Source organism: Emydura macquarii, unplaced genomic scaffold (assembly GCF_026122565.2).
Source record: "Emydura macquarii macquarii isolate MOO-44397 ecotype Brisbane River unplaced genomic scaffold, CSIRO-AGI_Emac_v2 contig_1253, whole genome shotgun sequence".
Taxonomy (NCBI): Eukaryota; Metazoa; Chordata; order Testudines; family Chelidae; genus Emydura; species Emydura macquarii.
Window position 1 is genome coordinate 18,485,306 of NW_027131390.1, and position 135,589 is coordinate 18,620,894.

The 135,589-nt window shown below is 42.4% G+C and overlaps 1 protein-coding gene and 1 long non-coding RNA gene across 2 annotated transcripts; both read left to right on the forward strand.

Moving 5' to 3' along the window:
- Positions 1-1,771: 1,771 nt before the first annotated feature.
- On the forward strand, positions 1,772-12,670 carry LOC137153922 (uncharacterized). The gene is made up of 3 exons (XR_010919950.1): positions 1,772-1,789; positions 12,043-12,061; positions 12,497-12,670. It is a non-coding gene; the product is annotated as an uncharacterized lncRNA (long non-coding RNA).
- Positions 12,671-46,473: 33,803 nt separating this feature from the next.
- Positions 46,474-97,879, forward strand: NEXMIF (neurite extension and migration factor). The gene is given in 5 exon segments (XM_067549719.1): positions 46,474-46,544; positions 85,707-85,829; positions 91,917-96,207; positions 96,819-96,918; positions 96,920-97,879. Coding segments are annotated over 4 exon segments (4,521 nt in total). The 5' UTR covers positions 46,474-46,544; positions 85,707-85,753; the 3' UTR covers positions 96,974-97,879.
- Positions 97,880-135,589: the final 37,710 nt, after the last annotated feature.

Sequence of the window (135,589 nt, forward strand, 5' to 3'; positions counted from 1 at the left end):
CAGAGATACTAGGCTGGGCAACAATAACAAATACGTTTTTCACTAGTATGATCACCTCTTGTATTATCTTCCTGCCTGACAGATATTGTCAGCTAGGGTAGGTCTGCTCTCATGCTCTGTGTTTAATTATCGCCAGGCCAGGGATTTCTCATTCAAGGGCTCTTGACTGTGGAACACACACACTCAAAGGAGGTGTGCTAAATTCTCTGACTTTAGGACACACTGCGAGGCCCATCTGTTTTGGCTGGCTATCCTTGACTATGAAGGACCCTTCTCCTCCCATGTGTTTCTGAACCTTCCATCCCCTTCACCTCTTTCTCCATGTCTGTTTGAGTGAATAGTAGAGGAGGGTGGTTCACTGGGTTTTCCTCTCTGCCACATTCCTGGACTCTTGCTGGCCACATCTTTGATCTGGTCATTTTTTAGTTGAATTTCTGTGTTCTCTACATCGGTTTTTCGTCTTAGCTGCTTGGAGATAGGTGCCCTACAAATGGGCTAAATAACTTAAGATTCCTCCAATGTTCCTATTCTTCTTTCCATAATGCTTATTTTTTGCATTTTTCTTTCTACAGTTATCAACTTGCCAATGATGTTTTTCATTGGCTGCGTGAGGGGTGCCTCTGGAGACAAGGCATCCTCCAGAGAGGAGGGAAATGGTGTCTGAGAGAAGTGCTCAATGTAAAGTACTAAATGTTACCTTTTGGGAAGCTTCCATGGCGTCAGATCAGCAGTGATTGACATCTCTGTGTCTACTTTATTGAAATTTCTGGGAGCACATTTTCCAAAAGCAGCTTCTGAAACTGCACCCCTCAAACCTGCAGGTGCAGAACTAGATGCTGGGTCGAGGCGCACTGAAAATGTGTCTTCTGGATGTAATTCATTGATCACTTCATGCTATAGAATTCTTCCCTCCTTCCCAGTGGCATTTTGAGGAGAGAGCACCACTAAAAGTTGCTGTCCTTAGCAAGATCTGCAAAGGGACAGCTGCATTCTATCTACTGGAGATGGACAGAGTGCAGTGCTTGGGAGTTTGTAAGAGGATCACAGACCTGGGGGGAGGAGAGGGAATTAATTGAGCCAGGTCAATGAGGGGTGCACTTTAAGCACTGTCTTAGCAAAGATGCTACTCACCTGTCCCCTGTCCTCCTCTTCTCCCCACTTTTTTTCCAGATTACTTTAAACATTGAGGTAGGGTTGTGCGGTTGGTGGGAGGCAGGGAGGATTCCTATAAGTAAAAGAGGCAGTTCCACAAAAATTGGTGAAAGAGCTCCAAGTCTATTTCATGCTATTCCACTGATACTGAGGTTATCAGGAACCTGAGATGTTTATTGCCAAATTTTCAAACAGATGCTAGAAGGGAGCCATCATGTTTGCTGAAGGATGTTCAAACCTTCCTTTGTCATGATAATGAGTCAGTGCCCGGGCAGCACATAAACTGCCAGCTAACTGCAGTGTTTTTCTCTTGGTCTAATTCAGACTGTTTTGAGAGAGATGGAGACCACTGAATGTACAGCTGACCCAGTCTAAAGCACATCAATAAGGTATATTATGATATGTAAGCATGATAGTATTGCTTTGTGCGTGTAGCCGTGTGGCTTGTACTCTCTTTAGTATTAACTGACCTTTCTTGCAATTTCTTTTATTGTAGTTTTCAGATAACAATGCAGTGGGAAATGGCATATAGGGAAGCTGTTTAGTTGTGGACCTCGCAAAGGGCTAGGAGTCCGGAAACATGGACTCTCTCCCTGGCAATGACCTGGATTAGAACTCAGGAATTACCAACTCCAAGGTTTGTAGTAAAACCCCTACACCATGGATCTCTCTTCACACCTTGCTGTCCCTTGACATTGCTTTTATCTGAAAGGTTTTTCTTTAAAAACAACAAATGTATCATATTTTATCCACTGATCTTTATTGGAGCGGGAATTGGAAGAGCACACAGTCAGGGCAGAGTTGCTGTGCCACTCACTGAAGACAAGCAGGTGCCGAAATGAGATCTGTCATAGCACAGGGGTGAAGGGTACAGTGGTTTGTTGCAGTGAGTCTCATGGCAAGTCTATTTGCCACTGTAAAGATGCATTGAAGAAGGAATTGCATTTTTCAATCCCTAAGTTAAAACCTACAACATGGGACAGCTGGCAAAAGATAGGTCAGATTTTTATGACAGCAGCTGCTGAAAGGTGCTCTAGATTTGTGGTGGACTTAATATGATTTGTAATTATCTTCTTTCAATATAGTGTTGCTTTAAGGTAGTAGTAGTCACTGTGTTAGTTACAAGGGTAGTGATATATTTTGGCAATGTACTTATTTTCTTCCAAACGGAGAGCCTGAATCTGACCCTTTAGACCTTGCTCAGACAAACCTCCCCATTGACTTCAGAGAAAATATTCTCTTGGTAAGGATTGCAGGATTGTGCCCAAATGCTTTGCTAAATTCTGAGAAGCATGTCTGCAGTTTAGTTGATTAGAAGGAGCATCCCCCAGGCTTAGTGATAGATATTCTGGGAGTAGCAGCCTACTTTAAATGGTCACACTCATGTTCTCAGTGGTTGGCCCTGCACTGTAGACTGTCTTTGCAACACTTTTAAAGCCCTTGGTTTTGAGTTTTTATTTTGTTTAAAATTTCCGAGGAATTTATGAGTTTTTATTACAAAAATTAAAAAATGTGTAGAAATCTGTGCAAAAAAATAACTCCACAGTTTTCTGGGTAAATATTATTCTCTTCTCCTGGTTTTGTTTTTAAAAAAACTTTCAAAAACCCCTTATGTTCTGAAACGTAATCAGATACAATTTTTCATTTTCAGCCCATTTTACCAAGAAAAGTGGTTCACTAACTTTTGTTTGCTTTGAATGCATGATAGTTGCAAAGCTGGTAGTGTGTGTGTGGAAGGCGTGTGATCGATGACAATGCAAACACCAGCGTTTGAGCGTTGTTCAAGTAGAGTATTCCTCTACTTCTGACCTAGTTTTGTTCTCTGGAAGGAGAAATGGTGAGTCAGTAACCTGGGCTGCCATGTCTCCTTCTGGAGCATGCTCGGAAGTAGAAGAAGTGGAGGAGATGAAGGCACCATCTCCTCACATTGCTTTCTCCTCCTGTTCCACTCCTGGGATCACTCTCAAAGGAGAGATGGCGATTCAGTAAACTGGGCGGGTCCAGCTTCTGAGCCTCCCTTTCTCTTTCTAGAGGGCGGACCTGGCACTTCTAAAATTTGGGTGAAAATCAGTAAAAACTGAAGAATGGTTTTTGTAAAGCCTGGGAATTTTTTTTGTAAAAACTGAAGATGAAGTGCCTTAAATATTACTTAACTTTAGAGACTGGCTGGAGTTTTGTGATGGAAATGAGGGCAGAATTTGGTCCTTTGGCTTTAAAGTAGTTTAGCAGTAGTTTGGGTGCCTTTCATACATAGCATTGTTTTAAAATCATTGGGCCTGATTCTCCTCTGGTACAAATCTGGAATACTTCCATTGAAGTCAGTGGTGTTACACCGGTATACAACCAAAGTGAGAAGAGAATCAGGCTCACAGAATCAGAAGCTGGAGCAGGAAAAGAACTGCTATATTATCTGCTCCATTTCCTAGTCCATGCAGGATTGTTCTGTAGTATTCATTTACTAGTGTTTTGTCAAGTCTACTTTTAACTCTCTCAAGCAATGGACTATCGCACCACTTCCCTTGAGTCTATCATGCTTCCTAATAAATCAAGATGATGTCATGGATATTTGGCTTAATTTTTCTCTTATTTAATTTCATCTTGCTTCTGCTCATTATATATATACCCTTATACTATTCTAAATAATCTGTTTTTCTGCTTGATGTTTACACCTTTCAAATATATGTAGTCCGCTTTCATGTTCCACCACCCTATGCTGTTGCATATACAACCCCGATCATTTTTGTTGTCTGAACTCCTTTCAATTTGTCAATCAATATCTTTCTGGTAACAAGGTGACCAGAAATAAACACATTATTCCATGTATGGTCTAATTACATCTAGAGAGAGAGAGAGGAGCTATAGATTCCTGCTTTGTGATATGCGGTCTGTGTTTATTCAGCCTAAAATTACACTTTTTTTACTATCATATCATACTGCAGATTCATGTCTAATTTCCTGCCTACTATCTCTCCAAAGTCCCTTTCAGGATTACTGCTTTCCAGGTATCTGCCTCTTGTAGAATATCTGTGTTTTGGATGACACTAAAGGGAATATATTAGTTTGCATTTTTCCAAGTGGAATCTCAGTTTATTTTCTGGCTATATTTCTAATCTGAGAGAGTTAGAAGGTTTCTTTAAGCAGACAGGGGTATCACTCCTTTGAATTATATTGACCAGTTGGAATTTAGAGGAGATGATGATGATGATGTTGTTACTATTTAAGATTTATAAAGTGTACCATCCTCTCAATATCCCTTTATTTGTCCTCTCTAATATTCACAGCTCTGTCTACTTTACTATAATCAGTGAATTTTAATTAATCAGACTGTTTGTTCTTCTGTATTAGTAAATATATTCACACTGAAGAAAACAGAGATCCTTATGATACCTATACAGCTTTCTCCAAGTACTGACTTGGGTTTTTTTAACCCTTTGTTTGCAGTTATCTGAAAGTAATGAGATTCAAGCTGATTATTTCTGGTCTGATCCAGAGCACACTAAAGTCAATGGAAAGGGTCCCACTGACTTCAGCAGGCTTTGCTTCAGGCCCTTTAAGAGCAATATTTTGTTGATTAATCCTGATCCTTTGAGGTATTAAGCAACTTAACTCCTTCTAAAGGCAGTGGGAGTTAAGGGGGCTCAGAATCTTGCAGAAGGTGCTCTGCGCCTTGCATGATTGGGTCTCAGAAGCTGCACCATAATCCAAGTGTATAATAGACACTGCTTTGCCTTCATTCACTAATTTTGTAGCTGTAACAAAACAAACAGCAGTTATGTTTGCAAGACAAGAGCTATTCTCTATAAACCGATATTGTTTACAGCTCATGGTTCTGTAACCCTTCAGAAATATTTTTTCTTAATAGCTCAATTATTTTATTAGAGATAGAAGTTAGATACATGGACAAGTAATTCCCAGGAGTCACTCTGATTTACTGTTTTGAGGATGGGGGCTAAGTTTGCTTTTCTCCAATTTTCTGGTATTTGTTCAAAAATAGTTACATGGTAAGTTTCTTTTGCTAATTGCACAGGCTGGCTGATTTTATGTAGGTTTACATTTTTAAAATATTTTCCCTACCTCCTCTTTAACAATAGCCATTTTAATAGTCTTCCACTTCCTAATTTTGCAAACAACTTCTATTTATTTTTCTAGTTGAAGACGCATTTAATAAAGGAATTCAGCATCTCAGGGTGAGAAGCCCGAGTGGCTTTGGGCTGGGAGTTGTGGAGAGAAGCCCAGGCGGCTTTGGGAGTGAGACGTCCAGGCGCTCCCCCAACCGTTGACAAGGCTGCCTGGCTCCCAGCAGAGAGTGGGTGGTGGAGGGAGGGAGTGAGAAGCCGGGGCAGCCTGGACTCTGCTCCCCAGGGGCGAGAAGCCCCAGGTGGCTGCCCCTGGTTCCTGGCAGGGAACAGGGAGGGGAAAAGTCCCACGTGGCTTCTCCCAGTGAGGAACGGGGAGGGGGAAAAGTCCTGGGCGGCATCCCACTGGCTTCCAGTGGGAGCCAAGGAGCCTGTGGGGCAGCCAGGCTCTCAGCTCCCCACACTACTCTTCTTAACTCCTGGTGAGGACACACCTCATCAACCCAAGAAGGGCAGTGTGGACATTAAGAACGGCAGTAATTACTGTGGTGTCTGTAAGTTGACCTAATATAGGTCGACTTCCATTTCTAGTGTAGACATTCCCTTAGTCCTGTAATTCTTTTGGCTAGTGTTAACTCATACTGTATTTTGTTGTTCACATATTTTCTCTGCAAGATGTAAATGACTGTATGTTATCTTGATTGGTTTCTTTCCCCTTTATCCATGGGGGTAAAGGCTTTTTTTTTTTTTTTTTTCCCCCCTTAAAAAAAAAACTGGATTTTTGAGCCACATTAGCTACTGGCTTGGGAAACCACATTGGCTACTTCTTATTTCTTCCACGCTTCCTTTTCACAGTGTGTTACATTAATTATGGTTTCTTTTATGATTCCTCAGACACCTTCCACACAAATGGCATTTAATATTTTTTTTCAGTGGCCTTGCTCTAGAGGTGCCCGTTGGTGGTAGATACTGAAGTTACCTCACAGAACTGGATCCTAAATTACTTTAAAATTATTTGCTTCCTTTGAAATATAATAACCTGTACAGCTGCACTCTGGGGACTCATTCTTTACTGTTCTCTACTGTCACAGCATGTGGTCTGTGGTTCTAAATTTCTGTTATCTCTGAGTTCTTGGTAAGAAATAGTACCAAAATTTTCTATTCTAATTGGTCTTTACTCTTGGGAGCTCAACATTATCTTCTGTATAAATAAGGAGTGTGTTCAATGCATGTTTGGCTGTACCCGGTATATATCTGGCTAGTTAAAAAATCTCACCTGAGTATAAACAACAAGCATCTGACGAAGTGGGTTGCAGCCCACGAAAGCTTATGCCTGCAGAAATTTGTTAGTTTTTAAGGTGCTACAGGACTCACGTGGTTTTTGCTGTATACAGACTAACACGGCTACCCCTCTGGAACTTTTCACCTGAGTATGGTATCCCATGAATTTTAGTGTCCTGCAAACTGGTCCAGGAATTTTTCATTCTTGCTCTCCTCCAGTCCAGCTCCAGATCTGAGGCAGACGGCCACTGTCTCTTTCAGTTTAGTTTAATCTTTTATAACCTAACTCAAATAATTTCATCATCTTTCTCTTCATTGTTAAACTGTAACTCATTGGCATTATAATTAATTTTGACATATAATGCTACCGCTCCACCTTTCATTCTCTTATATTAATAGATAATGATGAAAATATAGACAAGGTGTGTATAATGCAGCACAGAGATATAGATCTGTATCTTAATCCCTCATGTTAGAAGAGTAGAAATGTGTTAAGTCCTAATGGTTGTAGCTCATTGAGGGTTTTAAAAATGAGTTTCAGTTTCTTGGTCTGTGACTGCAACATATCTTGGTTTAAAACAACAGACAGGATCTGTTTATCGTATATAAACTTTTGAGAGTAAGCGCTTCAGTTTTCACTGCACTTTCCCAGGTGCTAATTATAAAAGTCTGGACAGCATTACACTACGTCCAGTTTCTAGGCTTCAAAGTATTTATAGAACAGCAGCCTATTTCTCCTGGTTTTCATTAATTTAAAAACTTTGATTAAAGCAGTAAGTGGGAGAAAAGAAAAACAAAAACAAACAACCACCCCACCTGTATGTATTTGTTATATATGCCAATAGCAATTACAGCACAGGTGTGTAGTTAGATATCATTTTCCTTCTGTACTTCAGTAAAACTCCAAAAAGAACACCCCTGAGGAATTAAGTCATGGAGATTGCTGGAGAAAGTATGTTAAAAAAACAATTAGCAGAAATTTAACAAAGTAGATGAAAATCAATTCTACATTGCCTTAGACTTTCAAGCTATATACTGTGCCTTCCATGTTCTATATTCCCAGCAGGAAGTGTTTAGCGGGAAGTGGAATAGTGCCACAAGCCGAGGAATCCATTCCTAAGGAATGCATGTTTGGTCCAGGTGCTGCTGTGTCTAAAGCCAGCCAGGCCCCGCCGCCAATCTGCAAACCCAAGAAACAGTTGGAAATTCCCAGGGATTAGCCACTATCTCAGCCAAGAGTCTTTTAAAAAAAAAATGTATTTTAATAACATGAGAGTGCGTTTGATGGGGATGCCAAGTTCTGGCTGTCTTTGGTTTTTCTCTCCCTCTCCCCCCTCTTTCCTTTTTTCTTATTAAAAGCAAAGCAAAATGGGCAGATTGTCCTGCCTAGGGAGCAAAACTGAACAGCTGGCTTGGTTTTAGGAGATCAGGAGGGGAGAAAGTGAGAGTGAATGAGTGTTGGAGAGAGTGAATGAACATTTAAAAGAAAAAGAATAGCCCTTTCACTTTATTCTGCAACCAAAGTGGAGTGTTAGCTAATGTAGAATCTGTGTGACCCACTGAGATTTGGGGTGATGGGTTTAATACTTCTCAGAATAACTTTTTAAAAAGTGCCCTTTTCTTGATCGGTGACTGCAGAATATTCCCAACCTCTGCACTGGGTGAAAGCTTAGTAGTTGGGGGAGAGTCGTCGTCTTATTGCTGCTGTTTGTATGGCACCAGTATAATGACCCCTGCAATGGGTCATCATCAGGGATTGAACAAGAACACTAGGGGGAACGTCTACACTGCAGCTGGGAGATACCATTGCCAGTGTGGATAGACAGACTTGCACTAGTGCGCTAAGAATAGCAGTGTGGACCTTGTGACATAGGCAGCAACTCAGGATAACTGCTTGGGTCCAAGCCACCTGGATCCAAGCTTGAGTGGCTAGCCTGAGCTGTCACTGGTGCTGCTGCAGCAACACTGGTATTTGCAAAATACCAGCTTGAGTAGAGCCAGCCTGAGACTGTCGACCTGTGGTGGGCGTCGCACCTCCAAGCTGCATTGCAGAGGTGCCTGGTGTTTTTTTTTTTTTTTTACAGAGAGCTAAGAAGACCAAGTCCCTGCCCTGAAGAGTTCTTATTCTAGACAGACAAAGTAAATAGGCAGAGGAGTAGGGAATGAAATCCAACAAAAATGAGTAACTTGAGTCCTGAAAAGGCAAACGTGCTCTAGAAGGAAGAGGAACTGGCATATCTGACTGGGTCAGGGAGGGGCTTCCAGATTGAGATGAACAAATAGTGCAAGAAATTATCCTCAAATATCGAATTCCGAAAGAAATTAGTATTCGACTGGCTTAACTCTTTTGTGTTGGCCTGAAAATATTCAAGTGGTCAAGCTTTAAAAGCATGGTTTTCTCCACAGTAACATGAGATTTCCTCACAGCCAGTGACTCATGTCAGCTATGGCATGAAAACATCAGAATCCAAGTAAGCAGGCCGTTTGCTACTTGAAACAATCTGCTGACTGTGAATTCATTGGTGCTGTTGTAGAGACAAAAGAAACTCTGCTTTGCCTCCTGCACAGCCACAGTATAAGCTTTAAAAATAAATGTGAATACAGCCAGTTGAATGAGAATGAGATTTCCACCATCAGCTTGTGAGCTGTCTTACCGTCCTCCTTCAGGGGTCATAGGGCATTCCTAAATCAGGGTCAATGGTGAGGACTAAGCCAGGAAAGAGGTTGCCTAGGGACAACTACCTCGAGAGTTGAGGATAAAAGACTGTTATAAAATCTGACCAAACAGTGGTATATCTGTGGAATGGTGCTTCCCCTTAGAGTCCTGCCCCGCCCCCCCGAAATGGCTACGGTCAACTAACCTCCAAGGATGGATCACTTTAAACAGGGCCTTCACCTCACAGCCCATTATTATATTTGATTTAATTTTTTATGCGTTTCTTTCCACTGAAGAATCTCAGAGCTTTCCAAAATTAAATAATGAACACTCCCAACATTCTTTTGAGATAAATGAAGGTTTTATCCCCATTTATCCCAAAGTGAAAAGGGGGGAAGGGTTTGGATCAAACAAAATGTTTTGTTGATTCAAATTGAAATTTTTTTTTTTTTTTTTTTTTTTTTTGCAGTGTTTTGGTTTGATACATGTTCAGGTGTTTTACCCTTAATTTAAAAAACAAACAAATGTAGCTATCCTTCAAAACAAAAGGTCATTTCAAAACAAAAAGTTGAAACGTTTCATTTTAAAAATGAAGAAACAAACTGTCCCAGCTTTTTCAAAATATTGTTTTCATTATTTTATTTGGCCGAAGCTATTCGCTGAATTTGACCCAAGTTCACAAATAGTTTAATTCAACCAAAACATGCATTTTTTGACAAATTATTATTTACCAAAAAAATCCACCCAGCCCTAATCATGAGGCTCTAACCACTTGCCAATACTATCTGCTCTTAAAGATCCTGGGTATGTAATTGAGAAATTGTTTTCAGCAATGTACTGCCTGGCACAGACATCATCTTTTTCAACTTTGCTTCAAAGCTATTAGTGTTAGCGGCCATTCTTTCAAAAATGTATGCATTCGATGTATTGTGGGTTTAATGTAAAGGTGTCAGGTATCTCTGAAGAGAAATTAAGAGAATGTCAAAGGTAAAACTCAACAAAAGGGCAGACACAAAAAGGCTGTAAATGAGGTGGAAATTGCAGGAAAATAGACAATAGAAGAAAGTTTAAGTAGCAATTTGTTCTCCTTTGCACAAGGAAATGCATTGCATTTAAAAAAATCTTTGAAGAAGCTGTACTTTATAAATACTGTACTAAATATATCCTGAAACAGAACAAAACTGAGTATTGTACATCCCTTCTCGCCCACCCCCCAATAAAACAAAAGTGAATATTGACTGACAGCGCTAGTCTTTCTTAATGGATGTTTTAATTAAATATCCACTTTTCCCAGTTACGTCATGTCTGTGGCTCCGTGTGCTAGATTGATTCTCAATCCAATATTGGGTCCTTTTCAAGGTTCTGGCCTCTCCATGGCTAGGGTCAAGATATTTGAGACTGCATCTCTGGGCATTCCTCCATGTCTGCTGCAATTACCTGGGAGGGGGGTGTGGACTTGCAGGGTCATCGAATTCTCAGTAGAAGACCCTGGGCTGTAGATGACCCCTTCCGTCATCACGGATCAGACCAAGCTTTAGTCTTGCCTCCTTACATCAAGTCCTTACCCAGTAAAAAAGATAGTGAATGACCCTGGCAGTATTCCCTTAGAACAGTGGTTTGCAATCTTTTTCATGTTGGGAAACCCTTGTGTAATTTAGAGCTAGCCAGGCCACCCTTCCCATTTAATCTTATGAGTAAGTCAGAGTGGTCATGATCTGGAAACCTGGACAACCCCAGCTTGAGGACCTACACCTTAGAAGATAACCATTTGGACTGTCTTTCCTTGTAAAGTGGCACCAACTGAGGGAAAGGAGCAAAATTGGTTTCATGTTGAGATGGAAATGATGTATTCATTCTCTCGTCCACCATTCTCCTCCATCCATGGCTCCATCCCAATTCACTCCCCCACAGGGATAAGTTCTTGTTTGCACTCCTGCTTAAAAGGATGGCAAGGCGTTTTTTTTGTTGTTGTTGTTGTCTCAGCTGGAAAGAGACCTGTTGCTGCAGAACCTAACTGCATCACCTTTCTCAGGTGCCTGAACAAATAGAAAGTATTACTGACACTGGAGCATTCTATAATGCAAGGAGCTAGCTGATGTCATTTTTAATATTGGTTGGAAGGAGAAAGCATGCAGTGAGGCTCCCATGGTAGAATTTGGCTTAGGTTGCTATTTCAGTTAATTACCTAATTAACTAATTAATTAATTAACACCCAATTAGATTAATGAATGTGAAAATTCATGTGTAAAATCTTCCCTTCCCCCCCACTACCTTTCAGATGTCATTGGAATAACTCATGCTGATCTGGTGGCCTCCTTACTAGCCCCTTTCAAATTTCGCATGCTCTGAAAGTTGCACTGCATGCTGGACATCCAACAGAGTTGGACGGGAACGTGTTATCTAATGAGTACACAGCCACCTTACCAATGCCTAAACCCACCACTCTCAATGAGAAGCCCATGGCTACTTGTTCTTTATAGCTTCCCGGGTGTAGAAACCCTTCCAGATCATTTCTATGATAAGTTGACGTGCTCTATTTTCCCAGTTATCAAAACCTCCTGGATTTCACCCTGTAACAAGACCAGCCCCCTTCCACAGGGGCCCAATTTTGTAGAGCATTTTCAGCTTCCATTGAAATCAGGTCTTTGCTGCCAAACATTTCCTCCAGACAGTTGCCTACAACTCTTATTGTGACTGCAAGTGAGAAATAAGCAGCAGAAGCAAAATAATTCTTAAGGTTCAGGCATGCTTTTGCATTTAAAGGTTCTTAATAAAAAATGGCGGGGGGGGAGGAGAAGGTGGACAGAACAATCAGCCAGTCTGATGTACATGTGTGCTGAATTGTTTCTGAATAACTATTTATTTCTCCTCCATTAGGCATCAAGAGCTGTTTAAGGTTTGTATTGCTTTTTTGTATGAGGAGTTACTAATAAGGTGTCTATACTTTGGTGCTGATCAAGAAATTATGTGAATTTCGTATAATGGAGCCTAGTGAGTACTGGGTTGTCTGCCTCACATAACATCTCCTTGTTGTGTGATACACACCAGGCCATGTTGAGTGTGTCTGTATTAATCTTTATTTTGGGGGGGGGGAAGCTAAAACCTTTAAAGACACCTAGTGTAAATGATTCCAAATTAGTGAATTTTGCATTTATAGCTAGAGCCAAATATTCAATATAATAAAACAAGTGTGTGATTCTCAGAGTTTGTATATTGTCATTAAACTATAGAATCTTTTGGGTTTCTGTGAGGGGTGTATGCAGGGCTTAGGATTTGTATTTCTGTTTATTTGTATTTGTGTTTTTTGTGAACTATTTTTTTTTATGCCTAGGAACCAATTTAAGGGGCTGAAATAATACACAGACTTGTCCTTTTCCAGATGGGAAGAATACTTCAAGGAGATGGGAGCTCATGTTGTTTTTACCCTGTGAATGGCTCCCTGAGCCATTGAAAAAGCCACTTGAAAAATAACTACAAATACATACACTGACAGCTCCAAAACTGCTATTTGTCTTCTGTTAGGTTCTTCTACACCTAAAATCAAAATAATCTTATCTCAGTATGGGTATGAGGATAAAGAAAAGATGTTTGTCGTAAAGTACAGCTTATTAAAAATATACTTTTGATTTCTCAATTAGTTTTTCTGCATTAATAGTGTCAATAAATCAGAACTATTACTGTGGGTCTAAGAATCCAGCAGGTTATTTTTTCCTTCTGTAGTGGTGATTCAGCACCGTTCCCGCTTTGATTTACAAAATTGGATTTTAATCTCTCTGAAACCATTATGCTAAATCAATTTTTAAAACAGCAGAGGATGGAGGTGCAAAACACTTCTTGTTCTCTAGTTGCTAACTCCTTGCATGAGTGAGAAGACCAATTTTTTTAAAAAAGAAGAAGAATCCATGAACGCAGGTATAGAGTCGCGAATGCACTGAGAGGCCAAGGTCTTAGACTAGCAAGAGGCCTGGCTACAATGACAGGAAGGGCATGAGAAGACTTATTAGAGGTATTTTTTTTAACCCAACTCCAGAGCTGTCTATGCATGAGGTGAATCACCCCTCTGACCATTTGGACTTCTGGCCGAAGTAGCAATTGGTAATCATTCAAGTCCAGCAAAAGGCCACAACAGAAATCAGTGAGAAGTTCATCGGCTTTCACGTACAAAGCGGGAAGGGAACAAATTTTGGATTTATAAAGGGACTCTGTTAAGGAGATGCTCTGTGGGTGCTTGCTTTTAATCCTCTTTTTTTCCCCCTCTAAACCCATGGTACCTCGCTATGCTGTGCTGCTCAAGGAAATGTAAGGGCCGCATAAGGGATTTTGCAAAATAGATCTAAGTTGCAAAGCTCAAAAGTGAGTTCCAAGTTCCCCAAGATTCAGGTATGTTAAATCCTAGTATATTTGGTTAAGATCCATCTCTCCCACCCTCTGGCATTCCTCTCCCCATCTCTTCCTTCCCTTTACCCCTGACAAGCTGGAGTAGACTCTTCTAATCTATAGTTTCTCAACCTGTGGTACGCGTACCCCTGGTGGTAAGCTAAACACAGGCTGGGGGTACGTGGCAAAAAACCCAGTGAAGGGAGGCGAGCAGCAGCCGCTGACTTCTGGGGAAGCCAGGCGACAGCCGCCGGCTTCCCACCTGGTCCCACCTCCTAGCTGGGAGGTAGATGGCAGCCACTCCAGTCCTGGGAAGCTGGGTGGCAGCTGCTGCTCTTTTGAGATGCCGGGCGGCAGCCGCTGGCTTGGGCAGCAGCCGCTGGCTTTTTGGGAAACTGGGCGGCAGCTGCCCATGTCCTGCCCAGTTCCAGCTCCCAGGTGGGAGCCCGGCAGCAGCCTCCTGCACCCTGCAAGCTGGGTGACTGCCACCCGCACCCCAGCTCTGAGCTGAGAGACAGTCTCCCACGCCCTGGCTCGAAGATGGTCAGCAGCTGCCTACTGCCTGCCCACATCACCATGTCCTGGCCTGCGCGGAAGCTTCCTCCGCCCCAGCTTGGAGCAGGTGTCAGTCACCCACCTCCCGGGCTGGCAGCCAGACAGCAGCCGCCTGCAACTTGCCCAGGTGGCAGCTCCCCTCCCTGGCTTAAAGCCCGGTGCCCAGAAAGCCAGATGGAGAGCCCATTGGCTTGCCCAGTCCTGGAGCCCGGCTTTACCCGCAGGCTCACTTGTCAATTTCATTGCTCCAGCTGAGCAGTGAAATTGACAACTATGACAGCCCCAGATTTTACCAGTATAAAAATCTTAAGAGGGGCCCACACAGTGTGATTTGCTCCAGGCCCACATCCCCTTAGGGACAGCCATGGGGAGCGCTGCTATCCACTCTGGTGGGCCACTAGTGCCTGCTCAGACCTCACAAGTTCCCGCCTGTGTGAGGAGAACACCGCGTGACCCCGCCATCAGGCCATAGTGATTGGCTGGCGTTGAACTTGGCTCCTGTATGGAGGAAGGGGAGGAGGAAGGCGGGGAGAAACAGCACAGGGTTTTGTGATCTGCCACAGCCACGCAGCGCTGCAGAACTCTGAACTCTCCTGCTTTACGAGAAATACAGTGGTCCAGCAGTAAAGGGGAAAAAGATTGTATTTCTCAGAGTGGAAAATTGAGTGTTGGGGTACTTACTAAAATTTTCAGAAGTTAGGGGGTACTTGCTACTTAAAAGGTTGAGAAACACTGTTCTAATCCTTATTAAAATGGCTCCCAGTTTAACATTTGAGGCATAAAACTGTTCAGAAAACTTAACTGGTGTTTCCAAAGAATTGTGTCTGGAAGACAGATACTTTCCTTAAGATTTTATTTCTGACTGGTCTTCCTGGTCTATCTGTCCCCTGTAGCAATGAATGGGGGAGTGACTCAGGAAGAACGTACATAACATATTGGCTATGTGTGACAAGGTGGGTGAAGTAATATCTTTTAGTGGACCGACTTCTGTTGGTAAGAGAAACAAGCTTGGTTGTCTCCAAGGACTTGGTCCAATAAAAGATATTACTTCATCCACCTTGTCTCTCTAATATCCTGGGACCGACATGACTACAGCAACACTACATACATAGACTATGTGTGTCTTCATTTAGCTCTTTAGCCTTCATAAAATATAGGAACCTGATCCTTGCAGCTAAGGGAGTGTTCTATTCTGTATAGGTTCTTATACTGTGTTCATCTTGGTAGAATCAGCACATGTGCTTTTTTTGCTGGAAGTCCCAAGTGGTACTACTGTGTTATGACAATTACAGAGAAGCAAAGAGGAGGTGCTGTCTCCAGATATAGTGTGATGTTCCCCTCTGCAATCTGGACGAGTATGGCGCTGTGTCATCCCAATCCCCCATTCCTGGAGTGGGTTGCACTGTGCTGTGTGAATCCCAATCCTGGGCAGCTCACGCACAGCCACCAACAAGCAAGTTGCCCCCCCGATTTAGTGACGTCTAGCTGTCCACTAGTGGGATTATGCAATGGTGTGACTCCCAGCCATTATTCCCAGTCCCAGATGCAACCCTAGGAACTACCATTTTACAATGTCCCATGCTGCCCACTGAACCCTGCAAGCTCATAATTAGTTCGTTAGTTTATCAAAGAAATTGATATGCACCAGCTTTGTCACTTTAAATGAAGTCTAAACATACACCCAAACTATGTGCACTGCTTTAGATAAAACAAACAAATTTATTAAGTACAGAAATATTTTAAGTGATTATAAGTCAGAGAAAAGCAGGTCAGATTTAATCAAAAGTAAATAAAAGGCAAATTGCATTCTAAACTAAGCGTAACACTTTCAGAAACCGTACAGTTTTAGATGATTCTCACCACAGGCTGGTTGGTCTGCCTCCAACCAGGCCTTCACCCTTCAGTCAATGCTTCAGTTGCTTGATGTTGTTCATATATGGAGTGGAAGAGAGAGCAAGAACAGCCGAAATGTCTCCCCTTTTCAACATGTCCCTTTGTCCCCCTCTGGAGCCTCACCCCCCCCTTCAGGGTCAGATGACAGACTATCCATGCATGGTTTTCTCCACGTCCTGAGACACGGTGGTTCTTTGTAGATTCGCTTGTTACCGTCTGGGCTGGTCCTTTGTTCTCTGAATGCTGAGCAGGGTTGTTCTATACAAATCTTAGTGAAGTGTGAATGGCCTTCCAGCTCTGTAGAGTTTTGCCTAGATCTGCCTCAAGTCATGAGACACATATTTGGGAAGATTACATAGTGAAGCCTCATAACCATACACATGACATTGCAACAAACATTCTACTATAACAATAATGTTCTTCTTTGAGTGCTTCCTCATGTCAATTCCAAGTAGGTATATGCGCACTGCATGCACAGTCATAGGCAGATTTTTCCCCCAGTGGTACCCGTTGGGCCAGTGCAGGCGCCCCCTGGAGTGGTGCCCTCAAGGCATTGTATATAGGGCCCTGCCAACCCGTCACCTGCTCAGTTCCTTCTTAGTCGCCCGTGATGGTCGTTGGAGCTTCAGTTGTCTTGCGTCTGCAAGCATTCTCCCCATGTTACTGCGGTTCCTGTAAAGTAGTTAGGATTAGTTAGTGTTTCGGTTAAAGCAGTTTTAAAGTTAAGTGTTTATACATAAGTGTTAGTTAGGGGGGTTCTCTTAGATGTTCTCTTAGTACCCCCTTCCCAGGGTACTGAGGCATGCCTCTGGCCCAAGACTTCAAGCCCTGCGGATCCTGCCACAAGCCTATGCCCAAAGGCGATCCGCATGGCTCCTGCTTAAAGTACTTAGAGAAGTTGCACCAGACAGATCGCTGGAGGATCTGCAAGAGTTTTCACCCTAGGAGCAGGAAAGAGAGGAGTGCTCACCTCAAGCAGATCCTTATGGAGGCAGCTCTTCGGCCACAACCTCTGGACCTGGCACCTGACGTGTTGGTGCGCAGTGCTCCAGTGTCTGTTAGAGATCTGGTGGCACTGAAGAAGAGCTTGGCACCGAGGGGAATCACGGCACCTTCACTCACTGGCCCCAAAACCAGCACGGCACCATTCCCACTCACTGGTGCCCTGCAAAAAGCAGAAGCCTATAGAGGATGCTCGCCTACTGTGCGAGCTATGGGAAAAGATGCTACCATGTCACGCCCCTGGTGCAGGAACCTCCAGGGCCAACTATGTCAGCTCTTCAGGGGGCACCTGCAAGTCCGGCACACACAGATTCCCTGGCGAGAGAAAGAGGTGGAAGACCTCCCCTCCTCGTCAATACATTTGAGGTGGCCAGGGACCTGATTGCCATGATGGCCCAACAGTCCCCCGCCTCAGTAGGGAGGGCGCCAGACCTAAGACTTCCGGCACCGCAGGTCGCGGTGCTGTCTAGAGGCAAGCTGGCAATGATGTGGCACCGGTCGCCCTCCCCTGGGCACTGGTCCATGCCTCAGCGCCAAAAACTCATCCCGGCACCAATTGGCCTCACCTCAGCACTGGTTTCCCGTGCATCAGCACCAATCAACCTCGCCTCAGCGCCAGTCACCCGAGTACTGGTCACCCGCACCTTGGCACCGCTCTACAGCTTCCCTGTGATCCCCACGGTTGGAATCCCGATCATTGGACTCGGAGGCAGAGTCCTATTCCTCCAAGCAGAGTAGGCACAGATTGGGATGGCGTCACCCCGCAGAGAAGGGACAAGGTCCCCCTATCAGTCCATGGCCCATGCGGTGGCAGATGCCCCGGCCATAACCTTTCTGGACCCCGTGGGCATACCATCAGGCCCCCGGGTCGCAGACTAGAGGACCCTACTCAGTCGCTTCAGAGACCCAAGCGGCCTATACCCTGGAGTATAGACTCCGACCACACGGCACTGATGTAGGTGGCCACAGAGAGACAGAGCTACGAGCAGTCTGGTTGGTCTACCAGGCTTTCCAACCACACCTGGAAGGAAGAGGTGTCAGTAATGATGGACAACACCACGGTGATGTTCTGTATAAACAGATGGGGAAGCATGCTCCTGTCCCCTGTGCCAGGAAGCCTCCAGGCTATGGGACTTCTGCATTGCCCATTCTATCCACCTGGAAGTGTCTTACCTGCCTGGTGCTCAGAATTTGCTGGCAGACCATCTCAGCCGCTCTTTCAACACCCACAAATGGTCTCTCCACCCGGACATAGTGAGAGACATTTTCCAAAGGGGGGGGGCGGGGTTCCCCAAGGAGACCTTTTTGTAACACGGTCCAACAAGAAGTGTCACCAATTCTGTTCTTACTTGAAACACAGTCCAGGATCCCTGGCAGATGCATTCCTCCTTCCATGGGATCAGCACCTGTGCTATGCTTTCCCACCATTCCCTCTCATTCACAAGGTCCTCCTGAAAATCAGGAGAGACAGGGTCCTGGTCAAACTCAGAGCCCCAGCTTGGCCCAGACAACACTGGTACACAACACTGCTGCAGCTATCCATAGACACCCCGATCATTCTGCCCTTGGTCCTGGACTTGATCACACAGAACCATGGGCAGCTGTGTCATCCCAACCTAGGATCGCTTCACCTCACGGCGTGGAAGCTGCATGGTTGAACCCTAGGGAAGCGCTGTGCTCACAGCAAGTGCTGGAGGTCCTCCTCGGTAGCAGAAAGCCATCCACTAGGGCGGCATACTTGGCTAAATGGAAAAGATTTTGTATGTGGTTCACGCAGAGAGGAACTCCTCCAATGCAGGCTTTGCTGCCCCTTATTTTGGATTACCTGCTGCACTTAAAGCAGCTAGGGCTGGCTGCAACGTCTATAAAGGTACATTTAGCAGCAATCTCCGCTTTCCATCTGGGGGAAGGAGGCCACTCAGTGTTTGCCAGTCCTATGATGTCTAGGTTCCTCAAAGGCCTAGAAAGACTTTACCCCACGGTTCGTCACCCGATCTCAGCCTGGAATCTCAAGCTGGGACTCAGTAAACTGATGGGGCTTCCATTTGAGCCTTTAGCGACTTGCTCTCTCTTATACCTCTCGTGGAAAGTAGCCTTCCTTGTCGCAATCATCTCAGCAAGGAGAGTGTCGGAATGTAAGGTGTTAACTTCTGACCCACCATATGCAGTGTTCCACAGGGATAAAGTACAGCTATGTCCCCACCCGGCTTTTTCTCCCCAAGGTGGTTTCCCATTTCCACACAAGTCAGGAAATGTTTTTGCCAGTGTTCGTTCTAAAGCCACATGCTAACAGCAGGGAGCGCTGCCTCCACTCACTGTACATCAGATGGGTGTTGGCATTCTGTATAGAAAAGACTAAACCTTTTTGTGATTCGAATCAACTTTTCATCGCTGTGGCAAACGGGATGAAAGGTCTGCCAGTGTCATCGCAGAGGATTGCTCATGGATTACCTCTTGTATCAGAACCTACTATGACCTGGCTAAGGTACCAGCCCCGGCTCTGACTGTGCACTCTACCAGGGCGCAGGCGTCCTCAGCAGCGTTCTTGGTGCAGATCCTTACACCGGACATTTGCAGGGCTGCAATGTTGTCTTCTATCCACATGTTTACATCACATTATGCCATTATTCAACAGGCTAGAGATGATGCAGCATTTGGCAGAGCTCCAGTCAGTCATTTCGTGAGCTTTGACCCCTCCTCCTAGGGTCAGCTTGGGAGTCACCTACTTAGAATCGACATGAGCAAGCACTCGAAGAAGAAAAAACGGTTACTTACCTTCGTAACTGTTGTTCTTTGAGATGTGTTGCTAATGTCCATCCCAAGATCCACACGCCTACCCCTCTTGTCGTACTTGAGGAGCAAGAAGGAACTGAAGCGACAGTGTGTCGGCAGGGCCTTTATAGACAATGCCATGAGGGCACCACTCTAGGGGGCACCTGCACCAATCCGATGGGTACCGCTGGGTGAAAAATCTTCCAACGACTGTGCACGCGGCACACGTGCACCTATTTGGATTGGACATGAGCAACACATCTCGAAGAACAACAGTTACGAAGGTAAGTAACCGTTTTTTCAGTATGCCATGAGCATTCCAAAAACATATTACATGACATACCTTGCATTAAACAATACACAGTGACACTATAAGGGTGAGAACATGAATGAAACACAGTCACACCATAAGGGTGCACATGGGGGTGCAGTGTGTCACACATGCAGTCTTGGGGCCATTGACCCAGCATGAGAATCAGAAGGACACACTTCGAGGCAGGGGATGAGAATGAAAGGACAAGGTCACTGGCAATGTGGATAGGATTGGGGTAGGCATAGAGTGAAGGGATCTGGCCTTGAGACCAAGTAAAGCTCTTGTAGCAAATTGTGTACTTGTGCAAATCATATTGGAGTACCACTGCTCTGGATAATGATTTCACTGATTGTGGTAGCACCTACTGGAAAAGCAGAGCCTAAGTACCATTCCTTTCAATTATCTTTCTTGTAGATTGTGACTCGTAGGCATTTCCAGTTTAATACTTTTTTCTGAGGCCCAGGTCTACACTTACCTGGAAATTTGGCGGCAGCTTGCGTAACTCCTGTCGACTTCGTAACTCCTCTTCTACTTGGCATCTTCACTGTGCTGCACAGTTCCCATCGATACAGCGCTACGCCACTTGAGGGAGTGGTTTTATTGCATCATCTTCCAGATCGATTGAGCGGGTCTTCACTAACCGCTCAATCGATCCACATAGATCTATCTAACGGCAGCGAATTTGCCGCCATCAGTGAAGACATACTCTGATGCTTGGACTATTCCTCTGGTCCCCCTTCATAAAAACCTTCCTCCCTCCCAAACAGTGTGACAACATTTTTGAGATTTGATAGGCTGTGTCTTCATGTCACAAACCCAAGTTCACTCTATCATGTGCTTGGCATGTTCAGTTTGATTAAGTACATAAGGAAGGTTAGCAACTCCCTGTTTAAAACAACCTGGCGTCTCCCTTCCCTCTTATAAACTGAGCCAATTTAACTTGATGGGAGGTTTAACTGTGAATATACTAATAACCTCTGGTTATCGGAAGAGCTACCATTATAACTGTAGTGGGTGCACTCCAGTGATATTTCACAGAAAATATAATAATTATTTCCCATTATTTCTTCCCCCGATACCTTATTTCTCAGCACCTTTTAGTCTTCATTAGTAGTTATATTGTTTTGACACTGATTATTTTTGTAAACTCCACTTCCCACATGTTGGTAATCTTATGTGTTAAGGAGAAAAAAAGCAGTGGGTTCCGAATTTTTTAGATAATCATATAGCAAAGTTTTTCATCTGATAATGTCAGCCAGTGCCCTCCACCTCACATTCAGTTGTGCAAACTCTTACCATACTCTTATTCCATAGGGTGGAGTTTGAGCTGCACTTAATATACTGACTCTGGCTCTGGAGCTGTCCAAGATAAAACATGAGCTACCACGTGGGACCAGGACAAAAGCTAACTATTATAAAGATAGAAGGAACCTGTTGTCAGAAAAAAACCTGATGTACTGGTACTGGAATATACAAATAGATGGGAATTAATGTACTAAACCACATTGCAATGAACCAAGATGCCAAAACAATCACTTTTCAATTGGTAAAATAAACAAGGAAAATATGTCAGATACCAAAATATTATGGTTGGGCAAGTTAATTCATTGTTGTACTGTTATTGCTGTTGAACCATGTTTTTATATCCTGAGGGTTGGAACTAAGAAGCATTTTGCTGTCATTGCAAATACACTTAATAATGAGAACAGTGTTGGCAAAGTGATGTGCACTGAGCTGACTTTCTGTGATATATTTCAATGGAAATTAGGGATGTGTTTTACATTTCATTCTTATTAAGGCACAAATAACTTTCTTGCACTGAATAACAAGGCCGGTTTAGCTTGCTTAATAATTATATCGAGGCTTATTATGGGCTTCTTGTTTGTAATTCTCACTTTCGCTGTTGAATTCCAAATGTGTTATTACAAAAAAAAAACAAAAAACTATATATTTTTAACAAAAGGATTATGTTGTGACAATGCTTAGTCCAAATTGATTTTTTTTCCAAGGAATGTAATGAATGATCAGGGGCTAACTAAATTAGTGGTTCCCAACCTTTTTGGCTCAAGGGCCACAAATATGATTTTTATAATCCTGAAGGGCCACCAGTCTCTGCTAGCATCTCCCTCTCCCCCTCACTGTAGCCAGCAGGAAGGAGTTCAGTGAAGAAAATCTCCTGTCCCCCTGGCTGCAGCAGGGAAACTTGTGCTCCACCTGGATCCCTAGGCAGCGGCTCAGTTCTGCAGCCAGGGGAACGGGAGATTGAAGCTGAGGATCAAAGCCAAGGTTAGATCCCAAAGGCCAGAGCCAAGGGTCAAGGAGTTAAGGTCAGAAGTCAGAGGCTGGGGTCAGAGCCAGGACTGGTCACCAAGGAGTGGCGGCGAGGCCTAAAGACAGGAGGAGAGGCAAGTATCAAGCACAGAGGAGGAGCACAGTAGGAACAGGAGCAAAGGCAGGAGTAAGGTAGGAGCAGAGCAGGAATTAGGAGCAGCGTTGGGTGCAGAAGGCAGGCACAGCAGGGTCCAATGCAGCCACAAAGGAAACTACCTTGTTGCTTGGACAAACTACCTGTTCCTCCTCCTGGCTTAAATAGCATAGTTGGCCCAATTGGTGGAGCCAGGCGATCATCCAGTCAGAAGTCCCATGGGTGGTGCCTTGGCTGGAGCAATAGCCATAATAGCTTCCCAGACCACCTGGTTTCAGTAGCCATTGCGTGGAGCCCAGGATGTGGCAGCTGTCAGGGGATTCTTGGGCCTGGGTTCAAGATCTGGGACATCCCAATAGCTAGCAGTTTTCTGCTGTTAGGAAAAGTGTATTTTAGTCTCAGTTTAGTGCTGTTAGGTTTTCTTTGACAGTTGGCTTTAGATATGTCATTTTAGAACAGAGTAGTGATAGGTTTTCTGATGTATAAAGGATCTCTCCCCTATACTTGGCTCCTGGTACAAGTCCCTCCCTCCCTCCACCGCACAATAGGCTAAAATATCTGACCCCAAATCACAGGACAAGATGTGCCTATCCTGCAGCACCGCTAGGCCTGTGACTGATGGGAACCCTTGATGCCGACAGGGCCTTGGAGGGGGCCGTTCTCCGGCGTACTGCTCCATCTGCAAAGCCTTTTCTAAGAGGATCCAGAAGGGGAGAGGGCTGAAGCTCTCCTGGCGAGATTCATTGGAGAGAAACTCCAGGTATCCAGTGAATCCCATGCCACTGGCGTTCTTGTGAACCGAGATGCCATGCCGGGCTCCCAGGGCGTTTTGCTTAAGCCTCTCTGATCAGCTGCACTGGTAATGCATTCAGAAAGGGGCTGTAACGAGCACCATTCTTTGGACCAGGGCTGACACCGATTCCCCTCTCAGAACAGGGGGACAGAGAGCCTCTCAGAAGGCTCATTCCTCCAGAAGTCTTAAGGTGAAGTTCTATCCCGATGCCTGAGCACTGAAATTAAAGTTGGTGCTGATAGTCTCTTCCTATTCCAAGGACTGTGTTGCCTTCAGCACTGATAGGAAGACACTGGCATGAAATATGCCAGTACTGAGCATTTTAGCACTATGCACATGGGCACTAGGAATCACCACACTGAGCGCTCTTGTACAGAGACCCCTTCCCTCAGCACCACTGGAGTCTTCTGTTTCGGCAGCTCACTCACTCTCTGGTAGTACCAAACACTGCATCAGTAGACTAAGAAAGACTCACCTGGGTAAGTTAGCATTCAGGCCACATTGGAGATGTGACCAAAGTTCATTCCACACCTTTCCCCTTCATTATTCCCTAGTGCAAGCTTTTGAGTCAGAGCTAATTGTGGTAGGGCTGTCCTGCAGTCTCTGTTGAAGTAGGCCTCTGCTCACCCCCCTCTGAGCACTGAGTCATCTGCGTGTGTTAGTCACCAAAAGTGGAATCTGTGTGGACAGTCACTCGAAGAAGAAATTACAGTTATTTACCCTAATACGTAACTGGAATTCTTTAAGATGCATTGTCCACTCAGTTCCACAACCCGCCCTCCTCCTCCACTGATTGGAGTCCTACACCGTTGGGATTCGGACTGGCAAAGGAACTGAGCTCAGGTTATGGTCACCCTGCCCTTTATGACCTTGGCTGAGGGGAGCAAGTGGGGGCTAAGGCTGCACACCCAGCCCCAGTAGACACTGTTGTTCAAAAGAACCTGATCTCACGCACATGGGGTGCTGCGCACTGAGATGGAAGCTGCGTGGAAACACATCTCAAAGAACCACAGTTAATGTAAAATAAGTAACTGTTCTTTCATATCTGCTTTTATTATTATTATTACTACTATTATTTAAGCAGTTGGAAGGGAGGGGAAAACTAGGAATGCTGTTGATTTAAACTAGGCAGCTGAAGGGAATTGGTCAGGAAGGAATTATGAAGCAATTATATTTGGGGAGGAGGTGGAAAAGCCTAGGTCATGATCAATAGTGTATTTCTCCAAGAAAATATTTTTTAGTAGATACCAAGGTTGTATCATTCACCAGTGGGATACTGCTCTAATGGTGTTTTTTTCCTCTCCAGTTTATATAATTAGCTCAAACTAATTAAACTATCTCTGGCTCTGAGAAAAAATAAAAATGTGAGTGCTTCATATTTCTTTTTATTAAAACCTTCACCCTGTAATAGGAGATTATAGGAGGTACTTTGCTTATCCCGGCAATAATATAACTCCTGTTCTTTAATGGTGCACATTTGGTTTTAATTGTGTTTCTTCCCTTAGTTCCTCATTTTTCAGGAATTTGCAAAACGGTTGTATGCTAAATGTGGGTAGGTAGATGGTTAGGTAACAGTAGCTTTATGTAGTGATCGAGGTGTTCTGTTGAATAGCCAGCAACAACAAAATCTGTCAAGCAATGCTCTGTGTCATGTTCCATACAGTTTTTGAAACAGTAGCTCACCTCATCTTATACAGCATGTTTCTTTTTACACATGGCTAACTATACATTGCCATACAAGAGACTGGAAGTTCCTGTGATTCCTCTAGAACAGAGATATATGAGAAACCATTGCTTTGTTTATTTTGAAGTTTTTTAAAGGGATTTTGTCAGATCAACATTGTGTGAGCTTTTATGGGAAAAACTTCATAAAATACATCATACATTTTTCTTCCAAATTTTGTTTTTCTCAAAATGGGGTTTTTGATTTGAAAACAGATGTTCTTATTGCTGGTTAAAAGCTCCTAAATACTAAACACATTTACAAACTTGTCTCCAGTTTCATATGTTCTAATTTATGGCCACATGTTATATTAGCAGGCATTACAAGACCTCCACAAATCTTCATTTAGGGTTTTGCATAAAGACATGAGAAGCCTCTGATTTAAAATTGACAGTCTGACACTGGGGTTCACCTGGCAGCTTTCCCATAGTTTAAGGTCAAGGGTCCAAGTCCTTCACTATGGACCTAATTAATCCTTAGTGAGAGTGGGTACAAATGTGCAACTCTTCATGTCAGCGGAGTCTCTCACAATTATTCCAGCACTGAGGTTGGGCCTTAAAACTTCAGCTTCTACCCAGTGCTTATGGTATGAAGCAGGTTTGAGGAGAAGTGAGCATGGGCCTAGATTATGAGGGGCTTTGTATACTAGTATAAAGGCAAAGCATTATTGCTAATATTAATATATTACTTTATTAAATTATACAAATTATATATTAAACTGAAATTATTTTTGAAAGATCTAGGAGGGGGATAGGCTCTTCCACGCTTTCTCCTTCTCTAAAAAGAAGTGAGGTTTGAATATTATTTTCTGTTCCATAGGGGATGAACAGCTGTGTCAGAGCTGCGAAGTATGTTTATAATGACGGAGTTGAATTGCAGAGTGTATTTTAGGTTGTGTTCAAATCATGGCAATTTCACCTCCCTCAGTGACAGAGCAAGCAGCTCTCTACTTTGATCGTTGATGTAGACTTGGGGATAAAAAAAAAAAGAAAAGAAAAGAGATGTTTTGTTTCAGGCATGTCATGTTTTTTCACACATGACAATGTTTCACTGGGAGCTGTATTCTGCCAGTTTTGCATACAGTGTGCAAAACCTCCCATTGAGTCAGAGGATGAGAGTGGTTGAGGAGGGGTTTTGTGGCGTTTTCACGGCAAGCACTGAGGTCTGTTTCCTATACCATCGTTCAGGCTCCAAGTGCTTCCCCAAGGGATTGCATTAGATGCTGGTAATAAAGTGACTCTCTACACAGACAGAGCCTGACCCAAAGCCCACTGAAGTCAATGAAAGTCTCTCCATTGACTTAATGGGCTTTGGATCAAGCCCTTAGAGGAGCCATTGTAATACACGTAGCATTAGGATCTCAAAGCATGTTACGTGTTAATGAACTAATCCCCTCACCATGCCTGTGAAATATAAGCCTTATCTCTAATTAACAGGTGGCCATTACTTGAGAACAGCTTGATCTGCAGTTACAACTGGTGAAAAGTTCCAGAGGGGTAGCCATGTTAGTCTGTATACAGCAACAACAACGAGAATCCTGTAGCACCTTAAAGACTAACAAATTCCTACAGACATAAGCTTTTGTGGGCTGCAACCCACTTCATCAGATGCATGAAGTGGAAATCACAGATAGGAGGTGTGTGTATATATATATACATCCAAGGATAAGAAATAACAATGGGGAGGGTAAGTGATAACAAAGTCAATTCAGTTGGAGTAGATGAGGCCTATTCACAACTGTTGATCAGAAGGTGAGAATGTGTGAACAGTGACAATTACTTCTTGTAATGAGATAACCATTGCAAGTCCCTATGCAGACCCAGTCTGATTGTATCAAGTTTGCATGAGTTCCAGCTCTGCAGTTTCTTGCTGAAGTCTGTTTTTGAAGTTTTTTTGTAGAAGTATGGCAACTTTCAAGTCAGCTATAGAGTGTCCTGGGAGATTGAAATGCTCTCCGACTGGTTTATGGATGTTACCATTTTTTATGTCTGATTTTTGTCCATTTATTCTTTTGCATAGTGACAGTCCGGGTTGACCAATGTACATGGCAGTGGGGCATTGCTGGCACATGATGGCATATTTTACATTAGTAGATGTGTAGGTGAATGAGCTCCTGATGGTGTGTGGTTAGGACCTGTGATGGTTAAAACTGGATAAATGTTACTATTTTTGCATTGTGCAAAGTGCTCTTGGATCCAATAATCCTTGCTCTAGAAGACTGTAACGTTGGTCCCATGATGGAAGCAGTTGGAGTTCCCAACCTGCTTTAAACAGAATCTGTGGACAGAGGGCTAGATCCTCAGCTGGTGTAAACCAGCATGGTTTCACAGACTTCAGTGAAGCTGTCATTTGACACCAGATGAGGACCTGACCTACTATATTTAATGTAAACTTAACTCCTTCTTGGGAGTTGGCTTCAGCTTTCTTAGCTCTTCCTAGGATTTCCCTGTAGCAATCTCTATGCCCCAAGCACTAGTTGCCTCTTTCCCAGAGAGCCGTCCCACCTCCCCTTCATCCTTAGTGGATTTAACAAGCTGAACCTGCCACAGTGAGTCGCAGGAGTCAATCAACATCTCCATGCTGGGTTCCAAAACCTGCTAACAAAGTGCACACAAAAGGAGCCTGCCACTTAGTTACTACTACTGTGACTTTCCCTCCACCTCCTCCCGTCCCCTGGGTTTGGGTCATTGTTTAAATATCCACCATCTTTGTCTGTCTGAGGCAGCACTAAGGTCCACCTGCTTACTGTCTTCTTTGATGCAATCTATCCATTGCTTTCTTGGCTTTCCTTGGGGTCTCCTTCCTACCACCGTCTCCTATCATGATGCTTTCTTCGCAAGTCATCTTCAGTCATCTTTTCTATGTACCTGAACCAGCGAAGTTGCACTTCCTGGATTTTGTCAGCCACATCATAGACTTCGCATTACATCCTAATACTTTCATTTCAAAATCTGTCCCTTTGTGCAACTCTTTTTATTGCTCGAAGGTATTTTTTTTGCCACCATAATATTCTTGGCATAAAAAAGAATTTCTTGTCAAAATTGAACATGTATATATATGCTTCCTTTTCTTATACAATTTCAATAGCTAAGCAGATCCCCCTAATAATTTTTTCTCACTGTATTTCAGTGGTATGAATGTACATAAAATTACAGCAAATACATCATTTTTTAACAGCTGTGTTTAGTTGAATAACAGATTTAGAAAGTGCAGACTTTAATTAATCTGTGTTTTCTGCTGGGATTTCAGCACCATGTGATTTACTTTTCATAGCTGAAAAGTGTAATTGTAGTTTTTCCCTTTAGCTGCAAGTTTATCCTCCCAAGAAATTGATTCAGTTCTTCTTTTTCCTAAAGAAAACTCAATATGAAACTAATGGTACATGCTAGGTAGTATGGAAATACACTAAGTCTAAATGCTAGTAGTGGTGTTTAAGAGCAAGAATAAGTCAAACAGCATGCTTTCTTCAGTGATGCTGCATCTTTTTCCCTGTCATGCTATTGCTGCATCAAGCCATGGCACATGAATGTGACTGTTCAGAAACCAAAGCTTGGGTGTGAGAAATAGCATCAGTACAGGACTGGAATTCTGTAGGAAGAGTTGGATTTGCAGGAAAACAGTCAAGTATCCCTCTCCTTCTTGCTCTTTAGAACTCAGCAGGGATCCTGGCTGAATAGAATGAAAGAACAAGCTATTGAAAGGTCAGAGGAAGGGGTATTTTTCCTGTGTGTAACATCATAAAATCTGCATGTAATGAAAGGAGAAAGGTAGTGTGGCTGTTGTAGTATAACATTTTATTAACATAACATTATTAGCATAATGAAATGCTAATAAAGAAGCTCATTTCCGTTGCTCTCACTGTTGTTGCTGTTGTAGGACTTGTTTGTAAGCCTTAGGATTCTGGCCAAATAAATGCTTAGGAGGATGTATTTGTGTGTTTATGGATACATGGCGTTTGTGTGTGTGCATGTCTGTTTTATATATAATGGTGATAGCTATGTAATAAATTGCAGAGCCATGTAATAAATTGCATTTATCATGCACCATTGATATCTCATTAATCAATCTCTGCTGGGACTTATTCTAACATACCAAACATATGAACAGCTTCAAAGAGCTCCCATTTTTTAGCTTTTTTATATTAACCTGCCATAGCAATGTTTCTTTTGTTTCCCACCAGAGGATCACTCTTGCACTGGGGGAAGTTTCTCTGGGCTGGATTCACTAGCTATTGGTCTAGATTCTGCCTGTCGGAAGACACACAATGGCCACAAGGTACTAGAGAACCTGCTCTCCACAATCTCTTCTCCAAGAAGCTTGCAGTGTAAGGGCCTGAACCTGAAAATCTTCCAGGAAGTGAGATGTCCATAGGCCTACTTATGAATAAGAGTGGCAGGATCAGGCCCTCAGTTAACTGCAATTTACGTCAGGGAATGATAATGTTAGGCTAGATGGAGGGAAGTTTGCACAATATAAGGTTATGAACAGGCTCTTTTCGGCAAGGTCTGCATCATTTTAGTCACTGTATTGAATTTACTTATTTTAATTTATATTTTATTAGGTTGGCATGGGTTTTGACATCTTCAGAGCTCTATGTGCAAAGCTAACGATGTCTAAAGAGAGGCAGCACATTTTAGATTCAGAGTGTAATCTTAGGATGGCTGCTAATCTGAATAAGATGAAAAAAATCTTGATGGCTTTTAAAATGTATTTTAATTAAGGTTTTCCCTTTCATCTTGCCAAAGCCCTGCATTAGTTCCTTCATTCTTCCACAAATAGGGACAGGCCCAGTTGCAGGCAGGCAGGCAGGTAGGTATGTGTACACACAGTCTCAGCAGAAGGGCCAAACCTAGAATCAGAATTGCAAAATGCCTGAAATATTGGGGGAATTGTTGCAGGGCTCATGAACAGTGAAGGGTCCTAACTTGTCAGCTTGGTTATATGGTAAGTTGGATGATTCTGAGGTTCCCAGTTGTAATTCTGTAATGTCCTAGCTTTTTGTATATGTGAGTGGTTTTGCTCTCTCATAGCTAGGTCCACAAAACAGACACACAGTACTGCAAAAGCCGGGGAGTTCTCCTTTTGCTCAAGTTGGATAGGCTTATGTTTTAAGAGGCTACTGGACCAATGGTTTTAGACCCAGCTCCCTGTATTTGTATGATTTATATATTAGTTCTCTTTGTTATCTGTAGAACCTGGTTTCTTTTCAGTGCCCTGGATACTTCAGGATGGCCATTGCTCCCATACAGGCCAGAGAGAATGTACTGTTCCTTCAGTGTAACAGGCAGCTGTGCATTAAAAATAACATCTTTTAAGAATTCCTCCCTCCCCCCCCTCATAAAAAAAAATCTTTGCTTGCATTGAGCTTAGGTTGTTAGACTGCCTGTTCCACCAATCCAGACCATAAAAAGAGGACATAAACATTTGCCTTGAACTCATCAGTTCTCCTTCTCAGCCTCAACTACCTACTTTCCCCCACCACATGTCCAGGTGGCTCCGCCCTCATCCTGGACACCAGAAAGCACCCTTAGACTTTAACCTACTTTCCTGTGTTTTGATGGTTAATGTCTGGTTAATGTGGTTTCCAAAAATTGCCTTGCATATAGTCCTGTATATGATTTTGTATTGGTGAATGTAAGAACAGCAAGGGAGGGGTAGTGTCGGATTGGAAATGGCAGCTCTGACAGTTTTCTGTAATGCTTAAGGAAGCAAGTGTGAATAGGTGCTCCATGCTTGCGATTGCTCTAAAGTCGGTATGAATTTTTATGTGGAAATTACACAGTTCAAATCTGCGCATGTATGTGCTCATTTGTTTATTATACTTACGGTTGGAGCTAAGGCTCCCTGTTAGTTAGCTCACAAGTGGACATAATGTGAGATTGGGGTACTGGAAACGTATTGGTGACACTGAGAAGGGAAAAGGAGGAGTATTGTGTAGATAGGGTGCTGAATGACTTAATTTACCCCTCTCCTTGCTTTTTACACTTTGTGTTGGTGGGATACTCAGTTTTGCTTCCCCTACTGGCCCTAGGAGCCACACTCCTCCTCCATGTTTCCTGTTGAGCCTTGTGTCCTGCATGCCTCCTTTCCACAAACAGCCTGGGTGGCTTCCAACTTACCACAGCGCCATTCCCCCATTCTCTTACATTAACTGGCGCCTACCTGCCAAGGTGTGGAGTGAATTAGAAATGCCTGGGATACCTCAGTGATGCTCGTTATCACTTCTTCAAAGTGCATTACAAATATTAATTATAATTTGCTGTAAACATCCTGAGAGGGAGGTGAGAACTGTTATCCCCTTTTTACCTATGCAGAAATGGATACAAAGAAAAGTGAACCAAGTCTGCATAGTGTGTTGGTGGTAGAGCCAGGATTAGGAGTGGGGAATTTCTGACATGTAGGCCCTGTTCTTTCCTCTTGGTTCCATTGAGGAAATTAATTCTTCCTCTATTTTCTGTTCTGTATATAGGAAACAAATTGCATGTAGCAAGTAGCCATAATTATAAGATTTCTCATGCTTAAAAACATACAAAAGCCTTTTATTCCCAAAGACTAAAAACTGTAGTAGATTATGCTGACATCCCAGGACATTGCAACTATTACTTTTGGGCTTGTTAAAATAATTGTATACCAAGGAAATCCATTCACAGGTGCCCATATGCACACCAGTGCCTTATTGTTCCATAGTCCCTTTACACTTGTAGAATCTCTGTGTAAGTTGGATAAAGGGCAAATTTTAAATAAGAAAAATGTTTTCCTTGCATATGTTCCTGCATAATAAACGGTCTCTTTGGAATGCCTTTTTGGTACATCGGTGGATGGTGCAAATGGATTCTAGCAAGATCAGTACTAGACAACCATATTTACTTGCAGCTTTGAAAATCCTACCTTAAAAGGACCTAGCCATAGTTAAGCCTGAAAATTGCCCTACCCTTAAAATAATTATTCTTAGAATCATAGAATCATAGAATATTAGAGTTGGAAGGGACCTCAGGAGGTCATCTAGTCCAACCCCCTGCTCAAAGCAGGACTTGCTAAATCATCCCAGCGAGGGTTTTGTCAAGCCTCAGCTTAAAAACCTCTAAGGATGGAGATTCCACCACCTCCTAGGTAACCCATTCCAGTGCTTCACCACCCTCCTAGTGAAAAACTTTTTCCTAATGTCCAGCCTAGACCTCCCCCCCCCCGTAACTTGAGACCGTTGCTCCTTGTTCTGTCGTCTTCCACCACCGAGAACAGCATTCTTGTTGTTTGTATCACCACAGCACCTTGGAGCCCTAATCATGGATCAGGACCCTATTGTGCAAGATCCTGTATAAACAGAACAGAAATGAATGCTTTTAAAGTAAACTTGATTACTGTAGTGTTATCTAAAAAAATCCCTTTCTGAAAGGAGGACTGCAGCCCTCTTAAAGTTTTAGCTCCTTCACTGGCGTTGCTGCCTGAGGTTTCACTCTGACATGATCTGGATATATGTCAAAGAGAATGCCACACCGAGGGTGACCAGATTGCAATAATAAAATATCAGGACACATGAGTGTGGGGGCCGGGTGATATACCTTTTCCTACATAAACGGGTAAAAAAACATTGGTATTAATAGTAATGTATATGCATAACCTCAACAATATATTGCTAACACAATATGTTATAGATGTAAATTGATAATTAACCCATTGTGTTAATTAAAAACTGGTTTGATCTTATTATCCTTATTTCGGAGTGACACAGGCATGGGGATCCAGCGCTCCCAGCCACTATGGGTGGCGGGGACACCTGTCACTCCCAGCTGCAGTGGGTGGGACCCGATGAGGGACCTGGAGCTCCCTGCCATTGCGGGGGCTTGGAGCTGCGGGACCGCCCACAGCGGCTAAGAACTGAATTTTTACCTGAGTCCTGAATATCTGGACCAATGGCATCCCGACTGTACATCAATTGGGACGCGGGACAAAGGGTTAAATATCTGGTCAGACATCTGGTCACCCTAGCAACATCATTGAGCCAATGGAGAGTCCAGTTCCATATGCTGCAGTGATTGCTGCACAGTGACTTGTTTTCCAACAGCCTGAGTTGTACGTGTTCTTCTAAGGTGCATAGATCTCAAGACGTTGTATACATTGGCTGTCTGGTGGGCTGGCTTGCTTAATGGAGAGTTTGGCCTAAGCAAAAAAACCAAGCATAACAAATTATGAAGTCAGAGAAGCCACTTGCACACAGCAGGGAGTTGCTCACAGATTGGGGGCTCATGCAATTGAGTTGTGCCAGCACTAGTTGCTAAGCTTGGTTCTTCATTCCCATCCCCAGCTTTCCAGGGATGTCACTCCAGGAGAATAGATCCTGAGCTTGCTTTTCTGCCTCTCTGTCTTCCTTCCCTGTGCCTCAGTGTTTAGTTGTCTGAGATTTTGGGGGAAACTGGAGAAAAATCCTCCTGCTGGGACTGATTGCTAGGAAAGGGAAAGCCTTTCAACTGAAATGGATCTCTCTTCCTTTCCCCTGATAGCCATTTTGTGGTGTGTTTGGAGCAAGACAGATTTGGTGGCACCAGTACCTGGGCAAGAGAGCAGATTAAGCAGCCTCATAAAGCTGAAATTGTCGTTATGTTGTTGTTTCTGAGGGCAAAATGCCTCCTCTGAATCAGGAGTAATCTCTACAGAAGAACGGACCCAGCAGGAGGGCAGTGAGGTTGGGTGATATGCAGGTGCTTGTGTCGCATGCACATGCATGGCTGCATTGTGGATATTTTTTTTCGCTCAGCTCAGGAGCTGGCAGTTTGTGATCTCTGTTTGAGAGCACAGATAGTATTAATTTTTGCGTGTGCGTGCGTGCATGCACGCTCGTGTAGTTTTTACATCCAGGAGAACATATTAAAACAGAATGTTGCTTGCATTCCAGTTCATTGCAGACAATGAGGGACCATGTGTGTAACTCAAAAAGAATTTGGCCCGATAGGTTTAATTTTGGGCCCTTCAACCTTGATAATCTCTTTTAAACAGCTGGCAAAGGAAATTTAGTTTTCTGCCATTGTTCTTAGTGTGTGTAAAAGCTGATTCCAAGAACTCCCTTCCCTCCCCCAGATGCATCGACTAAGAATGGAGGGGGGTAAGCCAGTTTTGAAAATGCAAGTGAAAGTCTGTGTAAAGGAATGTAGCACTGCAAAGGTTGGTAAAATTGGAGGCTTTTCCCCCTCTCTCCTCCCCCTCCTCCCAGCGCACAAGTGTTACCTATGGCTATTAATAAGCTGCTCAAAGAGAACTCCTGCTTTTGTTCTGAGGCCAGAGAATGTTTCCTGAGCAGCTGAAATCACTGAATATAAAAATGTTGTACAACCCTTGTCCAAGTGTTAGAGCATACATTTCTAATGCTGCTCCTGAAAGAGGATGATTTGTCTTGCACATGGAGTGGGTCCTCTGAGCTGCTTTTCATTTATTGCAGTATGAAATAAAGAAGGTGCCATTGGTACATGTTGTTTTTCATACTCTCATAATCATCAGGAAATGCAGTCATGAAAGCGGTTAGACTGTACAACTGAAAAGCTGAAGAGCTACCTTAATTGGAATATTTAATACAGCTTGTCACTTTGGTGTCCGATGAGGAGTGCAATGATACTTTTGTTTCATGTTAAAAAAGATGATAGTGTTTGTAGAATGAATTTAATTTGTTACTATTAGAGGAGTTTAGTTATACTTAATGGCTGTTATTAACACAAGGTAACTCCCATTTATTAACAGTGATGCTATCAGTATAACTGTTTCAAGTGCATACTCAGTCACCCTGATACATCCCTTGGGGTATGTTTTTTTTTTTTTTTTTTTTGCAGTGATTGAATATTTGGGGAGGGACCATTTAATATGCTGTTTGTACAGTGCCTAGCACAGTGGGGCCCCACTCTTGGTTGGCCCTTAGGCACTACTGTAATAAACATGTTTAATAATAATACTTTCTTACTCAAGTGTTTTCTAGTACGAGTTGAAGATTTTTTTAGTAATTTTGATTCCGCACCTCTTGTAGAAGTGAGTTCCATTCTTGAGGTAATATGACAATGATAGGGCTATTTTTTCCTGCTACTTAAATTGAAATGATATTGTTTCCATTTCTGTTGATCATTTTCTAGCCTTATCGCTGCTGTATAATCGATAACATGACGTGTCAGGCCAGAATCCAGTGTTAGAAGTGTGTAATAGTCAGATGATTTCAGTGGGTTTAATAAGGGGCTGGATAATTTTATGGACAACAATAACACTATTAATAAGAGCAATCAATTCACGTGCTTCAGGCAGTAGCTGATTGCTGCAGAGGTCAGAAAGGAAGCGTCCTCACAGGTGCCTACGTTGTGCGGTTGGCCAGGAGCAGTATAGGGAGTATATTACTTTCTTCAGAAGGCGTAGCCACACTGTCAGAGGCAGCATGCTTGACTCGATGGATCATTGAGCCAGACTGGTGTGGCAAATTCTTTGTGCCTAACTTTTAAATAATCAAAGCGCAAAGCTTAATACCTGTCAGCATTTGAAAATAAGAAGTGGCTATTGTCATTGTCTATGTTAATCATTTTGGGAATAATATCCATGGTAGAGGGAGTATACTAGGCAGCAAAGAGTTTTTGCAAGTGATTAAACACAGTGTGACAGATCCTGATCTCATTTCCACCAGAGTAAATCTGAAGTAGCTCCATAGATTTTTATTTCCATTTACACTAGAGTAAATCTGGGGTTCTACATTCCCTAAGAAGCATTGATACATTTCAGTTTTAGTAGTTGCAGACTTTACCAAGCAGCATCAATACCCTTCTTAGGTAAGGGTGAGTCCCCACTATCTCTTACACAGTATTTCTGTAGTCACTGAGATGTTGCTTATTACAAGTGGCCAAGAATAACTATGTTGTCTCTCTAAAACGTCCAATACCCTTGATATGTAGGCATTGGTACAAGTCTGTTTTAGTTTTCAAAAATGCTGAGCTAATAGCTCTTCATGTAAGCTTTTCTTTAGAGAACTCTGCAGGAATATGAAGCACATTTTAACTCCGTTTAGTCCCAGTGTTTGGTTTCTGGATTTATGTTGTCCTACTTGTCTTTCTGAAATTGTTTTCTTTTCCCTGTAACCATTTATTTAAAATGTGTTTTTTTTATGATATTCAGAACAGGAAGTATCATCTATAATTTGTACCATGATTTTGCAGTTTATAGGGGATGTGTGTGTGTGTTGCACTCTGCTTATTTATTATTTTTAATACTTACATTGCACTGTGAATGGGCACGTTCTTTATGCTGCTCTATATCATGGAACACCCATAATCTGAATTAGTGCCCAAACTCATCCATGTTCTTGGGGTTCTATTATATTGGCAGGTGAAATAACAATAACACCACATAAAGCTCAGTTTCTGTCCCAAACTAGGCTACTCCAAAATTTCCCAGCAGGGCTTCTCTGTCTCAGATATTCCTCTGCCCAGAGAACCACTCCCACCTATATAGCCAGGGCGGAGTTAAGGAGCTGCACCTGCTACAGTAAATTAGTAAGAACTTGGGGCAAACTTCTGTATAAACAAGGCCCAAATTAGAATTTCTATGTAGGATTCGAACACTTGCTACCAGGGTGTGTCAACAGAAGACACTGCCCTTCTGTTATATAAGCATCATCAGTCTGCGTGATGTTTTTCAGAAATAAAAGACCCTGCTTCCAAAATCATATTGTCTGAAGATGCAAATCCTGCCAAGTGCTGAATGCCTCTTTAACTTTAATGAGAGTTGAAAATACTGGGCGCCATGCATAGGTGCTTCATTAGCCAACCACAAGAAATGAAGGTAACAGACAAAGAAAGGAGAAGGAAGGAAGGAGGGATGGGCATTACAGTAGATAATGATAATGAGGTAGATGCTATGTTGTGTATAATATTTGCCATTTCAAGTTTTTTTCATTGTTTTTCTGTTTTATTTTATCCTTTGGCATCATCTGTGATGGAAAGAACAAAAATGACAGAACTAGCCTTGACTCCTGAATCTGAAAATGAATTTCTCAACCACGGGCAACTCTAGGTGCGAATTAAGTATGATGGAAGCTTTGCATGAGTCTCTTTCCTGTCAGTAAAGAGTAGCTGTCCATACATGGCCAGCCTAGCATCCATGTGTTTGCTTTTGCATTTTTCTTTCATAGCATAGCTTCATTTTAAAAAAAATGTTTCAACCAAATCTGTGGCTAATTATTGCAGCCTAAGTGCTGGCACGTTACTTGCCAGTAGAAGTGCATCTATTCCACAGCACAAGGGGCAAGGACCCCCAAATTCAGAACAATCATGATTTACTGTGCAGCTTGGGCAAAGTGCATTTGTTGCCTTGGAAACAAATAGCAGCAGTGAACAACTAAATGAAATTTATGGAATCAAGTTCAATAATTCTTGATTACAAATGTGCACAAACAGAATTTGATGAAGATACACAGTATGCAGATGTGAGGGATGATAGTAAGTTATATAACTGCTTTGGATACATTTTTGGACTGTGAAGAACATGTTCTCTTTTATTTTTTTTTTCCTGAGCAAACTGTCTGTTTCTTTTCATAGATTTGGCATTTAATTTTAATTTCCAGTGTATGCTTTAGTTTAATTGGCACACTGGATGATTACAGTGTGGTGTTTTGTCTTTTTCAAATCCTGATTCAAATCTAACTCAGAATAAAAATAAAATTCAGAACCGTAGTGTGGAATGTAGTGCAATGTCACACTCCAAATAGTTTGTGAAATATAAAAAAATTTAATAAATATATATAGAACATCTCTTCTCCTTCTCATTCCCCTTGCACATGTCATATTTATTAGGAGAAAGGGATGATGTTACAGTTACAGTACAGTTCTACCACAGTCACTTGGATCATACAGATAGTCTGAATATTTATATATACATAAAGATATGTATATTATTCACAGAACAGAAGAAATCACAGCTAGGTTGTATTTTTCATTGATGCTCCTGGTTTTACCTATTGGTTGATAGAAGTTCAGGAAAATCAACTGCCTTACGTAAGGACTATGCAGTGAATCATTGGCCCAGTCCTACCTGGAATTCAATACATTTTCATGGCTTCCTCGCCTCACCTTTCTTTACCGCACTGCCTGATTTTCATCTTTCTCCAGGAGGTTCAAAGGAACATCGAGGCTCCTCATTTTTTTCCCTTCCCATGACACCTACGTGGCCAAGACTCAATGCTGCAGTCACCATCCTTCAAGCCGAGAAGGATTACACTAGATAGTAGTTCTCCATGCTTATTCAAGACTTCTCTTTAAGAGATTCATGCAGTTAAGGGACAGTCATCACTCCAGGACATGCTGTGTCTGCAGAACTTCCAGGGCTCTTGTCACTCTGGGGTCTTAGAGGCCTGGAACAAAACCAGGGTCTTTGATGGGAATACTTAAATCATAAACTCCTGTAAATAGTCTACTTAAATTGCAGGTAAACACCCCAGGAAAGAGATCCATTGTCTTTAGCATTCGTGAAATGCTTAGCATAATATTGATGCTATATCAGTGATAGATATTAATTGAGCACTACTTGTGGGGCTGATCATATGGCCATTTTAATTTCAGTCTTCTCTGATCCTTTATCCTCTATGTTCTTGGTCCTGTTCTAGAAGATAGTTGGGCTGGGTTTTTTTCAGAGGCAGTACCAGTGATGGTCTAGCAATCTTAGCCGGTGAAGAAGAATTTTATGGCTTGGGAGCTAGACCATGCCTAAAAACCGGGATTGCTATAATTCATGCAGGGGAGAACACATTTTTTTATCTGGCATTAGTGGTCACATTTAGGGTTGGATCTTTTAAGGTGCTGAATGTTCTTAACTCTCATTGACTTCTGGGGGAGTTGAGACCATTCAGCACCAGGCAGGGAAGTGCTCAGCGCTTCAGAAGATCAGGCTGTGATATATTATAGTGACTTAGAAGAGACCTACTAATGCAAACTATCTAGCCTGTAATAATTCTGCACTGGTATCAGCAATTGAAAAGAGGTTAACTAAAATCATGTGTAGATGATGGAATATGCACAACTGAACGCTTGTTGTGAGATAATTACAATGCATTTTAATTTATTTTTACTAAGGATATTTCTAATCTCTGCTAGGATCAAAATTCAGCTATCACTGAGCTCAAGATGCAGGACCCTGTAAACCTGAGAAGACTTCTCTCCAAAATACAATGCACGTACAACGATTTCTAGACTGCACTCTGATGTTTACAGAGTGCTATAGCTATTCACATTAACATAAAGCAATGTAAGGCAGATTGAACTCCATTAGGAGCTAAATTTAGTGACTTTCTAACTTCTTTCTGATATGTTTTTATAATTTCATTGTATTATGACATTTGGTTTCAAATTTGCATGAGTAAATGAGCCTCTCACTGAGTTAGATGGTAAAGATTTTTCACTTATCTACTGTGAAATAAGGCATTTAAAAAATAGTAAGAATAAAAAGTGATGTATCTCTGACATATTTAGTTTATATTTTTTCAGCGGTGCTGACTGAACATTTCTGAGAATTAATGATACAATAAAACTATTTGTACTACATTTAACAGGCCAAATAATTTTATATTATGAAGAACTTTTGCATAGAAGTTAATATATTTTGTGTAGGAACAACATTTTTTAAAAATACAAGTCTACATTTAATTAAATTCAGAACCTAAATGCTGTGGTATGGTCTTTGAATGAATCAAAACTAAAATATGACAGTTCAACTCAAAATAATAAAATTAGTGGACACATTTAATATTAAAGAATCACTTTAAAGGAGGTTCCCGAAAGCTTGTTTTAATAAAATGGCTACTGTTAAATAATACCAGTTGCTCAGTAAAGCATTTACTGTTGATTAAGCTCTATTCAGCAACTATTCACTTGTCAGATAATTCTGTCACCTCAGTTAGTTTTAATTGTCAGTTTCTATTTTATTAATATACAATAACTATCATTTAAAAATCAAAGTAACTGTATATTCAAGACCAGTATTTGTTGGCTTTGAACTTTTTGCGAGCTATGTTATATTTATATACAATAACTAAGATGACAAGAAACACCGTCCAATCTACCTGTCCAAGCTTTTGCTACAATGTGTGGCAGGGGGATTGTCTTTAGTGTTGAAGAAAGTAGCCTAATTAACAGCCCTTGAGCCTAACGTAATTATCCTTATGCACTGGATGGGATGCTGTGGTAGCTTTCCCTACACTGCAACTTAACTCTTGGAAGGATCACCCCTAAATTTGAGATGGCAGCTTAGTCTCCATGTTCCATTCAGTCTTTGGATTCTTTTCTACTGAGACTCTCAGCAGAGCTGTCAAACGTGTTGGTGATTTCTGTGATACCTCTCCTTTAAGAACTGAATGGAGATATTTGGTCCATTTCACCAACACCAGTCGAATGGTAACAACATCATTTGCGAATGACCTGGCCTGGATTTGGACTTGACCTGGTAAAGTCAAAGGTGAAAGATTCTATGCCTGATTACCTGTTCTCTGGGCCTGCCAATCTCGCCTGACGTCACCATTTTTAACCTATTTTTGTTATTGATTTTTTTATGCTGTGTCATTAGTAGTGACAGATGCTTTTAATTAAAAAAAAAAAAAAAAAAAAAAAGCCCAAGAGGATACCATTCTAATTTGGCATGACATTATGAGACAGAAGAGCTCCTGGCATGTGAGGTACATAAAAGGTCATCTTCCATTGCTACAGCCTCTTGGAATGGTGGAATTAAGTTCAAACTCAGGATGTTTTTGAAGTCTTAAATCTCTCTGGGGAGGCCTTTCATAACATCTTCGAACTGGATAACACTACAGCAAATGAAATACACTGCACTGGATTAAAGGGTTATTTCCCCTGTGTGTCAAGCTGACACAGAATACTAAACCTCAGGTTGTTCTAGAGTCATCTCTATCTGCTGATACCCTTCTGCTTTACATAACAGCTCTTGGAGGGTTCGCATGGAAGTTTGTGATTATTTATTCAGCTTCATTGCTTTGTGAATGTAGAACAATTTTATGCAGCAAAAAACCAAAATAAAGCAACTAGATGGGAAGAAATTTAATGGGCTTCAAAATGTGAAAGAACTGATGCAGGGAAGAGCAAAGCTGCCTCTTCAGTTCTATTATGCTGCTCTATAATTTATACTGAAATACAAAATATAGATCTGTCTGCATTGCTACTCATACGTTTAGCAACGCGGAGCTTGCACTAACAACAGGGTGTGATATGTGCTACCGTGGTCTTATCTGTCTGTAGCAACAGTTAAAATTGGTTAAGGGCCACTTGCAGTGTGTTTTGTTGTAGAACAAATGTTCATTTTGCTTTGGAACTTGGTATGTGCCTAGCCTGTGCATATTGCATTTAGCACAGGGTAACCAAATCATGGCCATCTGTGCAGTGTTGGAATTCTGCCAGAGATCACCATGGCTGAGCCCCAGAACAAGTCCCCGTACCTCCGAGGTTGGGAGCAGAGGAGAAAGATGTGCAATTTCAAATACTGGCCAAGAAAGCTGCACCAGCTCCTCCTGCTTCCTCTATAATGTGCTGAAACCTGTTGCACTGTAAAATTAGATGAGGTCTCATGGTGTCAAGTCTGGCTAAGTAGACGTGGAATATCTGAAAACCAAATTCCCATGCAGCATCTTTGAACTCACTCTGAAAACTCAAAGGTTTTCTGTGCTGTTTTCCCCTCTATCCCTCCCCTTCTTCCAAATAACTTGAATTTAGTGTGTAAGATGAAATATGACTGGAGAAGCCTATACAAGACTAACTTTAAGCTCAGTGAATTTCTGGGGCATAAAAAAATTGCCAGGCACCTTTCTCCCTGTGGTTTTACCGAACCCGTGGGAGTGCAGGGTCAGATGGAGTTATACAGTTAGAAAGCTGTGGATGTCTTGACAGGAAGATGAGTGTACAAGATAAAGTCCATCCCAAGTTTTTGGCATATCTTGTTGTAAAAAATATGTTACTATACATGCAAACACATTCCTTGTGTCTGCGTGCCTATCATACCCATTCTCTAGTCTATATTGTAGCTATCACCCATCTATCTGAAGGTCCGTGTCTGCATCTCTGTCTGGATATAAACAGAGATATGCACTGATGAAGCTAGATTCTTTTTCTGTCATTTCATCATGTTTCGTAATTAGCTGCTTGGAGGTTGGCATTGGGACTGCAACTCCCAAGACCCTTTCTGGCCCTAGCCTTCATAAACATGCTGTAATGAGCACATGACAAGGGAAAGCGCAACAAACCTCTGGGAAGCTCTTTCAGGCACACCGATTTTTGCGGGGAGGAGTGTTAGCACAGAGGCACAGAAACAGACATTGGAAGGTTAGATTTATTTTAGCTGGCTCTTCTTTTCAAACTGGAGTGCACAGTGCCAAACCTGTGAAGCTGTCCCTGCCATGAGGCCTGTCAGCCTGCTGAAAAGGCCAACAAAACCTGCTATTCTACTCAAATAACAAAGGCAGCAACAACAAAAATAACCTCCCCCAATTTCCCTTGAAGGACTTTATTTGTACCTTCTCTCTGTAGAGTGGCACTGCGATAAAATAGCACTTTCATAATGGGGCCTATATGTTGGATTGCAGCTAAGGTCGTAAAAGAATTGTCCAAAGTGCTTGTTTGTAATGGATGTTTTCCTGCTTGTTGCTGTTGTAACAAGCGAGTTAGGGGAACTCTCTTACAAATGCTGCTTTGATGTGCACTGGAAGTGAAACTAGATCGTGAGGCTTGAAGGTTGTGACTTTCCAAGGAGCTTCAGGGTCTGGCTACACTGCTTGAGTCGAGGTGGGGGTGTGACTGCAGCATGTGTTCATGTACCATCTGGACCAATAGCGGTGGAGCTCTGCACTGGCACAGATGTCAGTGCGGGCTAGCCACCCTCAGTAAGCACCTAGGGTCCCAGCCAGGCTTGTACAGCCTGCTAGGAAGCCCATGCTGCTGTGGTTTCATTGCTGTGGGTACCTAAGCTAGCTAGATTAAAGCTACTGATGTCTACCGGTGCTGCAGCCATACCTCCGATTGCAGGGCAGACAGATCTTGGGAGATTTATGTACACATGCCCATTAAAATCCAGTGGGATTTGGTCATGTGCTAATTCCTTTAGATTCCTTTGAGAATCCCACCCTAAACAATTTCACAACGAATTTAGTGTTGGTGAAAGGTACTGAACTGACAGGAGACTTGGAATCCTTTATTCAGCTGCAAGCTAGATCTGGCACAGACGTCGACAGTGCAGATGCCCCCCATGTTGTCCATTTATTTATTTAATTTGTATTGTGGTAGCACCTAAGAGCCCTAGTCGTGGACCAACACCCCATTGTGCTAGTGATGCCCAAACACAGAACAATTAGACGCCCCCAACAGCTTCCAGTCTGCCCTGCCTGTGTGCCCCCATTGTTTTTTACTACGAGTGGGAGGAGATTTGCATCTTCGTGGCCCATTCAGTCCTTAGCCTCTCCATTGTGTATTGTTGTTTGGAAACCTATCCACTAGAACAGGACTGAGACCACTAGCCCCCTTCACATACATCGCTGAACAGCCAGTAGGTCATATCACTGCTGACCTAGGCTGGACGCAGATGAACCATCTCATGGTGAATGACTGTATCCTGTTACCAATCCCCGAAGATAACCAGTTTCCAAACATGTAATATTATGAGAGCGAGATGAATCTTTGGGGGAGGATGGGTATCCTCAGGGCACAGGAATGTTGTTAATTGAGTGTCTGGATTCAAGTCATAGTACTTAATCTTCTGATGTTCATTTTACCAGGGTCATTTGTGCCTTGGGTTTCAGATATATCAGATCCATCTCTCCATCTGGCCTATTCTGCCACCAACTCCAGTCATCACAACAGCTTTCTTAACTCTGTCTCCTACAAATCAACCCTCACTTAGGAGTCTGGTCTCTGACCTTTCATTTAAAATAGCAGATACCAAAAATACATTCTTTAGTTCCCATGGGGGCTTTTCTGCTGAGTCCAGCTGCTCCACTGGCTCCGTTCATCCCATTGGTCCATTGGATTAATCTAAAGCCACAAACATGACCCATCAAATGACCCCTCGGATGATCTGCAATCAGTAACATGAGTGACATGCTAACAATGGCCTCTGTAGAAATTCATAGGGGTAGAACAGAGACTGTGTGCTGCTTTTTCCTGAATTCTTTTTAAGAGGACATCTCTCCAAACGTGTATTCACATATAAACACCTACGCACATTAATAACATGTTGGAAATAATAGCTTCAGTTTTCTGCTCTCCAGGAGTAATTCAAGTTACCTACTTTTTTAAGTTTACTTTTTATCTAATAACTTGGGCGCAGGAGCAATGACCCCAAATCTGGAAGTGATTCTGAGCTGGTGGTCAGGTTCCCTGAATTGTCTGTAGATGGTTGCACACCCTCAGTCCCGCTGCTTCTGACAGCTATTTCATATTGTAATGGGGGAGCTAAAAATCTCACTAGGAAAATGAGTGAGACTGAAGCCATGCAAGCATTTCCATTTATAGGGGCAGTAAGACACTACCAAAGTATTTAAAGTGGTGTTCTGCACTAAAAATGATCACTTGCAGTGAGTCTGTATTCCTTATGATACTAGTAACACTTCTGTTTAAAAGCAGTAATGTGGCAGTGAGTTCCAGCGGATAAGGCACTGGGTAAAGGGTAAGGAGGCCTGGGACTTATTCTCAACTCTGCCAGTGATCTTGGGTGAAACATTTAAAGTTCTTCAGTTGTGCTTGAGCTTATCCATTCTACCAAGTGGGAATGGAAAGCTTCCAAGCTTTGAAAAGTGCTATGCAACCTTTAGCTATTGTGAGCACTGTTTAAAATTTATGATATATACAATTACTTATGGTGTCCTCAGTAAATAAATAAGGGCACAGGGCAAATAAAGACCATCCCTACCTCTCGTACCTTCCAACCTAACTTAGCACCTGCCAAGAACTTTTGTAAAGATTTGTTGTAGTTGTTTTGTTGTTAGTGCTATGTATATTAATCATGAGGTTGGGGAAGAAACAACTCTGTGCGTGTTTTATAGATTTTAATGGTATACAAAAGGTTGGACAGTTTTAGTGACAAAAAATAACATTGAAATCAACACTTTCGCCTCTCCATTCTTCTTTCAACTATCTAAAAAATAAAGTTATAGTTTAAGGATCTAAAACTGCACGGTAGAAAAATAAATCATGGTTGCTGAAGATCAATGCCAAGGATATAGCTGAAGACATTTCTTCTGGTCAGTATGTTGCCTTAAGAGCTGAGGTGTGAGCCAAGCATGGAGACAAGGGTGGAGGTGTAAAAATAAATCTTCTATCGTACATCAAAAAATATATTGTTGTGGAAGGCCCGCAAAACCTCACCTTTATTTGTACAGTGGCCATTCGCCCTGTGGCTCCTTATAGCTTTTGTATTTGTCTGCCTGTGTGCGCGTAAATAGATGCATGGGCCTGTGTATATTTGGGGGAAATAATTACTTGTAAGAGATTCTGCAGTTAAAGCAGATGGTGTGACATAAATGGTAGCTTTGGGGGTACTTGTGGAGCCCAAAATGTTGTCCATAGTTAATTTTGCTCCACGATATGCAGCCTTTTGTTGCAACAAGATTTGGATGAATGCTTGCATTTGATGCCTGTTGACATTTGAATGCTGTGTGGAAGAACCCTTTGTCCATTTGCTGGAGGGCAGGAGAAGAGCTGAAATAAAGGTTCCAGAATTTCCTGCCCTTTGGCCTGACTTGAGCAGTTTTCCACACCTACCTTTGCTCACTGAATAGAGTTTATGAAAGCCTTTTGAGACAGATTGGTTTGTACTTGCATTGGGCTTCCAAGCATTAGCTTAGTGTCCAGCAGTTCCTTTCTGTTCATCTTTTTTTTTTTTTGCTTCGTCTCTTCAGCTCTTAATTTTCCTTTTGCTCTCTCAGCATGGCCCCTTTTGTGCCACTATCTTTGTTCAGCAAAAATGCCTTCATCGTTTCTTCTGCCACCCATGCTGCTTAATAAATTGTCCAACATGAGGTGCGGAAGACCAGTGCACCTCATCCTACTATCTCCTCTACACGTGGTGGAGTACATCTCTATACCTGTCTAGAGATGGTGCACTGGTTGGCATCTTTCTAAAAAGCAGCAGAAGCTTTCTTTTTGCTGCTGCTTTTGCTGGCATTTTAAGAACTGGGGGGGCGTTGTTTTGATTTGTTTTTTTACAAATCATCCTTCCCTCCCTCCCTCCAAATAACTGACGACTGCATTCTCCTTGATTCATGTGATATTTGTATGTGTGCATAAAAACAGTAGGAAGAATTGATGTAGGTGTCCCTAATTTAATTTAATATGACGTGTATGTACACAGAGGACTATTCTGCACTAAATCATGTCTTTGTTTTACAGTCTCCTTCATCCTCAAGTGTAAAACTCTTCCACTCTCCTCTTCACCTACCCAAAGACCAAATCTGGAAAAAGTAACCAAAAGGGAGGCCCACATCATAAACAAAACAGGGAAAGCGGGATGGTGTTGAAATAATTTAAGGGTAAGTGACACTTTTTTATCTTCTATTCCTTCTCTCTCCTCATTCTAACATGAGGTCTAGAATACAGGCTAAACCCTTGGTGCTGAGCAATGAAGCAACTTAGCTTGTGTGTAGAGCTAAGATGGATGAGTGAGTGGGAAACAACCATTCTCATGAGAAACATGATGATGTGGTTTATATGGATAGCATAACCTTGCCTTAATTGAGGAAACCTTTACAAGGAGGGAGTACTTCAGAGCGTTGAACCTTCTCTTTTTGGTATACAGTTCTGTTGTGTGGTGTTTTTTCATTTACATAGCCTTGTCCCATGTCCAAGTTGCAAACTGATCATTAACATTTTATTTGCATCGGGTGGAATGTTTTGACTCCCTATTCTGAAATCTTCCATTGTTGGGGGTTTGGGTAAATTTATTAATGGAGGAACCTAAAAATGAATGTCTTTCTCACTTCATCAGTGAGAGATTAGCATATTTAATTATCAGATGTCACTGGGTCTTCCAAAAATGCTTCCAAAGGCAAAGAGATAAAGGATAGAGAAGGGACCAACCTGCAGTATGCATCAGAATAGAGTTCCATCTAACTGCAAATGTATATCTTAGGAGACTTATTTATACTGAGCTTTCCTTTCCCCGTGAAGGGAAAAATCTCTGCCTCTGTACATCAGGATCCTGTCTGAAATAAAGTTGCTAGAAAGCATTATTTAGGTTTAGTAGGCTTGAAATGTTAAAGAACAAATTTTCAAAGGTGGCACAAGATATGAGCATGCAAATATCTATATTTCCTCACATACCTATTCATAGGTAGATAGGATGCACAGTTGTTCATGTTGAAAATTTTGCTATATGTATTTGGGTTTTGTGATTCATTACTACTATTTTTGTAATACTTGTTCATGAAAAATTCATTGCTGGGCGGGGAACTTAAATCCTCGCTTCAAGTCAGAAAAGGAAAATACGGAACTGGAAAGGTAGACCATATCATTTAAGAAACATGATTCGTGAATTAATCCTCATCTGGTATGCCATCTGTGGCATGTATCTCAATATAAAAGTCTTGTTTTTATAGCTCATTAAAAAGCTCTGTTCTAATTGGCTGCCTGAGCTTTCTATGTTGCTAATAGAGACTCAGCTTTTTTTCATTGTTATTTCTGCAATAAGTGGTTGTATTTTGTACGAATGTATGCTTGGCACCTCCTGCAGCTGCTGCACTGATGGTGCAGAAGATTGGCTGTGGCTATCTACCTAATTTTGGGTACAGCTAGCTAGTTAGATGTCTAAATCATTTAATTTGTGAGTGCAAAGTTAGAGGATGTTTTTTAAAATGTGGCCCATTAGGGTACCTAGTGAGTTCATTCCCTGGGTAGTCAAGTGAGAGGTTGTTCCCTATTGTGCATTTTTCTAGAGTTTTCCCAATCTAGTTTTAAATATCCTGAGTAATAGGGCCTCCCCTGCTATCTCCCTGAAAAGAAGTATTGCACTGTGTGTGTGTGAAAGGGAAGCAGAGAAATCTCCTTCCCGGCTTTTAAACTTTCTCGTCTCTGATTCCGAGGAATACTTCTCTCTCTCTCTCTCTCTCTCTCTCTCTCTCTCTCTGTGTGTGTGTGTGTGTGTGTGTGTGTGTGTGTGTGTGTGTGTGTGTGTGTGTGTGTGTGTGTGTGTACTTTTTTACATTTCATTAATTGAATAACATACCACATGTTTTTTACTTCACAGCTCTGGGACCTCTGTGTTATTGTGTTCCGTCATCCCCAGGTATTTCACAAATATGGTCCCTGTGCAGGAAAGCATTTAGGCCTGTGCTTAAGTGCCTTTTCTGAATCAGGGCCTCTATCACTGCCTGGGAATGTCTCTTGACTTCCCTTTCTCCTGTTTCCTTGGGGAAAGCTGGTAAACCACTGGGAACCTTTTCTTTGCTCACTGGGAAGTTCTTTGATAACTGCAGGAAAATCTGAAGGGTTTAAGAATCCACAAAGAGGCCAGAGTGCTAGTTACACCACCCCTCTGTCATGATGGTTTCACCACAGTGGAGAGAAAGAGCATTCACTTTGCTGTTTCTCTTCATTGGTGATGTCATTAATGTACTGTAATTACAGCTCCAATGAGTTACAGGGCACCTATAACACTCATAGATTGAGGTTATCTAGAAACTCAGTACAGATGGTGAAATATTGCAGGTTTATTGCCTTTCCATTCATTTTGTTCTCTGCCTTTCTGCCTGGCTGACTCATTGCCATTTGGCCTCTGCTTGCAATTTCTATTTTCTGCAGTGATGCCAACTGGACAAGACAAGGGCACTAGCAAAGCACTGATGCCTGCAACCAGATCCTTTGGTATTTTTCTTCTCTCTAGTTCCTGTGGCTGTGATAGTAAAGCACTGCAGTTACAGAGAGTCAAATTAGAGATGCCATTTGCCAAAGCATGAATCTGGAACAAAATACCGTACTAACATGAACCCTAAGCGGAAGAAATGCATGTTGCATTGTGCCCTGATGGCCACCAGACTGAGGAGTTGATAAGAGTTCTCTCTTCTGAGAAAGCCCTGCTGTGACAAGAGTCCAGATATAGGCTCTGGCAACAAGTATTTTGCTGATGTTAACTACTTTGATGGGGAGATGATGAGAGATGGTCTTGTGCATAACCAGGTCCAGGGCCATTTTCGGTTCTTAGGTTCTGCTTAAGAACTGGTTTTCCCTCCTCCACTCTTTTGCAGCACTGAAAGGAGAAAGTTGCATCCTAGCCACTTGTTGTGGAATGATTGGATCCAAGAACAAATTGCCAGTTTAAGTAATGGTGGAGATGCTTCTTTTCTGACAGGAAGAGCTGAGAGCTCAGCCCACCGGAAAAGAGCCTAACCCTATTGAAAGACCAAATAGCTACAATTAACAGCTGTATGTTAAAGAAAAAATAACATTAGCAATGCTAAGACCACAAGTGCTTGATGCAGAATCAAATTAAAAACTGAATTACACACCTGTTATTGTGTAAAGTTGCAGGAGTGTGGATCAAAATCAATAACCTACCTATACATTTTCTTTCTCTCATTCTCTCTCTCTCACACACAACACGCCAAAAATAATTTGCTTTCACAGCCTTTCTTAGCAACACTGGCTAGTTTACTTTATACCTTTATTACCCTCTGTAACTGTCTTAAAAATCATCCCCTAATTGCTTCAATGATTTTTGATTCCGCTCTCTAAATTTGTGCATTATTATTTGTGTGTTGTTCAGTAAGGTTTGAGAAATGTAAAGTTTTGCCTGACTCAGTTTTTGATATTCCTTGTAAATTTCCAGCCTTGTGATGGATATATTGTGTCCCTTCCATATGGGGGTGATTTCAGTCATGTGGTATTAGCTCTAGCCATTTCATAGGCAAGCACATTTCAAACTTTTTCTTAAAATGAAGATCACTGACTCTCCACCCTGAGAGGGTCTCATGTTTATACACAGGGCTAAAATCTTGCAGCTGAACTCTGAATGCAAAAAGTTTAAAGCCAGTCCAAACAGTCTAATTTAAAAACCCTACCAAACAGTAAAAACTAAAAATCCCTACAGAAATGGAAACATGGCAGCACTTAAAAACATTTTCATGGAATGTATTGCATCAGCCAGGGTTGTGATTTTGGTTTTTAAGTTCTGATTAAAATTCAACAGTTGTTTTAAACAGAAGAGACGTTTATACACTGCAAACCTCAGCTTAGGGCTTTATTTTCGGAGCAGCATACATATATAAATGAGAAGGCTCTGATGCACGTACCAGCAGAATACTCCTCTCTGGCTTACGCTCTGTTTCTTTTGAAAGTCTCCAGCGTAGCAAGGGCCTCTGATTGTTACAGTGTAAGTGGCTGCTGCCTCCCAAACAGTCTGTTACAGATGGGAGGGATGACAAGTTCCACTTACAGTGTCAATGCACAGAGGCAGAGAACACTGATACCAGCTGATTCTTGCAGAAAGACAATGAAGAGATGAGAAGCATCAATTCGTGATATATTTGTTAAGACTCCGGTGAAACTGCTATTTGTTTCTCAAACAATTACTCCAAGTTGTGAATTGGTTTGTGTCTGTACATATTTTCTTGATGGGTGAAAATAAGGGCAGTTCTAGCAGGAAAAAAATACTATGGGATATGAGATGATAGATGCCATAAGGGATCAAATTAATCAGCCCCTTAAGGTGAGGGGAGAAGCGTTGGCAATAAATACTTGCATCTGACTTCTTTTGACACACAAGAGGCTGATTTTGTTTTGAGGGTTTATCCCATTAGTTATTTTTCAAATAAAAATAGGAATATTGACAAGGTGGGTTTCCTGCTGACTGAGAAGAATGGTGCTAATTCATCAGAAAGAGCAGCATTGCAACACTCCTTATCCACACTCCTAAAGAAGCCCAAACTCAACACGGCCAAAACAGAGCTCTTAATCTCCGCCCCCAAGTCCTTCCCATTACTGCCTTTCTCAATAACAATGATCACAGTACAATCACAATACCACCACCCTGTCTGTTACTCAAGTCCTTAACCTGGGTGTCGTCTTTGACTCGAACTTCCTTCTAGATCCCTATGTCCAGGCTAGGTCTAAATCTTGCAGATTCTTTCTGCATAACATCTCTAAGATACTGCTTTTCCTATCCACCCACACACACACACAACTCTCATCCAGGATCTTGTTACCTCACATCATCTCACATCTCCATTGCTTCAACATCCTTTTCTCTGGCCTTGATAAATGTAATCTTGCCCCACTCATATCCATTCAGAATGATGCTGCAATGCTCGTTTTCCTAGCCCATGACTTTGACCACGTCACCCATCTCTTTGCGACCCTTCACTGTCCTTCCCCCGTCTCTCTCACATCAAACATAAGCTGCCTGTCTTCACTTTCAGTGCTCTCCACAGCCTATCCCCACTCTACCTATCATCTCTCATTCACCGTGGAGATGCCTGCTCCCACCTCTGATCAGCCTATGATGCCAGTCTCCATTGCCCACTTGTTCTGTTTTCAAATATGGACCTTTGTGCTTTCTCTCGTGCTTCCCCTCCTGTTTGGGAGGAGCTCCCCATAAACCTCTGCAACGCTGCCTCATTATCCTTCAAATCCTTCTTTAAAACCCTACTTTGCCACCATGCCTACAAAAACCTTGACAGCGATTAGGCTGCTGATCTACTGAGACCACTGCCTATCATGTTGACCAATATTTTTCACATTATTGCCTTGTGATATTCCATCTGTCTTTCTTTCTGTCTGTCCATCTGTTGTCGCTAGTCTTGTACTTTGACTGTAAGCTCTGTGCAGAAGGCACTGTCTTTTTGTTCTGTTTGTACAGAGCCTAGTGCAATGAGGGCCTTAGCTATGAGTGGGACTCCTGGGCACTATGGCAACACGAATAAATAAATAATAATCAATTGGTTGGTTTGAAGGGTTGCCCAGCACAGGACATAGACTGTAGCTTTTGTGTGGGAGAGGTTGCCGATCTGCCTTAGAATGGGGAACATTTTAAAAAACTAACAAAAATGTAATTTTTAGGGTATTTATATCTTAAGAGGCGTTCTTTCCGAAATGGTTGGGTTTTGGTTTGGAAAGCAAACCACCACATTGTCTAACCCTGGTCTCTCCACGGCAACCTATCACCACGGTGTTTATGTGTTAACTAGGTCCTGCCTGACTGGTGCATATTTGTTCTCCCATTCCTCCCTCACAGTGTGTGTGGTTGGTCCTTTCTTGTTTGTTTGCTAAGAACACAGGGGGCCAAATTCTGCCCTCAGTTACACATCAGTTGGTTTGCACAGATATGACTGAGCGCAGAATTTGGCACAGCATCTTCTTTGCTTCCAAATGAAGTAGAAGACTGATTCAGGGGATTCTGCAAAGTGCAATTTCTGTGTTACTGGAGATGCACCTGAACCAGAATCCCAAGTTAGAATGCCCCAGAACTGCAAGATAGTTCAAATGCAGATCTGGATCTGAAATTCAGGCTCATCTCTAGTATATGATCTTAATTTTGGGGGTGGGGGAGGAGTGTTCTTTTTTTTTTTTTTTTTTTTTTTTTTTTTTTTTCAGGTTTGAGAACTTTCACAAGCGTTCTGGTTCCCAGAGGTGCTGAGAACCTGCACTTCCTATTCGCTTCAGTGGAAGTTGTGGGTGCTCGGTGCTTTAGAAAATGAGGCCAAACTGTCTAGTGTATTGAAAATGAAATCATTAAGTAGCTGTTGCATTAAGATTCTGTCTTTATTCATGGAGTGTAATGTGATTCATTTGCCCTTTTGCTCCCATATTGAACAGGCAGCCATCTAGTATGCATCACTGACTGCTGGCTGCAGATAGATTTTTTTGTGAGGGAGCAGACATTTTCATCAAGTGAGTATAGCTATGTAGTTGTGAGACATGTCTGTTTCCCATACAAGATATGGAAGAAGATGATCCCGAGGGACAACAAAGGCTGTTGCCTATTATACTCTTAGAGCCCTGTTTATAAAAATATAGAGATCAGGTCATGTTACACTCTCTCACAACCATTTCAGTACACGGTGTATACCATAAGGCACATAAGGTGAGATCCTCATCCCCCCTCTGGCCCCTTTATGCCAGATAAAAGGGCGGGAGTAGTGCAGGGAGGTCTTAAAAGTCCTGGCTTCACTGGGGATGGGGAGAGTTCAGCTGGCATAGGAACTGTGGAAGGAAGCTGTAAGGCTGCCCTCTAGGGATATCCGTGCAAGCCCTGGTGTAGGGGGCATGGCTAGGGGGAGGAGGGGCAGGGACTCAGCATGCAGTGCTGCAAAGATTCAGGGAGGGGGCATTGTGGCACAAAGGGCAATTCAGGGAGGCTGCTATAACTTAACTTAAACAGCTCTGGGGCACTATGTGGGGCTCTCCTGTCCCCTGAAGCAGTCCAGGCTGGGTCAGAAAGGTGCAAAGGTGGTTTAAAGGCATGTTAGCCTATCTCCCTCTGGGCTGTGCATTCTGCACTGCATCTCCTAGGCTATGGCTCCACTACCATTACAGGTGTGATTGCAGCTTATATAAACACATCTGATCTAGTTCAGGTACTGGAGCAATGAAGTGCGAGCGTTAGTGTAGGTGAACTGCCTGAGTAATTACCCAGGGTTCTGGGCAGGCTTATATAGTCTGTGTTGAAGCCTGTGCTTCTGTGGCTTCACTGCTCTGCTATGTAAGCTAGCTGAATGAAAACCAGCTCAGGTACAGCTGCAGTGGTACCCTCTGATTGCACTGTAGATGTACCCTTGTTGGCACAGCAGAGAACCTTACCCACACTGTATTTGTAGGTGGTGGGGCTTGGGACATGCATGGTTTATAGACCTTACTACACATACAAAAAGTGAGCACGTGGTCATGAGAGAGATGATGGATTCTGGTTTATTAAAAGGCTGATGGCCAATTTTTGCAGTTAGGAGTTTGGCTGGAAGTAAATCACAGCCCTAGATAACTGTCCATATTTTTTTTAAAATAAGCACAAAATAATAAAAGAAAAGGCAACAAAAGAAGGGAAAAAACAAGATAAAAGAGGAATAGAAAAACTCCAGGTAATTTTATAAATGATGGAACAGGAGACCTAATCTAAGTAATTAAGTCACTACTTTAAAAAATAATAACAATTTGCTAGTGTGTGTCACTGCTTCCTGCTGGATGGAATCACAGTGGTTCAGGTGTGTGTCATAGGCTTTCTACTGCAAAGAGGTGAGCTAACAGAGATATTTTTCAGCTCAGGCAACAATGACCTGTGCTTTTAGAGCACAAAGATCTGAGTTCTTTCTCCCGTGTTGCTGTCACATTCTAGCTGATCATAATGTGCAGCATAGTGACAGCGATGAAGTCCTTAGGTGACCCTAGATTTGTAACAATATGTTTTCCTCAGAGTAGATATAGAAATGGAGAGGACATATTGTAGAAGTAGGGTGCAGGAGAAGAGTTCCTTGAAAATGGTTGAAAATAAAAAAGTACTGAGACAACACAGCATTGGGGAGAAAGGGCCAGAGCGTAGGATGCCAAGAGTAAATAAAATCTCATAGGCTGACAGGGGAGAAGCTCTGCAGAGCCTTCCTGCAGGAGGGCATGAGCTGGCACTTAATTTGTTGAATGTCCTTGCATTTGTTGGTGGTGATGCACGTTTTCTAGAACACATCATTTCTGTCCTGACAGAATCCATCAGTCACACAAGGAGTTTGAACTGGATGCGACTAGAGATAGGATGCCAGGCAGGAGTTTGAAAGCAGTATGACATTCTCAGAGAGCTGTGGGAGGAAGGTGATTTTTGTCCCAACAGTTTGATTATATGAGAGAGGAGAGATTACTTAGACAGACAGAAATAGGAAGGCTACAGCTATCGACCCACTCTGGCTCCTCATTCATGCTTGAGGAACAAACAAACCACGGTCGATATTGCTGACCAGCTTCCTCCTGTTCTGTGACTTGATCTGGACCTGCTGGTCATTCCAAGCCTGGCCTCTCTGGTTTGGGGAGGCAATAGCATCAAAGCAAACAGATCTTTCATTTTCTGAATTTTAATTATCCCATGAGCATGGCCAGTGGAAGGGCAGCTTCTCTGTCATACAACACCTCCTGCAGCCCTGAAACATTACAGCTTAAATACTAGCCCTTGATTCTGAATTGAATAATGTAAGCTAACAAGCTTCAAAGCAGAAAAGAGGGCCTCATGGCAATATGCTGCCAGCTGGTCTCATTGGGTTGCACTCTACTTCCCCGACATGAGATGTAGAGTTAATTTCATACCCACTTTATGCTTTTTTTTGTTTGTTTGTTTGTTTTGGCAAAAGACAATCTCACAAAGAGACATTTTCTTCCTCCAGAATTTCTGCAGACAGCTAATGGGTTTTTTGGGGGGAAAACGCCTCATACCCAAGGATGCAACATTTGTAATTTACAAGGCATGTGCAAATGCCAAATTATTAGGCAGAACTGCTGCTGATTTAGAAGGCAGTTAATGCTATAAATGTGCCAAGTGCCAGTAGAGTGTTTCTACAGATGGAATAAGTGGAAATATTGGAAGGATTCCAAAGGTTTAATCAAATTCAACCAGTTTTCGCAACTGCAGAATTCTCTAAGGGACGGAACTTTAAATAGTGGACTGTTCCATTGCTTTTAGAACCAGGGGGAGGTTTTCATAGATGAAAATAAAAAAACCTATCTTCAAACAAAACACATCACCAGCCACTGCAGTAATGCAATGAAAAACTGCATTTTGTTATCATACAGAAGCCATACAAGGAGAATAATTTTGTGGGTAAATATGGCAATAGGGACCTTAGAAATACTCTAAATAGACTGATTCTTCCAGTTATACCATGAAGGAGAAGGGAAGGGTGATTTGGTAAAGTGACAGAACAGCAGTATAGCAAAAGACTGATCCTGAGTTGCAATTGCTGCACCTGCGGGGAGCTGCACTGACTTCAGTAGATCTCTGGAAGGGTACGACTGTCCACAGCTCACACACAGCTCACACACCACAGCTCACACACCACACAAGACCCCCGGGCATGTGGATCAATGAAGATGCAGCACTCCTCTGTGTGATCAAAAAAGGATTAGGGCCAAAGACACCCTCCCTGAGCAGCTAATCTTGTTACTTTTATTTATCCTAAATAAATAAACAAAAAATGGTTGGAGTAAGGAAATGTGCCCCCAACTCCTCTGCTCAGTCCCTTTGCTTGTTGTACAGTTCCATTCTTCTTCCTTTATCCATGGGTTGGCTGCGTTTGAATTGTATTTTTCTTTGGGACAGGGATCCTGTCCTACCTGTAAGGTTCCTAATGCATCTTTGGTACAAATAACAATGTGTTATGTTTCACTGATAAAAGCTGATAGCTCTCAGCTCTTCACTGATAAGAGCTGATAGCAAGCCAGAGAAGAATGCAGAGGTGGGAAAGGAGAAACTATTGCCAGAGGCAGGGAAGTGAAGGGATTTAGGGCAAGATCAGTCCCCTTCAAGATTTTGCCAGGGAGGTGAAGAAAGTTGCAGAGTCTGGAACATGCAGAAGAACTGAGTCTTAGCATTGTCACCTACTCACCTCTCTCCAGTCTTGCCGTAATCCCATCTGTGTGAACTTGGTATGTTGGGATTCCCTACCGATTTAGCATAGATAGGACTGGGCTGGAAGGGGGGTGCGATAAGAAGAGAAGCTCTCCATGGCATCACCCCCACCCTGGAAACACCAGTGGGAATAATTCCTGGGGGTGCCAACAATGTATTAGCAAATATGGAAGTAGGGGCAGGTGTGAGAGGGGTGACGCTGGTGGCGTGGCTCCAGATGGAGCTTTGTTGCCAAGGGGAAAATATAGGGCCAGGCTGTGGCTGAAAAAATGACTGTTCCATGAAGTGTCTCAAAAAGAAAAAGGGCTGAGAACATGGAATAGCAATCCCTCTGCACATGAATGTCCCTGCCCTTTGTGGTTGCCTACAGATCATGTATATTGGGGAGGCTGGAGGGCCATGACCCCTGCTCATTCCATGGGAAAGAAATCCACAGCCCCAACCAAGATAAGTCCGTGCTAGCTCAGCCAGTATTATCACACAGCATTTTTGGTGTATCTTTTGTTCTGCCACAGATTTTTCCATAGGGGGGCCCTGATCAAGTGTACTTGGGGTGGGGAGGGGTCCCATATTCCCTAGGGTGTTTAGTTTACATTCTCTCTTTTCTCCATTACTCTGGAGTCAGTTTCGCTCCCTCGCTCTGTCTCTCTCTCTGTCACATCGTGGCATTGCTGCACTCTCTGTTATCTTCTACACAGACCCCTGCATCACTCTCTGCAGTATTTCGCAGTGAATAAATTGCTTCAATGCTATTAGCCTCAGCGCCACACTCTACTGCTCCTGTCTCCCTGCATCCACTTCCACCCCTTACTTGGTCTCTGCTTTCTCCAGTCAAGAAAGCTCAGTACCGCTGCACATACATTGCTTTAAAACTGAATTGTTTTAAAAACGTTTGATAAATATTTCTTCTCCTTTATGATGCTGCCTGCTGTGCTTTTTAGTTTTGCAGTTTCTCATGTCTCTTTGCTTTAGCTGTGAGCTCTTAGATAATCCCACCTGGTGAAGGGGGCGGGGGGGAGGAAAATACATATCTTCAATCTGTGAGTTTAATTAAAATCAACGAAGAAATTAAAAAGTGTAGCAACCATGTAAATCTGGTTTCTAATAGGGCCCGTATTTATATATCTGTGTCCTAAAGTGCTCATCCCTTTTGCTGATGGTGAACCTGTGAGTTGCAGCTTGGTAACTTTTCTCCTTTTGTGGGATTTTAGCTTTCTCTTTACTCTCTGTGCAGCCACATGTATAATACCAGCTAGTCACCAGTGCAGGTGGCAGGCCCATGTGCAGACAAGACCGTGTAGAGCAACATGCTGACGGTTTCATGTCCACAGTGGGTTTGTCTCAAGAGTGCTGGAGTGATAGTTTTTATATTTTGGTGGCTTTGGTTTAACAAGCAGCTTTTCAGAGATGTAGCTGGGTTCGGGCTGTTAACAGAAAAGACCATTTAAAAATGAGCTGTTGGATACCTTTTGGCAAAGAGCATTGTGCCAAATACATAGCAGTTCAGGACTTCAAAGTCATCACTATGGTGTACACCATCGTCACCTGGAACTTTAAGGCAGGTAGTGGAGTTAGATCTTAGATCCTTACATTCCAAAAACACATACCCCAATCACCTGAGCTAAAGGAGGTGCTCTGTTAGTTGAGGTTTGCAGTACACAGCTTACAGCACACCACTGAGTTGTTGTGATTCAATCCGTCTGAAGTCACCTACTAGCTAATGAGTTCTCAACCTGAGCCTCATGAACAGATGTCAGGGGGTCGTGGGAGGGGAATCCCAGTGTAGAAGAGGCTAGAAATCCCTGCAACAGCTGTTTCATTACACTACATAGAATGGAAAGGAGAGGTAGGAATTCTCTTTTTGCCCATACACTCACTTTCCACCTCTTTTCTGTATGAACATGGACATGTGGGTTGGCACCTGCTGTGGGCAAAGGAAAAAAAAGGAGGAGTTGGTAAATAACAGATAATGTTGTGTGTCTGTAGGTTGCTTTATGCATCAGTATGCAACTGCGTAGATTCTACTTCAGTACAATATTGCATATAGGCTGTGATGTTTCTTTGTTTCCCATTCTCTTTCCTTCACCCTCCCTTTCACCCCACATACTTACGTATTTACATTCAGAAGCAACATTTATCTTGCGTGCTGCTGTATTCGGAGCTATCCATCTTGCCACAATATCGTGTTCACCTAATTGAAACTCTAAATGGTGGAACGGTGGAACACCCGCTCTTCACCTCTAGGCCTAATATTTCAGTATGATATTTTCAATATGATGATGCCTGGTTCAGTTCTTAATGGACAAGATTTCTCATCACAGAACCTCCATGCTCTGACATGGTACAATTTGAGATGGTAGTTTGTGTCCAGGAGACCCTGAGGACTGAGCAAAGCAAATAGATGGGGTTTGTCCTCATTCCTCAAAGTCCCTCTCGATCTGTTTATAAATCAGTATGGAAAGCTCTAAAGCGGCCTGAGTCTGATCTGACTTGGTTTTCTCTTTTGTCATTAAATCTGTTTCGCTCCGTCACTGTAATGGTGTATCCTGTATATGAGTCACTTCACTGGTTCCTCAATGCAGTGTAGATTGTATTCCAGCTTCCTGTTCTTGTCTTCAAAGCCCTACACCTTTCAATACCCTCCTTCAACTTGAATCCAGTCTTCTTTTGTGATTCCCCCACCAACACTGTTCTGTCAGTGATGCAAATCCCTTTGTCTCTTTCTCTCTGACATTTTCATGCCTCCTTCCACGTTTCCTATTACATTTGAAGTGTTCTATATGAATCTGTTCACCGAGCCACCTTCTCTCATTCAGATCATGCCAAAAAACTCTCTTCTGCCATCACACCTATAAGAAGGAGGAAGCAGAAGAGTAATGAACTGAACTACCCAGCTGTGCACACATCATGATGTTAGTGTTGTCATTCTAGTCCTTCCTGTCCAGCCTAACCACCTAAGCCCATTGTGTATTAATGACCTTCACAGTGCCCTTTTGAATGTAGATTATACGCTCATGGAATCTTTACTTGTTTTTCTATTTTACTTGTTTTACTTGTTTTTCTGAGGTTCCTTGCACACCCGTGGGCACTTGAGAAATAATCATGTGAATTTAGTGTTGTTAATGGGTATTTTGTTGATAGCTCTGAAGACCATCCACAGGGCACTGGTATAGGATGGGTACTGGCAAGGCAAGCTTCCCTCTGGCATTCTGTTGTGGCAGTACCACCTTTAAGGGAAAAAGGGTGGTTCAGTCTACATGTGCCCACTATGTCCTTGGTATTTTGCTGAATCTTCCAACAAGAACTAACCACAATGGTAAATATTTGTTAAGTGGATTCCAGGGACTGGATTGATTCCTAATGTCAATAGGGACAGCTTTTGATCACGACCAACCTAGTATTGGATTTGAACAGATGAAGGGCTCCAACTATCCCATTTGTAGTCCACATCCCATTGCTAATCCCCGATCCCACATTCTTTACTTTAGTTTTGAACGTTATTGCTCACAAGATTCCCTCCCACCCCAGTACCAAAGGAAGTAAATGTATATGGACAAATCTGTATATTTGTACAATACCATGTGCTTGGGTGTACTCTGCCCACTCTGTATATGTAAACCACTAACCTCTGTTAGATCACGTCTACACAAACATTTAGTTCATGGCCAGGCTGTGACTCTACCTTGCACTAGTGTGCCACACACTAATTGTCCGTATGGACCTTGCTGATGTGCACCAACAGTTCTTTAGCACACTTTGATCTACTCCCACTCCAAAGCGGTGTAGACCAAAGGGCACTATGGAACTGTTAGTGCCCGGCAGCTGGGTCTGCATGGACAGCTAATATGTGGCATACTAGTGTGGGATAGATTCAGACCCCATCTTACCGCAGACTAAATGTTCATTCAGACAAGCCTTTAGATCTAATACCAGACTTGCTCAAGTGTATGCGGTCATGGCTGCAGAGGATGTAACCCAAATACTACTCACGAGCATGAATATTTCCCACAGGTCATCACTAGTATTGCATCACATGCCAGGCATATGACGTAAAACAAATATGCAGTGCTGCGTTCCATAGCTGGTATGTCTGATTTTAAATGCTGCTATTCAGTGAATACTGCCACAGCACAGAAGTTATGGTGTCACACATGGGCAGATTGAAATTTAGAAGGCAATGTAATTCACTTGGGTAATGTGTCTACTTGGGTGCTGAGGATCCAGGGGTTGTGTTACTGTGCAAACGGTTGTAGTTTGAATGGCCCCTGTGCAACAGGAAAGGATTAAGGTAGTGCAGCTGCTACTCCTATTGGCCAAAACATAACTGGGCTGTTTCGCTTGGATAGTTAAAATTCAGGATTTATGTGAATGACAAAAAGTTAGAAGCAAATCTAAACTTGGGAAATAATTTATAACTTGGGGAAAAATGCGCTAACTATACTTAGGGTGATCACCTGTCCCAAGTTAGGTGGTCAGTCTTGAAATGCAGAGTTCAAGTCCTGGTCCTGAGATGAATGACTCCAGGACAGCATTTGTCCTGAATCCCCTGCAGTGCCACTCCGCGCCTGCCCGAGGCTCAGGGGCTGTGCCGGCCTCCTCCTGGGGGGAGGGGGTGCTGACATGGGCCTTACTCCTTACCACGAGGCCTTGCCCCCTGGTCAGGCCAGAAGCCTGGCTTCGAGCCTGGCCAGGGGGCAGGGCCTTGGAGGAAGAAGAGGAGCAGGGGGCAGGGCCTCAGGGGGAAGAGGAGGGGCCTGGCCACAGAGGGGGGTGGGGCTTTTGCAGGTGTCCCACGTTTGCCTTTTGAAAAGGTGGTCACCCTAATTCTACTTGCTTTGCTGAGCTTTTGGCTTAAAATTAATAATGTAGATACCAGATCTCTATACGCACTTACTAAAAACATGCATGTGTAGAGCACTGCATGGATACAAAAATGTGGATCCACATCCAATCCATATCTGCAAGCATCAACCTCTGTCCGACCTGCAGTTCGCACTCCCTGCTTTATATCTACCCGCATCCGCACCACACCTGCAGCCCAGGGCCACCAATCTGCTGTTTGGCGACTCCCTCCACCACCGTTGCCACCTTAACAGATGATTGGCAGCCAGCCCCCGCCAAAGAGCTGATTGGCAGCCAGCCTGGGGCCCCTTGGACTAGCTGATTGAGCTGCCTGGGGGAGTGGAGGGGAAAGGGACCAGGTGTGGGGGTTTGAGAAGAAAAGTGAAGGAGAGGGGAGCAGGAGGTGGGCTCTGGACTGGAGAGGCCTCTGGAGCAGGGCTGGGGACTCTCTTCTCCGCCTCCTGTGGCCAGACTCTTCTTTGCTGCTGCCCCCACTAAGGGGGAGCCAGTTCTGGGCCCCAGCATTCACCCCCATTATGAACTCATCCCCTGCCAGCAGTGGGGTGGCCCTGCCTCAGAGATCTCAGCCCTTCCTGCAGGGAGGTAGAGAGTCCGGGCTCCAGAGGAATTGAGGCCTGCTCCAGGGGACTGTCTTCCCCCAAGGCTGCTCTCTGGGATATACACCCTTTGGTCACTAGCCCAGGGGACCCGCCAAACAGCCGATCGGCGGCCAGCTCCCAGGGGTTCCCGCCAAACAGCTGATCAGCTGGCTACAATCTTCGGATCTTGAAGGTGGGGAAGCAGACTCACAGACTGAGCTGTAGACAGCTTCCCCACCTTTGAGAGCCACATCCAATCCACGATCCGCAAAAATTGGTCCGCAGATATGAAGCAAATATCCGCGGATTGGTAGGGCTCTGTGCGTGTGTAACCACTGACTTAGTGCATGCAGTCATGTCTCCATCTAGTGGCTGGCCTCACAGACTACAGCAGCTTGCTACTTATTGATAGTTAATTAAGTTGCTCCTTGGTATAAGTGATTAGGGGTTTGGGCATTTGCTTTCACATACTGCTGATGACTTTTCTGCACCTGGAGCATTAAACAAGCAAACTTCAGGCTCACCTAAATGGCGATGACTCTAAATTTAAGCAGCAAAATTGATTGGGATGTAGATGCTTTAGGTACCTGGGCTAAAAATATGTCAAATGGATTAAAACACAGATGATCTGGTTTTATGGAAAATAGGCTTTGTCAAAAAAATCTGATTTCATTCTTTCATGAGAGTACAAGTTTGGCTGATAAAGGTAACCGTGTAGGTGTAAGATCCATGTCTTCATTTTTTTATATATATATTGGATATTGGTACCATACAACATTCTGAGTTATGTATGGCAGAATACGGTAGCAATAAAGTGCCATTAAATGGATTCAGAACTGGCTAACTGACAGAGCTCAAAAAGTAGTTGTAAAAGGCAGAGGTTCAATGAATGGTGCTGTTTCGAGTAGGGTTCTACAGGGTTCAGAAGTAGACGCAATGCTATTCAACATTTTCTGCAACAATTTGGATGTAAATGTTAAATGACTGTTGATAAAAGTTGTGGATGACACAAAAACTGAGAGAGTGGCAGACGATGAGGACAAAGCGTCATACAGAGTGATCTGGATTGCTTGATAACCCTTAGCCCATTCATAGCCCTTTTTAATGCAGCCAAATGCACAGTTATAGATCTAGAAAATAGGAATGCAGGCCACACCTCAGGGGTGCTGGAGCAATTTGTATAGTGGGGGTGCTGAGCCATTGAACCAAACTGCAAACCCTGTATGTGATGGAATCCACTTCAAGCCAAGGGGTGCGGCAGCCCCAGCAGTTTCAGCACCTGTGCCATACCTACAGAAAGGGAGACTGTATCTTGGAGATTAGTGACTCTGAAAATGATTGAGGGGTCAGAGTTGACAAGCCAGTCAACATGAGCTCCAAGTGCAAGGTTGTGGCAAAGCATGCTAAATTGATCCTTGGATGTGTAAACAGGAGTACAGGTAAGGAGATGATTTTACCTCTGAATATGGCATTGGTGATGCCAGTTTTGGGATCCACGTTTTAAAAAGGATGTTGAAAAGAACCACAACAATGGTTTGAGGGCCATGAGAGATTTAAAGAGCTCCATCTGTTTAGTTTATTTCAAAGAAGATTTAAGAGATGACTTGATAACGGGGTATAAGTACTTTCCTGGGGAGAAAATATTGGATACTAAAGAGCTCTCTAACCTAGCAGAGAAAGGCACAACAAACACCAATGACTAGAAACTGAAGCTAGACAAATTCAGATTAGAAATTGGGCACAATTGTTAACAGTGAAGGTTATTAACCATTGAAACAAACTGCCAAGGAAAATGATGGATCTCTTGATGTCTTCAAATCAAGACGGGATGCCTTTCTGGAAGATATGCTTTAGTCAAACGTAGGTTATTGGGCTCAATACAGGGCTAACTGGATGGAATTTAGTGACCTGTGCTATATAGGAGGTCAGGCTAGATGATCTAATGATCCCTTCTGGTCTTAACCTCCATGAATCTATGAATAAAGGTGAAATTTTGGAGATGATCTTTTAGACGAGGAATGAATTTCTGAATAGAAAGGTGCATTTGCTAGACCTGAAGTATTCGGTTTGCGCTGCCAAGACTAATAGCCCTAATTCTTGCTTCAAAAGAGCAGACTGCATGGAGGATTTTGAAGTTGGGGAGAAAAAGATGGGAAAAGCTCCCCAAATGAGCAATTTGAGAAATGCAAAGAACAGAATACCCAGAGGATTCAAAATAAAGAAATTGGGAGTGAGAAGGTTCTCTTCTCACCCAGAGCAATGAATATAGGAATCAAATTAATATAAAGAATAGTTTGAAGTCATATTCTTCAAACTTGTTCACGCTGGGTTTGGGGGGGGCCATTTAGAGAAATAACAAACATTTACACACTTTTGGCAGTATTGTGCTGAGGAGGATTGAGGAGGTTTCTTTCATTTTGTGGGGTTTTTTTTAAATCAACATTCTGCCAGTAAAGAAAAACAATAACAATCGGAACATGTTAGTGACTTCAGAGTATTTTTGCACGATCTATTTAAAAAAAACATCACAAAAAACGAGGCATATGGGTTAGATTAACGGAGAAAAGTCTAGTAAAATTATGGGAGTTGAAATATTTCAGGAAATATTTTTAGTTAATTTTGTTGAAGTTGGTAGTAATAGAAGTGATAGTGTAGTGATACCTGTTTGTACAAACAGTAAGATTTAATAACTGTATTCAGACAAGAAGTATCTTAGCATAGCTGTACCTGGAACCACTTGCTTCATGGGTAAGCATGAAAGATAACATTAAGTTCAGCTGGCATTGAAATAAGTCCTTACTGTCCTAAAGCATTGTCTAGCATTGAGGTATGGCATTAAACATCTGCTTTGTACCACCCCAGAAGTGGCTACATTTCAGTGGTGGCTGAAGTGATTCTTCTATATAAAGGTATAGATGGGTAAAGTGTTTTGGGATCCTTTTGGATGAAAAGATGCTATAAAAACTTGAGTGGAGTTAGGCCTTTGGTGGAAAATATCATATTCAGTAGAAACTGCAGGTGGGCTTTTCCAGGGTGTCTTTCTTTCTTCCAGTGCTTCATACCTTCTCCCCTTTAACTTACCTGATGATATCCTGACCTCACTGAAGTCAGTGGGAGTTTTGCCATTGACTTTAGTGGGACCAGAATTTCACCTTCCTTATCTTTCACTTCTTAAGAGATGACAGTACATCCGTTACATCACATTAATTATCACCCCCTGTTGTGCAGAGTTTCAGGTAACATTAGCAAAACAGACATGAGTTTGTCTTTTGAGAGCAGACTGAACACAAAGTTTGGGTCTGAACCCAATCATCTCCACAGACCAAGAGGAGTTCAAGCCCAGAGTTCTGATTCAGGCCCATTTCTTTGTTTTGGTTCCTTGTATCAGGTAGTTCAGAAACCAGAAGCTCTTGATACTTGATCAGTCTTTCATATGTTAGAGGACACCTTTACATTGACAAATAAAGATGCGTTGTCATGCTTGCATTTCATATCTCATTTGGTTTTGCTTCTCTGCATGCAGACATGAAATAGTAGATAAGGGGTTAAAGCATTCTCATTGCTTTCCCAGTTACCCCATCAGGACTGTTTAAAAATTAGTTTTTCTCCACTCAGGGCAGTATAATTAGGATACAGTAGTTGTGGGAAATTATTTCACAAAGTGACTGCATGTGCTTGTCCATGCACTCCAGGGAGCCATGCAATTAGGCAGACATAATTCTACTCTTTGAATATTTTCTCTTTCTCTTCATAATTTCTCTCTATTCATCTTACCAGTGTCCTTCTGAGATAAACTTAGAAGTCTCTGCTTTTGGAATTTGAAAACAGCTCCTGTGACTACATCTTCACTGTTTGCATTTAAACCAGAAGCCGTTCGTTGGGAGGGGGGTGGGGGATGGGAGTACAAAAGCAAGCAGGAAAAGCCCTCAAATAAAATAACGCCACCACTGTACTCAACAAGTTCTGAAGGTAGCACTGAAAAAATATTGCATTCTTTATTTTCAGGAGCATTAACCCTGAGCTCTAACTCATTTGTTACCTAGTCCTTGCTCAGACAGAACTCCCATTTTCCTTCACAAGGAGTTTTGCCTGTGTAGGGACTTGGTAAAGATGTCTCAGTTCCTGGCAGAGTTGGGACTGGAACTGTGTGACTTCTGCTCCAAGAACACAGGCCTCTAGCTTTGACAAAAACAGTCAGGGGTCATGTTCTTTTCTTTGGGTCAGCCCCAGAAGACAATGTCACACTCACTCAGTCGTACACCATCAGCATGTTAGACATGTAATAATTCAGAAAATAAACTGCTGTATTGTGAAATGCCAGTTTTTGTTGCATAGGAAAATGTCCATGGTTTTCATGATACTTGGAATGGTGACCCCCGTTTTAAATCCATCGTCTAAATTAGTTTTCTGCCTGTCAGCACGTGAAAGCTCAAATTCAGACTTACAAAATGGATACTTGGGTGCCTAAATTCCAGGTTGAGAGCCTAGATGGAGAGCTGGGCTGTCTAAATCAAGTGTCCTTGTTTGATGTTTGTTCTCAGCCTATGAGAGTATTAAGAGTGTGTAATACTTAGGTTATACACCCTCATTGTCTCTAGAACAAACCGCCAACAAATCAGACAGCTTTAGACCTTTGCCTAAGAATACTCTAGATCAGTGTTTCTCAATTATATTTTGCCGCGGCACCCTTGCACGGCCATGCGATACCCTCCGCCGACAACTCCAGGAAATCTTCCCCGTTTCGGCGGCACGGTGTAGGCTGGTTTGGGCGGCACGCTCTGTAAGCAGTTTTCGGCAGCATGCTCATAGCTGTTCGGCGGCGCGCGATTTGTGTTGATTTCGGCGGCGCGGTTCCGCTTTTTCGCGGAACCCTTCAACTCAGCCCGCGGAACCACAGGGTTACGTGGAACACTATTTGAGAAACACTGCTCTAGATGTATTGCATGCTGTGAGCCATACTCTATTTGAACCTCAGAATTATGAGAACTGACCTTTTAAGTTCATCTGTACCTTTTATCTCTAATATCCTCTTTATGTTGTTCTTGGAAGATTTATTGCAATGTGATAAACAAAACACAAGGTAACTACCAGCATCTTGCCACTCTCTACAGAGCCAGTTTATCTTTATAAACTTACTACTGACATGATGCAGTTTCTCCCTGTGCTGTATACCAGTGAAGTTGTGATAAAAGACAACCCGTTGAAGGGATTCTTTGTCATACTCCTGAATCGTATATAATTCCCTTTTTTTCCCCCCAGTGCCGGAAGTGAGCTGGTGCTTTGCAATTATACTCTCACTTGATTTCATTTTTCTCTCAGTAAATTCATGTTCTCTATTGTACCCTCACTCATTCTTACTCTTTTCCCTCCCCCTCCCTTCCTCTCAAAGCACTGAAACTGTAACTGCTTCACTGTGGTCTTCGGAAAAGATACTTTTCTACTTCCCTAAGAAAGCTCATTGTGTGGTGTCATGAAAAAAGGTTTAAACAACACAAGGGAATAAAGTCATCACATTTCTCTGAACATTTTTTTTTTAAAAGGAATAATACATAAGCTGCTAGGAAAGGGCAAAAATGTCTCCTGCTCATCTATAGTAATGTCTGTGAGGCTGTAAATTTCTAAGGAAATCTGCCTTTTTACATACAGGACTGAAAGCTAGACTACCCCACATCCAAACCTTTGCAAGTCTCTGTATTAGCCTCATAAATCTAACAATATATCATGGTTTTTTTCCCAAACTGCAAAAATCAAAGCATACAGTGAAGTAGCATAATTGCTTGATTTTTTTTTTATGGTACAAACTACAGCAGTCTTTATGCAAGAAGCTCAAATGAGCCAGATGATAACATGTAAAATCCTTTTTAAACAGAGAGGAGCATATTCTGCTCTTAGTTACACTGGTGTCAGTGGAATTACTCTAGAGTTACCATAATTTGCAATAAGCTTGTTGGAACCAGGAATGGTTTTTATAGGTTGGAGGGAGCTTTAAATTGAGCAACATTTTATTTTTGTCTGTCTGAACTTTATATGGCTCTAGTGTTGCAGCTTGGAGTGATAAATAGCAAGCCAGAGGATAAACTGAAGAACTGTAGCATACAGTTTGACAGGTGACAATTGTTCACTGCTTGGCTTTATTCTGTGTCATGCATCCTCACCAAAGCAGTTTCCTTTAGTGGAAGTATGGGGGAGAGTCTTGTCTTGTAATTTATACACACAAGTTTAAAAGGTGAAAATGAGAGTGCACAATAAGGGTCCCTGTAAGATTGTGTCAGTTTTTGACACTGCAGCTTGGCATAGTTTAATGTCACTTGGGAAAACAGCATAATTTACTTGTCACCTTGTTTTTGGACATCTAGAAATGTCACTAGAAAGTCTGCTTCTTTGTATGTTAATAACGCCTCTTCATTAGTACTATTTCTGTAGCTTCTGCTATATAAATCAGTTTTGAAGGGACACTTTCTGGTTAAAAATCTGAACCTCTTAGATAGATTTTAAAACTCTTTCAGTTTTAACAATCTAATTTTCTTTTCACTATTGAAGCTGATTGATTACTTTTTGCACTTCACTGATCTTAGACAATGAATATAGACCAGTTCAACTTTTGGTTCTCATCAGTTTCTAATCAGTGTTGGTTTCTGGCTCTCATGCACTAGCACAATGCTGCAATTTTGGGGTTGAAAACACTGCGGGAAAGTTTAAATTAAAGAACTTTTAATTGAAGCTAATAAAGAAAAAATAAATTGTTCTCTTGGTATTAGGCTTTGTAAAACCTGGCTTTTATTAAGCCCAAATTTTGGATTGAAATCTACTCAACCGTGTCTACTTATCAAGAGGACCAAGCTGTACATTTATTAGTGGGTGTCATATGTTTAAGAGGCACATATTGCACCCACTAATAAATGTACAGCTTGCTCCTTTTAATAAATATACATGGTACAATAGTTAGAATGTTTGTGAGTACCACAGATGTTTTCCTTAGTGTAAAATTACAATGTTATTGATACGTTTGAAATAGCAGTGCAGCTATTTACATGGGAGCTCTCAATCTGTTTTACCAATAATATTTTGAATTAATATGGTGACTTCTATATGATTATATTAAATTACTTGATAAACATTAATTAATTGATCCTCAACATGAGGTAGGGAAGTAGTATTATCCCCATTTTACACATTAAGAAACGACATTATGCAGAGGCAGTGTCATGACTAAGATCACAGAGGAAGTATAAAGCAGGAATAGAACCAAGATCTCCCAGTCTCATGTCTTCATCAGTCCTTCTTCCCATTTTTGACTAAGGAAGGCACAGGAGTTGCAGAAATGTCATCAGAACTCAAACCATGGTAATTAACCAGGTACTTGGAGATCACACTGCAATAAACTCTTCAAGTTTGCTTTGCATGCATGACACACTTACACAGGAGACTATACAATGGTCTCAACAGTGAATAGGTTATACTCAACAGATAATAGGTTTCAGTCTGTGAGTGTAGGGGAGTGGTAAAGGATGGTGGTGGTTGTAGGGGTGGGAGTTTAAATATACTGGGCCAAATCCTGTGATTAATCCCAGCAAAGTCAATGGAGGAGATGCTGTGGACAATGGTACTCTTTGAATAAAGGCAGCAAGGGTTGTCTTGGTATATGAGCGTTTGCTTAGCCTTGTATTATCATCAGAAATATGGAAGGGTTTTTAAAAATAATCCTGTCCATCTGTTACGTTTGTGTTAGATCCTGGCAGTACCTCTGCAAACCCAAATAGTGTTTGAGGGAGAACAAGTTAAATAGCATCATTTAAGGGGAAGTGCTGACTTACCTAAGATGTCGCATTAATTAAGAGTTGGTTATAAAAGTGCAGAGCCCAGTGGTACCATTGTGATGAGATGCTCCCAGCATCTCCAACTAGACTATAAAAAAATATTTTCTATGCTGAATCTTGGCAAGCAAGGGCTCAGCCTGGGAAAAGATGCTGGCTCCTTATTCAATTTTCTAAAGTATAAATAAATTCAGACTTCAGTTTATTATTAACAGTGTTGATTAGATCTTTTGAGGACAAAAGTCTTTCTCTAACCTATGATGTTATCTGTCCAAGGCTGACCATGGGTCTCAGATCATCTCATCAGCTTCTTTGCTGACAGTGGTGTTCTTTAAAATATGAACCCAGACTACTGGCATGTTAGCTTTTTCAGTGTCTTCAAAATGTTTCTCATTTTGGTTTTGCTCTTTGACCTGTTTGTTTAGGTACGTTGTGCTGTATCCCCCATGTGTTCGCAAGTTAGACTTCTGTACCTACATTGGAAACTCACCAAGTAGTTGGAGTATCTGCTGCATAATATGTAGTGTAATGTGGGTAATTTGTGCATCCTGCACATGCGTGTGCACACACACCCCATGTATGCACCAGATAGCCTGGAAACAACTCCCCAAGTTGATGTGTTTGCAGTCCAGTGTTTTAGTTACTGCTCCAGCTGCTCACGGAGTTTCCAGGGTATCTGCTGGTTTATGTTATAATGGAGATGTTCAGATGTCAAAAACTTTCTCCTTTTAAGCAGATAGGGTGCTTTCTTTCCATGCTACATTGAACTTTCCAAAGGTTTCTCTCTTCACCTTCCCAGTTTGAAATAGCCTGTATCTCTTTTTAAGTGGTACAAAAAAGCAACCTCCAAGCCTCCATGGAAGTGGGCTAATTTCATTTATTTATTTATTTATTTATTTATTTATATTCCTATAACCTCAAAACATTTTTTATTTTAAAATTTGTATTCCACAAGCAGTATACCATAATGTGTCTCCACTATGTTAAACCCACAAGTCCCACTTCTACCAGGATGCCAACAGGTAATTGCCTATTGATAATGTTTAGTTAGGCAGTAGGTAGAGATTATGGATATTGATTTATTTTGTTTTTATTTGCTTATTTATATCTTTTAGCTAATATATTTAAGAGACCCAAAGCCATCTAACTGTGCACATGTCCAGTCTATGAAACCACATGTTCCTGGCAGTGTTACCCTCCCCCTCCTTCCCACATTTCCTCAGATTGTGTGTTACAGCGTCTGCTGCATGTTGTCATAAATTAAAATCTGTACAGCAGGGATTGTCTCTTACTGTGTGTTTATACAGCACGAGCACAACAGAACCCTGATCCTGTTTCGTGTCTGTGGGTGCTACTGTATCACAATCATAAGGGGGAGTGAGGAAGAGATGGGCAAGAAATTAAATGGCTGAAGGTATTTAACTGAGAGGACAGTGTAGGGAGAAAGGCCTCCTACATTTTAATCCCAACTCTGACATTGACTTGCTGTGTGGCTTTAGGTAAATCAGCCCTGACTCAGTTTCCCTGTTTGTAATATGGGGTTAATTATATGTACCTGTATACCTTGGAGGAATGTTGTGGGGATCTGTTACTTTAACCTTGTACAGTACTTTGAAGTGCCAGGTATTATTAATGTTTTAAAATAGCTAATCCAGCAACTGCCTTCAGATAGATTCCTTAAGGATTTTACTGAAGTATTGAGCAGGGAGGAGAATGGTGCAAAACTGTTAGATCACATGACCCCGCCTTAGCCATGGTCTCACCTGTCACAGTGACTTCAGTCGAACTATTCACATGCTTAGTTATATGTATTCTTGAATGCTTTGCTGTAGTGGGGCCTTAATATGTGCTTGCGTATGATATAATTCACCATGCAAATCCGGTTCTCTTATCCATTATCATCAATCATCTAATTTTGAAAAATGCAAGTTTAACACACATTAATAGATGTTTAAAATACTTTTTAGCCCATCAATCACTAAATCCTCCTCTCTAGTATCAAAATTGGTTCTGGTTCTGGAATGGCATTAAGTGATAGACAGCAAAATTCAATATACTTTTATCATTTCTCCAGTTGCCTGTTCAGTATAAGGGGATCAAATGGAACTTTATTTTCAGCACAAACAATAAACGTAAAGCCATCACTGCTCAAAGCATTTCCTCTGGAATTTAGCATGGATTGACAATGGCTTCTATAGTTCATTTACTTTTCTGAACATTTTGAGTGCTCACAAAGATTTCAAGAAAGGTAGAAGTGCTATACACTTACGTTTTTACTAAAAATAAAAAATAAAACTTCAATATGGAGTTTTCTGGGAAAGAATTTTACTTCTCTGAATGCATAATGTGAAATCTGGACACTGTGATAACTAGGATGTGCCAAAGGCAGTCAAACCAGAGTTCTTTTTTATCACAATACTCTTTGATTAAGATCATTATAGCAACTAGTAGCAACACTACGGTTAAGATTGAGTTGGCATTTCTATCTCATTGGGCTGCAACTCAGTGTTCAAGCTGTCAGCCCAGATGCAATTTTTAAAAAAAAAATTAATACAAAAATGGTTTCAATCCATCGTGCTATTTTAGAGTTGAATATTTTTAAAAGGTAGATTTTTAATCTCTTCTAGATTTATTTTGTTGTTGTTGTCTGAATGGTAAACTGCTAGATGTTAAAAACTTGAAATACATTCCTGAACAATTTTCTTTAAATAAGGTACAGTAAACCAATTTTTAAAATAAATTATTATTATTTTATTAGTTGTAGCATGAAAAAATTATACAGGCAGAAAAAAAGGATTTGGTCCTTTTGTACAAAATGGAGAGTGTGTATTTTTTTTAAATGTACAAAATCTAATTTGAAATGTTATCACAAAAGTTTTTTTTGTTTTGACTGTCAGTAAAAACACGGTGAATTAAATGCATTGTTCTGCCATTTTAGGTCCCCACACATAATGACAGCATGCTAAGGAATGAAATTAGAAAGTGAAACGGAGAGGCTGAGTTTCACTGAGCTGAGTGAAATATAAAAAAGTAAACAAACTGTATAAATGTTGAAAAGTAAATAACACTATTGTCAACTCCCAGATAATTAAAAAAAAATCATGAAATTGACTTTAAAGTCATGATTTTTTTTTTAAAGTACATTTTGGATAGTTTTTTATTTGCCTTCTGCTTTTTGAGCCTTTAGGTTACACTTGGGTCATGTGTTCATGCTTTTCTCTGCAATCGCAAGGGCTAGAAATGTAATTTTGTTTTAAATGAAAGATGAGATGCTCAGGTAACCTCTTGACTCTGAGACTTTAAATGTGAAGTCTTTAAATGTGGAGACTTTAAATATGAAACTCACGATAAAATCAAGAGAGCTAGTAATAATAAAAGTAGATATTTAAAATCTTTCACTTCTATAGTGTTACATTAACAGAGGTGAAAAAACTGAAGTATTTTGTGAGTTACAAGTTGACAGCTTCCCTTTAAATCCTAGCATAAATTCAGCAGTACTTCACCTCTCTCACACCTAATCATATCTAAAGAGTGAGAATAAGGAGGTCATTTTTTCCCCAAACTACACAAAGAACACATAAGAAGGACATAGTAATGAAATATTAGCAAATCAATATAATGGGGAGCAACACCTTAGGTAGAAGAGAAATCAACTCTGATAGCACAGCAGTAGCAGTGACCCTAATGCCACTGAGCCAGTTCAGCCCAATGATCCAGTCACTATAGAGAGGAAATACTGCTTACTGAAAGAAAAAGGAAAAAAGCCTTTCAATACACTGGACTTAATCTTTGGAGAGGCACCATGTGTTACACTTGTGTTCAGTACTGTATGGTTCGATACCAGGGCTTGGCTACGCAGGGAGACATAGGAAAGTTCATCCAAATTAACTAAAGGTGTGAATTAAAAGTGGACTACTTAGAGTCCATTAAACTCCCGTGTGGACAGTCTCATTCAGAATTAAAGTGACCTTAATTTGAGTTAGTTTTAAATTATACCAAAAAAGCTATACCAGCAAACATTTGTAGGGTAGACAAGACCGAAGATTTTGATCCATTGTAGCTAGCCTCAGTATCCTCCACAGCAAAATGGGGATAGCATGCCTCCAAAGGCATTTTATGGGGAATAATTAGTTAAAGCCCAATTCGTTCCTCAGTTCTGCATGAGGAAGGGACACTCTGATCTCCTTTGGCCCATGAGAAAGGGCAGGGGGCAGTTGTCTCCATGACATATTCCACTTCTTTCTGGACTCCTACAGAGTGCTGTCTGTGCGGTGTGGAATGCACGTAGGAGGGCAGGATAGATGCACAACCCTTTCCCTACAAACCATTGAGAATCTGCAACAGGTAATGCAGTCTGAGGCTGTATCACTCTTTATCTGGAGCCCCCTCCATGCTGGGAAAGCCTCCTTAAAGGGGAGTTTGCAGAGGAAGCTACTTTCTAAGTTTCCTGGCAGCATGGTTCCCCTGAAACGCACTGCCAAGGTGCTGGAGAGGGATAGCAGAAGCATAGGGCCTCCACGCCCATTCCAATATTCCTCTGGCAGATCCCCAGCTTCTTTGGCAAGCTGACAGCCCCCTCTCTCCCCAACAGAAGAATGTGAGGAAACTCAGTGTGAGGGGAGCCTCAAAAACTTTTCCTCCCCTAGACTCTCCAGCTATGGTTTTACCCTGTGAGGTATACAGTATTTTTCAGCCAGGCCTTTTCCAGATGCAGTTTACACCTTCATTTTAAATATATGATGGCCACAGATGTACACCCTGACTCTCTGATTTGTGCATTTGATCAGGTAGCTTGAAGCAAAAGCCCAAAAGTCGGTACCCACTATTCAAATGTGGTCGCAAAATTGTGCGTGCCACAAAAACTCACTTTTCTGAAACTATTACCCCAGTGCTTTGGAAATGTAAAACATTCTGTAAGTGCTAAGCATTATAATTACTGAATCGGTGAGCAGCCATCTAGAATCTCATAACACATAATGGTACAAAATAGCCAGGCGCAACTGGCCAAGATGAAGATTCCAGAACAAGAAACCTTAACTCAGCATTTCCTTGCTTTTCTCAGTTTCTATCTCAGCGCTAATGTTATTTTAATATAGTTACATGGCTTGATTTACCATGATTAGCATAGCAATTTGCAACACATTCTTCAAAATTGCCAATCAATTTGAGCTCAAAATAGATGAAAGCCCCACATAATCGGCTGCTACCATCCAAAAAAAACAGTTCTGAAAATCTGAAAGAAGGCTTGAGTTGTTTGTACAGTATTTTGTATATTGCAACGGCTACCATAATATCCTCAAGATCTCTACCTCACAGGCCTTTTAATTGAGTATAGGTGAATAAAAATGTAAGCCTAAAAAAGGTAGTATGAAAAGATCAAGGTATTGTATGGATTTTGTTAAATCCCTTGAAGTACCTTGATTCTGGGTGAGTGACTGGGTGAATGCTGCCTCTGAAAGCTTGCAAAAACTCACCTAGTGGGAAAGTTTAATTAAAAATATAGCTTTGTGAACTTTCCATCCCTGCCTCTTCACAAAGTTATTGCTGGCAGAGTCTTCATTCGGCTGTCTTTCTTTCACACATCTCTTTTCCCAGCAGCAGCAGTAGATATTAAAGGGGAGCTTCTTGGGCCATGACTATCTTAATGGGGACTATAACAGCATAGATATGGTAGTATAACGATGCCGACATAACTCCATAGGGTAGACTTAGCCTACATCGATTGGTTTTTTGCCATCACTGTAAAAATACCACTTACCCAAGTGATGGTAGCTAGATCGATAGAAGCATGCTTCCAACAACCTAGCTGTGTCTATATCATGGGTTAGGTCAGCATAGATACGGTACTCAGGGTTGTGGATTTTTGACACCCATGGGTACCGTACCTATGTTGACCTACATTTTAAGCATAGAATTTATTGGGTTGTCTACACGGGTACATCCATGAAAGTTAATCTGCAGTAACTTCCATTCCAAAGTGAATTAAGATAAACTGAATTAAAGCCACTTTATTTGCGAATAACAGTGTCCACACAAGGATTTAATGTGGTTTAAGTAATCCACTTCAAATTCACACCTTTAGATAATTCAGATTAATTTTCCTCGATCTCTCCATGTAGAATTATAGATTCCAAGGCCAGAAGAGGCCATTGTGATCATCTGGTCTGACCTCCTGCATAACACAGGCCATAAAACTTCCAAAATAATTCCTAGAGCATATCTTTTAGAGAAACATCAAATCTTGATTTTAAAATCGCCAGTGATGGAGAATCCACCACAACGATTGGTAAATTGTTCCAATGGTTAATTATCATTACTGTTAAAAAATTTACACCTTGCTACCAATTTGAATTTATCTAGCTTCAACTTCCAGCCATTGGATCATGTTATACCTTTCTCTGCTAGACTGGAGCCCACTATCAAATATCTGTTCCCCATATAAGTACTTATAGACTGTAATCAAGTCATTCCTTAACCTTCTCTTTGTTAAACCAGAGATTGAGCTCCTTGAATCAGTCATTATAAGGCATCTTTTCTAATCTTTTAATCATTCTTGTGGCTCTTCTCTAAATACTCTACAATTTCTCAACATCCTACTTGAACTTGTGGACACCAGAAATTGGACACAGTATTCCAGCAGCAGTCTCATCAGGGCCAAATACAGAGTTAAAATAATCTCTCGACTCCTACTTGAGTTTCCCTTGTTTACTCATCCAAGGATCAACCTTTTGGCCCCCGCCCTGGGAGCTCATATTCTTTCGTTATGTCTTAAAGATGTGCATGAGCCATATAAAAACATCTAGTTTGAGTTTAGAAGCTGGATTTTTTGTCCAGATTCGGCCATTTGCATCAGCGGGGATTACTCTGTCTATGAGTTACTCAGTTATGCACCACAGTACAGCTGCACTGCACAGCCATTTCTCAGGTGAGATTTCATCATGAGACGAGAGTTTAAAGGCCTGATTCTCCCTTACCTTGCACCTTGTATTGTCATTTACACACATCCACAGTTGCCTTGTTACCTGAGTGAGTGGAGAATTTTCATTTGGTGGCACATTTGTAAATGACAGCATAAAGTGCAGGATGATAGAGGCCCCCAATGCTTTCCTCCATCCATCAAAAGGTTTTCTTGAAACTAGTGACAGGCAGCCAACCTCCCATTAATTTAACAGAGGGTCCCACAAAAATATTCCTGTGATAAAATTCCCTCTACATAATGGCGTGATCTACATATGACTATTGAGGATAAATTAATTAAGGTTGGTACAGTGGAAATGAAAACTGTTAGGTAATGTCGTGTACTGCTGCTGTTATAAAATGTTTGCTGCATATTTGTAGCAGTTGTCTGAGTCCCTGCACTTATGGAGTTATCCTGGATATCCTCCCATTCAGAGCCTTCATCTAGGAGTCACATTCCTTCTTCCATAATGCCCATTTTTACAGAGCAATAAAGGATGGGAAGAGGGGGGTTTGGGTAAGCAGCAGTTTGACTGGGGCTCCAGTGTGCTCTTTGCTGGAGGATTACTAATGCTCAGTCACCAAGTGGAATTGGCTTTATTGGTCTGCGTGTCATGATTGCTTTGTCTTTGAAGCACAGGCACATTTTCCTTGCACACATTCGGTCTGCTTTGTCAGAATCTACAAGATATTCTAGCAGATTCAGTTTTATTGCAAATGATGAGTTAGGGGATCTGCGTGTAACCTTGAATTCACAATTAGTTTAACATTTAATAGGTTGCTTTCGGTTTGTGTTTGATGCTATCTCTACAGAATTCTTTGTGATCTGAGGCTCAGAACTTCCTCCAGCAGTACGGGGGATTAAAACCATTTTTAAAAGCATCTTTCAACTTTTTAAAAAAATTATTTATATGTTTACAATCCCTATGTTTGTATCAGTGCTGCTGACTTACCTAGAATACTGTTATAAACACAATGCAAAGTCTCCTTGAGAATACTTCTTTGCCATCCTTAGGTAAAGCTCAGCAGAGACAGATCAGTTAGTTTTCAGCCAGCATGCAAAAGCTTGCTTTGAGTACAGCCAAATACTTAGATGAGGGAAATGACTTGCAAGTGTAGCTAGCAGTGGAGATGTAAGGCATATACAGTACTTGCTTCATCTCTGTTACACCATTTCTTGCTCTGCATCAATATTGTGTGCACGGATCCAGATTTTTATTTTTTATTTTGCTGCGGAATGATTCTTCGGCTGCCATAAGTGAATAAATATGTGATGCATTAACTAATGTCAGGCACAGAACATTTATCAGTTTATCTTTGCTGTGGCCTGTAGTATTTTTTCTCTGTACTCTAAGCACTGTTAGTGCTGCAGGCAGAACCAGAGTCCTTCTAATGAAACAATTACAGCAGTGCTACTCAATATGCAAAGACTAACACTTCCAGCAAAAGCTGATAAATGCCTTTGGTTATGATTCTCCCTTCTCCCCACCCCAACTTGTTGCTTTATGTAGGCAGATGGTGAAATGTATTGACTTCCTCTTAGTTTGAAAAAGTTTAATCAAACAAAAAAATAATTGATGCTGAATGATAGTCAGTAAAGAAGGAAATGGTTATAGGACCAGCAAAGTGTCAGTGTGAACTAGCTGTGTGTGTGAATCCACGCAAGGTACTGATGATATAATTACAAGGGGACTATGCTAAGGATGTTTGCCAGATCATTAGAGAACCTCCTACTCACAACCACACAAAAAGGAAGGTGCTTTGCTAGCCAGGCATAGGCATGGACATTAGACAACTAATAGGCCTCTCCTAGGCTCAGAGATTGACAGTGAGCTGCGTGCCTGTGGTTTATGGAAGATAACAAGTTTAGTGCATCAGACGTCTTCTCTTTTGTTACTTAAATTGAAGGAGTCTAGACCCCAGAAAAGGGCACTCCTACAGAAAACATAGCCGTGACGGTCACTTGCTTTCTTGCTGTGAGGAGATGAATGTTTTTTTGATTGGCTGCAGATGGTTAGGATAGACATATAAATGTATATGCTTTCCTACACACTGTAACATGCACAGTGATATTGGAAATTAGCTATCGTGGGAGACTGGAAAAGGTGGTCTGGAAATCAGTGTGGTCTAGTGGGCTTCTGGGTTCTACTCCCAGATCCTCTGCTCTTCTGCTGCATGTTCTTGGGCAAGTCATGTCACCTCTTTGTGCCTCAGTTTCCCATCTGTAAAATGGGCCTGCTACTGTTTTCAGGCTCCACAGGGGTATTTTAAGGCTCAGTTCATTAACGTGGGGGAAGATTTGAGATTCTCAGATCCTAGTATTATGGGGTGGGGATTCAGCAGTGGGTATGACCAATATTCAGTGACATTCCTATGATTATGAATGAAAGAAGGCTGATGATGAGGCACTCAGATGCACAAAAAGAAATCACACATTGTTTAAAGATAGAGCAATACCAGAGCATTTGGATTACACATCTGAGACCCATGGGTGAAAAATTCAACACGTGGAAAAATGTTTCAGCCGTGGGGTGACATGTTCACATCTTCTTTCCGCGATATCCAAGACGTAACTAAACATTGCTTCCCAGCTAGTTGGAGCAGCTGCCCAAATTCGTTCCTCCTTCCCCCTTAAATATTTGCACTCCACCTGGATAAGATGGAAAGTAGGACTGATATTTTACAGGCTACAATCTCCCCAACATAGTATTTTGCCTTAAGAAACAGACTTTAAAATCTGGCTGAACCAAAATTATTTCAAAGAGAAAATTAAGTGACAAGTCTTTATATCTAATTATGATACCTTCATCTAGTTGGGTGAATCACCGAGGCATATAAATTTGTGAATAGTGGTGTTTGGGAATTTTAAAAAATGAACCATTTCTCAAAAGGAGATGTCCACTGCTTTATTAAGAATGGAATAATGCAAGAGAGGTTGAGTGTGTGAAAAACAGCCCTGTAAGAAGACATGTTGGTTTACAAATGCAGGGAACCTACTAAACAAATCTGCCTGCACATGTGTTTTAAAGACCATTAAAATTCCCTACAAAAACTATGTTAAGATATCATTACGGTTGCATGGGTAAGCTCTCAAAAGTCAGGAAATACTAAAGTTAAAGTACATGCACAACTTTATCTCTGTGCCTTATGTGTCTGTATTACAGTAAGGCAGCGTTAGAGACAATAGGCGGACTGTGTGCCAAATCCGGACCATCAGATGCTTTTTAATGGACCCTGAAATCTTTTTATTTTCTTCTTATTGTTATTATTTTTATTATTCTCTCTGGAGTCTGGACCTTGACTTATACTTTGACCAAGAAATCTGGACCTTTACAAAAAATAATTGACTACCCCTGCAATAAGGACTTGGCTACATGAACATTTAGGCATCTGGCAAGTTGGGTTGTGAATCTAGCACTCATTAGGTTGCTGTGGATTAACTGTTCATGTGGATCCTGTCGATGCGCATTAACCGTTCATTAGTTTGTTTTGATCTAGTCCAGTTTCAAGCTAATTCAGGATAGATTCACACCCCAGCTTGCTATGAACTAAATGTTCATGAAGACAAGCCCTGTGTTTTTAATTACACAATCACATACTATTTCTCAAATAAAGCAACATTTTTCTGCGTCGTTACATAAAAATGTGTGGTATCTGATCTTTATTGACTTAGTTTTTATAAAATATGATAAATTCTCTTCTCTTTAAGGCATGTATTTTAATCATTTTGTTAGCACCCATAAATTTACCTTCCACACCTGATTAAAAAGGAATTTTCAATCAGCCACATAGCCTTCTTTAGATTCAGTTCAGGGGATAAGACTGTGAAGCTGCCTTATCTGTAAATTCTGTTGGCCCTGCTATGTCATCTAATTGAAACTATTACTCTGTGTTGAAAGTATGCATAATCTGATGGCTATTGTATACTTTTCCTATACAAGATTCCTGTGGATTCTGTTTGTCTGGCATGCATACTGCTGCAAGATGCTCCATGTGTGCCTAAGATTGTAGGAAAAGTGTAGAATATTGTATTATTTGAGAAATGCTATATTATCATGTAACTAAAATTGTATCAAATTATCTGAGTCCCAGGTATAGCAACTTTACACGCAAACAGCTCCCCTGCTTTATAGGATTGCCTTCATGCTCCAGAATCACTACAACTCAAAGTTGTGTTTCAGGTAGCCAAAGGGTGGCCCATGGTGTTCTATGATGCAGCCTGTGGTTGCACTAAGCTTTAACACAGACATGCAGCCCATGGAGATTACTGTTCCTATTATACAATGTTCATCTTGATCTGAACGGCCAGGCTAAGTTGGATGCTGCATCCTGTATTTTCTGCAGTCTGGATCATCTTATTAAAGGTGAGGGTGGGTGCAATCTATTCAATTGTATTGGTCCTCTGGTTCCTGGTAAGTTGCTGGAAAAAAATTGGGTGCCTCTGTTATAAATAAAGCCAACACCACTGGTAAAATAAAACAAGCAGAAGAAGTACTTCCAGGGCATTGATTTTTCGCTCTTCCATCCTCCAGTTGGAATGGATTTCTTTTATGCTAGGCATTTTAAGGGACCGTGGAATGGAACAAGTCACAGACTGAGGTCTCCTGTCTGTTGACAAATGAAAATATTAAATATAGTTCCACACACGATACCAATTTATTATAAAAATCAAGGATCAAGTAGAATATTTGAAATAGTTGAAGGGGGATTATGGCAGCCTTAGAAATTAGAAGGAAGATGAGGTCATTCAGTGTCTGTGTCTGGGTATAGTGGTTCTTTGGAGTACAAAAAGAGTACTTTGGAGTTCAGGGCTGGTAGCTGATTGCCCCAAGATGTTCTCTAAAGAGAAAACTCAGTAGCCTTGTATCTTCCATGGGAACATCTACAGATCCAGCAAGGAGTATAAAATTGGATTTGCTTGGCAGGTGGCTCTTGCTACCCTTTTTGCTAATCTAGCAGGGGGTATAAAATATGCTGACCTTGATTAGGAAGGGAAATGGGAGGTCAGAAAAATGTACAAGAGGGACTCCAGCCCTCATAGCTGGGAAGGAAATGTATCTATATTTTGGACTGCTTTGTTTCTTTTTTCTTTGTACACTTGCTACAGTTTGATGCCTGCAGAGGAAGCACCTGCCCTAGAGCCCAGGTTAGCGAGGGCTTTGTAATTCATGTTTTTTTATTCTGTGAAAGGCCTAATGAATACAGCACTCCAAGAAGGAGGAAGACTTTGTTATTAATGAGAACACAGAGTGTGCAGTGTCTGTTTTTCTGTGGGGAAACCTAGGCTCTGTTATTCTACAGTGCATAACTATCTTAGAGACATTTACTTGATGTGTTTTTTAAAGTATATGTTTTCATTCAAAAGTATCCTAATTCTTTCAAGACCTGTTAGATACATCGGAGGCTTTGACCAATCATTCATTTCTCTGGAGTTTTTCTTTTTCAGACCTAACTGAACATACAAACCTCACTCCAACACTTGCACTTATTTACAACTCCACTGCAGAAAATCTGATCTTCCATGGTGGTAGGTTTTTTTTCTCCCTCTCTCCATAAAAAAGATTTCCCTCAATTCTGGCTACCATGTCTCTCGCAACCCTCGCCATCCACAACAAACACAAGCAATGGACACTTCAATAGGTATTTGAAAATTAGAATTGCTGTGTTGGGTCTCATCTGTGGGCTACTGACCCTCCGTGTTCCAGCCTTAACTATTAAACAGCTTTTGCCACCGCATCATCTACCTACCTAATGTTAACCTGTGTGTGTGTATATAGGTAAATGTGTATCTGATCTCTCTTTATAACCGTGAATTGATATCTATAGGTTAGTTTCCATTTTTCAGGCAGCTCATACTCACAGTAGAATATTTATTTTACAGGATGGATTTTTCCATGCTTGGATGTGTATTTGGCCTCAGAGGATAATGCTGGCATGTGGGAAAGTTGAGCCAGGAGAGCTGTATCTAGCTGTGGAAATATATATAATATATATTTCAGCAGCCAGACATTAGATGACATGGCTATCACCGTTTATTGGGGTTTTTTATCTTCATCCACTGTACGCATTTGCAAGACATCCCTGAGAACAACACTGTTGTGCCTGAAAATACTGTGAGGCAGATCACCCCTCCTTCCATTGCAAAACATGTTGGAGGGGTGTCAGAGGTGGGGGGATGGGGAGGAACTCTCCAAAGATCCCATTGCACAATTTGTCCCCAGTCAGTTATTTGAGGGAGCAGTTTTTGCCCTTGGTGGAACAAGCCACAGGGTCCACCGGTGAACCTGGAGAATCCCCAGAGGTCTACAAGAGATCAGGGCTATCTGTGCAGAGGCCCTGTGCCTCTGAACCAGCTCTAGCACCTGGCAGCTTCCTGTCCAATCATCAGCCAAGGACTCCCGGCAGAGTTGGGGTTCCCACAGATCATACAAGGTCAGGCTATCGGATATGTTCTGGTAAATCATTCTGGGGCCAGGAGGTGGGTGGGAAAGAGATGTTTCCTTTGCCTCGCCTTGGCATGCCCGTTCCTGTCACTAGTCTGCCCACCTCCCCCATCAGGAACCTGGAGCCTTGGAGCAAAGAAGTGGTTGACCCTCCCAGTCTGAGGGGGAGGGGGATATCTTCCGGCAGTAGGTCCTCTCCTTGTATGAGGACTCTCACGCTCCGCACTTGGAAAAACAAGTGCATCATTGAATCTAGTAGAGGAGAAGCAAAATAAACTGTAGCATCTTCATAGGGAATTAAGCAAGTGGATGAGTTTTGCTCTCACATGTGTAAATCAGTGGCATTTTAGTTGAAGTCAATGGAATTTCACCAGTGTAAAACTGAAATCAGTGGGAGCAGAATCAGGCTTCATGAGTATAGTAACTGATAACACAGCTACCTTTTTAAAGCACTTTAGGCTTTTAGACTGCCTGGTTGGAAACAAATGTAGAAAGTAGTCCAGATATTTTAATTTTGTAATTCGGGGTTTTTTCTTCCTCTGCCCTAAGTTTGATTTCAGCCCCTGCAAAATAAATAAATGTAGATTTTAGCCATGCTTTCTGTTACGTCTATAGGAAAAGGAACAGCTGCTTTCGTCAAAGAAAACTGATCAAAGGATTTTTCTACACAATAAGATTCTATATACATTGCGATATGATTATTGCCTACAGGATAGAGAGAGGCTGCGTGAGATGGAAATACTATTTAGAGAACATTCTTTGAGACACAGAAACACAGTTCCTGTCCAATAGAATTTGATCTTCGGAATCTTGCTTTCTTGTATATCCACATCTGTCTTTGGAGTCAGCTACCTTGACTCCAGGAATACTAGTTTTGCATAAGACTTCTTGAGCATCCCCTTGGTTTAAAAAATACATTTGGATGATTTGATGATCTGATTTGGAGAACAACTGATGGGAAGTTTAAATAGGAGGATCCATTTCAGATGTGGCATTGTTATTTTGCCAGTCTTCTGCACTCTCAATTCAATGGCCAGCAGCTTTCATTCAGCTCAATAGCAGAGCCATTGGGAAGATGTAGAACAAAACTTCAGGAAAAAAATGTGTGGGAATGTTTTCTTAAAAATTCTTATGGTCATCCATGCACTCACCTAAATGAAATCCCAGTGGTGCAGTGGGTATCTTTTTAAAAAGGCCATGGATCATTCCGTCCAAGATTGCTAGTGTTTTGTGTCCGGATCACTGTTTTCTTTCTGGAGAAGTGTGGTGTGCACTGTGAATGACAAATTTACTCGGACAGGGGTGAAGGGTAGCTGTCAGGGAGCTGGCTTCAGCTTCTCTATCTTGCGCTGATTGGCCCCTGAGTAAGTTAAAGAATCACCACTACATACCAAAGAGATGATGGCAGATTCAAGTAAATAAGGGCATTTATTACAGTATGCAGTATTCCAAATACATGAACTGAATGTGAGATCATCCACCCACACATACATTTTTGTGGTGCTTTGAAAGGGCAAGCAAGACGTTCAAATATGTGAGGTGTGGCTAGCCAAATGTGGAATCATCCAACTATACTCACCTGTGGTTATTTGAAATGAATGATCATTGCACGTTTATCTTCCACTTGGAAAACCAGAAGAGATGGACAGGATGGATTTGTTTAAGGTCAATCCATGATGTGTTTAAGCTCCTTACCAAATTGCAGTACTCCTCCTACCAAAGATTCCTCACACATCAAGCAGCCCATTCAAAGAAGTCAGGCTGGCTCACTGACTGCTTTAGACTGTGTATCTCCTGAACGCATGTTTAACAGGCAGGCGACATTATTAAGTAGACTGTTACTGGAAAATGTAGAGCATCTGTCATACTTAAAAATTAATCTCCCTAAAGTCACATGCAAATACTCTAAATGATACATAGTTGATAGTCGGAAAATTTTACTAAAAATATGGGGAGTCTCTTTGATTAAAATATGTCAGTGCTTGTTCTGTTGGGCTCTGTAGCCCACTGAATGAAACACATTGGCAGCCGTAGCAGTTGACTGAGGTGTTGGGAATGTCGTTGGCGTCCTTAAGAGTAGACTCTCATTTTAACCATGTCATGCTCTTTGGGGAGCCACTGAAATTTGGATTTGCATTGCACTGAAGTAAAATTCTTGGTTGTAGTAAAAAAATTCCTCCGAAAATGCAGATACATTGTGTTACTGATGCTAGTTATTTTTGGGGGAAGAAAATGGAGAGGTATCTTTTTAACTCCATTGAAATATATTGAACTGGGGGAGCTTTTGGAGTAGAAGAGTGAAAATATGTTAGCTACCTTGCTATAATAAATAGAGTTTGTCTTCCTAAACAGGGTCAGTAGGTGTGTGTGATGTTTTCTTTTATTCACAGTTCTGTGAGCTTATTTCAGGAATTTTAATGACTGTAATTATGTTTTTGGAAATGTACAGGTTGCAGATGCAGTGGGGCCTGGAATGAACAATAAGAGGTTAAATTGATGGATGACCAACAAGATAAGGATTGTGCCTCAGAAGACCATGAAACCATCCTGATTAATGGGGTGAAAGAAAATGGTAAGGAAACATAATTGCAGCACACGAAGCAACAACGATAACAGCAAGCCAACTATTTTCCTAGTTCATGTATTAAATTTCTGAGTTTTGCAGATTTCTTCAAAATGTAGAGCAGTGGGGCAGATGGATATTTTGTGCAAATATGTTGCTGCAGCTATGAATCTTCAGTTTTTAAACCCTAAGCAACAACTGCTGCTTTTTTCCCCACACATATGTGCATGCCTACACACACAACAGAATTTTGTTTTTTTTTTTTTTTTTTTTTTTTTTTTTAATAGCACATACTGTTGTGACCATTTTGTCAGCTTGGCCCCTCCAACTTGCTGTCCCAAGTTCATATTTGAATTATAGGCACCTCTTCTGTGCATAAACACGTGCTACTGGTGAAGTCATAATCCTGAGAACTGCTGAGTAATTTCAGCTCCCATTGAAAGCAGTGGAAAATAACTTGCATCTTTCAGGAACACGTCCAAAGTTTCTTGTATGTAGGTTTGTCTTCGGTCACTTTCAGCTGTTTCATACTTACTTTCAAAAGCAATAACTAATTAAGAATATTCTTTGGCACTATGCTTGTCTGGAAACCTGATTAAAATAAAAATTCCTCTGAGCATTTTCTGAAGTCATTTAGCCTTCAGGTTGCTAGCACTGAGACAAAAAATAGCATTTTCATTCTTCACAGCATCTCTAAAATTTATTTAAACATACATAGTTAATTGAGTGTTTCTGTTTAAAATTTTTATTAGCTTTTTAATCCTTCTGACTGTTGATATTTGACCCTTTTGGATCTTTGAGGGCCCAATCCTGTAAGTCATTGTACGCTCAATGTGACTTAGTAATTGGTATAGCATAAGTCTTTGGGGCAAATTCTGTTCTCATTCACACAGCTGTAAATCCAGAGTAACTCCAGATGTATAGGTGAACAGCACTGGTGTTGCCTGTGCCCCTAGAAGATAGATTGGTGAGAGATGAAACACATTTGTGATTTCCAGCCTGACAGAATTCAGAATATATCTGTCAGTTTCAGCTGATCTTATTTTTTATCAGATACATGAAAACAGTCTGTAAAGTAATAGTGGGTGACAGTTGCTAGAGCTACAAAAAGATTTTCTGGCCATTATGCCTGTGCCTAATCTACTGCTACCAAACAGAATCAATGGTTACCTTGTCAATAGAAACTGATGTGATTTGTAGAATCTGATACTGCTTCCCTGAAATACAGTTAAACAGAAATAGGAAAATGTCTTAATCAAATACTGAAGTACAGTAATGAATTTTCTAAAGGTTTTGGCCCAGATCTTCCAATGCTGCACAGTCACTTGACACTGAACAAAAAGCCGGTTCTGTCCTGACGGCAGTGAGGATCACTGTAGTGTAGGAGGACTGTGGCTTAGAATCAGCACATCAGTTCTTATGCCAGCATCTCCCTTCTGAAGGAACTCAAATGTGAAACTGCAGAACTACTAAGTGTGATATGTAACCGATCGCTTAAATCAGCTTTTGTAGAGGTAACTGGAGGGTAGCTAATGTGACGTCAATTTTTTTTAAAAGCTCCGGAGGCAATCCTGGCAATTACAAGCTGGGAAGCCTAACTTCAGTACCAGGCAAATCGGTTGAAACTGTAGTAAAGAACAGAATTATCAGACTCCTAGATGAACACAATATGGTGGGGAAGAGACAACACGGCTTTTGTAAAGGGAAATCATACTTCACTAATCTATTAGAATTATTTGAGAGGGTCAACAAGCATGTGGACAAGGGTGATCCAGTAGATATAGTATACTTGGAATTCCAGAAAGCTTTTGACAGTGTACCTCACCAAAGGCTCATGAGCAATGTAAGCAGTCTTGGGATAAGAGAGAAGGTCAGCTCCTGGATCCGTAATTGGTTAAAAACCAGGAAATCGAGGGTAAGACTAAATGGTCAGTTTTCAGAACGCCGAGAGGTAAATGGTGGTGTCTCCCAGGAGTTTGTGCTGGGACTAGTGCTGTCAACATACTCATAAATGATCTGGAAAAAAGGGGTGAACAATGAGGTGGCAAAACTTGCAGATGATACAAAACTACTCAAGATAGTTAAGTCCAAATCTTACTGTGAAGTTACAAAGGGACCTCACTAAAGCGGGTGAGTGGGCAACAAAATGGCAGATGAAATTCAGTGTTGATAAATGCAAAGGAATGCACACTGGAAAACATAATCCCAGCTACACATACAAAATGATGGATCTAAATTAGCTGTTACCATTCAAGAAAGAGATCTTGGAGTCGCTGTGGATAGCTGTCTGAAAACATCTGCTCAATTTATAGCAGCAGTCAAAAAAGCTAATAGAATGTTAGGAAGCATTAGGAAAGGGATAGATATTAAGACAGAAAATATCATAATGCCACTATATAAATCCATGGTACGTCCCCACTTTGTATACTGCATGTAGTTGTGGTCACACCTCTCAGAAAAGATGTATTAGAATTGGAAAAGGTACAAAGAAGGACAATAAAAATGATTAGTGGTACGGAACACTTTCTATCTGATGAGAGATTAGAAAGACTGGGGCTTTTCATCTTGGAAAAGAGAAGACTAAGGGGGATATGATAGACTTCTATAAAATCATGAATGCTGTGGAGAAAGCGGATTAAAAGGTATTATTTACCCCTTCATATAACACACGAACCAGGAGTCACCTAATGAAATTAATAGGCAGCAGGTTTATAACAAACCTAAGGAATTACTTCTTCACACAATTCATAGTCAACCTGTGGAACTCATTGCCAGGGGCTGTTGTGAAGGCCATAAGTATAACTGGATTCAAAAAAGAATTAGATCAGTTCATGGTCCATCAATAGCTATTAGCTAAGAGGTTCAGGGATGCAAACCCATGCTCGGGGTGTTCCTAGCTTCTGATTGCCAGAAGCTGAGAGTGAATGATGGTTGCCCTGTTCTGTTCATTCCCTCTGAAGCACCTGGCATTGGCCACTTGGAAAATAGGATATTGGTCTAGATAGACATTGGTCTGACCCAGTATGGCCGTTCTTATGTTCTGATGTTCTTTGGGGTGGTAGCCAGGACTTCTCTACATCCTGCCAATCCCTGGCTGCTTTACTGACCCCTTGAAGACAGTAGCTTTTAGGTAGCTCTAACTTACAGATAGGGATTGGCCTGGCATGAAGCAGGCTCAGAACTTGGGGAGTACAAAGGAGGCTTCTTCTGTACCCCTCCATTTCCGCAGCTGTACGGCACGCTCCTTGGCTGTAGACAAGTATTTGGGCTGCTGTGTTTTCACCCAGCTTTTGAGTTACTTTGAGAGTTACCATGAAATACTGAAATAATGTTAAAATTGTGGCGCACACTGTGACAAAAGCCAGAAAATCCATAGTTAAGTCTGAAATGCTCTTCTTGGCTCTCAGCCACTCTGTTTTTTTTGAAGCCATCACAGTCCATTGGGTAAATACACTTTTTAATTGAATATGATCTTGACTTTAGCACCATATAGTCCCTGGAAAAATCCATTTTTCAGGATTTGCACCTCACAGGACTCCAGCTCATTTTTACAGGTGTAGAGCTAAAAAATGGAAATTGTATAGCTGATAGTGAATGCTTTAAGACTGAGTTCCTGTTGTTTTTTTAACTTCCCCTTTTCACATGACTGTAATTTTCACAGACATATTCCTTTTGGCCTCAATTTCCCGTGCTTACTGTCAGCTCAAAGTTGATTTATTTTTTTAAGTTGGAGCTGAATTTGTTCATTTGTTTTGAAATTAAGGGAGCTGGACCAAAAAATGTTTTCCCATATATTCCAGTTGAAATGTTTGCACACTCATATCTCAAAAATGGCTGAAGTGAGAAACTCAGCTGTTTTTTAGTCCTCTCTGAGGAAGGAAAAGCAACCCACGTTTCAGGGAGATCAGTTCAGTAGCTTTAAAGCTATGCATGTTTAAAGGTGGAGCGTAATGTGCCTGGTGTGTTTGAAACATTTTCATTTCCATTTTCACAGTGCCCTGAAGGTAGCATTATTTGGAATGCTGGGTGCATGCCAAATCACTTCAGCTTAAGGTTTTAAAGCTAAAGGTGGCTCAACCCTTAAGACTGCCAATAGTGTGGAGCTGCCTTAAGCTCTATGAGCTGGATTCTGATCTCATACCAGTTTCACACTGAGTTTCACAGCAGCAGCTGTGCCAGTGTAGCACATCAGTGTAGACACTCACCAGAGCAATGGGGGAGGGTTTCTTCCATTGCTGTTGTTAATCCGCCACCCTGAGAAGCAGTAGCTAGGTTAAGAGAAGAATTTTTCTGTTGCCCTTGCACTGTCTACACCGGAGGTTAGGACAGCATAGCTACATCTCTCAGGGTGGAGGTGGATTTTTCACATCCCTCAGAGACATAGCTATGCCCATGTAAGTTTTCAGTGTAGACCGGCTGTGAGCCCCATCCTGAAGTTGTTGGCTCAGGAACGCTCCTAAGGTCACTACTGCAGGTTGTTGGTGAAAATATTAGCCACAAGCCACTGTTTTGTCTAGACGTTTTTGTATATCAATAGATCCATAGAATTGGGAGATCCCAATACTGGCCATACTTCCTCCTCAAGGCACCTTGGTGTAGGCCAGTGCTAGGTTGATGGAAGTATTCTTCCGTTGACCTAGCTACTGCCTCTTGGGGAGGTAGATTACCTATGCCGATGGGAGAACCCCTCCCCTGGGCATAGGTAGTATCTACACTGAAGTGCTACTCTGTGGATGTGTACATAAACACATATTAGGGGCTAGATCCTCAGCCAGTGTAAGTTGACATAAATACATTAAATTAGTTTTTTTTCATCCGTTTCAGTTTAAAATAAATACTCTTGATAAAGGTGACTATAGTAGATTGCATGGATACCAAATATTTCTGTATGCATTAGTCCTTTTGAAGTGTCCTTTTCCTGGCACTTTGAACTATTTCCGCTAGACTCATACATTTTTTTTATAGATGCTTTGTCTTTTATGCCTTTTTGTATTTGGTGCTTCAGTACGGGTCAGATTCTGCCACTCTCATTAGTATTGAGTAGACCCTTATGCCTTGAGTAGTCCATTTGATTTCAGTAGACCTAACTGAAGATGACTCAACAGGAGTATCAGACTCAACAAGGATATCAGAATCTGTCTCCACATTAATAGAAGAGACCATTTATTTATATATATATATATATATATTTTTTATTTTATTTATATATATTTTTTAAATTGTATTTATATATATTTATATTCTATAATATATGTATAACTACAATAATATATATCATTTTTCTTCTTACTCAGATATCAGTGCATGTTTCTTGGATGCAGAATAAATAAATATATTAAATTCTCTCTAGATGTCAAAGGTCACACCAGCTACTCATCCACCAGTTGAATTAAAATATATTTATAACTTTTTTTTTCTTTGAAGGGACACTGTCAGGTTAAAAATCTTATTTACAAATAATTCCTAACCTATGTCACTATAAAAGCATTTTATTGATTACAAAAATTGAAAGAATTTTAAAAATCTAATTTACCTTTAACTCTTTATGCCATTTGTTTTACTGTTTGCATTTCTCTCGGCTTTAACAATGCCAATTTTAAATCAGTGTAACTTTCTAACTCTTGAGCACTAACATTATGCAGATATGTTTACAATCCACATCTGCAAGAGAATATATGTTTAAGTATCTGTTTCCATTGGAATTAATTTTTTTAAAATGTGAATAGGAACATTTCTCTTAGTCTTTGGTTGTTTATAACCTACATTTTACCCAGATTTGACATAACGGTATCCACTTAGCAACATGTATTTTTTTTTAAATAAACAAGTATCAATGGTACTTTAAATATAACACTGTTCACGTGCCAGGAGGCTACAGGGGGTGCATTTTTGGTACATCACAAAATTAATTAGTTACACAAATTAAACATTGCAGTCCTGTAGGAAAGCGACTGCTGTTTTTCAAAGAATTGGTTTGCAGAAGTCATTTCCCAAAATATAGCAAGAGGAGGGGAAAAAGAGTCAGATGAGAATTCCAAGGTTCTTAAACTGTCTTTCTCCTTTTCCCTCCCTCCCTTTTTCTTTCCATTCCTCCAGAATCACATGACCCAGACAGTGATGAGAAGCCTTGCACTGCTGCAGATGCTGCGGTTACATTTTCAGCCTTGACAATAGCTCAGAAGGAAAATCAAGTGTGCCACCGAGTGCTGCCTCCTCTGACTTCAAAGAAGCCCTGTTTGTTGAGCCCTCCTTCTCCTCTGAGACTCACTGATGTACCTGAGCACACTTCAGATGACTCGTCCGCACACGCTATTTCTCTTACATCTTGTGTTACAAAGGGCATGAGCTCCTGGTCTCTGCCAGGCGATTGTGAGAAGGCTCCGTTCACAATTATGGAGCCTGGAGGCATGTCAGCTCTGACTGGTGACTGCTTGATGCAGCCAAGCCGGACCTGTCTAGGCTGCTTTATTGAATCAAAGGACGGCATTGATGCAGAGCCGGGAATAAGCTTAAAAGTGGGTGATATAAATAGGGATTATGATACCTGTTCAGTCTCTGATATAGGGATTCACTGCATGAGCACAGGAGAAACCATGAGATATGGGGATCAACTGCTTTCAGACCAGCTTTTAAGCTTCCCTATGCATAAATCGAGGGCAGCAGACAAAAGAGATGCAGAGAAATCTGACAGTGATTCAGAGGACCCCACTCAGAAAAATTATTACGAGGGATTACTATTAGACAAATGCAATGGTGAGGAACCTTTACTAACAAATCCCAACCAGGAATGGGGCTATTTTGAATCTTTCATTAGTGAAAGTAAAATTGAGCTGCTTGACCTTTGCTCCAAAAATGAGCTTTCTGTAAACCTGTTTTCCGAGGAGGATGTGGATAATTATATGTTTGATGATGATTCAACCTTAGGAAGTGACGTCTGCTCCTTAAAGATTAGATATGAATCTTTCCAAGACAATGTGAGGGAGAAGACCAGCACCCTGCAAGAGGATGCCCAGTTCAACTTCTTTCCCAGCGTGTTTGGCAACTGCCCTAAAAGGGACAGCAGGAGCACCCTGAAGAGGGGGGCTGGTGGCGGTGCTGACCCTTCCCAATTCAAATCCGAAGAGAGCATCATTTGGGGGGAGGAAGAGGAGGATGGCGAGGACGACGAGGAGGAGGAAGAGGAGAAAGCTGCCTTAAATAAAACTTGCAACAGTACAGAGGTGGTGCAGTACATAGGCTCTAAAAGGAGCCACTTCTTGGACTCTGTGAATTCCACAGAGGACTCTGGGGAATTCAGTGATGACAGTACCTGCACGGAGTCCTCGGACGATGTGCTGCGAGATATCAAGGACTGTAGCAGGTACCTGTCCAGGGAACATTCCAATGCCTTCATTCAGCAGAATTACGGGCTGCGGGCCAAGAGGAAAGTGCGATACAGTGATGATTATTTGTACGATGTGGATTCCATCGAGAATGAGAAGATTCTGGATAAGAAAGAGTGGGTCCCGGACGGACCTAAAGAGGAAGATGATGACGAATGGTGCCCAAAGAAAAGGCGAAAAGTCTCTCGCAAGGAGCCCCCGGTTATTATCAAGTACATCATCATTAACAGATTTAAAGGGGAGAAGCATATGCTGGTGAAGCTCAGTAAAGTCGATGCCAATGAGACAACTGTTACCCTAAGTGAGGAACTGCTCAGCAAGTATGAAAAACTGGCCCCACTCAAGCGCTTCTGGCAAGAGAGGCAGCAGAGCCGGATAGATTATCTGAGATCATCTCTCTATCACAAACAGAATTTCTATCTTAATGGCTCGGATGCCTCATTCCTCCCTCACCCGAGAAAGCGAAAATGCAAACTAGCAAACAGGCACAGAATTCAAAGAATTAAAGCCATTGAGCAATCAGTGAACAAACTGGGCTCCTGCTCCTCTGATCAGAAGCAGCCTTGCAGCAGTAAAGAGGATGCAGGCCTGAAAGGGATGCAGGCATTAGCCATAGCTACCCCCAGCTGTGCAAACGGATTACATTTAAATGACATCACAGGCATTGCCTCAGTGAAGTACAAATCACAGGAAAGGGAATTCAAGGGGACAGAGAGGAAAGTGCTACGCCGAATCAAATTCAAAAGTGAAGCCAGGTTGAAATGCAAGAAAATCAAAGCTGCCACCAATACGGGAGAAGTCTCTGCTGCTTTGGAAAATCAGGACACAGCAGCTAGTTTGCAGGATGAAAATATTCCTTGTGCTGCAGACAGCTCACAGATTTCTGAGTGCCATGAGGATAAGGTTGCTAAAAATTCTACTTTCCTGCCAGCCACCTGCTCTCCAGACAAGCCTCTACCATCTGCTAATATCACCACCAATGTACCCTTGATCCCCGGCGGGTATCTGCAGACATTGCTAGATTCCTCTGACTTGTCAAGTAACACTGGTCTCTCATACTTCGCCCAGCATCCTTCTGAACAGCAGCATTCACTTCCTAGCATTGTTCAAGCAGAAAAGCAGTTCTCTGCTCTGCAGACAGCCCAGAGTTGCGTGCTGTCCCCACCTTCTGAATCTGAACTGCAGCAGTCACCTGGCCACTTAGAAATGGAGCAGAGCAACTTCAATAGCATGTGGCCAGCAAACAAGGCTGCCAGCAGCAACCATCAGGAATTTGCAAGTGACATGAGGGAGGCTTCTGCCTTATCAAGTGAGTTTGGTGGTTCAGCAGGAGCAGACAGCCTCCCAGCCTCTGGATACTGTCAAGTCAATCTGAATAGCAGCAAATTGCTATACCAAAAAAAATGTATGTCGGATAACCAACAAGTGCAGTCTGATGATTCTTATCAGTCATGTCATTTTAATAATGGAGAGGGGCGCTTTCATTTCCAACGAGGTACTCTAAGTACAGATGATGGCAGACTCATTAGTTTTGATTCAGTGGGCTCATTGTCAGTTAGTTCGAGCAATTACAGTTCTTTAAGTTTAAAGTCTTGTGAAAAGGACGGCGAAGATGATATTAATGATGATTTCTTGGCCCACTGCAGTCCCAAGCTAGTGATCCAACAAAACATAGATGAAATAACCCCTTTGAAAGAGTCTACGGACCTTTTAGACATCTCCAACTTCACACCTGATAAGTTCCGTCAGTCATCACTTTCAGAGATGTCTCCTCCAGACACCCCCAACCTTTCCCCTCAGATAACCGTGTCAGACACCAAATCACTAGGCAATCTGAAAGGTTTTCAGGAGAGCACTCAGACTGTGCTAAACAATACTGATAAGGCCAAGTGGAACTGTGGGGTTCTCCAGACCCAAGAACAGGCAGATAATGGGTTTACTTTAAATAATCATCAGTTTCAGTTCCATATGTTCAATGATGAAGATTCCGTTAGCCTCCTTGAAAAGAGTCCATGCTTGTCAACATTTAATGAGCCATCTGGTCAAATTAGCACTAACAGCAAAGTGTCAAAATCTAAGAGGAAAAGTTCATCCAGCAAGAATGTAGGTACAAACCAAAGCTCTCCCCCGAAAAACACTAGGAAAAAATCTCCTAAAACTAACAAAGGAACTGATAAACCACAAAGTAAGAATTCCAGGCAGACTCCCAAGTCAACTAGGAAAGGGAAAAATGCAGCTGGAGTCAATGGTGAAAAGGCTCAAGCAGTTGGCAGTAGGGCAGTCAATCAGTTAAATAATACAGCCTCAACAACAAAGACACTCGCTGAATGCATTCAGCACTGCAGCCCAACCTCTGTAAAGATAGGGAAGCATAATGGACTATCTGGTGAATGGTCACTGAGAAAAGACAATAGTACAGGCTGGTCCGAAACTAGTATAGGAAACAGTAACAACCTCCTTGATGATGATCAAAGGGAATTTGAGGAACCTTCCAATATTTTATCTAACATTGCATCTGGAATGGCAGATGTTCAGAGATTTATGATGGCCTCAATTGAACCGTTGTGGGGGCCTGTCGGCCATAATAGCGTCCCAGATATATTCCGGTCGCCTGAATCTAACAGCCTGAAATTGAAAACTCTTAAAATTTTGGCAGGGACTTCACAAGAGTCCAAGAAAAAGGGAAATGGTAATTCTCCAGGAACTGCGAAGAATCACAAGTCAAGTAACAAGGGCTCAAGCAAAAATAATGGCAAAGCCACAACCTGTGATCCCAGTCGCCCCAACTGTTCAACTGGGTACAATACAGACATTCACTCTCCCTTTTTTGATAAAAGCTATAGTAACCTGAGCACTTTAGGCAATAATGGACCTACCCATAAAAAGCTGTATCGTCATAAATCAAGTTCTAAATCTCTGAGGGATGAGAACTGTAAAGTAAAGCGAACAGACCGTGAACAGACCCATAAGGACCCATCTGTGACAGCTTCTTTTGAAAAACTGAGGTAATGCTGCACCAAACTGGCTGGAATGCACCCTTAACTTTCCTACTACCTGCTAAGCCCGCTGTTCCTCATTTTTTCCTTCCTGAAAGCAAGAGTTGCATGAAAGAGACATTCCCCTTTTACAGTTTTTTTAAGTGCATGAAATACTTATTACTTGCAAGCTACCTAAAAGAATGACCAATTTTCTGGCTTGGCTGGGGTTAAAAAACTAACAAGGCTACTCTTTTCTGCTGTTTGGCTTCTTCAGTTTTTAATTACTTATTTATTGGGGGAAAAAAAACAAAACAATTATTTACATGCTCTTTTTAATGATTTTGAAAAGGAAAGACTTTTTTTTTGAACATTTTGTATAAAACAAAACACAAAAAAGAGGTTATGCATCCAAAAGCCAAGATATCTAACTCAAGGCTCTTTAGTTTGAAAATGAAAACTCATTCATAATTGAGCTTCATGTGGCAGTTCTGAGTGCTTTCTAGCCCCCTCTGCTGTTTATATCATAACCTGTATCATAAAGCTTCATCTACTGTATCAGAGTTTAGAGCATATGATCCTATTGTGGTGACTCCACACAAGCTAACTAAGATGGCATAAAATGTTTGATTTTTCTGCAGGGAATCAGACTACATTCTTCTTAAAGCAGAAACAACATTTTTGGTTTTCCCTGTGTTTGAAGAAGAGACTCCTTTTTCTAGAAAGACGTTTGATGTTTGGGGTTTTTTTTTGGTTTTTGTTTGTTTCTTTCAAAATATGCCTTGTGGTATGTTGAAATGTAAGTGCTGAAATGAAGAGTTTGAAATTGTGGGAATTTGTTATTTGAAAGCGAACCTAATCTGGTATTCTCTGTGAAAGACTGTTTTAAAAGTCATACTGTTGTACAGTAGTTTATGCACTATTACCCACAACAACAACAAAAATTGTGCCAAACTATGAACAAGTGACTGTACTGTACATATTTTTACTTCTCTATCAACATTGGGTTGTGAGTGTTTTCTGGAACTATGCCTTTTGATTTACTATAAACATTCCAGTGATTATGTATTAACCACCCCCCTTTGAAAGCACCTGTAACTCACAATGAAAATGATGTTGTTCACTTATAGAACTTACCAAAAGTTTTATGGACATAACTAAAAGTGTGCCAAATTTACTTACCTCATTTCATGGATTTGCCCTGTGGTTTAAAGCTTACTCTCTCTCTTTCACACACACTCACACACACACGCAACTTTAAAACTCAAGCTGGGAAATTTTAATGTCCTCTCTTTAGAAACACGAGCAAAAAAAAAACCGTAATAATGAAATTTTAAGTTTCATTATAGGAGAAAGTTGAAATGTTGGAGGAATTCAGAAAATCACTCAAGGTAAGTTTGACAGAAACTCAAGAGTCTGCATTTAGAGACTACAGAACAGCTGCTTTTCAAGTGTCTGTTTTCTTAAAGCAAAACCTGTAGCTGAAGATCATTTAAAGTGCAAAGTTATATTGCTGATACTTTGTATCTCAGTTTTATATATTTTATAATAACCTGGGATAAATTCTAAAATAGTTATAAAATTAGAACTAATACATTTCATACATTTATTGCGATTTACTTTTATTTGAGAAGTTTCTTAAACGTTTTTATGCTGATCCTGTCAGAAGTGCTCTCATATCATAGCTTTGGTGTTTTCTAAGTGTTTAACCTTGCAATGCCAATATTGTTTGAAATTTTAAAATGAAAACAATTTTCAATGCAACAATTAATTTTTTCTTTGACTCATTACATAATAAAAAAGAAAATGGAAATATTTATGATCTCACCAAATCTAGGCCAGATCATAACAACTGGACTTTATTAAGACAGTGATGAATATTTAATGCTAAAAATATTTTCAGAAGGCCTTATTTATAGCCCTACCATGCCCTCACCCTCAAGAAAAACAAAAACATTTACTTATTTTCCTTGTGCAACTGAGAGCCTGTGCATTTTGCTGCTGATTTATTATGAAACCTTGATATGCAAGAGACCTGCTAACTGGGGAGCTAATGGGAGCAGAGGGAAGTAAGTTTAGGTCACATACTTATGCAATAGAAAATTATGGGTACAAAGAGAGGGGCCTTAGTAGCAATCTAATAGGAGATCACTTCCTCAACATATTCATGCGTATAAAGGTGGCATTTCAAAATATATAGGGGATAGACTTTGTGTTTGCAGTACATGGAAGTATTTTTCATATAATCATTTTTTTCTGTAATATTAATGGCAGAGTTAGAGATGGTTATACATTTTTATATTAAAATAGCAAACCTAGATAATTCTCTACCTGAGTAGTAGTCAAAATTAGAGATAGGACTGAGCTGCAAACTTCTGACCTGGATCCAAACTTCCTTAGCATTTGGAGTTGTTCAGATATTGGGGTGTTAGTTTAGCCTCATCTCTTTAATAACAAAAACGAGAGTTCTGTGTCACTTTAAAGACTAACAAATGTAATATTTGCAGGCATAAGCTTTCGAGAGACTTCAGCTCTCTTTTAAATTTGTTAGTCTTTAAAGTGCCAGAGAACTCTTGTTGTTTTTGCTGTATACAGATTAACACGGCTACCCCTCTGGAACTATTCTTTAATAACACTCTGTTTTGCTTAACTAGTCTGCTTGGTAGTTACTCTGAAAGCATCATATTAGTTGATTTGTCCTGAAAGATAACATGACAGTTCTGCCTGGAGTGAGTGCCTCTGGATCAGATTATGGTAATTGGTAGCTCTGTGATTTCATAGTAACTGTTGATTTGTGGGTCAGAGTGCAGCATCCCATAGAAAATCCAGCACAGACCCCAGAACTGCTAAAGCAACAGCTATCTACAGGGACAGCACTGCTAGACCCCTCACCTTTGGATGCAGGCTGTGCTGAAGTCATGTTTCCATTGCTTGTCTCCCCTTGTGGCTACCTAGTAGCAACCTTGAAGGGAACTCAGAGCTGTGTTAAACAGTATTAATCCCTTGGATGTGGCAGAGAATGGAGTCCCCTGCCCTTCTCCATATCCATGGGGCTCTAGTGGAAAGAGGCAGTTTCTCTCCTGCACAGGCAGGGGGACATTCACCTACAAAGGGCCCTATCCATATTTGGATCCCAAAGAGACAGTCCTGGCATATGTAATTACAGAGTCACTATTGTGTCTTGTATTTATGTAGTAATCAGAGGTTAAATGCTCTTTAAAATAAGGGTTGCTAAAATACCGGATTCTCTAGAGCTGTTTCCCATTCAGCACATGGGAGGCGGAGGGTGGGAAGCTGCAATCAGTGCTATTTGGGATGTTTAGGCTGCTGCTCCTATGGAACCAGGTCAGGTCCAGTTCTAGGAAATAGCAGTTCCCTGCCCTTTGACTCAGTCTTGCTATTTGAAGCACATTTCTAATGGTCTGCATCATGTTAAACATACAACTTTGTGACTTATCATAAGGTACATTGTACTGAAAAACCAGCAATATTTATTGCATTTGAGAAATGTGCAATAGAACATGAAGATAGTACATAAAACATATCAATTATTTTATTATATCTTGCAAAATCCATTAATACCCAATTACCATACATTTCAGTACATTAATTGCAGATTCCATCTCCCTTGACACTCTCTCAGCTTTCTGTCTCCCATCTTTCTGTCCTCCTTGACTCTGTCATTCTTTGACTGTGCCATCATTCCTTACCACTTAACGCCTGAAAAACAAAAGTCCGGGGGGATGAAACTTTGACCCTGCTCCACATGTGACTCCACTGTCCCTCCGCTAACTTACCCCTTAACTTGGCTTCCAAAGCCAGAAATCTTGGAATTCTCCCTGAACCAAACTTTTGTCTTCTACCCTTGTATACCTTTTCTGTGCGCCTGCCTATAGCTACCTCGAGAACATATTCATAATCTGTCTTTATCTTGTTTCTTGTCAAAAAGTTCAACATTCCTGCCTTCACCACTTATGATCCCTCTTTCATACTCCTACTCTCAAAAGTTCTGCAAGGTCCAAGATACTGCAACTAGAGTCCTCTCTCCAGAATCCTGTTACTACACATACTACTGCCATTTAAAAATTTCCCTTCTAATTCCTCAAGGAATCTCCAAGAATTCACTCCACCCTTCCCTCTCTTTATATCTACTCTCATTTCCACTCTGCATCCTTTTGGTCTGCCTCCTCAGGATCCTCCGCAGTTCCACTATTTTATTTGTGTTGGCTCATCTATGTGGGATGTTCACTACAAGCCACTAAGCCATTCCTTTTTACAGCTTGCTTTTTAAGTCTCTGTTTTCAGTGCATCTTGTTTCACTCTTACTATAAATGCATTTTGTGATCCTTTGTATGAAGGATGCTCTATAAATTGTATAGTATCCTTATTCTCTTACGATGTACTGTACTGCAACTCTGACAGATTTCAGTTTTGGTGAGTTCTAATCATCAGATAAATTAGAATACAGAAAGGGACAAACTAACCACTTTAAAAGGCCCCATTATTAGCCTGGCTTAGATCAAAATAAACTGGGTCAGTTTAACATGGCCCAATTTCATTTGCTCTCCTGCCAGTCCCAAGAATTAGAGAACAAAATCCCTGTGCTGAAAAGAATGCTGCATTTGCTAATCCTGGTTCTAGCAGGCCTGGTGCCTCCTGCATTTATCGGGAAATTCTCCATTTTCTTTTTGTAAACACACTAAGGAATATTTCCTTTCAAAATAAATGCCCATGACAACCTGATTTTAAATTACACCCCCCCCCCACCAATATCCCTAGTTTTGTTAGAGGTACTTGCATATAGAGGTTTTGTAAAGACAAAAAGATGAATAATGGAGAACTTGAGTAATTATAAAGCATAAAAGGAACTAACTTTCATTATATATCCCCCCTTGTTTCTCCCCTCTTTTTAGCGTAGGCGTTTCTTGAATAAGGAACCAGGATCATGAATTAGAGCGCCGATTCAGCAATGTACTTAATCATGTCCCATTATAGCCTATAAGGCTACTCCTGTGTTTAAACTTTGGCATGTGCTTTTATATCTTGCTGAATCAGGGCCTGAACAGAGAGGGAAAACATTGTTGGGTTCAGTTGGATGATGCTTTGTGAAACAGTTGCCATAGGCGTACATTTTTTGTTTAAAATGTCAAGTTTGCTGCTGTTTTCTGGTATTATAGCTCAATCTACCATTTACCAAATAAAGATATTTTTAGCAGTTTCAATATTGGCCCCTATTGGATTAGAGTTGTCTTTCACTTAGGCCCCAGTCTAGTGACACACTTAAGCACGTGCTTAACTTTAAATGCATGATCAAACATGACTGGTCCCATGGGACTCGTCATGGGCTTAAAGCCGTACAGTGGGGATCAAAGCCGTATAGTGGGGTAAGTCAGAAACTCCATTGAAGTCGGTGTAAATGAGATGAGAATCAGGTCCATAGACTTCAGTTGTTGCAGGATCAGGCCCCTGGGCTGTACTTTCTCAACATGGTGCACTGGACTTTTCCTGTGCAGCTCCCAGAAAGTCTAGTGGAAGTTGTACAGCTCAAGCCATTGACATCTTATTTGAGAATGTTCCTCCATATCTTTTCAGTGTGTAAAATAATGCAAAAAATAAATAACAAATAAATAAAGTACAAGGTCTGTGGTAGAAGCAAGGCTTTTAAAATCTGTTTCTCAGGTAAACAAGTGACACTAATGACAATGGAGTAACAGCCATCTAAGAGAATCTGGATCTATAAAAAGGAGAGTGCCCTCAATCTCACAGAATGGTTGGGTTGCTAGACATGTTTACTGAGCCTTTGAAGACTTTCCTGCAAAAGGAAACAAGAAATAAAATTTGTTTTCACTGCTACCCTTCAATAGATAGAAAAAGTGTACATTGCAAAAGCACAAAGGGAAGATTTTTTTTTTTAAATAAAATAAAAAAAAAGAAAGATACCAGTTAAACTCCTTTTGTCTTTTACTCCCAGTGGGAAGCAGGGTAGAAATCTAAGGAGATGCTCTGTTTCACTGCCTGCAGCACTGGCTGTAGACATTTTGACTGCTGCCTACAGAGATTTGAATGTACTGCTCCTTAAGTTAACTTCCATAGAACTAGAGGCACCTCTTTAATAAGTTGCTACTGTTTTATGGTGCTAAAAATAACTATTATCCCCCCTTCAGCATTTAAGAAATAGTAAATGGCCCTTTTTATGAATGTAACATATCCATTTCTGTTTAACATTTTACACTACAATTTTAACATGTTTGGAAATTATTTGCCTTTTTTCTTTTAGAATAAGCTTTATAAATATTCTGTAGAGTCAATTGAAGTATAATTCTTAAGGATCACTCTAAGACGCCTACAAAATCTTGTATATTTTTAAGTGTGCCAATTTGTAAAATATTTTGTAAGTGTATATTTTTCTTAGAAAAGTGCTGTGAAGTGTTTGTATGTGTGAGGTTTCCTTTTTTTTGCACCTCCGGGTGTTAATAAAAGGATGTATACTTAAAAGTTTCTGGTTTTAAAAACCAAAATACAAAGAAAAAAATTAAACTTTTGTTGGGAATTTTGTAATAAAAAGAAATGTTGTGAAAGAGTGTAGTGATATTGTGTAAAGGAAACTGGAAAATTTGTGAGCGCTTCGCTGTTTTATAGATCCTCTTGTAAATTATTCTTGTAATATTTTTGGTTTTGTTGTTCTTGTTGCAAAGGTTTTAAATATTTGTGACTGACTCTGTATGGTGAAAACGTCATATTGTTAACTTGCTGAGTTTTGTTATATTGTTTATGGAATAAATAAAAAAATTAAAAATCTCATTTTAAGATGTATGAAAAAAGATATTAAATCTCATTTATTGAATATTAGAAATTGTAAAAAAAAAAATCATTATTATTAGAAAGAAATGACTAATGGAGTCTCTTTTGCATGCTCCTGATTATAACCTTTGGATGGTCAGTTTAACTGGGCTCATGTTAAAGACTGTGGACCATAAGGCTCCTAGCAGTGAACTGTGCTGGAAGGGTGGGAACGAGCTGCATTGAAAAAATTGATAAACATTCTGAATTTTGTTTTCCAGTTCCTTTTAAATTTACAAGTTCATCAAAATTTGAAAATTAGAAAAGGTTGGTAGTTGATCTAAAAAGGGGGATACATTTTCGAGATCAAAATCCCCCGCTTTTCTTTGGACAAGCTTTAGAGGTGCAGTACCCGCAAGGCGTTGTGTCTGTGAGTGCCGATGGGCATAAGACTTGCAGGGGAGTTGGGGCAGCAAAGGGTTAGTATGTGCTCAGCATTCCAGGTGCTGTCTGCTGTACAGGGGTGCACTTCCCAATCTGAGATGTTCAGTGTTCCTAGCCATGCTACCCCGATGCTCAGGGAGCGAAGGCAGCCAGTAGGATTGTGGGGGTGCTGGGATGGACTCTCCCTCTACTTCCCTCTTCCTTCCCTAGCAGCTGTTCCAGCAAAGCAATTGAGCATGTGATTAACTTTAAAGATGTGCGTAGGCTCATTGGGACTAATTTACTTAAACATAAGCACGTCCTTAAGTTTCGTGAACATACCGAAGTTAAATGAACATGCTGCCTAAGTGCTTTGCTGGATGAGGACCTAAATGTTGAGTCTGGTGTGGCTCAGTCGGGAGCACCTTTACTTGTAAGTCAGAAGATTGGAGGTTCGTGCCCCCTACGAGCTGCAGTGCCGTACTAAGGAAGTGTTAGAGGTGCTGTAGGAATGTTACACACAGTATCCTCTGCCCATCTAAAGGGGGTGGAGGTAAAAGTTGAAGATCCCGTCGTACCGTGTGAAAAGATGATGGGGAATAACTGATGTGACAGAATACAGACCAACTTGTACAAACTGCTTTTAATTTCTTTTATAAAGATTTAATTTTGATTGAAATAATTCTGAAAAATGTGTTGGCAAATTAGATCTTTCCACCAGGATGCTTGAGCAACAAGAGGGACATGGGTGGGACATTCAGCAGTAACACTAAGTTTCTCTGATACGTGTTCATCCTGTGCTGTGCTTTGTTGTGGGTGGAGGATGAATGTCTGAGCTCTAAGAGAGCTAATTGCTACACTCTTAATAACTATCGCTTTTGCATACAAAGTCCCTGCACTGCCACAGGTTGTGAAGGACTTTGGGGCAGAGTGTTGCCTCTTAAAAAATTGTTCTGAGCTTGTGCCGGAGACTGCGGGTTTTCAAGAATTTCCAGGGGGCCTCTAAAATCCCACCTGGCAGCTAGGAATGTTGATCTCTTGTGAAGCGTGAGTTGTAAGAGCTTTGCTTGGATTGGAAAAGTATGTTATGAGCAAGGAATAGCCATTATTTCAAGAGAAGTGTCCACTGGGAACTCAGTGCAGAGGAGGACTGAATCCAAGAGGTGGCTGAATGCACCTGCACTGTGGGAATCGTATTACAGAACTGAGTCCCCACCATTTAGGATGTGGGGCTGCTGTGCAGTCCTTCTCTCCCCCCTCTGCTTGTCATTCCAGCCTATGGCCTGGGATAGAAGGTTCAGCCCCTTCATGCCTGTTTGGGAGGGGACTAGAGCCACATAATGGCACATCTGTGGCCTCTCCCATGGCCCTCCCCAGTGTTTTGACCTTCTAAAGCACACTGTGCAGGGTCAGTACACTGATGCTTTCCGCAGGGCTGCATAATCCAGGGTTCCAGGCATAGCATGGTTCACTCCAGCAGCATTGCCAGTGCCCCCACATATTATGTGCTCCATCTTGCTCTATCACCTGCCCGCCACATGGACCATTCCCTCCCCAAGAGGCATGGTCAGTGGCACAGCGCTCCCTTTCCCTCCACCTCTAAAGCAGGGAAGCCATATGGTATATAATATAGTCAAGCAGGTGGGATGCATGTGCCTGTGTGAGTGTGTCTAGCCCACTGCACCCTTCTACCACACTCTCAGTTCTCTGCTGGGGTGGGGTGGTCAGGGCTCCTGAAAGGAGTGGGTCTTGGAATTAATACCCCTTTGAGATGAAGGGGGCAGTTCTCTCTTTAGAGCTATTATTTCAGGCTGTCTGCAGACTCAGGCACCTATTGCTGCATCAGTTACTCTCAGGTCATGTTTTGGAGTTTTTCTCTGCAGCCATGAAGGCTAGAAACTTGGCTTTTTTTTTTTTTTTTTTTTTAATAAATGAAAACTGAGATTCTGACATCCCATTACTCCAAGAGCTGAGGCTGTAGGCGTGTCCTATGATGCTTATGCCTTAATCTGGTCCTGTGCAGAGGATATGGATAGGCACCCCTGTACGGCTGTGGTATCAGCAGAGCCCTGTGCAGCTCCAATATAGGGCTTAAGGGGCACCGAGATCTTGTGAAGTCCCTGAATCCCACTGAGGAATTTCACCCTCAGAGAATAATTCTTCATCTGCAGATCATTTGCAAGATCTGAATATTCGCAATTCAAGCTGTGTTGGTTAATTACCTATATCATGTGGTATTGTTTGTATTTCCCAATTGGATGGTTTATGTAGCTAACCAATGCAGCATGAATCTGCTCAAATGGCTGCAGCAAATAAACAAAAAGGGTCATAAACATGGTTAAATCAAAATTCACTTTAGAAGTCAAATGATTATTCAGACATTTTCTTCTACTATTTGCTCTAATCCCGAGTATGAAAGTTGCTTACTCAGGCCGTGGGCCTTCACTTTTAACTCCCATTGAATTCATTAGAGCCGTCAGCACCTTGCAGAATTGGACCCTTAAACCAGACCCTAAACCTTGCCGTTTATGTAAATGTGGCACATCTCAGCATCTTCTAAAATACACAAGAGTTCTGAGTGAATGTGAGCACAGGGTGACTGAAGCTGAAGCTGTGCAAAGACACTAATTTCTGACTCTCTTTCCTGGGAATATCCTACTTCCAGTTTGCTACTGTCATTCAACCACTGTCACATCTAGTGTATGAACTGGCTTGCAGAGGCACTGAGGAGCTTTCAGCTATGCCAATTACCCAGCTTCTAGCACCCTTCAAACTAAGAAATGTGAGCTTGATTTTCATTTCCCCAGCTTTCAGCGGCGTCCTCTCTGGAAATATAAACTTTGTGCTTTATTCCAGCAGCACACTGCGATTGCGGTAGCTGGCCTTTCTGTTGCTTATTAACCCTTCGATTGCTGGCTAAGGAGTTCTAGGCTGCCAGGAGAACTTTTCCCTGTAATGCATTGTTTGAAGGATTTGTGAAGTGTGCCAAATCACAGACTGGTAGAACATCTAGAACCCATTAGCCTAATTTCATATGTGACTGCATCCAAATTTGAAGTTATGGCAACAGAAGTGAAAGGCTAGTGTGTTAACACACACTACTACCCTGCCCTCTTTCCTGAAGGTAAATATAACCTGTGTATGGCCATCTGTATCCATTTTACCTCACCTTTTGTTCAGAGTGTTCAACAGATGTGCGAAGGCAGAACAAATAGCCATTGTCAACAGATAATTGTTTCCATTTGTGAAGGAAGGGGAGGATGGAAGCCTCATGCCCACAGAGGACTGAAGAACGTGCGAGTCGTCGCTGGCCTCTTCTATGGCAACACCAATTTGTTCCTTCTGCAGTTATGCAACCAAACAATGTGAGTATTGCTGCTTCACTAAAAGCCAGCTATGCCTTTAGAATCATTTCTGCTATGAGATCTTGGACTCTGCCCTCATAAGACTCCCATGCCATACTTGCCTCCAATCAGTATGCATCCTAGAGAATAATTATGAATGTTCTCACTCCGTTCTCAGTATCCAAAGTACAACCCATTGCTCAGCACAGCAGTAGTATAAAAGGCTGCCCTGCATGCTCTTGATGGTCCATCATACCCATGTAGGCTCCTTATCATCATGCTTCCCCTACATATGAAATACCATCCTGTGCTCACACAAGGTCACTGCCTTATCTACATCCATAGAGATTTCTCCTGAAGACAATTCTTCCTTCTACTTATATGGCTCCTCACTGTTTCCTACAGAAGCACGTGATGATGTTTGTTAATAGTATTTAATTTCTGTATTGCTTAGTTAGCACCTGGCAGTGTGCCAGTGGCTTCAGAGAGTAAATGAAAGACATCTGCCCTGCCTCAAAGAGCCAACCTTCTAAAAACAGATAGTAGATGACAGACAAGACGGGACAAGGAGACGAGAAAACAAGTGGTCCGTTGACAAGACGCTATGGTTAGCTCTCTGGGTTTTGCACATTGCATGGGAGATGACTGATACCAATGATCTCTTGATTTTTCTGGGTACATGGAGGAGTCCTTTAGGAATGTGCCCCCAGTAGCATGTTCCTCCCAGCACTCCATGGTGTTAGCCTCCAATGAACTGGAGAAAGAAGGTTGGATCTGGGCAAGGATGGAGTAGGGAAGCTGGCTGGGCTTTCCTTCATTTTCATCCCCTTCCAGCTCTACAACAAAACCCTATGTAACTCACCCCTGGGCTGTTATCTTGTATGGCTTTGCCCTCTGAGCTGCAGCATTCTGCTTTAGGCAGCCATGGTCAAGAGAACAGCCGGAAGCTTAGTTCCTGTGGGGGCCAGCAAGGCTAGGTAGCGAAGTGGAAGCAAAAGTATCTACACCATGACCCTGTGGATCCCTGAGATCTGTAGATGAAGGGAATGGAACTCAGTGGCTTCTTCCGGCAGACTGCGATTAGAAAAACTCACACACAACCAACAGAAGAATGAGAAGGGAACTTACTGGGTTTCAATTGGTGCAATTTCCTCTCCTCTGCATTCTGGCGGGTCCCTCAGTTTTGTGGGTGTAAACCCTGACTTCAAGAGTGTTACTTTGGACATGCATCAGAATTTGGCCCACTATTTTAGGGTAAAAGATGCTAATGCCAATACTGTCCTTGAATGTAAAGTTCTTATCTGGGGAGTCCCTACCTGAATCCCAAACCCTCCTCATCTGAACACAGTGATCTTGTAAAGAGGCCATTTCCTTAGCATGGTTCATGAAGTTCTGCAGCTTCTCACCGCTTTGGTATTTCATGAAGACATGGAAACCTCCTTCTCCTCTGTAGTGATCTTATCCTTGATGGAGTAGAACACCCATTGGAGATACCCAAATTGCTTTAATTTGAGGTGCACAGGTTTGGTCTTTCAGACCCCAGCAACAAAATTGCCATTGCATTATTTTATCCAGGTTTTTAAAAAACGAGTTTAAACAAACAAGAAAAAAACAACAAAACCCCAATAAAACATCACAGTTGCCTGGTGATTTCCCTCATTTTTAAATTTGACAAAAAAAGGAAGCTATTTTGTCCCAAAAGTTGGTTTCATTGGAGCTTTGCTTTTGACTTTGTTGGGACCAGGGCTTAGCACTCTAGCAGAGTTACTTATTCTGAATGTCTAGTTTTCTATTAGGCAATCTTTGAGGGGGTGGACTAGGCCTCAGGGTCCAGCCACACTCGTTCCAGGAAAGGAGCAGTGGAGCTGAGTCCTTGGAGCGGCCTAGTGAGACTGTGCAGGAAGTAGCCACTGCAAAGGGCTAGCCAATCAGAGAGGCTGCAAGGAGAAGCCAATCCAGGGCCCAGAAGAGCCATATAAAAAGGAGCTGCAGAGCCAGACAGAGAGAGTTAGTTGCTTGCTGGAGTGTACATGGTGCTCCTGGCTGGATAAAGGAAACTGTGTTCACTATGCACTATGGACAGCTCACTGGACATACTGCCCACAGCACTATGGACAGCTCACTGCAGGCAGGGACTGGGGAAGAGCTGGCTGCTGGGGCTGAACATAAAAGAGCCCTGAGGTAAGGGTGATGATTTGGTGAAGTCTGGGACTGTGAGAAAGTGGCCCAGGGAACTGAAAGCAGTTTTGTTAAAGGGACACGGAGGCACATGGCTGCTATTCTTGGGGTCCCTGGGCTGGGATCTGAAGTGGGTGGGCCTGGGTCCCCCCACATAGGTCACTGGGGAAGTGCCCTACAGTTGCACAGGAATAAACCCCCAGAAGTGGGATCGGAACTACATAGTGGCCCAGCTGGAGACTGTGGCCAGAAGGGCTCAACTAGAGTGAAACCATTGCCTCCAGGGAGGAAGCCCTGGGGGGTATGGCCTGGTATCAGGGCTGGGACTATTTAAAGACTATAGACACCCCTGGTGATTAAACGTTTAATCTTCAGTTGCCAGTTACTTGGCCAAGGCTTTGAAACTATGGGCCAGGTCTGCAAGCCCTTATTTCTGGGTGTAATGGTCCCTACTGTCCTATTAGTGGTTATTCTTTGTATTACGATAGCATCCAGAAGCCCCAATAAAAACTGGGACCCCTTGTGCTCAGGGCTGTACAGTACTTGCATGCTCGTTGCAGTCTAATTTAAGGCACAATACAACAACCAGGTGTAATGAACAAATGCAAGCTCTGGGGGGAAAGGATGAGGGTGACAAGTGATAAGAACACCAAGGTTACACGGGTTAGTTATGTGCACAATTAGCTGGTTTAAATCCATTCAAAGTTTGATTTTTTTGTTTTCTTTTAGCTTTAGGACATGAATAAGCAAACAAAAAAAGTACTGATGGCAATAATCCCTATTGATCACCTCACTAGCTATTATCAGCTGGCCTGTATCATAAGCGTCATGGTAGCAGTGGATCCTGAGGAGGGATTTGGAGGTCAGAGTAGCAGCTTTATGAACTAGTTTGGGTAAGGTGTGCCATGTGTAAGAGACAGGACAGAAGATAGCACAAAGGCAGTTGCTGGAGAAGTAGAAAAATAGGTGATCAAGGATGGTATTTTTGTCAGACTGGAGGGTGCAAAAGGGCAATGAGATAAAATACAACAGTAGATTAGTCAGAAAGGGTGGAGTTGTGAAGGGCTTTCAACTGAGAACAAGATGCTTATATCTGCTGCAGTAGAAGAGGGAGAGCAAGTCACTGGCACAGCTGTAAATAGTACATAAAAGTCCTGACACTTGGTACTGTCTGCTGTAACTACTAGACAACACTGCCTCCTGGAACTTTAAGTAGTTTAGCTACTGGTCAAGTTATTGTAAACTTCTGTTGTGCTAATTATTTAGAATTAGTAATGATAATCATACTTGTTAAAATGAATCACGTAAGTGTTTATGACCAAATATACAGCATCAAGCAAAGAATTATTGACTCCATCACAGACACCGATTTAATAACAATTACACCAGTTATCTAAGGAAATTGTTGTTGTTCCAAGCTATTGGATCTATTCCGGTTAACCAATTCCGACAGAATTAAGGAGCTGCTTAGCAAGTACCGATTTAAGATTGAACCTTGGGTCACTCACTATTCAAAGCCCATGTAAAAAGATTAAGGATCTCCTTGGTGTTGTCCCATTTCCCAGTATTCAAACTGGCAAAATGAAAATCAGATATCGGTGGGATAAAACTAGCTAACAAATTGTTTTAATCTTGCTTTAAAATGTCTCTGTGATCTGCTTCAGATCGTTCTACATTACTTAGCCAAAACGTCTTTTCACAGTTATATTTCTGATCCACTAATTATGACTCTGTATTTTTAGCCTGGCCATTTGCCTTGTTTTATTATAACTAGAGCTAGAGATTTGTTAGCACAATTACTCCCAGGAGCAGCACACTTTAAATGGCTGGGTCAACAATCCAATGGGAAATCCTCCTCTTCCAGTGGTCCTCCGGTTTCCGATTTTCTCCATTCTATTCAAGTCCTCCATTCAGGTTTTCTCCAGTCCAGATTTTCTGTTTGCTACCGGTCCAAGGGCCTGATTTGAAGTCCATTAAAGTTGACTCTGGGATATGTCTACACTGCAGCTGGTAGTGAGCCTCCCAGCCCAGGTGGACAGGCTGATGCTAGCAGGATTTGAGCTAGCATGTTAAAAATAACAGCGTCGATGTTGCTGCCCTGGGAGAGGCTCATGCTAGCCAGCTGAGCTTGGACCCACACGACAGGACCCACTGATTCCGAGCTTGGGTGGTTAACCCAACCCTCTGCCGGTGCAGCAACATCTATGCTGCTATTTTTTAGTGCGATAGCTTGTGGGGCTCAAGCAGCTGCTCCCAGCGGCAGCATAGTCAGATCCCTATTGGCCTGGCCCGAAGTGCGGTGGAGTTATTTATTAATTTATCACTCAGTATGAAACCACCTCGGTTTGCCCACAGAATCACAGTTCTGAGAACACTTTTCTGAAACTGAGTAATCACATTTCAAAGCAATCACATTCCAGAAATGCACAATATGGCCCCAAAAGCAGACCCTCATTGATTCTGCTAAGATAGGGCTAACATGGGCCCCTGTTCTCACTCACAAAAGCCCCTCAATGCAGATTATTCCTTTTTTTAGAGCAGACTATGTCCCCTGACATGTTAGGCCCTACCCCTCCCTAGAGGAGCTCATGTTGAACTAGACCTACAGTGTTGTCTTTCTGAGGATTTTGGAGTGAGACACAGGTAGGCTTGTTCTCCTTTTTGGTGTGTGTCTATGCAATGGTCAGCCAGAGTTTGATCGGCATGTTTAAAGATCTTACTTACATTGTGAGAAGATGGAAAAAACCCTCAACCTTTATTTTCTTTAGCTAAAAGTTGCAGGTTATTTTCAGTCCTAATAAGGTAGGTTAAATGGGTATCCTGTGAAAAGACACCAATAACAGCAAAGCCGTGTCATCTAAAAATAGATGTTAAAAGCTCTTTGATTTGAATTCTCCAAACACAAGTTACGGATCAATGAGCGAAAGCAACTGAAGTATAACATCACATTCGTTAAATGTTATCAACTAATTTTCAATAAACTCTTTTTTTCTGACTTTAGGTATGTTAGGATATTGTTATGCAAAATACCCACCCTGGGAAAAGACAGATGAAATGTTGTTTAAGAGACACTCAAGTAATTTAGGCCCAAGATGTAAGTTTAGTGGTGTAGAATATAAATGTAAATGGGTTTGTGATTTTTTATTACAAAATCTATGGCAACACATCCTTTTTGGTGAGAAAATTCCAAGTGAGCCAAAAAGTGAGAGTGAAGCTGACCAGAAACAGGAAGTTAAACTGAAGGAGGTGTGGCGTGGGAAAGGTGTATTGACTCAGAAGACTCCTTTTGCCACACTCTCCTAGCCTCTGTCTCTGAGTTTCGCTCCTTCTCTTCCCCCCGTCCTCTCTTTATTTTGGGGCAGGGTATGTTTTATGCCTTCATCTTTTTTTTCTCTACAGCCTCTCATTCTCCTACTCCAACCAACATATCTCAGGATTCCTCCTTTCAAGGCCCTCATATTGAATATCCCGGGGACAGCCCACCCCCGCTGATACTTTCAGGCTTCCTTTTTCTCCTAGTGCTTGCTCAGCTGATACGTTCTTTTCCCCATTTTCACCTCGGGAATCTTCATTTCCCTCTTCTCCCCCCACCCCCGGGCTTCTATCCTGTTGTCTAGGGTTTTCCAGCTCTCCCACTTAGAGACCTTTCTCTATCTTCTCTGGCAGCTCAGTTCCCTTCCATTGTGAATCCTGGATGCCTGCTTTCTTCCTAAAGGGGAAGGGCTCCTTCCAGTCCATCTCTAACACAACTGAGTGGGGCAACCTCTCCACTATCCCAATCCATTTCCATTGGAACTTCCTCTGGACTTCCAGGGGCCTCTTGGCCATTGGGCACAGTTTTCTCTCCCAGTGGACACACTCCAGACTCAGCCTTTCCCCTCGCAAGATCCAGTGTGGCTTTACCGCATCTTTCCTAGCCAGCAAACACCCTGATGCAGTGTCCAATAGGCCCCTCTCCCATCTCCTCCCCACCCTCACAGAGACTGTTGGCATTTTTCTTCACCGTTCCCCCAAGGTCCCTGTCCAATCACAAAATTCAGCCAGCCCACAGTCCATTTGGGGCAGTCTCTTTTTATATATCTCATTCTCCCATATTGATAGGAGGCAATTTCCCAGCTCCCTGAACAAGTTCCTTTGGTCTCCTTCCTTTTCTTCTCTGCAGGCTTTACCTGCCAGTTCTTCAACCTTCTTTCTCGGCTCTGGTCTGGTAAATAAACACACTCACTTTCAGGGGAAATCTGCTTCCTCAAACTCCTCTGTGAGTTTGACCACCACCTCCAGTGTTGTGGGCTGATGCTGCCTAACCCAGATCTTGGGGGTTCTCAGGGAGGCCTGTAGAAATTACTCCAGAATTATGGAGTCCATAATTTCACTCATACTCTGCATATCTGGATTTAACCAGCAGGTAGCCAAATCCCTTAGTTTTTGGGTGAATTCCTTGGCCCATACAACTCCCACCCACCTAGTGGCCCGAAACTTCTGCTGTACTTCTCTGTAGACAGTCTAATATGGCCACCTTCACCATATCAGTCATTGGCCGGTTTGTCACTCAGGGCCATGTAGGCCACTTGAGCCTTCCCTGCCAAATAGGGTGCTAACATTCCTCTGTCCCAGACGGATTCCACTGCTACCCTTTCAAATGTAACTGGAAATGCATCAGGGTCATCGGCCGGTCTCATTTTACACAGGCTGACCCCCTGTGTGTGCTTGCTGTTCCCCAGACTGGCACTCACCAGTTTCTGAAGCAACTGCGCTTGCTCCATGATAAATTCCTTCTGCTGCTCCAACTGCCATGCCAGCAGGGGCTCTCTCTCCAGGTGGTGTGATTATTGGAAGCCCTGCTTACTCTGTTGCAGCTCCTTCAGCTGCTCCACCACTGGAGGGAGCAGCGCCGTGGACTCCTCGTGCTGCAGACTGATTCCCTTTGGGGAAACTCCCCTCCAGATGGTTGTAGACGCCCTTAGTAGTCGTAGCAACCCCTTGTGGTGAGGAAAAGCGACCCCTTGATGCGGTCCGCCTCGCCGTTCCTCACCCCTGGGAGGTGATCACTGCCAGGTCCCAAGGACCGATAGGTTCCCTTCATAAGGCTGATGAATGGGGTCCCGCCGCCTGTCGGTGTAGTACGTGGTCACTGCACTGACTGACAGCACCTGCACCTCCCTGCTTTCGATAAAGCGGGGGGACCTTCAGCAAGCCCTGCGAGCGTTTCACACGTCTTCTCACCGGTGTGCCGACGCCTGTCCTTCCTTGGCAGACGCCTTGTAAGCTGAGGTGAGCACTGATACGGCACTATACTCTCTGCCCGAGGTGGCCATTATCAGCGTAACTGAAGGAGCCTGTTCCTTGAACGGAACGCCCTTTCACCCATCCCGAGGAGTCATTCACCAGACTCGGGAGGCTAGGGCTTGCTGCTGTCGGGTTGTTGTTGTTTATTTTTTGGGGCGGGGGAGGAGAGAAGAGGGGATCGTAGCCCCTCGGTGTATGAGCTGCCTGCTCGGACTGTATCCTGGGGCCATGACTGCAGCGGCCTAAGCGTCAGGCTAGCTATCCTCACCCCATAGGTGCAGGCCAACCTGTGCCCTATCCGCTGTCGGCAACCTTTGGCTGTTGTCGTAGGGGATTTGTGTATGTGGCCCATCTGAGGAAGTCTGTCCCACTGCCAGGCTGGGGCAAGAAGGTCTGGTCCGGGAAGGAACCGGTCACGCCGATGCATTCCATAGGCTGTGCCTGAGTTAACGTGGGCTTTGTGCATTTACCAGCAGGCCCCTGCCAGTCGCAAGAGACACCTGACCGGCTCAACTGGCTTCGGGCTTGGGACCTGGACTTGTCTGGGCGGACCAAGCACCATCAAGCGCGCACCTACCCCTGCCAGGCCTTCAGTAAACACCGTCAGCCAAGTAACAGACCATGGGGTAAGCTGAAAAGCGTTATAGGGAGTCACCCCTATGAATTGGAAGGACCTTTGAGGATGTGTGCCCCTAACATCCAGGGTGGCATACCAGGCTCCTGTTTCCACTACTGGAGCTGGGGGGACCATGCAAGACTTGAGCCCCTTGATCAGTATTTGTGAGATGACATAGGCCTGTCACAGTCCTCAACTCCCCCTGTTTTGGGGGGAGGGGAACGAGGAAGTATCTTGAGTAGGACTTTCCCCAGCATCACCTGCGGGACCTGTCCCGCTGCTCCTGGTTGAGGTGGCCTCAACCTCTTAGATGTGGAATTGCCACTGAGAGGGAGGAAGGGGGCGTCGAGGGGCCAGGGGAGGAGATGACCGGGGGCCCTAGCTCGCCGATCTATCTTAGGGGCCCAGTGGTCCAAAGGCCTTCTGGCTCACCCAAGCCTGAAGGAGGGTATAGACTATGGTGCTGTCCTTGCATACACCAGCAGAAGGGGCCTTTTCCGATTGCCCCATAGCCGAGAGGACCTTTACTGAGGGCCTAAGGAGCCAGTCAGGGCGGATGGTAGCTCACAGACCCCCTGACTCTGTCCCCTTGCCCGTAGGCCACAAGACAGCCGTGACTGGCACCTCCACTGCTGCTGCCCTGCCTGACACCTGAAGGTCTGTGGCATGTAGCGGCCCAGGGAACGGAGCATGATCTAGGAGTCCCTGAGACCATGAAGCTCCGCCTTTATGTGAACGAAGAGAAGGTTGACCTGTTCATGGAAGAGCCCCTGATGGGCTGATGGACCTTTTTGGGATAGCCTGGGATTGCAGCTACTAACCTCCAGGCATGCCAATGGCGGAGGGAATGGCTCTGCTCACCAAATAGGCAGCCACTGAGGGTGGCAGGAGCGCTGCTCTAGCACCCGCGGTACCCTGCTCTGCAATGGCCTACAGCCTCAGCGTCTGCTGCCGGGCAGAGCCTCAGCAAAGCGACTCCCTGAGTCCCCTGAGGGGCTCACCTTCCACTTGCCGGTAGTGCTATTGAATAAAGTTTTCCCAAACAAGTCTGGCTTGCAATTGCCCTTGCTGTCTGGAGTAGAGTCCGTCTGCCCCGCCTATCCCTGTGGCTGGCGGCAACCACCACCAGGGACCCGGGGCGGGGTGGTGAACAGTATTCAGACCCCTTGGCTGGGCGTAATACTTTTCTTGGCTCATTTAGGCATCAGGCTACAGAGGAGGGTGTTTTGCCACGAGACCCTCACTATGTTGGGCGCCCCTCTGTAGGCCAGGGCTCTGTGGAGCCCCTCGATAGCATATTAGAGGTTGTCTGACGCCCCTTTTACTCTTCACCTCCAGCCTCCAGGTGGAGGCCACCTCCTGAGCAGTTTCCAGTGTGCCCTAGAAACAACCAGGGCTTGAGAACGTGCTTCATCTGGCGGGGAGGGGGGGAGCTGCAGGCCATAGCCCCTCTTCCCGCCAACCAGCAGTCCGCACAGAAGTCGCTGCCCATGGGGCTGAGTTGTCGTCCAAGGCCGCATGGTGGCCTTTTTCTTGTACTTGAGGCACTGACTGCATCCCTGAGGGGTTGATGGACCGTGGGCCTGTCCCCTCTCGGGAAACCCCTTAAGCCCCCATACAGCCATTGGGGTGACCATTGCCTTTGAGGCCATCTGCCTGGGGTTCTGGCACCTTCGTTTGATGGATGCTCCCCTAGGTACTGCATCCCCAAAGGGACACTGAGGCACTATTGACAGACCACTGCTGGGCTGCCCAAAGCCTCTTACTGTGCGGTACCATTGCTCCAGAGAGCGACCCCTCGGCGACGACCACCTCAACCACCAGGTTCGTCATGGGTGTCGCGGCCGAAGCAGGTGTATGGACAACGCTCCGGAGAGCTGGGGTGACCTGAGCATCATCCCTGCACCCAGGACTTTTTGCACTCTGCATGCGTCTCGGCGCTGAGTCAAGCTCCAGTGACCAGCTCTGCCCAGCCTCAGTGCAGGGTGAACTCCTCAGTGCCGAGTCTGTCTCCAGCCACCGAGTTTGGCGCAGCCTCGGTACGGGGGTGAAACCTCGGTGCCGAGGCTGACTCCGGCATCTGGGCTTGCCTTGGTGCAGGGCGAATTCCTCGGTGCCGAGTCCGTCTCCGGCATCTGAGTTGGTGCAGCCTCAGTACAGGGGACGAGATCTCGGTGCCGAGGCTGTCTCCAGCATCCAGGCTTTGCCTTGGTGCAAGATAACTTCTAGGGGAGTGTTCCTGCTCTACCCTAGGAAACCGGTCTGCAGGAGATCTTCCACCCCGTACCGGGGATCTCCTGAGCCATTCAGGGAGTCCCAACGCGGGCTTCCCCTTAATGCCAGCCCCTTCTCTCTCGTGGAGATATGGGCGGTGACGGCGTATGCAAGGCCAACAAGGCTCTTCTGCCCTTCGGCCACCGAAGCCGGTAGGTGCTGAGGGGCTCCCCCACTCCTTAAGTCAGGGGAGGCTTCCTGGCTGGAGACGCTGGCTCTGGCAGCGGGTCTCTGCGATCAGACCTTGGTGCGGATCGGTGTTCCACCCCGCCTACTCTGATGGTGCGGGGGATCTGAGTGCGTCCGTCTCCGCGGTGCCGAGTCGGGTTGGCGCTGATGGTGCTCCCTGCACCGGCGGTGCGCTGGATACCGCAACGAAGTGGTCGGATTGGAGCCGGCTCAAGGCTCCATGAGCCGGGCTTTTATGCAGATTTTCCGGAGGTCTGAAAGCCTTATGATCCGTTCTGTTATGAAGAGCTTCCCCCCCAGGCTTTACGCAGTGGGGGTCTGTTAGCGGGAAAGCCTTCCCACCGGAGCACATGGCTTGAAGCCATGACACCGGGTCATACCTGTTCTCGGTAAGAAACTAAGCTAGACTATCTTCGTGTCTAACTACCACTACAGCAGTTACTAATCTAACTAACTAATTAACACAAAAAATCCTAGTTTAATGTTTAAACATGGGGAATAAAGCGCTTGCAATGGAAGTGCAGGCAGTTCCAGTAACCATCATGGGCGGAAAGAAGGAACTGAAGGGGTGTAGGGCCGGCAGTGCCTCATATACCGTGGCATGTGCGCGGGGCTCCAGGAGGCACCAGGGCCAGCCGTACGGGATCTGCTAAGGGGGAAGAAGTTCCGGTGACTGTGCACGGAGGCGTGCATACGCCTATAGTGGAGTGGACATGAGCAAGCACTCGAAGAACCTCTCAGATTCTGTTCAGTAAGTGGCAACTTTGTGTGATTTATTTACATTCCCATCACCAACACCATAGTCTCTTGCAGCAAATTATTTACAACGATTTGCTATCTTGAGCCCTTTCCCCCAGGGCCAGACAGGAACAAAGGACTCCCTTCCTTGAGATCTCTGACCACACTGGGCTCACCTAGCCCAAGTCCTTTCCTTCCGTCCCTCCCTTCCCCCGACTTTGTTTGTTTTTGGCAAGCAGTTTCATTGCACAAAGCTATGACCATCACTTTCTTCATGCATTTTTAGTCAAGGTTTTTTCACTGTCCTTTTACAAAGTCTAGTATCCTTAAGGAAATGCAGCAAGCTGCCTTTTTTTTTTTTAAACTATTCCATTTCCCTGATATTTTCACTGGTCCTTTTTAGGGATTAATCTTTGATTCCAGGCCAACTCAATCTTCCATAAAGAAACTTTCTGCCCCCAATGCCATAGAACATGATCAATAGTTTTTGGTTTTGCACACATCACAGAACCCATCTTTGTCTGTTTAATAAGTTTAACTTATCATTTAAAGCACAATGACCCGTTAGCACTTTAAAACACGACTACGTCGCCTTTTTCTATCCTGACTGGAGTATAGTACTATCTTTGGTTTTTTGAGCATTCTTCATAAACCTTTGTCCTTTCATTTTCTTAGTCCATAGTGCTTGCCATTCCTTCATGAACTCCTTCATGACACATGTTTAAATTCGTGTCCACTTAAAGGAATCTTAATATCCACCTCCTCGTTCTTTAGAGCCTGTTTTGCTGCTTTGCCACTATCTCATTTCCAGGTATGCTGATATGCACTGGAACCCCTGCTGTTCTTACACAGGTGCTTGCATTGGTTCCATAGTTAGGAACGTTATTTCACTTGTGGCATTTCTGCTTTCCGAAGTCCCTGTTCTGAGTGTCATGATGCTTGACAAGGAATCAGATAAAAATACAGCTGCAGCTAGTTGCACATCTCTTACCCAATGTTATCCCCATTCGTTCAGCTTTCAGAACGGTCACATAATTCAATAGCCTTTTAGATTTCTGTATTCCAAGACTAGGAACGTAGAAAGATGTTCCCACGCTAACCATGTTGTCATCTGTTGATCTGTCTGTGCAGACTTGGCGAAGATGGCCCCTTTTTCATAAATAAATTTAGAAATGTCACTGGTCATAAAGTGTGGATTTTTTTCTTCCCTCGGTTTTTTTCCATACAATTCCAAATCCACAAATGGAGGAATAACTGTCCAGTTGTAATTTCATTTCCCATGAATAAAAATGTTTAGTTCCCTCTTTGACCCTAAGATTATGAGGAAGTTTGTGGCAATCCATATAATTTTGCCTACTAAGCGCCCAGAAGTCTACACGAATCTGTTGTGTACTTCTGTTTTCATGATTGCCTTTTATCTTTGCCAAAAGGTTAGATCTAATAGTTGTATCCTTACATCATAGGTGGCTGTTTGCTGCACACACACTGGTGGTGGTATCATTGCGCCACATGCCAATCACAGAGCTTGGGCCTGGAGCAATTTCAAGTGTCTAAGAGTTGTTTTTGAATATGAACCAAAAGTTTAGCATCCATAATCTAAAACTGGTCTTAGCAATGCTCTATACATCGTCAATACCTTTTTATCGGCACCCCATTTGTTTCCAGCTATACTTTTAAGTAAGTTCATTCTAGTTTTGTATTATTATCGATATGATCTTCCCAAGTTCATTTATTACCAAACACTGTTCCTAGGAACATAAACTTTTGAACTATCTGAATTTGTTACTAAATAAATCCAAATTTTCCCTAATTTTCTTCCTGTTTAAAAGCATTCCCTTAGTCTTTGCAAGTGAGAATTTAAAACCTCAATCATTTCCCTACTTGGAAATTCTCTGGAGTGCCTCATTTGTCTTTCCATGGTTACTTTAAGTCTTTTATGCTTAGTCCATATAGCACAATCATCTGTGAAAAGGGAAATACCTATTCCCTGTCTGCACTCTTTCTGGGAGGTCATTTATCATAATGGAAAACAAAGTAGTGATGATAATACTCCCTTGTGGAGTTCATGTGTAAGCTTGTAGGTTTTTGATAAAGCTGTTCCCACTTGGACTTGTATAGTTTGTCACTTATCCACCAAAATATTCTCCCTTTTATTCCAATTTTGACTAGTTTATATAGGAGGCGTTTCATCCATAGCATGTGATATGCTTTTTCAATGTCCAGGAAGACTGTTATCATAAAGTTCTTAGTCCTTATGCTTTTCTGTACCTCCATTTCTAGTCTCAGTATATGGTCAACTGTGCATCTTCCTCTTCTGAAACCACTTTGTACCTCAGTTATAATATAATTTTTCTCTGAGTATTCCACTAGTCATACATTTATCATTTGTTCCATGATTTTCCCACAACCAATGTGCAAGCAATAGGACTATAAGCATCAGTCTGCCATGTGCCTTGCTGGGTTCTGGTTTCCTAATTGGTATCACCAATCCTTGTTTCCATTCTACTGTCATCAGTCCTTTTCCCCATATTTCATTATATAACCACAATAGAATCTTTAAACTCCCTTCTGACAAGAGTTGAAGCATTTCATTACTTATATTATCTTTACCTGGAGCTGTAATTTCCCTTTTTCTAATGGCTGCAATAAGCACCTGCATACTAAATTTTTTGTTTAACATATCATCAGTATATTCTCTCCAGCCATTTAATAGTTCACACTCTTCCTCAGTAAACCTTTTTTTTTCCCCCTCATGAAACTCATTGCTTTGATTCATATCATTTGATTCATATCACTACTGACCTTCACAATTCTTTTGCTAAAATGGCTGGGTTTCCTGAATTGGAGACCTCAATTTCATTGTTTACAATAGGGCCAGGTATGCATTTACTTTTACTTCAAATGCCACTCATTCTTTGAATTTGCTTACATATTTCTGAAAGCTTTGAATCTTTGTTCAAATTCCCACAGAAATTTCTCCAGTTTTCTTTTTTGATGATCCTTTGTGCCTCACATCTTTTATAATTCATTGTCTTTACTATTCATGGTGAGCGTTGCTTGCCTGTATGCCTTATTTCTTTCCTTGATTGCTACGTTGCAACCCTCATTCTTCAGGGAACTAGATTTCTAAGTCAGGGGCCATTTGATGTTTTGTAGGTGGCCACATAAAATTCCTTTTATTACATTGCTATGGAATCTCCTGCATTGTCACTCATACAGTTACTGCATAAATATTCATCACCTTTAGTCTTGAAAAGGCCCCAATCAGCTTTTGGAAAATTCTAGCCAGGAACTCGTGTGTGTATTTCCGACATTTCTTCAGTGTTGGTCCCCCACTTCCTTCCCTATATACCTCAGCTGATGGCTAATTGGTTCCTCAGCCCTCCCGGCCTTATCAGTTAATTAGCTTGCATATCCCCAACAGGGATGTAAAAATCAGTTTGATTAAAAATCTGTTTAAACATTCTAAAACTAGAACATTTAAACGGTTAAACGCTGGGGGGGGGGGGGAGAGGGAGGCTGTGCTGGGCTCAGTTCGGCTCCTCACTGCAAAGTGAGAGCTGCCTAGCTGCAGCTCCCCCCACTGTGGTAGCTGGGCAGCTGTCACCCATGGACAGCTGGGCCAAGCCCAGCTGCGGTTCCCCCCTAGCCCTCTCCCCCCCATGTGGTGGGCTCTCCCCTGCACTGGGCTCCACGCCTCCCCGCTGCTCCTGGGGAGCCGAGCCCAGCTGTGGCTATCCCCTTGTGCTGGGCTCTGCGCTTCCCCGCCAGCAAGGGGCGCAGAGCCCAGCTGCAGCTACTCCCATGTGCTGGGCTCCCCGCTTCCCCCCCCTCACTGGGCTTCATGCTTCCCTGCCAGCAAGAGCTGCCCAGCTGCTCTCGTTGGCGGGCATCCAGCCCAGCTATGGCTCGCCCCCCGGCGCTGAGCTCCGTGCCTTCCCCCGCTCCCGGGAGCAGAGCCCAGCTGCAACTATTCCATGCTGGGCTCCGTGCTTTCCCGCCAGCAACAGCTACCCAGATGCTCTCACTGGCAGGGAGCCAGCCCAGCTGCCGCTCCCCTCCCCCCAGTTTAAACGGTAATCAGCTGTTTAAAACGTTTAAACAGATGATTACCATTTAAACGTTTACTTTTTACATCCCTAATCTCCAGTAAGATTTTCCCAGGGAACTGACTGATGCCTAAGTGATCAGAGTGCCGGCTCACCTGTAAACTTCCTGCGCTCTATCGCAAACACATTTCTACTGAACTCCCAGCACTGTCATTAAAACTTCCATAATTTCTGACTGAGACATCATTTAGCTTAGTGGTTCCCAACCTGTGGCCTGCGGGGGCTTTCAAAATAGCACATGGCTCCGCTCCCGCTGGCTGCAGAAGGGAGCCGCTGCCTAAGGACCCAGGTGGAGCGTGTTTCCGCAGGGCTAAAAAACTGGTGCAGGCTCCTCGCTGCAGCCAAGGGGACGAGAGATCAGCGCTCCCCTCCCCCTGGCTGTAGCAGGAAGCATGGCAAAACGCTCTGCCTGTGTCCCTAGGCGCTGGGGTCCCTGCTGGAGCCAGAGGAAGGGGAGATCAGTGTTCCCCTCCCCCAACTCCAGTGGAAAGCAAAGTGCTCTGCCTGGGTCCTTTGGTGCTGGAATCCCTGCTAAAGCCAAAGGGAGGGGAGTACTGATCTCCTGTCCCTTTAGCTGCAGAAGGGAGCCACTACCTAGGGACCTAGGTGGAGCGCATGGGGCTACAAGACACATGCCGTGTCCTTGCTGCAGCCAGGGAGATGGGAGATCAGCGAGGAGAACTCCTTCCGCCCAGCTGCAGTGGTGCAGGGCCTCCTGGCGGAGACTGATGGCTCGTCAGGGTTGTGTAAATGATATTTGTGGCCCTCAAACCAAAAAGGTTGGGAACCACTGATCTATCTGAACATAAGGCCCAGTGATTTCTGTTTGTGAGCAAAGGCAGAATCAGATCTTGATTTGAATGTAATTTATTATCATAGGATTTTAAATCTTGCTAACCACAGCAGGTGCATCTGGTTGGTGAAGGTAACTTTATGCAAAATTCCTATGGAATATAATAGGGTTCTATAGAAATTACACTGAAAACTTGATAATTTTCCTAAAGGATTTCTGTAACATTTAACTTCTATAACAGGGATATAATTCTCCAATCAATTCTACAGGATGTTTAAAAAAAGTTCTAGACAAGGCTTAATTTTCTGTAAAATTCTAGAGGATTTTCCATAAATGAAAGGAATATAAATATATATAGATATGGTTGTCAGTTTCCCCTATATAAATGGTAGGGTCACCACTTATTTGAAGGGATTACAAAGCAGTTTTTTGTTTTTTTTTTTAAAGGGTTTGTAGCACAGATCAGGAATGGCTGATGGTTATTATCTGGTGGCTATACAGAAGTCTATGTGAAATGAGTTTGGGGTCTCAGCCCATTTCCCAATGAAAGGATATCCACATCAGAAAAACCACCACTATAATTGACACCAGTTGAGCTCCTTCAGGGCTGCCAGGAGAGAGGGCGGAGCTACAATGGGCTATGGAAGCTGATCTACCTTCTTTTAGAGGCTGTCCCTCCAGGGGCACATTGGCAGGGCTATGTGGGGGAAGTTTACATTGCCACTGCCTATGCCACACCTGTTCTGTGGATTAAAGAGAGGACTGTGATCTTTGGGATTGTCTGTCTAGCACCTTTCACTACCACTCACTAGGAACATCATGTGGTAGCAGAATGGCTTTTGTATGATCAGTTTGCAATGTATCCTCAATATTTAGTGTGGTTACCTTTGTGTCAATTGACTAAGCAATAGTCCCTGGTTAGTTCATGGTTCAAGAGGCTGCAAACATTTCTCACCAAACTGCTGCACGTATTCTTGGAAGAATTAGATTTAAAAATCTAATTTCCTATACCATTTTCCATTATGAGATTACCTCTGCTTAGAGGCTACTTTACTGTACCCTGACTCAAAGCTACCTTAATACCCATTATAATCATCCTAGCTGCTGTGACATGAAAAAGGGTTTCTTTCCATGCAGTGCCTTACAAAGAGAATTCAGTTATTTAAATGCTTAGCAAATGGGATGTGTTAAATCTTCTTTCCCTGCTCTCCTCACCAGGTCTCTAACCAGAACAGAAATATTCTAAAGACTACTGTTGGAAGTACAAGAAAAATGAAGATGAACAGTCAATAGATGTGAGAATTTATTGTACAAATTTGGTCACTGGCCACAGTGTATTCTAATGTTTAATTAGGACAATCTCATGAAATTCATCCAAACCACAAGGGTTTTTAAATAAGACATCTTGAGTTTCTGCTTGTATTTTGGATAATAGCATCAGGTCCTCTCAATTGATTTATACCCTGTTAGACTGTCTGTCTTCCTCATCCACATTCATTATCCTATATGTAAACCCCTCAGGCTCTGTCTTGATTTTATCAGAGCAGCACCTGTGGCTAAAGGGTCTGTCAACACTTCCACTGTAAAACCTGTTATGGAGGATTTGTAGCTTAGCTGTTAAACTCTATCATGTGGAAGCTCAACTGCTGAGTTCTCAGCTTGGGAAGTGGAAAGCTTCTGTTTTTATTTTAAACCAAATTTGGCTTGGTGGTTTTCAATTTATCAAAGGGAGGAAGCAGTAAAAGTGCATCACGTCTTTTTAAGATTTTTTTTTTTTTTTTTGCACTCCTATAGCTCAACAGGACTTTGGTTTAAAACATGATGATGATTATTTTATCTAATATCATGCATGCATAGTGCTATTCATCTGAGACTACTCAAGTGCTTTAGAAACCTCATTTAGGTTTCTCAATCCTCCTATGAGATTGCACTTCAAATATTATCTATCCCCACTGTCATATACAGATGGATAAACTCGGCACAGAGTGAAGGGGCTGATTTTGAAAATGAAGTGCAGTTGTGCATACAAAAATATGCCTAATTTGTACCTGCAGTTACTGCAGTCTGATAATTGCAACTAGCCATTTGCATGCACTCTCAGTAACTGAATGATCAATTTAGGCATACGATTACACACTTGCTTTTGCAAACACACTTGTGAATGTGATTCTTGAAATCAGACAGTAAGTGATTTGGCCAAGGTCACATAGTGAGTCCATGGCAGAACCAGAAATAGATGTCAGGATTCCAGTCCTCATTTCCAAACCTCTGCCCTAGCCATGAGTACTTTACCTCACTCCCTCAATACACGAAAAGCCAAATTTTACCTTCAGACGAGCATACATAAATCCCACTGACTTTACAAGGACGTATAGCCCCATGGCTAAAGGCACAGTTTGGTCCCCAAGCCTGCTGAGTTAGCACATATTGAGAAGCAGCTGCTGCTCATGTTGTCATAACAAAACATTACAGCACTTAGGGAAGCTGATCCACTTCATGGTCTCAAACAGAGCTGGTCAGATACAGCTAAAATGTGGCTCTTGCTTTCTCCACATGTAAATCACTGAAGTCAATGGGACTAAAGCTGGTTTGAGAGCAGAGTCAGGCAGAATGTTTGTAATCATTCATAAAAGGCTGTTTGGTTTGACTTTCTCCAGGCCCCAGGAGGACGGGTCCCAAGACTGAGAGGTAGCAGAACAGACAAGGAGGTAAGGTAATATCTTTTATTGGTCTAACTTCTGTAAATATTAGCTCACCCAGTTTGTCTCCCTAATATCCTGGGACTGACATAGCTATGACTGCACTGTGAGTTGCTGAATACTGAGATGGATGCATGTAATCAATCTGCAAAAGTTAGGTTAGCAAAGTCAACATCTGACTAACCTGGTTATGCATGTGCACAGCTGTGAATTATGGGTTATGGCACATTTGTTTGTTGCTTTTGGTGTAGGATAGAGGTCTTATCCTGATGCGGAGACCTTTAGGGGTGTAGGATTTGGCATATTTCACTTCCTCCACAGGGCATGCTTACACTATGACCTCAGACACACTTTCTTCACTAGATACACTTCCCACAGTAACCAGGTGCTTCTCAGACTGTGCTTCTTTGTGTAGGGTGCAGATATAGCTGGGCACACCTGGGGAGGAGGTAACCAACACTGGGGGAGCAGATGTCTTTGTCTCCCTCTGTTGGTTGGTTCATAGACGAGGATATAATGGAGTTACTCCTTTACCTCAATGATTGATGGCCCAAGAAAGCTCAGTTCCCTGTGCATACACACCACAACTAAACATAATCCCATGTCATTTGCCTTTCCCCACTGCATGAAGTAACACAGGAACCTTAATCAGATGAAAAGTAAGGCGCTATAGACTGACTATTTAAGGTCAGGTCCCCAGTATTGCATGATCTGAGCACCTCACAGTTTGTAATGTACTTATCCTCACAACACCCCTGAGAGGAAGGGAAGTGCTATTATACCATTTTACTGATGGGCAAGAGAGGCAGTGAGAGGCTAAGTGACTTGCCAAGGTCATACAAGAAGTCTGTGGTGTAGCAAGGAATTGAAGCTGAGTCTCCTAAGTCCTCAGCTAGTGGCCGAATCACTGGACTATGCTTCCTGGTAATTCTGCAAATCTTGTGGCCTGTGAATGACACTATAAATTATGTATCATTAATAACAATAAATGATTGCAACTTTCAGATTGCTTTCGCCCTGTCCTGTGATGTCATAATAGACACGATCCACCATATTACAACACCCGGCTTTTTAACACTCCAAGGAGAGCTGAGTTTTTGTGTGCCACTGGAGCTTTCACTCCACATCATCTTGCCCGGTTTTTATTAATACATGGTTTACTTCAGGAAAAACACACAGGAAAAGATTTAAAATATGCTAAAACACAGGCTAAAATGCAAGAGAAGCTGTGACAGGGGAAATGCTCCAACTGGATCATTGCAGGCTTTGGCTACAGAAATAGAAAGCTTAGTGAGGAACAAAATCCTTCAGCAAAGCTGCTAGGAGCTCATGAGCACCAGTATCAGCAGTGCCAGCCATGGGTTGTAAACTGAATTTCATGGTCCGGATTCACTGGGATGTGCTAGACTCTTTGCACCACTCCAGTCTAGCAAAGCAGCTGTAAACCTCAGTTTAACTAGTGCTGGAGCAACATACCAGCGAATCTGGCCCCGTAGTTGTATGCCCTTGTACTGGAGGCACTACCTGGTCTACAGTGAACAAGGGGTTAACTTCAGTTTGGCTTTGGGGATTGGAGATGGTGGGGGGTGGCGCAAAGACTGTTTACTCAGAAGATAGGGTCTGATTTTTCCACTCCCTTGAACCTTGTGTAGTCCTTGTCACCTGTGCAGTTAGTGTGTGATTTTACCAAATCAGAATGGAAGTGTTTCAAATCCTCTTTGCACAGGAATAAACTATACAAGCCAATGAAGAATCAGGCCCAGAGAGTGTCTTTGATAAGGTACACAAGCATCAAAGGAATAAGTTGAGCCCAAGATGTGGCAGTTTTCTGGTTATTTTCCCCCCTTGCTATGTTGCCTTATTTTGAGTCCTTATAAGAAGAGTAATTTCTTACAGAAAAATACTTTAGCTGACTATCACTGCATTTGGTGGTGGTTCTGAATTTTTCCACCAGTTTACAGCGCCATACCTTGAAGCACCATTTTCCGGGGGTGTGTGTGAGCGTGACATGTCTCTAATTAAACTTTTTCATTGCAGTGTTGGGATTCTAAACACAAGAGCAGGAGAACCAGAAAGTGAAACTAGCTGGAAACAGAGAGTGATATTGACTCTTGTTGTTCCATTATCTAAACTGAGCGAAGACCATGTTGGGAGTACCCAGGACAGTGAAATTAGACATGTGCTTAAATGTTTGCAGGATTGGGGCCTCAAGTGGTGGCAGGTGAGGATTTTAAATGTGATTTTTATCTTGTCTATATCCCTTTGAAAAAATATTTCAGCTGGCCTTAAATATTTTTCTAATTTAGAAATGACCGTGTTTCCATGAACAATACATTTTTAGTCCTCTTATACTCAGTGCGGGTGCTAGCCCACTGGAAGCCATAAGGAGGACTATTTGGGGGGCTCTCCCTCCCACAACACATGCTAATAATTAATAGGGGGCCCCCCGAGCCACTTGGCGCCCCAGGTAATTGCTTAGTCTGTTTATGCCTCGTGCCAGCTCTGCTTATACTGCTGCAAGTGTGTCTACAGCATTTACAGAACTATTTAATCAGCAATATGCAAAGCAAACAGGACCATCTGGCTACTGCTGCCTACAAGAGTATGGGGCAAGGGTCACTTTTCAATTCTACTAAGTCATACCCTGAATGCAGAAAATGCCTTCTACAGAGAGCTATATTAGCCCATTATTTTACCTGATGCAGAAAACTGTTAGGGTTAATAAACTGCAACCCTAAGAGTTTTTCCTGTGCTAAATATGCTGTAAATCCAGGCCTTCCCTGCTGGCGCTACCATTTTTCATAAGGATTTGGGGTATTCTAATAATAGTAATACCCATGCTTTACATAATATGCTCTTTTGGCTTCAAAGTACTTTATTATTAATTTTTTCTACAGCATCACAGGTGTGCATGAAGCTTTTACAGACAACTAGAGAATAGAAACCCCTGAGTCCAACATAATACCTGTGATCAGCAGGTATGATGCAGCTATTGGTACTCAAAAAACAGAGCTGAGCTGAGCTGCTGTCAGGGCATTTCCAGTGAAAGGCATCTAGCTCTGGAACTCTTAGCCACAGGAACTTATGTCTTGTCCCCATGATTGTGCAGTGCAACATTCAGAAGGCTGCATTAGCCTTTCCTCAGTTGAAGTGTCCCCTCTTGCAACACACACCCAGCTAGAACATAGGCCAAACCAGGAGTCACATGAAAATTAAAACTCTAATTTGGGGCCTAATTTTACAGTGACTGTCATAATAGAAATGTGTAGATAGCTAGGTAGACTAAATAAATTAATTAAGCCTCCAAGCACCCCTTTTAGTACTAGTAATAAGTATTATGATCCCCATTTTACACAAGGGGAAACTGAGGAAGAGGAGTTAAATGACTTGCCTAAGACCTCAGAATAATTCAGTGTCAGAGTGGGATTTAAACTTCAGGAGATCCTGGCTCTCTGTTCCTTACTTATAGCTTGTCTATGCTGCCTTGCAGTTCGGACTATCAGGGTATAAAAAGCAGAGTGCCCCAAAGTTCTGCACTGTACTGCCCCCTGTGGATGCTGTAGGGGCAAACTAAAAGGTTCCTAATTTGTGTTAACATAGTCCTCTTCAAACAGGATTACATCAACGTAGTATAATACAACCACATAAGGGGATCAAATTAATGTTACACAGGCAACCTTACTTCTGGCATTTCCTACCTTTTGGGTGCTTAACTTTGCAATCTTAATGTTCTTTTCAATTTAGGTTTTGTGTGTGTGGTTTTGTGTGTGTCTGTGTGTAATAAATAGAAAGAAATGTTTCCACTGAGATTACAGAATTACTGCTTTCCTTGCGATACAGACATGCAGTAGAATGTTATATTTACCAAACTTAATATTTGCATATTTCCATTCCACAGTCAAGCAAGTTCTAAGTTTTTAGCCTTCCACGCCTCCCGTAGGCTGATGCTGTTGTACTTAGATTATGCAGATCTTTTCTTACGTAGCAATACACAATGATCTTGAAAGCTTCAGCAATCTGGAGGACATTTTTTCTTGCCCTGGATTTAGTTTGGATTAGTTTAACAGGGTGGATGAACTCGGGTTGAAGGCACAGGACTTAGAATCTGGAGACCTGGGTTCTGTCCTGCCTCTGGCACAGACCCTGGACTTGATTGGTTTCAGTGGCGGTTCAGTGTTTACTCCAAGCAGCAGTAGGGCATTCTGCCAGGCAAGGGCATCTTTCATTTGGAGCTATGCCAGGAGATGCTGCCTGGGAGATGTACTGACGTCACTTGTGGCCTGAGCTGTCTGGCCTCGGCCAGTCCCCAGGTAATTTGAAGAAGGTGCTGGCCAACTCTGGCTCCCTAGCAGAACAGAGAGTGTGGGGTCCTGATGCAGCTACAATATCCCTCTGGGCTGATTTTCTGCCATTGGGGGCCTGTAGCCCGGCTTCTCATGATAGGCTCTCTTTTGTGTTTCCATGTGACCCCGGGTGAATCAATTGACTGTTGTGTCTCAATTTCCTTCTCTAAAATGGGGTTAATAATATTTCCCTATATCTCAGGTGTTACATGAGGCTAAGCTTAGCCTCGTGAGCTGTAGAATGGTGCAATCAGAATCAAGACAGTCCCACTACATTCAGCCACACTGGCAATGGCCACCCTTATTCCAAGGCAGACTCTTAATTTTAAGCTTTTTCTCATACACTAGTGTTAATGATCAGCCCCTTCCCTCAACCTCCACATGGACCTGCTTCCAATTTTCATTTGCTCTACCTTTTCTCCCTATTTAACCTTCAATGAATTTTCATTGTATCAGGGAGAGATGATCAGGATTTCCCAGGCATAATCCCATCACGGTTTGTAGAGACTTTTATTATTAAACATCTGCTGACACATCACATTCTCTAACTGGGGGCAGGAATCCTTTTTTGTATGATTAGCTGCAAGGAAATCCCAGTCGCTGGTATGAATTCATGGCAGATTTTCTTGTGTGTCTTCTTGGGTTTGGAGAGGAGAGAATCAAATGTGTGCAGAAGGTTTGACATTTTAAGTAGGAATGATGCTGTGTCACTCAGGTCACTTGCCCAGCTCTGAGGGGTAAGTGGACACAACTCCCCACAAAGGGTGTAATTCTGGCCCTATTAAAGTCAATGGATGTTTTGCCATTGATGTCAGGAGGGCCAGGATTTTACCCAAAGTGAATGAGAGCTATGCCAGCTCACGTTAGCTCTGTATGCAGCCCCAAGATAGTAGTGAATTTCCATACAATACCCAAGGCAAAAACACAGGTGCAAAAGAGAAATCACTCTGGGAATTAAACATAGCCATATATTATTTAGAAAGAACTCAAAACTCCCAAGACTATCGTCCAAGGGAAAGGGCACCCCCCCAGTGAGTGACAGGAGACTTTATCTCTGTTTCCCCACCTGTAAAGATTGCTAATCTTTGTAAAGTGCTTTGAGCTCAACGGATAAACTGCTGTATAACCCTGAAATAGTATCATCATTGGGAACATAAGACTTGCCATTCCTGATCAGGCCAGTGGTCCATCAAGTCCTGTTTTTGGCCTTCAAAGGAAGGTGGATATAATGCAACTAGCCAGCTATGCAATTCTGTATATTGGAAGTGGAGGAAGGAGTGATTCCTTCTTGACCCTTATAGATGATCAGTTTATGCCTTAAAGATAGGTCATTACATTTTCATGCTTCAATTTGCATATCTACAAGTACTTGGTAAAAACGATCTAGGCCCTTTTACCATCCATCCCCAGTAGTTGGCTAGGTGACCCCCTGCAGCCATGAATTCCACAGACTGAGTACATGCTGTGAGAAAAAAATATTATAACTAGTCTAAATGCCCGGGTCTATAATTCCATCATGTAACTCCTTATGTGACAGGATACAAAAGGAGGACTGATCAGTTTCACGAATATCTTTCATGTTCTAAAATAACCTGTTCAAGTGTCTCTAATGCTTCTCTTCTCATTCTTGGGGTTAAACAATCCTGGTTTATGCACACTCTCCTGCTCTGCATGTCCTGTCATGTACCATTTCACCCTACTTATTACTGCAGCCTATGCCCAAAGCAGGACCCTCATGATCTAAAGACAACAGGCTTAATGGATGAGTCAAAAGGAAATTTTCCTGGCTCACTTGACAAGTTATGTTAAGATTGTCTCCACTGGGTTTCTTTGCATGCAGGTTACTGTGTGTGCACCACTGCCCTCTATTGGCTGGAATGTCAGAGCTCATGCCATAGTGTAGTCAATGGTGCCAGTTTCTCACACCTGACTCAGCAGTGCATTCTGTTTCAGCAGTTGCTTGTTACAAAAAATATGCCCTTATCTGTAAATTAGCAGTTTGCATTCAATGTCTTTATTTCCCCTCATTTAATCATCAAACACTTCTGCATTTCAGACTGATAAATACCAGGTTGTTGAATCTTTAGGGAATAGAGCTGCTAATTTCTATTCCTTCCTTTAGTTTAACATGTATCTCTGCTATTGTCCTCAGAGAAAAGGTATGGCTATATCTTGTTCATTAGGTATTCCAAATATATTAATTGAAAGGAAAGGTTACATAAAGTGTCAAGGGCTGAAAAGACTAAGCATTTTATATTGCAATGTTGATAGACTAAAGAGTAGTATTAGGTACTGGCAGGTGTGCATATGCACCACTGCTCTCACCTGGATGAAATTAGAACTGCTCATCTGTGTGTCACGTTCCTTGTACAGCTAAAAGTCAACAGAGATTTTCCTTTAGTTTAAGTGCTAGTGCTTTTGGAACAGGAGGATACCATTTATATCCCATGTAGTTCCATGTGGCCACAATATATAGCAAAGTGCAAGCCAAGAAGTGCTTAGGTGGCCACAGATTTGGTACACCAGCTGTGACGAAATCTTTTAAACCTCCATTTTTTAAACCTCCATTGCACAAGGATAGAACATTTCATGATGCCATGGAGAAGCTGTCTAAGCCGAATTTCCAACAAATGGTACCACTGCTAGGACTGATGGCCCAGGCATAGTTGTGTTTGTGAGACATTACCCAAAGCCATTTTCTGTATATCGTCATATGAACATACATACAATAGCATTCCATTGCCCCTGTATGGGGGTGGTGATGCTTTGATAAGCAAAAACAAAAAAAACATTTGCACAAGTTATTGCAGCAGTAACTTGTGATGAGTTTCAGATGGCACCAATATTGGGGATAACATATGCATTAACTTGATCAGGCTCTGTGCGCCTTATTTTTCAGGATGCAAATGCTCACATTTTGCCATCATTCAGGAGGGATTCTTGTGAATGTTTTGCACTGCAGCCTTACTACAGTGTTTCTAGTGCTCCAGGGAACATGCTCCTTAAGCTTTTTTCATTGGTGCAAGTGGGTTTCTTGTCTGGTTCTGAATTAACATCCTACAAGTATTTTCCATGTAACAGATGAGAGGACAGGATCCCAAAAGAACACAAACTTGCATGGGGAGAAATCAGAACGTGCTGTGAATTATTGTTGCTGATAGAGCAAAGAGAAAAAGGAGCAATGATAGATGAGAACAAATGCAGCACCTCCTATACGGCATGCTGAAAACAGATAATGAATTTAGAAGCAGAAACCCAGAGTTGGTGGCTTCACCTCTTTCATGATCAGGACATATTGATCACAATTAGAATACGCTATCATTTTAACTCTTAAGGGGGTTTTTTAGTTTTTTTTTTATGGCCTACATAAAAGAAATATAATGGGAAGCTCATCCCCACACCTAAACTAACCTTATGTGAGGGATGCTAAATCTGTCTACCACCCATCTCATAGCTGAAGTTGTTCATCTGTCTTCTCTTTAATCTTTACAAGGAAAGACATTTCTTACTCCTTTACTGCGTTTTATGTTAATGAATGGGTGAATATTCTCCTGGAATGTTTTGGTGAATGATCAACACCTGGAATACAGCAATCTGTTACTAGTGGATTTTAAGAATGGGTTAGACAATCGTCTGTCTAGGTAGACTTAATTTTGCTTCAGTGTAGGGGGATGGACTAGGTGACCCTGAGATCCCTACATGTGATCCCTACATCATCTACTATGATTCTCCCTTCTACTTTTTGAGTGGGCTCAAATTTTAAACACTAGAAATAAAATCAAGTCAAAGCTCATTGTGTTTGTACAGTGTGGGTCCTACTTTGAGTGATAAGATTTGGGTATTAATGTTATCCAGGCTTAAGAAGCATTAGTGATGACCCATGACTGCAACTCTGTGACTCAGCCTTTTGTCTTTCCAAGCCAGCATGTAGTGGAATACAGATTACTAAAAAAGCTGCATGAGCTATTTCACTAAATTCTTGTTCACCAATTCCATCTTTGAATAAAGCCCATTCATACAACACTGAAGGACTAGAAGTCTAGCAGGAAAGCCAAAGCACCACCTGAAGCTCTGATCCGAGCCCTTTTTGGCTAGTGAAGGTCGAGAACATACGGGATTCCTACCGAGAACATCACTGCCACCTTTGGGGAGGAAAATCTGCCTCTCCTTCCTCAAAACCACATCATGACTAATACTTATGAAACCAACTACTTCACAGTATCTACCCTCCCAGTCTTGAGCCATTTCTAACTGTCACCTTCAACTCCAGCTAGATACTGCCCATATTCTGGTTCCCCCCAAATCAGGCTTCCAGCCAGGACATGTGTAAAGGGTTAGCGACATTGTTGAGATGACATAATGGGCCATTGCTCTTCCATCTCCAGTGCCCATACCTGTGCAAATCCCATAGAGATCCACCTCCATATCTATAAGTAGATCCATCCTTGGGATGACAAATAGCCTTTTTTGGCTGTGGCGGTTAAGAAGACTGCATCCCAGCTGTGAGGTTCAGCCTTTGCCAGAGTGATCCAACAATGGTGATTTCCAAGTTTGATTGTTGCAATTCCCTGAATATAGGAAACTACTGATTTAAAAAAAAAAAAAAAAATTTAAAGCTACAATTGTTTCAGAACAGAGCAGCCCATCTGTTCAGCAACACAGCCCACCAAAAGTACACCACACTAAAGCTCTGCTTTCTTTACTGGCTACCCATACATGATCAAATTCAAGGTGTCAATCCTCATGCTGGCCCAACTTACTGGAGGGACCACCTCAGCCTGTGTGATAATGAATTGTTGCATTCTATTGGAACAGCATAACTATCAGCTTCAAGGAGCAGGTTCATATGTGCATAAGACAGAACTTAGTGCCTGATCTCAGAGTCTGCAATTCGCATTTGGAACAGATCAACATATTCAAGAACTTCAGCTCCTTCAGGGCAAATTGCAAAACCAACGTATTTGACTTAGCATCCTTCCAATGAATCAAAAAAGTAAACACCAAATTCCTGTACTTGCACACTGGGGGCAGCAGGGGAAGGAAGGCAACAGTGGCACTCTATATTTCAAAGCAACAACCAAGAACCCCCACATTCTTCACTGTCATATAATTATGGTTTGTACAAAGTATGACTTGTGAGGCATCATTTTAAAAGTCTTGATCTGTTGAACATTAATATCCTGTTTGATTGTATACAATATCATTGTATGTAAAGTTATGAAGTTGGGCTATGTGTGTGTTACTGAAATAGGTTATGAGGTTGGGCACACGCACAACCAGTCTTTCAGATACAATTGAGTAGCCAGATGTGCTGAGGGCTCATTAAAAGGACTCCACTACCCCAGGAACTGTATACAATGGAGACTTCTCAGAGAAAGCACGTATATAATGGAGGCTGCTTGACCAATGGGGGCAGACCCCCATGTCACAAGCAAAGAACTTTCCAACAAGCTGGAAGAAATTATAAAAGAGTGGATGTGACATCTCACATGGCCTCTTCTTCCCCTCCCCCTCAACTCAACACCTGGAAGAGTCTTGAGAACAAAGACTTTGAACTAGGGAAGGATGGTCCTGGGCTGGAAGGCAGTTCCAGACTATGTACTGAGGAACAGAAACCTGTTTGTACCTTCTGTCAGGGTG